The sequence below is a fragment of the Melanerpes formicivorus genome, unplaced genomic scaffold (genome assembly GCF_026170545.1).
Source record: "Melanerpes formicivorus ecotype bairdi unplaced genomic scaffold, bMelFor1.0.p_v2 SCAF_11, whole genome shotgun sequence".
Lineage (NCBI taxonomy): Eukaryota > Metazoa > Chordata > Aves > Piciformes > Picidae > Melanerpes > Melanerpes formicivorus.
Genome location: NW_027142363.1, coordinates 5,447,945 through 5,592,123, shown reverse-complemented (window position 1 = coordinate 5,592,123; position 144,179 = coordinate 5,447,945). Strand labels below are relative to the sequence as shown.

The window sequence follows — 144,179 nt, the reverse complement described above, 5'->3', positions numbered from 1 at the left end:
TGAGTTGTGTGGTTGACACACTGGATGGAAGGGATGTCATACAGAGGGACCTGGACAGGCTTGAGAAGTAGGAGTGTGTGAACCTCATGAGGTTCAACAATGCCACGTACAAAGTCCTGCACACAGTTTGTGGCAGCCCTGGTATGTTGCAATGAAAGGATTTACAACAGGCATAAGGAGAAGGGCTTGGGGGTACTGGTGGGTGAAAAGCTGCACATCAGCTGGCAATGTGCACTCACAGCCCGGAAGGCCAACTGTATCCTGGACTGCATCAAAATATGCATAGCCAGCAGGTCAAGTGAGGTTGATTCCATCCTTTTACTCACAGATTCACAGACTGCATCAGGTTGGAAAGGACCCCTGAAGGTCATCTTGTCCAACCCCCCTGCAGTGAGAAGGGACATCTCCAACTAAATCAGGCTGCCCAGGGCTACATCAAGTCTGATCTTGAATGTCTCCAGGGATGGGGCCTCAACCCCATCCCTGAGCAAGCTGTTCCAGTATTTTACCACTCTCATTGTAAAGATCATTGTCCTTAGGTCTAACCTAAATCTACACTGCTTCAGTTTAAAACCCTTGCCTATTCTATTCTATTCTATTCTATTCTATTCTATTCTATTCTATTCTATTCTATTCTATTCTATTCTATTCTATTCTGAGAAAATATTATCCATCTCTCTGAGCAGCCAATCAGTTTGGAAGGCTATAAGGCTGGCTTATTTGCCACGTTTTTCATGGGGGAAAACAATCTGCAGCTGCAGTTATCTTGATGCAGCAAGACAGTCCTCTGTTGGCACTTGTTTTACTACTCATTTGGATATTCTTGTAGACATGTCTAAGGTATACAAATATTAATCTTTCTTATGCCAAGAGGCTTTTAAGCTTCCCCCCTCACTTTCAGGTCCTCAGTACCTCTTCTCAAAATCACAGGCACCCTAGAAAATCCAGCAGTACTCCTCTCCTAGTTGGTTCTTCCACCACATGTTTAACCTTTTGTAAGACTAATTGCACTTGTGATGCTGAAATGGAGATTTTTATATGTGCTCATTCTCTGTAAGAGTATGTCTACTACAGTTGGTGTAGGGTTTGTGAAACACTAGGGAGAAATCTCTCTGCTAGTAACTATGCCTGCCAGCCAAAGCAGACCATGTATCCAGCAGCACTGGGCTGGTAGGTGGCTGTGCCATTTGCAGCATGATGAAAGCAAATATGTACTGCATGCACCATTCACACAGATATACCAACTGCCTTATTTTCACTTTATCCTCTGTAGTGCTAATCTGGGTTAAGACTTCCTTCTGCAGAAGTTCTCTGCAGTTTGAACCCACTTGTAAGGGGTTAGGGACAGCACATCAGCCAGTGGCTCAGAAGCAGGTCTCGAAGGCAGAACCCCAGCGCATCCTTTTGCGTGTCATACTACACATTTTCAGAGCCACCTCTGCACTGTGCCCTGCAACTGTAATCTTTTCTCATGGGTTTCTGATTTCAGCTCATGATTCCTGGGCAGATGTTTATTCCTGTCTCTGGCTGATGACCCTTGGTTTGACTTTCTGGTTCCTGATTTTTGGCCATGAACACTTGGCTTCTTTCCCAGTTCTGGATACGGGCCCTAACCTTTGGGCTGAATAGCCCATGCTCTAGTCTGTAATCCTAGAAGGCCACCAGGTCATCTGCAGTAGGCTATACTCTAAATTATTCACTAATAAATAAAATCTAGCAGATACTGGAGGGGGGGAGGGAAGGGGGGAAGGGAGAGGGCTGTTTGTTGTTTGTTGAGGTTTGTTTGTTTGTGGTTTTGTTGTGGGTTTTTTGTTTGCTTTTGTTTCATGACCACTGCAACTATTTCTTTGTAACCTGGTCTTCTATTACTGTTTTGCTAGATTGTTACATGTAAACTTCTCCTTCCCATTAGTTTTCTTATTGTACTTGATGGCCATTATTTCTTTGGGAAAAATATAATCATACCTTAAATTGTGGAGCAAGTGCAGAGAATCATAGAATCATGGAATTGTTAGGGTTGGAAGGGACCTCAAGGATCATCTAGTTCCAAGCCCCCTGCCATGGGCAGGGACACCTCACACTAGATCAGGTTGCCCACTGTTAGCATATATACAAATTTCAAAGTGGTGGCTACAGTTCCAATAAATTACACCCAGAAGGCAAACTTGCTAATGTCAGCTTATTGCAAACTTCCATTCCATTTTTGCATGAAATGTTACAAACATTATTGATACACTGTACACATCACCTGCTTTTTCTTCTGGGAGCTCACAGTGTCATTCTATTACACATGATAAAAGAGTGTAAACATAGACTCAAATCTAGTCACTCAGACCTGGTACAGTCTCATGACTGAAACTCACTGAAAAGATGAGATATAAAGTTGACAAAGTATTAAGGAAAATTTCCAGATGAAATAGGAAGAGCTGAAGCTTATAATGTGTGTTAATGTTCAGGTGGGAAAAGGGTCAGATTGCTTTGACAGGAGAATTAATGGAGAACGACTATAAAGCTGAGTGGTGAAATGAACTTAAGTTCATACTTAATCAGCTACAAGTAATATGGAATATGCATTAATGTGGCTCTGAGTTAAAACCCCCCCTGCTTTTTTGTGTTGCATTGTTCATATACAAAGATTGTGTAGCATCAACTATTATGCACTGCTGAAGAGAAAATAAAACTCACAAGACATAGGAATTTGTTGGATTTTGTTTAAATGTGCTGATCAGCAGTCCAGGGCTAAAACCCTCCCTCTCCAGACAGTGGTTTTGCTTTGGAATATTTTGATGGAGTTAGGTGTCTAAAAATCAAAGTAACAAATGATCCATCTGCCCTGCTTCTGTAACAAAACATGTGACAGTGGTAAATCTAGGAGAAGTGTAGTTGTTATTTTGCTTTAGCCTAAAAGCAAATCATATTATAGCCCACTGTTCATCATTGCTTCATAGAAATGTGAAGCTTCTTGGAGACATTCAGATTAAATTTTCTATTAAATTATACAACTATGCTTGCTAAATGCATCTTCTTGTGCCCTTTGACAAGAAGAACTGTCCTTTACTAGAGTAATTTTCATGGATATACACATCTATTATCTTTTTTCTGAAGCAGTCTAGCTCCAATAAGGGATAGCATGATGCTGTGGCATTTAGCTGATGGTGAATTGAGACTCTGTTTAGTATAAGTGAAGAGGATGGTGGAAAAAGGGAGTTCAGTGTAATGCTTTGGTGTGTGTGGTGGTTTGAGGCTTAAATGGGACTAAAGAGCTCAGATGGGGGCAAGGCTGAGAATCCCTCCCCTGCTGTCCCCTCCTCTTTCCCAATAGAGAGGAAAAAAGAAAGGGAAGGAGCAAATCCACTAAGAAATAATTTGGAGTTGGCTTGGAAGTAGAGAGGTAAATAATTTTCTTTAAACAATATATACATGCATATGTAACACAAACCAGGTAGGGTTCACAAGGGTAAGGAACAAGGATGGATGGGAGATAAAATAAGAATACAAAACCAGTCTCTTTGAAGCGGTGTGGAGGCAGCAGGGAGAAGGATCAGGCCTGACCACATGGCAGAGAAGCAGGGAGCCACCAGCAGTCCTCATCCAAGCAAAGGCAGGGGCCAAGAGACCTAACGGCTGCAGTATCCTCCTTGTTTATAGCCTTGTTGGGCTGGGAGGGGGAGTGGAACAGAATAATTTAGTTTCCCAGGGGGAAAACCCCCTGCAGTGCAATGCTCTCACAAGCCCTCCCACCCCTGCTTCCAGGGTGGGCATTAACCATCACGGTGTGCTTCTTCCAAACTGATCATGCATATGATTTTCTATACTTTCATCAAACTATCAGTTCAGAGAAAGAATAGGATAGGATAGGATAGGATAGGATAGGATAGGATAGGATAGGATAGGATAGGATAGGATAGGATAGGATAGGATAGGATAGGATAGGAGAATAGAGTAGAATAGAATAGAATAGAATAGAATAGAATAGAATAGAATAGAATAGAATAGAATAGAATAGAATAGAATAGACCAGGTTGGAAGAGACCTTCAAGATCATCGTGTCCAACCCATGAACCAATCCAACCCACCTAAACAACTAACCCATGGCAAATCTGGTGAAATAAATGACTTCTTCAACTTGGTGTTCAGTTAAAATGTGTTGGTATGAAAAGCTAGACCAGAAAGGCAGTGCATAGCTTTCTGATAAACTGAGAATATTTACCTGGTGCAAAGCAGTGTCCTTGAACTTGTGTCATTCACCATGTGTAATGACATCCCTTGTTGGGGTATTTTTTATATGAATTAAAAATGGAAGGTACTTCCAGTGCTTGGGAAGTACCAAGAAGTCATATCCCTTCGTATCAGAGAGGTCCTTTCTTTATTAGAGGCAGGTAGTTTCCATTATTCATATTTGGTAGCATGTAATTTAAAGCCCTACCATTACCTAAAAAGCAAGATATTAATGAGAGTTGTTATTGGAGTGCTGTCTTTTAATTTGATATTGTTCGATCCATCTGTTTTAAAATTTCAAAGGACAAAGCTTCCATTACCTTACATCAAAGAAGATTTTTATAGGCAGGAACATCTAATTCTTGCCTAGTTTCCCTTGACAGCCAATTGCCTTTCTTAAATCTTCACCATTTGCTTCTAGGTTAATCCTCTTGCTTCACTTTAAATAATTTCTCTGATTCCTTGAGATTCATGCATTGCAGTTAGTTATACAATAGATATCTTTCATACTACCCCCATCCACTTAGCTGATGAGTACCCAAGCAATATATACTTAGCACTTTTAATTTTACCTCATAAATCAATCATTTTAGCTCCAAAATCAGTTACATTTTTTTCTCTCGAGCCATCATTCAATACAAGGAGTCCATTATGCATGTCTGTGAATAATATATTAATGGTGTGGTTTAAATGCATAAACAATGTTACACAATTAACTTCATAAAATAGCTCACTTGGAAAGCTGTACAACTACTGTTTCTATAATAGTAGCTACAAGATGACAGCATTAAGCCTTTGGTCTCTTCTCCCAGGCAACCAGCACCAGAACAAGAGGACACAGTCTCAAGTTGTGCCAGGGGAGGTTTAGGCTGGATGTCAGGAAGAAGTTCTTCACAGAAAGAGAGATTGGCCGTTGGAATGTGCTGCCCAGGGAGGTGGTGGAGTCACCATCACTGGAGGTGTTTAAGAAAAGACTGGATGGGGAGCTTGGACCCATAGTTTAGTTGATTAGATAGGGTGAGAGATTGGACTCGATGATCTCTAAGGTCTTTTCCAACCTGGTTAATTCTATTCTATTCTATTCTATTCTATTCTATTCTATTCTATTCTATTCTATTCTATTCTATTCTATTCTATTCTATTCTATTCTATTCTATTCTATTCCATTCCATTCCATTCCATTCCATTCCATTCCATTCTTCCATTCCATTCCATTCCATTCCATTCCATTCCATTCCATTCCATTCCATTCCAGCAGTGTCACTCTGAATTGTCACCAGTAAAGCAGGGCACTCTTAAATGAGTAATTATGATGGAAAGTATGTTTCTTGTTACAGATTCATTCCTTCAAGTACTTTATCAAAGGTTTTCACCTTGTTTTGCTTTGCCATTCATTAATGGGCTAAGGGGCTCAGTTGGTAGCACATCAGACCCTTAATGGGAAGGTCGTTGAGTTCAAGCCTGCAGTGGGCAATAGTGTCCTCCCTACTCTAGTCATGAGGTCTGTGGTGACAGGTTGGGCTGGATGATCTTTGAGGTCTCTTCCAACCTTAGGAATACTGAAGAGGTCACCCTTTGTGCAATACTGAAATGGTAGTTCTGCAATGACACAGGATTTACAATATTCCTGCAGCAAATGGCTTTATTAATTGAAAGAAATACAGCTAAAGTTTTTTTTTAGTAATAGTAATAATAATAATAGTAATAATAATAATCTCTCTTTTTTTCACTGCTGTATTTGCTATCAGGTTGTTTTAAAAAAAAAGAGAGAGAAAGAAATACTTCTTTACTGGTCTTCCTCTTTTGCTCTTGGAAAACACTGTTCTTCTTCTCTTGGGATGGAGATAAAAGTGGAACAAACAAATCAAAACAAAAAAGGAAACATCTTTATGTTGATAATTATTTGTTTCAAGTGCAAAGACTAAACCAACATCCAGGTTCTATAGGCTAGATGGAGTGCTCATGTCATTGATGGAAGCATTCCTGCTGTATTACCACATGCTTAGGTAAGGTAGAGAAAGAGTTGAAAAAGGCACTGCCATACTTTCAAATGTGGGAAACCAAGGTGCAAAGAGATAAAGCAATTCATCCTGTATTGCAGAAGTTGTTAGGAGAATCTGGAGTGTGAGCCCCTGTCACCCAACTGAACCTAACTACAAGACTGCATTTATTCCATAATTTGTTTTTATGTCCTTAAGGTTTTTAATCTTCCCCTCATTCCCACTTTTACAAGTATGTCTCCACAGAGAAATCCAGCATAAGAAATGGTTCTGCAAATGAACCCTAAGGTTTTATAGTAACACTGTATAATCGTTATGTGGGAGGCAGGCAGAGTGAAAGTGGTTCAAATGATCATTAGAAGTGCATCATTTCATCACAGTGAAGTAAGGCTGGTTGTCTGCTTACTGCTGCCTTTCCATCGTTCACCATCAACAGCAGCCGCTCCTATGGCGTTACATAACCTTGCATATGTTTAGCCAGATTGCCTGCTTCTGCTGGGGATGGATGGGACAAAATAAAAGCACCCCCTCACCGCCCCCTTCTCCTGTGATGGGGAGGAAAACCCTCAAAAACCCCACTTGGGATTTCTCTATATTGCTTTCTTGGCATGGGAAACTTTGGCCCATACTCTGTGCCTCTGTGAGAGTATATATGTGCTCATGGACAAAGCCCAGGCTGGGAGGAGATGCTGACACCCATCATCTATCTACTTCCCTTCCTGTGGCAAGGCATCTGCAGCCAACCAGTGCCAGGTAGTGCAGGGGAGCTGCTTCATAGTTTCATAGTTTCATTCAGGGTTGGAAGGGACCACAAGGATCATCTAGTTCCAACCCCCCTGCCATGGGCAGGGACACCTCACACTACATCAGGCTGGACAGAGCCTCATCCAGCCTGGTCTTAAACACCCCCAGGGATGGGGCCTCGACCACCTCCCTGGACAACCCATTCCAGGGTTTCACCACTCTCATGGTGAAGAACCTCCTCCTCACATCTAGCCTGAATCTCCCCACCTCCAGCTTCACTCCATTCCCCCTAGTCCTAGCACTACCTGAGAGTCTGAGAAGTCCTTCCCCAGCCTTCCTGTAGCCCCCTTCAGATACTGGAAGGCGACAATTAGGTCACCTCGGAGCCTTCTCTTCTGCAGACTGAACAGCCCCAACTCCTTCAGTCTGTCCTCATAGGAGAGGTGCTCCAGCCCTCTGATCATCCTTGTGGCCCTTCTCTGGACACGTTCCAGCACCTCCACATCCCTCTTGTAATAGGGGCTCCAGAACTGGACACAGTACTCCAGGGGTCTCACCAGGGCTGAGTAGAGGGGGAGGATCACCTCCCTCGACCTGCTAGCCACACTTCTCCTGATGCAGCCCAGGATCTGATTGGCTTTGCGGGCTGCAAGTGCACATTGAGAGCTCATGTTGAGCTTTTTGTCCACCAGCACCCCCAAGTCTCTCTCTTCAGGGCTACTTTCCAGTCAGTAATGCTGTTGAGGAAACTGGCTCCTTCTTTAGCCTGTCTCATGCTTCTCCTGTCCATTTCCCCCTGTTATTACTCTCTGAGTAAAGAGGGTTGGTTAGCACAGCATTCCTGTAAACCTGCATATGGACACACAAGGGCTGTGTGGTCAAAGCCAGTGTCTTGCAGTCATCCTTAACCTTTGCTATGGAAAAATAAACCAGGAGGAATTTACCCATGACTTATAGCTGCAGTATAGAAATACAACAACATTGAAGGTCTAGGCATGGAATAAAGCGATTTGGTATCCTACCACTCAAAGTAATACACAGGTACCAACTGCTTATCATGCTCTAACAGTTCATTCAAAGATTATTTGTTTAAACTGAAGATTCTATGACTGCCTAATTGTACTGTATGTGAAACTCCATATCTGCCACACTTCCAGATTCATAAAAGAGCATTATATAGAATATAGGCCTATTAATTTCACAGTCTAATTTCTGACTAGATTTTGCAGCACCTCTGATGAATGCATAGGTTTTACCCACTAGAAATGATGACAATTCAATTCTGTCATTTTAAGTGGAATTAAATCTAGTACTGCCAAGAAGGATGATATCTTCAGAAAAAATAATGAACCAAGACTTTTATATCTATAGATAGATAGATAGACAGAGATAGATAGATAGATAGATAGATAGATAGATAGATAGATAGATAGATAGATAGATAGATAGATAGATAGAGATAGACAGATAGACAGAGATAGAGAGATAGAGAGAGAGAGAGATGATGCTAGGAAATAGTTCTTCACCATGAGGGTGGTGAGACACTGGAACAGGTTGCTCAGGAAGGCGGTGGAAGCCCCATCCCTGGAAGTTTTTAAGGCCAGGCTGGGTGGGTCTCTGAGCAACCTGATCTAGTGTGAGGTGTCCCTGCCCATGGCAGGGGGTTGGAACTGGATGATCACAGAATCACAGAATCACCAAGGTTGGAAGAGACCTCAAAGATCATCAAGTCCAACCTGTCACCACAGACCTCATGACTAAACCATGGCACCAGGTGCCACATCCAATCCCCTCTTGAACACCTTCAGGGATGGTGACTCCACCACCTCCCTGGGCAGCACATTCCAATGACGAATGACTCTCTCGATGAAGAACTTTCTCCTCACCTTGAGCTTAAACTTCCCCTGGCATAGCTTGAGACTGTGTCCTCTTGTTCTGGTGCTGATTGCCTGGGAGAAAAGACCACCCCCCTCTCTGAGGTCCCTTCCAACCCTGACAATTCTGTGGTTCTGTGATATGAAATAATAACAGTAATAGTCCCAGAACCATGTTGTTTCTGTATAGGACAGGTTCAGTTGCCAAGACAGTGGGACTAAGTATTATCTGTGAGTGCAGTCAAGACCCTGTGGGTCTGATAGCTGACAGCGACAGACGTTCTCCATTCAGGCTCAGCAGGCTAAGTAATGTTTTCTAGCACAGCTGTGTAACACCTTCATATGTAATCGGACAAGCCCTATGAGGAGAGACTGAGGGAGCTGGGGTTGCTTAGCCTGGAGGAGACTCAGGGGTGACCTTATTGCTCTCTACAACTACCTGAAGGGAGGTTGTAGACAGGCAGAGGTTGGTCTCTTCTCCCAGGCAGCCAGCACCAGAACAAGAGGACACAGTCTCAGGCTGTGCCAGGGGAGGTTTAGGCTGGATGTTAGGAAGAAGTTCTATACAGAGAGAGTGATTGTCCATTGGAATGGGCTGCCTGGGGATGTGGTGGAGTCACCATCATTGGAGGTGTTCAGGAGGAGACTTGATGGGGTGCTTGGTGCCATGGGTTAGTTGTTTAGGTGGGTTGGATTGGTTGATGGGTTGGACGTGATGATCTTGAAGGTCTCTTCCAACCTGGTTTATTCAATGTATACTATTCTATAAGAGTCTGCCAGAGCTGGTTAAGGAAAAGTTTAAACTGCTTTCTATCCCCAAATAATTTTGCTAAAGATTCAAGTTTCTACAGTATTGCTTCCCCCACCCCCCACCCCCCCCCCCCCCCCCGGTTTTTTACAATGTTGTGGATTTTTTTGAAAGGAACTTAAAAATACAGCAATTTTTAAGAGGGGGAAAAATATTGCACCATCCAAACAGTCTGTTCTTGACACATTTTAGATGCAAACCTAACTAAACAGCCCCCAAACCAAAACTGGAAATGGTGTCATAGGAAAATGAAATTTCCATTTTCTTTCATGTCGACTTTAAGTGTGGGGAAAGTGCTGCTTCTGGTTTGAAACAAAGCCAGGTTCTGAAAACAGACACAAAATTCTCCAAGTCATTCTCACTTGTGAGATGGTTTCTCATTTGCATTTCTAGGTATATTTTCTATCTTCTTGTTTGCTACACTAATCCTGTTGACTTCGCTTGAAAAGGATGGCATGCTTCCCACTAACTTTATTAGTGACAGGATTGGGCCTTGATGCAATACCTCATGTCACAGCAGCAAAACTTGTTGCCAATAGACTGTCTCAAGGGAGGAGATTTCCAGTAACTGCTCCCTGAGAACTATGCTAAAAATGCATCTTTGTTTTTCTCCTGTCCAGCCATTGGGATAATGATATACACCGTCCCTGAAGAGAGGGGCACTGACTGAGCTGCAGCGATGGCACCAGAGGTCCCTGCTGGCTTGTTCACTAAACAGAACTGGCAACTGACTCTGAAGATAAAGGTTCTTGACGTTTTTCCAAACTGGTGGAATGGAGCTGAGTGACACTTAGAAATAAATAGAGGAGGGAATAGTATGATCTTGAGTGACAGAGAAGCTTTTATGAAAGACTTTCATGGGGGAGATACGGAATGTACTGATCCGTGCTCGAGTCTAGGGGATTTGTTGACAGTTGGATAATGTGCATGTTTGCTACCACTGGTATGAAATGTAGAAGAAAACAAAGGGGGGAATTCCAGATGAATTCTTTATTCCCACTTAAATGGTTAAAACCAAAATACAACAATATATAGCTGTTTCTTCCCCATAATGGTTTCCTATTTGCCAATCTCTTTGTAAATCTGATAGAAGCCCATCCTCTCTCTTGACAAATGCAAAACATTTGTCATTTCTCTCTTATTCTAATTCATTATCTTCTCCTTCAGTCTCTTGCTCATTTAAGCAAACAGTAATTGTACTTTTAGCCTGAGACTTCAAAGGTAAAAATATCGTGAAGAGGTCCCCATTCTTTTTCTTCTTGTCTCTGATCTAAGCCAAAGCCTTTGAACATCAAAGGAGCTCAACGTTTGGGGCGAGTTCTTGAGGATCAGATTACAAGGAAGAGATTCATTGAGTTTCCATGCTTATATTCAGCATGGACCAGGACAAATATTAATATTCACGATCAGTTTAATCACAACAATCACAACAAGCTGCTGCTTAATCTTTTTGTTCGGTACGATGGAGTTCACTCGTTCCATTGTATGGCTGTGAAAAATCCTTGACTTCTGTCAGTCAGAACTGGCTTGAAACAATTCCTAACCTAAGAACCACAAAGCAATTAGCAATGCAAACTAAATTCCCCAAACAAAGGATGTTGTTCTTTTTAATTACAGTATCATACTGTCGTGTAAAAGGTTAACACTTAAAAAATGAATCGTGCACCCTCAGCCTATTACCTCTAAGCAATTCTCATTTTCACATTAATTTTTGTAGGCTGTCATCTAAATTAAATACTTTTCAGCTCTGACAGTTTATCTCCATGTATTCTCATTACAGCAATCACTAGAGCCAAAGTATTTTAATCTTCAGTATAATCCCTGCAGGACCATACCCTTAGCTACAACTTTAGGGTTCTACAAATAGCCTTTTAATCAGCAACACTTCTTTGTGCAGCAACTCTTGCCCTTGTAAGGGCTTTCTGTAAACAAGGAAGTTTTGCTGTCTTTTCTCATATTACCTTCATTGTCAGTGGTTAGATAGATGTTAGATAGATCGTGGTTAGATCCTTCCTTTCCCCATTACTAATGTTCTAACTTTTGTGTTCCCAGGAAAGGTTCTAATACCACCATTCTTACAGGTTTAATTTCTGAGCATTTAAAAGCCAGATTCTAGGAACAATACGCAATTTTTTTCCCCCTTCTTTATTGATAAGAACATCTTGGACATAAATTATATTAGTCCTAAGGCTAGAACCCTTCTCCGACCAGTGCAGCAATGCCTGAAGGTGCAAACCTAAGTAACCACAAGGATCAATTATCAAGTCTCCCAGAAAAGATGCCATCAGGAAGGCCAGTCAGGTGGCCTAGCAACTCTGCCACACAACTGCTTCTGACTGAAGTTATGTTTTGGAGAATTTCTCTGACTTCAGTAGCACCACCTGAGAAGTAAGGCACTTGCTTGAACAAGGTTGCCTAAAATTCCAGGCTGCCGTTGGTTGGTTGGTTGGTTGCCAAGGTGGGCTTCTGGGGGGTTTATTTATCTGTCTACTAGTTAGAATAGAATAGAATAGAATAGAATAGAATAGAATAGAATAGACCAGACCAGGTTGGAAGAGACCTTCAAGATCATCGCGTCCAACCCATCAACGAAACCAACCCACCTAATCAACTAAACCATGGCACCAAGCACCCCATCAAGTCTCCTCCTGAACACCTCCAGTGATGGTGACTTCACCACCTCCTTGGGCAGCCCATTCCAATGGGCAATCACTCTCTCTCTATAGAACTTCTTCCTAACATCCAGCCTAAACCTCCCCTGGCACAGCCTGAGACTGTGTCCTCTTGTTCTGGTGCTGGCTGCCTGGGAGAAGAGACCATCATCCGCCTGTCTACAACCTCCCTTAAGGTAGTTGTAGAGAGTGATAAGGTCACCCCTGAGCCTCCTCTTCTCCAGGCTAAGCAACCCCAGCTCCCTCAGCCTCTCCTCATAGGGCTGTGTTCCAAACCCCTCACCAACTTTGTTGCCCTCCTCTGGACTCGTTCCAGCAAGTCAACCTCCTTCCTAAACTGAGGGGCCCAGAACTGGACACAGTACTGTAAAGAGTCCTTAGTCCAAATTCTTACAAGTGACTACAAGGACCAAAATAACATTAAGCAGCTCCTTAATCCATGGCAGCTGACAAACAAGCCTGAAATCCTCAGGAAACAATGCAAATCTCATGCAGCTTGTGGCGTAGTGTCAGACCATGGCCAGGCACAGCAGTCCAGACTGCCTTGGTCAGTCATAGTCCTCTGATCAACCTGATGGAAGAGTGATCACACAGAAGACTTTCTTCAAAAGAAAATCAAAGACTACAAGGACATAGCATATGTATACTTAGGTTTCACTTCAATCTGTAGGATACAGTCATAGTACCTAAGCACCTGGCAGTTGTGATGCACCAGTATCACAATTTGAGTAGAAACCCATGACCCAATGTCCATGCAATAGCTGTCAGAATGTGAATTTCTTCTTTTTATTTTAAGTGGGTGATAAAGCTTCCTTTAACTTGGTAGGGTCAGCCTCCTTGACTAGTATCTCTTAGCAGTAAGCCTAAGTTTACTAAAAACTTGCTAGGGAGAAAGCAGTACTAGCTGAAATGGGGTTTGTAGTGTCTTATTAGTGACTGTGAGAGAAGAGCAGGTATGAAACATGCATTAGTCTGTAAAATACATTGCCCTGGAAACAGAACTTACTGTACAACGAACCAGACATTAGAATAATCTAGTCTAGGGGACATAAAAGCAATAACCATAGCACATTTATTTCAACTAATAACAGAAAGCCTTAATCTTGTGACTGCAATACTGAAAGAAGAGCTTGCAATCAAAAACCACACAAGGGTTTTAACTGATGAACCCAGGTTGATTTTTAAAGATGGGTTAGAAGTTCAAGTGGGTTTGGGTTGATGGCATGAGCCAGCCATGACTGGCTCCATTTTGTCTCATTTTAACTGAAGAAAATTGATGCTCACAGAGGCTTTTACAGTCACCAGCTTGTCAATATGGTAATGGCAGAGTCTAAAATTGCTGGTGTGGTTGACAAATACATCCATGTCTTGTCGGCATTGAAATGAAACCCAGAATCACGCCAGTGGACAATCCTGCACACAGGCAGCTTCGGTTTGCTTAGTAAGAGCACAGCCAAAATGGAAGCCTGCAGAGCACAAGAAATAAATGCTGTGGGAGAAGGACACAAATTACCCTTGAAAATATAATGCAGGTAACTGTTGGATAAATATGATTTACGCCAATTTAGAACTGTGCCAAACAGGAAGACAAAGTCCCTCAGGCATTCAAGAAGAACATTAAGATCTAGCAAAATGAGAGTGAGTGGCTGGAGAATGAGAACTTGTCTTTGGGAGAAAGTTACATCTCATTGTTGTCTTGCTGCAAATTTTAAGTAGTAAGACCCCCATCCAAAACATAGAATTTGATTCCATTGAAGCCAATGTGGATTTTTATGTATTTTGGTGATGCTGGATTATGGGGATGGAAAACAAGGCAGCAATTCACAGAGGGATTTTATGCTTTGGTTTCTACCTGGAGTACTGCGTCCAGTTCTGGAGCACCTATTACAAGAGAGATATGGATGTGCTGGAAGGCGTCCAGAGAAGGGCCAAGAGGGTGATCAGAGGGCTGGAGCACCTCTCCTATGAGGACAGACTGAAAGAGTTGGGGCTGTTCAGTCTGGAGAAGAGAAGGCTCCGAGGTGACCTAATTGTGGCCTTCTAGTATCCGAAGGGGGCCTACAAGAAGGCTGGGGAGGGACTGCTCAGGATCTCAGGTAGTGATAGGACTAGGGGGAATGGAATGAAGCTGGAGGTGGGGAGATTCAGGCTGGAGGTGAGGAGGAAGTTCTTCACCATGAGAGTGGTGAAGCCCTGGAATGGGTTGTCCAAGGGGGTGGTTGAGGCCCCATCCCTGGAGGTGTTTAAGCCCAGGCTGGATGAGGCTCTGGCCAGCCTGATCTAGTGTGAGGTGTCCCTGCCCATGGCAGGGGGGTTGGAACTGGATGATCCTTGTGGTCCCTTCCAACCCTGACTGATACTATGATCCTATGATACTATGGTATATCAGTGTAGCTCTTCTCGCAATACAACACACAGAGCTTGCGTGTGGTGTTGCACCTCTTGCTTTCTCTTGGATTCCAGCAAGTAAATAAATGCCTATTGTTGGTCTTTTTCATTTAAGCCCAGATGAAACAAGAGAAAGAAAATTAATCACAATAATTGGGTGAAATGTTCTGCAAACCTGATTCTTATCAGTTTGAAGAATTTGAGAAAATGTTCAACAGGTTATTTTTTATCTCCTGGTTTATAGATTTTCATTCTACCAGGAGCTTGCTAGCCGGATGGGAAAATGTTGTTTAAAACGTTCACTGATGTTTTGGCTCTCATTAAGAGATAGGAGGAGGAAGAAGAAGTGAAAACTTCTAAGTAAGAAAACAACGGTGAAATAAGAGGGAAGGTTGAATATCCTTCTCTTTCACACGGTGCAGACCATGTAGTTTACCCAAGAATTAAAAACACCCCACAAAACACCCCCAGATCTTTCTGGGGAAACGTGAAGTTAGGAAGTGCGAAAATGCCGATGAGTCACCGAAAAGAGGATTGCGTGTCTTTATGTCATGATTTACACGGTGTTTTACTCATAAATCCAGCTACAGCTTATTACTGGAATCACAGTAGATCTCTGATACTGGGAAAGAGAACTTCAGCAGAGAATAGTGAGAATCACAACACAATAAATTGTTTCTGCCTTTTTCTTCAGAGAAGGGAAATGAACAAAAGGTATTTGCGATTGAAGGAATAACTCTGGAAAACACGTGAAACTGTTTGTTTCTAAAAGCCAAGAATTCATCTGAGTTGTTGCTTCTATTAGCTTAGCTTTCTTTAAGCATTCACATGAGCAACATCAATCAAATGGCATGAGTAGAGAATTAAAAATCACTAGTACATAAAGTGGCTTGGGAGAGGTGAAGCAATGTTTATGGATTTAATTAACCTATATTGTGTCAACCTGGCAAATGTAACTGCTTATTAATTATTTGTTAAATAACTGTGAATAGTGATCATCCTTGCAAGAGTTTAAATCTGCTGCAGATAAACCACATAGACTTCTTCTTGTTTCTCACATAAATGTTTTTTTCTGGTAACCTTTTTTTATACATCTCTGCTGGTGGACAATGCTCCCAGGCATTACATTATTTAAGAGTTATTAGGGGTATAGAATTATAGAATAACCCAAGTTGGAAGGGACCTCCAATGGTCATCTAGTTCAACTTCTCTGCAGTGAGCAGAGACATCCTCAACTCAGAGCCCTATTGAGCCTCACACTGAATATCTCCAGGGATGGGACCTCAGCCACCTCCCTTTGCAACCTGTTCCCGTGCTCAACCAACTTCATTCTCTAATTTAAAACCATTGCTCCTTGTCCTATCACTCCAGGCCTTTATATACAGTCCCTCTCCAGCCTTCTTGCAGGCCCCCTTCAAGCACTGAAAAGTGGCAATTAGGTCTCCCTGAAGCCTTCTCTTCTGCAGGATGAACGACCCCAGCTCCCTCAGCCTGTTCTCATAGCAGAGGTGTTCCAGCACCCTGATCATTTTCATGGCCCTCCTCTGGTCCCCCTCCATCAGGCCTATGTCCTTCCTGTACTAAGAGCTCCAGAGCTGTAGAAAGTAACATACTTTAGAAAATAATCATAAGGAGTCATGGGTCCTTAGCTTCTATTAAGAAAGTTAGCAATGGTGTTAAAGAATTGATGTATCAAGAGTTTCAGTATCATTTATGTGACAGAAGGGATTTTAGGGAATGGAGTAATTTTAGTTTGGACACAATGATCTTGAAGGTCTCTTCCAACCTGGTCTGGTCTGGTCTGGTCTGGTCTGGTCTGGTCTGGTCTATTCTATTCTATTCTATTCTATTCTATTCTGTTCTGTTCTGTTCTGTTCTGTTCTGTTCTACTCTAACAGAGTTTGACAGAAAAACATGGATTCACTTATATTTGGTATGAGATCAAAGTATTGTGCTTAAACAAAACAAGAAAACAAAACAACTCTACAACTACCTGAAAGGAAGTTGTAGCCAGGTGGGGTTTGGTCTCTTCTCCCACGCAAACAGTGACAGAACAAGAGGACACAGTCTGAAGCTGCACCAGGGGAAGTTTAGGCTGGATGTTAGGAAAAAAGTATTCACAGGAAGAGAGACTGACCATTGGAATGTGCTGCCCAGGGAGGTGGTGGAGTCACTGTCCCTTGAAGTGTTTAAAAACAGACTGAATATGGCACTTAGTGCCAAGGTTTAGTTGATTGGATGTTGTTAGGTGATAGGTTGGACTTGATGATCTCTTTTCCAACCTAGTCAATTCTGTGATTCTGTGTAGGGGAAAAAAAAAAAAAAGGAGGCACAGCATCAGGTCAGAGAAAATTCAACAGGAAAACAATTGAAATCTTTCTTTTTCCTGCTGCTTGACCATCTGATTCCTCAGGCAGGGAGGAAGCAAGAAGCAGGAGTCCCTAGGAGTACAAACTTCTCCTCCCTCTGTAGAGAGGCTTCCAAGTTCAGGTTTTGTGGAGTATTTTATAAAGAAAAGGTCCTGGCTTCCCAAAGGAATCATGCAGTGGACAATAATTACAATAATATTGGTGGACTCAAGGTCCAAATAAACATGAAAGAAAACTTTCAAACTGTTCCCAAAATGTACTGAATTTTCTCCATGCAAACCTCTGAGGTGACCTAATTGTGGCCTTCCAGTATCTGAAGGGGGCCTACAGGAAGGCTGGGGAAGGACTTCTCAGGATCTCAGGGAGTGATAGGGCTAGGGGGAATGGAATGAAGCTGGAGGTGGGGAGATTCAGGCTGGATGTGAGGAGGAGGTTTTTCACCATGAGAGTGGTGAAGCCCTGGAATGGGTTGTCCAGGGAGGTGGTTGGGGCTCCATCCCTGGAGGTGTTTAATCCCAGGTAGATGAGGCTCTGGCCATCCTGCTCTAGTGTGGGGTGTCCCTGCCCATGGCAGGGGGGGTTGGAATTAGATGATCCTTGTGGTCCCTTCCAACCCTGAATGATCCTATGATACTATGGTATATCAGTGTAGCTCTTCTCGCAATATAACAAACAGAGCTTGTGTGTGGTGTTGCACCTCTTGCTTTCTCTTGGATTCCAGCAAGTAAATAAATGCCTATTGTTGGTCTTTTTCACTTAAGCCCAGATGAAACAAGAGAAAGAAAATTAATCACAAGAATTAGTTTTGGCCAACGTAATGCAGCAAAATGAGTGTTCAAATGAAGAATGTAACCCAGAGATTTTCTGTGCCAAGCCATCAAAATTCAGAATGAATTTTCTTTTCCACAGAAAATATATTTAGTCTTTTTTTTTTTTAATTAGACAAGAAAAAAAATGAGCTGGAACTATTTAAAAATAACACTTGTATGTATCATAGAATCATAGTACAGTCAGAGTTGGAAGGGACCACAAGGATCATCTAGTTCCATGGGCAGGGACACCTCACACTAGATCAGGCTGGCCAGAGCCTCATCCAGCCTGGGCTTAAACACCTCCAGGGACAGGGCCTCAACCACCTCCCTGGACAACCCATTCCAGGGCTTCACCACTCTCCTGGGGAAGAACTTCTTCCTCCCCTCCAGCCTGAATCTCCCCACCTCCAGCTTCATTCCATTCCCCCTAGTCCTATCACTCCCTGATATCCTGAGCAGTCCCTCCCCAGCCTTCTTGTAGGCCCCCTTCAGATACTGGAAGGCCACAATTAGGTCACCTTGGAGCCTTCTCTTCTCCAAACTGAACAGCCCTAACTCTTTCAGTCTGTCCTCATAAGACATAGAAACAGGTTATAGTATCTGCTGTATATATATATATATATATATATTTATTTATATATGGAAGTATATATATATATGGTATGTATATGTGCTGTAATAGAGATAGCGACAGCGATAGCGATAGAGATATAGAGATAGAGATAGAGATAGAGATAGAGATAGAGATAGAGATAGAGATAGAGATAGAGATAGAGATAGAGATAGAGATAGAGACAGAGATGAGATAGAGATAGAGATAGAGAAAGAGATAGAGATAGAGATAGAGACAGAGACAGAGACAGAGATGGAAGTATCCTCGCATTCTTACTCCTTGATATTCAAAGCAAGAGCAATTTTGGCTAGGCAGTTCTCTAAAATATACATAAAATGTGGCAAGATAAATCTACCAGCTCTAGGAGGAGATGTAACTTACATGAACCTAACTGTTGCTATCTGGTTTATGGTGAGCTGAATCACTCCCCCGTCTCTGCCAGCTTTATGTCATGCATAAAATAGTGGCACGGCGATCCCCAGCACCAATGGATTTGTTATACAGCTAACATTTAGTGGAGCTAATGTCTTCTAATAAAACCTAGATATTTGTATGCTAATAAAAATATGCAAAAGATATATAGTTGGATCAGTTATAAAAGCACAGCTAATACGATTCTGATAAACCAATCACATAAAATACAATCAAGCAGAAATTTATCTAGGCTCACATGGCCCATTAATAGGAGTTCCTTAAGCTTTTTGGATACACAATTGAAATGTATTTTCCCATTAGGCATCTGTAGGTAAGGAGGAGCAGTCATCACTTCTAACAACCTCTGTGAGGTTAGGTAGGTGAGTGCCAATTTTTCTGAAAATATTTACTCCTCCTAACTGGGATGATGTTTTCCAAACGTGGAGCTTTTTCGGTACCTGGCCAAAGAAGCCATAATTTTTCTCAGAATGTCTTAGTTCTTACTTTTCTGAAAGCTCTCATGAGTAATGGTGGGAAAGAAGGACATCGAGACACTTGAACGTGTCCAGAGAAGGGCAACAAGCCTGGGGAGAGGCCTTGAGCACAGCCCTGTGAGGAGAGGCTGAGGGAGCTGGGGTTGTTTAGCCTGGAGAAGAGGAGACTCAGGGGTGACCTCATTGCCCTCTACAACTACCTGAAAGGAGGTTGTAGCCAGGAAGGGGTTGGTCTCTTCTCCCAGGCAACCAGCACCAGAACAAGGGGACACAGTCTCAAGATGCGTCAGGGGAGGTTTAGGCTCGAGGTGAGGAGAAAGTTCTTCACTGAGCGAGTCGATCGTCATTGGAATGTGCTGCCCAGGGAGGTGGTGGAGTCACCATCACTGGAGGTCTTTAAGAAAAGATTGGATGTGGCACTTGGTGGCATGGTTTAGCTGATGTCATGGTGTTAGGTCATAGGCTGGACTTGATCTCAGAGGTCTTTTCCATCCTCAGTAATTCTGTGATTCTGTGACACTAGAAATTTGCTATTTACTTATACTCTGGTGTAACTGAAATCAGAGAAAATAAATCAAGACTTGATTGTTTCCCTTCTATTTATTGTTACATAAAATAAGGTAGTATATATTAATTTTCTTCTAAAAGGAGGAAAAGATAATAAAGAAATTAAAACTTGGACAATGCATCTTGAGTAAGTATTCTGAGTGGGTAGAATCATACTGAAGTGTATTAAATTAACTTCTATATTATATTAGCAGTTTCCCATCAAAGGTTCTCTTGTTCAGAACCCAGTATGTAGGGAGGTAAATATACTTAGTAAACATACACGAGATACACAGTTTAGCTCAGCACAGCAGTTTCATTTACTTGAGTCAGAGCACTTAAGATCATTTGTACTACAGAATATGATAACAATTTTAGCATGTAATTAAAGTGTTCATATATTGTAAGACATTTGCCCTGCACCTCCATTAATTTGAAGGGCAAACAAAGGGCACTTTAGCTTCCTTTGGTTTTAAGCTGCTTCCTAATGGTCCTTACCAGAAGTTTACTCATTTGCAGCATGACAGAGGCTGCCAGATCACCGTATGTATAATTTGTACGTACTGTTCTTTTTATTTTAGAATGTACTGTTTCAACAACATGGCTTGTGTCATCATCAGAACCACAACACAGGCTTATCCAGATTTCATGGTAGTCAGCCAGAAAAATGGGGCTGTGAAAAAATATGGTTAATGGAAAGTTCTGAATACAGAGTGGGAGAGAGGGCATGATACTTCTGTCCTCTTTCAATCTGCTATTGCTGACATGGGGAACACCTTTGCCAAAGGGCAAAATATGAAGTCTGGAAGGAATAGAATAGAATAGAATAGAATAGAATAGAATAGAATAGAATAGAATAGAATAGAATAGAATGGAACGGAACAGAATAGAATAGAATAGAATAGAATAGAATAGAATAGAATAGAATAGAATAGAATAGAATAGAATAGAATAGAATAGAATAGAATAGGAGTAGAATAGACCAGACCAGGTTGGAAGAGACCATCAAGATCATTGCGTCTGACCTATCATCCAACACCACCTAATCAACTAAACCATGGCACCAAGCACCCTATCAAGTCTCCTCGTAAACACCTCCAATGATGGTGACTCCACCACCTCCCCAGGCAGCCCATTCCAATGGGCAATCACTCTCTCTATGAAGAATTTCTTCCTAACATCCAGTCTAAGTCTCCCTTGGCACAGCTTGAGACTGTGTCCTTTTGTTCTGGTGCTGGTTGCCTGGGAGAAGAGACCAACATCTGCCTGTCTACAACCTCCCTTCAGGGAGTTGTAGAGAGCAATAAGGTCTCCCCTGAGCCTCCTTTTCTCCAAGCTAAGCTACCCCAGCTCCCACAGCCTCTCCTCACAGGGCTTGTGCTCCAAACCCCTCACCAGCTTTGTTGCCCTTCTCTGGACACTTTCCAACAAGTCAACATCTTTCCTAAACTGATGGATGTTCTGAATGGTTCTGGCTACCTGCATATAAGCACAAACTTTACCCTTGCATCATTATTGACTCATAGGTTGTAACAGTATTTTCATAGTGTAATACCTGCTAATACTCTTTTGTTCCAGTTTGGAAGTAGTGACTCCAGGTGGGTTATTTTCTGGACATACCCTCATGGTATCAGAAAGATAGTTCATCAGAACATATTCTCAGGTGGGGGTGGTGGTTTGCCAGGTGGAGGTTGGTCTCTTTTCCCAGGCAACCAGCACCAGAACAAGAGGTGCACCAGGGGAGGTTTAGGCTGGATGTTAGGAAGAAGTTCTTCATAGAAAGAGTGATTTGCCATTGGAATGTGCTGCCCAGGAATGTGGTGGAGTCACCATCCCTGGAGGTGTTTAGGAAGAGACTGGATGGGGCGCTTGGTGCCATGGTTTAGCTGATTAGACAGTGTTGGATGATAGGTTGAACGTGATGATCTCAAAGGTCTTTTCCAACCTGGTCTATTCTATTCTATTCTATTCTATTCTATTCTATTCTATTCTATTCTATTCTATTCTATTCTATTCTATTCTATTCTATTCTTCATGTTTGTGTGCATGTGATGAAAGTGCAGGATATGTTTTTCTGGCTAAAAACACTGGTATTTCATTCTGCTAAAATATTAATGTGAAGTATTCATATCAACTTGTCATATGCCCCATTGATTCTTCCATGAAAGGTGGCTGAAAAGTAGTGTGTATTTCCTGCTGCCACATATAAAACCTGAAGTGTTAGTTTCTGTCTGTGGTCAAAAAATGCATACTGCCACTCTAAAAAATGCATATGGGAAAGCAAGCCTCACCCTAGCTCATGCCTCAGAACAGATACAGTGTGCTAGAGGCATGGCCAAAACTCACCAGATGCTGCAAGCATATGATTCCTCCATGAGAGTTTATATGGTACAGCTGTCTTTAAATGTTTTTGTAATTGAAGAGACTTTAGCATCTGGTCCTTTGCTTATTACTCTTAGATCAAATAGTCACGATCTGAAGTCTACTTTTAAATAATGCAGGGGAAAAAAGAGAACTTGAGGCACTTAGGGTACATTTCTCTCAGACTCCCCACTTTGAAGTACTTGCAAAATCTGAGTAAACTGTATAACAATAAAAACAAAAGAATAAAAGAAGCAAACAACTCCAGTAGGGAATGAGATGAGTTACATATGCATGCAAATACCTTCATCACTTTAAAAGTAGGTAAATAACAAGTGCTATGCACCCTTGATATTTTTTTCATCATGTAAAACCAACATTACTCTTCCCCTTACATGCTATTGTGTAATTCAACATCACCTCCAACAGTTGCAGATTTGCTGCTGTCATGAGCAAACCAGGATATGTGCTATGGTACAAACACCCTGCAGAAAAACCTCACCTACCCTGGACCACCTTTCCCTCTAATAACATTTGTGGAGTTCCCATGGATTTCAGTTAGTCCTAGACGGTTCTTCTGAAGAAAAGTAGACATTTTTCCACATGATCACTTCAGATTTATGGATGAACACAAGATTATCAGTTGCTTTATGATCATTGCTTATTTGAAAGAATATATTGAACAAAAAATAATCCTAATGATTTAAAAAAATTAATAATTATTTTGTGTGCCTACATAAGTTTGGGAATATTAATTGATTTAATCCTCTGTGAAAGCACCTTGAAAAGAGTGGGTAATCTGGCATATTACATGAATTGAACTAGGCTGAGTCAAAGGGGGAATTTCGTTATTTGTCTATGTAAGGCTGACAAACTATTTTAGAGGAAGGTTTAGTCTAGAAATGAATTTCTGTAAGGCTAGCTAGCTTCTCAACCACATCCTAGGCCTTTCATATCATGACTGGATGCCATAAAGCGAGGTCTTCATTATTTTGATTGAAAAAGGTAGTTTTAGAGCTGTTAGGGTTTTTTTTTTTGAGAGGCTGAGATAGCCTTAAAGGAAATTCAAAATAAGAGCAACTGTAGTTCTCCCAAGCTCTTCAAAGCACTTTATGTAATTTATAAATAGGCTAGCATTAGCTTAAAAATGCTTGGGAATTATGTAACAGCATTTTAATTCTTGTTCTGAAAATAATGTGTCTTGTTACCACATGGCACAGATGCATGTGTTTGACTTCAGCAAGATAATGACTGTCTTGGGTTTAAGGAGCGAGACAGATGCTTTTCACCCCTTCCTAAAGGAAAATGCTCCACACTGGATTGGAAAGAATTAGACCTTTAAAGGGAAGTACTATTAATGACTACATACAGCAGTACAAAAGCACATAAAATACATGAAATCCATAGTCCACCTCAGCCACACTACCCAGAAAGCTCATTAGGCCAAAGCTTTCCACAACCTCCCTCTAAACCAGGCCAAAAGCCCCCAGGCCTCAAATGCACACACACCCCACTAGGCCTCACTATTCCCCCACACTGAACCCAAGTAACACAGATGAAAATTCAGCTTGCCAGCTCAGGCCACTGAAGGCCCCACTGTCCTGCATTGCCAGAGATAAGGGAGCCCATGCTGGGAAAGGAGGAGGGAGAGGAGAAGGGGGCTGGACAGCTTGTGCTGTTCCTTTATAAAGGGGAGATGCAGGCATTATGGGAATGGAATAACATAATTTCCTGTGCCTACCCACTGGGCTGGACTGTTCAGCTCCTTGTACCCTCTGGTACTCTGGAGGAATCATCTCTATCCTCAGGGCACAGGCCTCAACCTATAATAATGACAAAGTTTTGTTACTGGAACTGTACATTTGTTCACCATTTCCAACCCCATTATTGTAATCATGGAAGTGATCAAAGAAACAGATGGGTTTGAAACTGGCACACAGATTAATTTTGTACTTCAGGAATGTCAGAACCATCATTATAATTTGGATAAAATTCTTACTAGGTCAAACCCAGACACCTCCTCCTTGAGATTTCTGGTTAGCAATTGTAAACAGTGTGTATTATCATATTGTTTGAAATACAAAAAGACTTTTGATATTACTGAAGTATAGTACCAACAGCTCTTCACTAAGTGCTTGCAGTTCTGGGAATGAGTTCTAATATAACCTCTATAAATCTGTTTTTCTCTTCTAAGACTGATCCAAAGGTCGTTTACATTTTCCTGTCAGGATTGGCCTTCCAGTTATAGGCATCTTATAGTGATGAATGCCTCTTGGGGAAAAAAAAAAGTCCCCTTTTGCAATATCTATAATAAATTGAAGGTATAGACATCACCCACAGATGGGAGAAAGATAAGTCGATGTTCATCTTTCATGCTTGGGGAGTGAGTGTATGTCTAGATTTGGTTGAAGACTGCACAGGAAGAACCAACAAATACACATCACTACTTTCATACTTCTTGAAAGGCTGATTTCACTGCATGCTTCACTTGTGCAGAGAATTTATTTTATGTATTACTTGAATTCTCATAGTTTAAGTAAATATGAGCAAGTGGCACAATTCAGTGCGAGATGAATATTAAGTGCTGGAAATAACCTGCTAAATCCATGTGTTGTATTACTTCCTACAGTCTCAGTTGATTGTATCATATTGAAACTTATGCCCTCAGACACCTGTATGTTACCTAACAACAAGAATTTTAACGAATATTCCACATGCACAATCTTTCTGTTGCTTGCCCAAGATTCCTCATTTTGTAGGTCTCTTGTCTACGCAAATATGTTCCCTAAGGTTAAGAATGAAAGACGTCTCTACTACAGACACTCCTGATTGAAATAGCAACTAAATGGCTGCAGTAATGAGAAAATTTCCTTTTCCCTTGATAATTCAGCTGCTTAGCATTGAAAAAAAAATGTTGAGGTACAGGTCCTTCATGAAATAAAAAATTAAAGAGTACTTCTTTACAATCAGAATTTGCTAATGACCCCACTATGGAAATGAAGAACAAAACTTATTGTTTTAATGGAAGTACGATCAGGCTATATTATTGAGACATGTCTTCAAAAAAGAGACTTTATAGACACTGTGACATGCAGTAGCCTTAGAAAATGCTGCTGCATTTCTGGAAGAAAGTGGTTAAAAAATACATGATGATGAAGTTAACCTAAATCTTTCATTGGCTTAAAAAATAGGTCAAGTAACACATTACTAGCTCTGCTGTAAGCCTGTACACAATCCCTGCATTCCAAAGTGAAAAAGGTTTTGCTTAGCATTTCTACATCTACTTTCATTCATGGTAGCTCCAGGTTAAAATATTTGGCTTTTCACAAGCATAACTTCCTTTTGCTGTCTTTAAAGTGGTATTTCATATGTTCCTTAGTGACTAGTCTTCTACTAAAAAGATGCTTGAATAAGCCATTTATAATTATTTTACGTGAGCTTTAGAACTAGAATATGTTCATGCAGGTGTTATCATACAGTTCATAAGCGACTTGTAAACAAATTTGTTTCTCTTTCCTCAGTCTGTAACTTCTAGAAATATCATGAAGTGTTCTGCAAAGCATTTGGCAAATGCCATGCAAATTGTGGAGACATTTGTTCAGCACAGGTAAACAGAAGATGTGATGAAGGTCACCCGCTTTGTAGGCTCGCCTATACAGCCAAGTTCGTCTTGTATCTGGATACTATCTTCTTTGACAGGAATGAAGGCTGAAGAACAACTTGACATATAATGAAACTTCTGACAGAGGAGGTTGTGAGGGGTGCCACCTACCAAAATGGAGGGCTCCTCTTGGAAGCTCTGCCTAAGGCTGGTTTATCTCGAATTGTATTTATTGTCTCGTGGGCAAAAAAACGTAGCTTAGATAGTCGTTTTGTTCCCAGTTATCCCGGTTCCGCGGGGCGGGGAGGAGAGGGGAGGGTGATAATTTCGGAGCTCTGTCTCTGCTCCCACCGCCATCCGCCGCACAGGGACAACGTGGGGCCCGGCTGAAGGCGGGACGGGCGCCCCCGTCGCCCGGGCGCCGTGGCCGACCCCTGCTGCCCGCCCTGGGGGGCAGAGGCCGCAGGGTAACGAGGCGTGCCGGCAGATGTGCGAGCAGGGCCGGCGGGGTGAGGAGCGGGGGAGAACGGCAGGGCCCTCTCGGTTCTCCCGGGAGCAGCCGCAGGTGCCAGGCCACTCTGCCCTTTCGTGAGAAGCCTCTCAGCTTTTCGGTTTAAAAAAAAAAAAAAGAAAGAAAGAAAGAAAAAAAGGAAAGCAATAAAGAAAAAGAGAAGAAAAGAAAAAAAACTTTCTAGAGCCTGTTTTTCCTAAAAAACAAAACCAAACACACAAAAAAAAAACCCCAAGAAAACCCATCAAACTGAGAATACAAGCTCTGAACCGACAAAAATGCTAACCACTGGAAACGTACTTTCTCCCCCGCCCCCCATTACTCTCAGCAAGCCGGAAAAAAAATTAAAAAGGGTTATTTTTAAGCCACTGCTGTTTTCATTAAATACGGGTCCTCCGGTGCTATCGCTCGTAAGTTTGTTTCCCGGGGGCTCTGCGCTCTCAGTTAGATTAATTAGAGAGGGCAGGAGGCGACGGGACTTGCGTACGTGCGACGCGTTTAGCGGCAACCTGCTCCGCAGCCTCCTTCCCCAAACGGAGCGGGGGTAGTGTCGGCGGTGCGGGAGCATCCCTTCCTTCTGCCGCCTGCCCTCCCCTCACCCGGGGTTAGAAAAGGGTTAAGAAACTTGGCTGGAGAGATGAATGGCGCGGCGCGGGGAGGGGCCGGGCCGCGCCGCGGCGGGCGAGGTGGAAGGCGGGGAGGATCGCGGCTGCGGGTTAGGCTTTGAAAGTCAGCCTCACAGGCATTGCAGCAGAGCCCCGAGCCGCGGAGAGAAGCCAAGTGCAGCTCGCCGTGTATGTGCGCGGGGCCGGGCGGGGGGGACGGACAGACGGACGCGGAGCAGGGGGGTGGAGGCGGCGCGTCCTGCCCTCCAGCCGGGGCACCCAGCCGCCAACCTCGGCTTAGGGAAACACTGCCGTTTCCTGGACTCCCGCGCCGGGACCGGCCGCCGGAACCTTCATCTGCTCTGGCCTCTGGGCCGGGGCGGCGTGCGTGATCGCTGCCTGCGAGGGGGCCGTCGCCGAAGTCTCTCTCGGAGGCGAGGTCGGTCGGCGGGCACTAAGCAACCCGCCTGGGAGGTGCTGCCACCGCTGCCGCGGCGGGGGGGCGGGGTGGGGGGGCGATTGCGCGGGCCCGATGCGGGGTGAGTGCGGTGATCTTCCGCTGGCAGCCGTGCTGGCAGGCGGGGGAAATGGCCGAGCGGGGCGGGCCAGGGCCGCGCTGCCGGGCGCGGGCGGTCGGGGAGGCGGCGGCGGGGAACAATGCCCGGGTGAGCCCGGCGCGGGGCGGCCGCGGCAGCGGGGGTTGTTTCCGGTGACGGCTGCCCCTCCGGCACACGTCAGCCCTGGTGCGAGTTGAAAGTTTGCCTAGCTAGGGTGGGCTTGAGGGAGCTGGAGGGATAGAAAAGTTAGTAGCCTTTAACCCTAAGGCCAGCGAGTGTTTTCTCCAGCGCTTGCTGCAAGTCTGGGTCCTCATTTCGGGGGGACACACGCTTCCTCCTCCCGGTGTGCGTGTGAATTATTTAAAGAGCCGCAGGCTCGGTGCGCAGTGGCTGCGGTGGCCGGGGTGGCGCCGGCGGCCGCCCGGGGGTGCGGAGAGCCCCGGCCTCGCCGGCCGCGGCCTCGCTGGCCTCCCGCCGCCGCCCGTCTGCTTTCACCGCAGCTGCTGGCAGGGCCACGCTTCCTTTCCTCTTTTCGCCTTGCCCCCGACTGTTTGTTGCCGCCCGCTCCACCGCTGCCTGCGAGCGGGCAGCCTGTGCCTTGGGTGCCTATTCGATCGGCTGCTGTTGGTGGCACACGCTCGGCTCCCTGCTTCCCCTAAAGATGCCTTCTCATCGCTTCGGCCCCTTAGGGACGTCGCTGTTTCCTTTCTCGACTAAAGGTTACTTTTCCAGACGTGTTTGTGTGTCCGTGAAGCCTTTGTAAGGTGATTTTTTAAAATTTTATTTTTAAGTTGTTTTTTTTTTTCCCCTTTTCTCCCTATAGACCGTGTTATTTGAGGCTGTTCTTTGTAAGCGTCAGTTGGTGATTAAGTTGGAAGGCAGCGAAACGTAAAGAAACGTAGCATGGGCAAAATAGGGGACAGCTTTGCAACGTGCGAACAGCCTTGTGCCTGTGCTGCACCTCTATTTTTTCTTCCTTCGGTACTGCAGATCCTGGTGATTTATTAGGTTTTTAGTTTAAAGAAGATTTTGGCTAAAATGCCCAATGCATGTCGAAGATGCTGACAAAAACAATGACTTCTGGCTTTGGGGTTATGTTGTTGCTAGCAAAGCTGAACTGGAAGCTGTCCTCTTGTGCCTCATCTCTCTGGAATCTGGACACTGTATTAGCACTGATTTTATTTTGAGGGAACCTGCATGCAGTGTCTGACAGCTTACAGGCTGATTAGAATTTAACTGAGTCATGGCACTATAAATGTTCAGAGATACTGTAAAGCTTTATTTAACAAAGAGTGCAAATCCGTGCTGTGAAGACCTGTGGGGAGGAGGTAGTCACTTGTGGAAAGAGGATGGTCTGTCCATGAGTGAGTAGCAGAAAACTTTTTAATACTCAGGTGTGATTTACTGTTTCTGGGACTGACTGAATACACTAAAAAGTGACACATCAGGATGTCATACAACAAAGTTTTCTGAGTTGAGGCTATCTTGTAGTTAAAACCTGATTTAATGGTATCCGTGTAATTGCTGCTATACAAGCAGCAAGACTTGACACACTGGACAAGCAAAAGTTCTCAAGCAGAACGACATTCAGGCAGGTTAGGGGTTTTGGCTGCCTGGGGCAGCTGTCTTCCAAATTTGTGTTCAAGCAATCTGACTTATTTTATCAGTGGTCTCTTTGGATATAGTTAACATTGGCTGCAAAGTAAGACAGAACTTTGGCCTGAGCAAAATGCCTGTGTAAAGGGTGTACGTTTTCTGTTGAGTGGGATAGAAGCCGTAACAAGTAGTGACTGCATGTTTCAGGTGGGGGTGAAATCTGATCTCCTGTTAGACTGGCCTACAGTTCTGAGTTACCTAAGGGGTGAGAGCTGTCAGTGGTTTGCAGGTCTTTGCAGACCGTGCATGCACAGAATACTAGAAACTGTCAAGTGCTAAACAGTACTGGATTAATTTATTACTATTTTTTTTCTTTAGGCAAAAAATTACCAGATGAAACTATGCTCTTCCTCACTGCTCCCTGGGCTCCTTTCTTTTTCTGAAGTGAAACATGCTAATCGAAATTGGAGGAAAATAAAATAGCCAAAACTTAGTAATACAAAACTCTGTTGATAAAGAAAGTAAAAGTCAAGTGATGTTTTCATATTGTGTGAGTGATTTAAGTACTGGCTGTTGCAACCTGCAGTGTTTGATGGCTGTGTTTAGGGTGAATCTGTTCTGTAGAAGGCACCAAGGAATCTGTCTTTTTATTTTAAGTGATGCAGTAGAGATTGCAGAACTCAAACATGAATTAACTTTATGATGAGTGTGTTTGCCTGTAGGTTTTGCTTAATGTGGGATCAGTTTGAAAGATTTGACAAAGCCTTGCTTGCTTAAAGCTTATTTTGTCTTTTCAGAGCTAACTTTATTTTTCTGGCTTTGAACACTGGCAAAAGGTTTCTGCAACACTAGCTGCATTATTGTTAGCAGCAAGAGCACTGTTAATTTTACCAGGGACAGTGTGGGACAGTAAATATTAAGAGGACTGTTTTGTGTTGTGCCAAGCATATGTATAAACTTGCCCGAGGCAAAGCCAAAGAGTTGCGTTTCTCCTCGTCAGCTGAATTGCTCAAGGGTTGTGCTTGACACCTCCTTGCAGGGCTATCAACACAGACAGGAAAATAAAAATGTTTTATTAATTTTAAAATCGCTCTTCAGAACTTCAGTCAACCTCAGAAACCCGATGATGTGTGGTTGTGGTGGGTTTTACTGGTTGGTCGGTTGGTTGTTTTCCCCTGTATTGGAATGTCTAGGGAGCAGGGGAAGAAGGTAGGGGAGGCAGGCCAGAAGAGAGACTGAGAAGGTGTGGGGGTTCCAGCTGGGCACCTGATATGGAGGCACAGCTTCTTTTGAGCTTTGGTGGCTGACCTCCCCACAGTGGGGCTCAGCTAGGCTCCTCTCCCAACCTCTGGGCAGCACATGCTGAGCAGCAAGCTATAGGTGGGATAAAGAGGAAAACTGTCCTGTGGCTTAAAAAAGGGATAAATAACCTTTTGGGACAAGAGGTGCAGATTTTGAAGTATAAGTCATTACTTCTCATCAGGGGTTTAATGACAGGCAAGTGGAAAGATAACACAGGCAGGGAATGAAGCCTGAACAGGAGGAAAAGTATAAAAGAATATGCCCAAATGTACCAAAAAGATAAATGTAAACTTAACAGCCTGTCTAAACAGTCTTAAACTAAAGGCAAAGAGGTTAATGGTAACAGCTTTGTGGTTTGCTCTGTCTTGCTGCCAGCAGGCCAAAAGGATAAGAACACTAGCTATCTGAACTGTGCTGGCCTGCCGTTGGCAAATGTGAGGAAAGCTATGAGGAAAGTATTTAAAAGGCTTGTGACATTGCTGCTGGATATCATCGTGTTTGCTTTGCTGGTTGCATTTGAAAACACCAAATCAACAAATAAGGTGCTGTGGTTGGCAGGAAGTACTTTTGGTGGGCATCTGTATAAAAACTTTCATGCCTTCTACAAGGGGAAGATCTGCCTCAGGAAAAGCTAGCCGGAAGATTCTTTTTGGTAAAGATGAATACCTACACTTAAATCTTTCTGGATTATTTATTTCAAATACTTAGAAATGTTAACTGACCTATTTAGCACTTGAAAGCATTAATTTGGTAGTTTATTTGGCTGTCTGTTGCAGGTCACTTGGCTTGATGGTTGGAGGAGGAGAATAGGACTAAGACTCATGTAAATAAATATTCATGTGTAGAAAAGGGAAAAAAGCAGTTGCTTAGCCATCTTAGTTTGGGTCAAGTCCCTCCTGGCATAGTCTTCTCATGTTACTGGAGCTCATTGCTCCTGTTCAATTGCCTGTCTCGAGAGAAACTTTTCATACCACTTATTTCTAAATGCTGTTGTCTTCAGAAGTGGATAAACCAATTGTACTTATAGGCAAAATCAGATGAAAAGCAGAAGTTAGCCGTCTTCTATTAGTCACTGGTTTTCAAGAGATTGTGCTTAGTGTAGCAAAGAAGCTTGGTGTTGGGGAAGACTTCTGGAGGCCTGCTTTTCCTCCTTTGGAGAGAGTTATGAAGGGAGTCATCCTGAGAGATCACACACTAGATATAAAACATTGCAGTCCTGATCATAACTATTATTTGAAAACAAATAAGTGTATGTTTTAATTCCCCTCCCCTCCCCCAAGTGCCTAATGCATGGCTATGTTAAGTTTGTGTCTTCCTCATAAAACAACAGTACTTTTGTTCTTGTTAGTGATAGGCTGATACTGCTCTGATGATGATTCTCCCCCAGCAAACTTTTAAGATTCATGGCTATGGGCTTTTTATTTCTTCTGTGCCCTATACCACTGTGAAAAAGGAGTGGGAAAGGAAATTGAAGTGTCTCTTTCAGTGATGTAAAAAGCAGGGCTTGCCTCAGAGATAGAAATGATTATTCTTGCCTCAGGAGATAGTCCTCTTGGAGTTTTGATCCCACTTTCAGCAGTTTATAACATGAAACAAATCTTCTCCCAGGCAACCAGCACCAGAACAAGGGGACACAGTCTCAAGCTGTGCCAGGGGAAGTTTAGGCTCAAGGTGAGGAGAAAGCTCTTCACTGAGAGAGTTGTTAGCCATTGGAATGTGCTGCCCAGGGAGGTGGTGGAGTCACCATCCTTGGAGGTGTTCAAGAGGGGATTGGATGTGGCACTTGGTGCCATGGTTTAGTCATGAGGCCTGTGGTGACAGGTTGGCCTTGATGATCTTTGAGGTCTCTTCCAACCTTAGTGATACTGTGATACTGTAACATGCAAAAAAACTGGAGGTACAAAGCAAGTGATCCAAGAATGAAGTTTTGAGGACTAAAAGTATTCTAGAGAAGTGGGATATTTTCTTTCCTTTTTCTTTTTATCTTTCTTTTTTCTTTTCTGTCTCTGAAACATTATTGAAGAAATATGTAATTTTCCCTAGAAACAACAAATGCTTGTGCTCTCTTTTCTCTCAACTCTTTCAAACCTTTTGTAGCTGGTTTGGAACACTGCAAAGAAGGCTGTTTAATGCTGACCTAAAGGAAATTCTGTCTATACACTGAACCTCGAAGACAATACCTTGTGGAGTGGTTGTTGTTTTCTTTTCTTTTGAATTCCTCCCCCCCACCTCTTTTATTTTTCCTCTTTTTTTAATCCCCCTTTCCCCTATTAGAAACCTACCTTCTCTTGAAAGATGCAATGCTTAAACCCACTTATTAGTAATGGAAAGTATCTTGTCTACATCTGTATCACAGAACAGAAATACTGGAATGAATGATTTTTCTCAAGTTAAGGTGACTCAAGGTGAATATATAGTCATATATTTTAAATCTTTTTTAAATGTGGTGCTAGAAGGCTTTGAGCTGTGTTTAGTAGCACCCTTGTATCCCTAACTTCTCTGTTTATTTTGACTGCAGCTCTTTTCCCTGCCCCCCTCCCCATCGCCTGAGCAGAATACACGTGTTGAGGATTGCTACTGCTCTGCTGTACAGAATGCCTTTGTATTTTGTGGTGTATATAAGGGAAGGATTTGAAACGGTGTCTGCACGTAGTGTTTCAGGGTATTTACATACTCTTCAGTTTAATTGGACATGTTGCTTTGTTGGGTCTAGCATGATTCTGTCATTCCATGTACCTGAACCTTTGAATTGGTCTTTTTTTGATGACAACCCATCGACTATCAACACCTGTATCTTCTTCTTGTTTCTTCTCTTCCCCACCCCCCCTCCGGGTAGCACATTGCCATCAGAGTTGAATATTTTCTCCAAGCTGGCTTTTGCCCAAGTGGTTTTGCTGATGAGGGGAACTGCTGAGAGCTGCCCCCAATGCAGACGCTCCTCACTCTGCCCCTTGCATGCCCTTAGCCAGCTGCAAGGTCCTCTGTGCTAGAGAAGTTGTGTGTTTGCAAAGCTTTTGTGTGCAGGTTTTTGTTTTACAACGAGAGGCCCAGAGGTGTGGAAAAGAGGAGAGGTGCTCTCCCTCTGACAAGCAAGAGGAGAAAGTTCATCCAAGCAGAGGAGATAGTCTATCACTTGTTTATTTGTTTTATGGTGCTGGGTTGGTGTAGTTTGGTGTGTTGTTGTTTTTTTGCAGGTGGATGGGGGGGGATGGTATCTTACTGCAGTAAAATATGCCTCTTAAAGCATAATAAACGTGCTGTTTGGGTGGTTACTGGGTGACAGAAGATTGAACATAGCCTTTCATGAATGAAGTTTGTCACAAGAACAAGCCTGCAGTAGTGTCAATAAGCAATCTGGGCTAGCTCCAAGTTTGCTGCTTTTAGCAGAAGCTCACTTAATGATAAAGAAGTTCTAAGACATTTTTAAGGAGGTGTTAGTGATGGATAACATCATCTAACTGTAATAGTGTATAGGTTTTGATTCTCCAACGCGAGGAAAAAGGAATATTTGATTTTCTGCTGCTTCTTTCTGACTTTGTAGACCCTAACATTGCCTTTACCAGTTACATATATGCACACTGTGCTCTTCCTTGTGTGTTTACTTAAATTAATAGCAGCTCTTTGCCAAATGTGGGTTTGATGTTCATAGGTGCAAGTTTGGAGTGTTAAGTAGCAATTGCTTAACATGTCCCAGGTGGGTTTTTTTTTTTAATGGAAGGAAGGGGAAGGACTGTGGCATAGAATCAGAGTTGGGTGTGGATCTTGTTCTTGTGGAAATGCATCTAGACTTGAATTAAGACGACAGTAAGTTGTTTCTGCTTGTTTTACTGCTGGTTCGGTTTGGTAGGTTTTGATTTCTGAAGTTTGGAGCTACATGCTTCATCTGAAATAAAAAATGATATCTCTGATTTTTACCAGTCAAAAAGCACCGCTTTCTGTTGCACAAATGAAGCTGATGGAGGTACACTGGCTAGCAGAGCTGGCATGCAGACTTTCATAGGGTGATTTCTGCTGTTCTTTTCAGATCAAGCATGGAATTGTTGAGGAGGAAAATCGTTGTATCCTTTAACTCCTGAGGAAGGGCTTTCCTGATGGGACCACTTAAAAGGTAAATAGTTTGTTTGGGTTTTTTTCTTTGACTTGGGGTTTGTCTTGCCGAATTTGTCAGACAACTGTCTGCCATGAATAAGTCCTGGAGGATTATAATATATTTTAAAGTGATAAACTTACAAGTGAATCCTTCTCTTTTACTATAAGCCTTTTTTTAGTGACTTCTGATTAAAGAGAAAGAAGCGTTTTTATTGGTGTTTGAACTTCTTGTTTGGAATTCACTGTGAGGTCCTGGTTGTTTGGGAGGTAAAGAGAAGCACTTGAATTGCATGTAATTTCAGAGTCAAAGAGTAGACTAAATAATACTTAACATATTGAAGTCTCATTTTAAAAATAGATCCAAATTGAGCTTTTGTGGCAAGGGACTGTCACAGTAAAATCATTATTAGATATTGTGTTACAGTGGCTTGTAGGCACTGCTGTCATTGTGTTTGGATCTGCTCCCTTGGTTCCCATTTCCTAAATCCTATTTTGCTTTGATACTAGGGAATAATTCCCCAAGTGTTGTCCAGTGATTGCTTATATATATATGCACTTTGGTTTGTGAGTAATTTTATTCACTTGAGTAGCCCCACTGTACTCAGTGGGCCTACATGAATGCCTAAGAACTGGAGAATGCTGATGAGCATAAAGAATACAATTTGGGCATGTAATGGTTGACAAGCAGTTGTTGTTTTGTTTCTGGTCTCTCTTAGGACTCATTTGCATTGCCTCCAGTGGCAACTTCTGTGAGCATTAGTAGGGAAGGTCTAGAAGCTGGAAGCAGTCTATCAAATCCCAGCCTGCAAAACTTCTCTCTTGTCCATTATAATGGCACAGATTGCAGATGCAAAGATGTTTTCCTTTTTTTCCTTTCTTTCTTGTTTAGTAGTAACTGTTACTTGACTTCATTTTAATGTAACATTGATCTGCGTGCTTCAGTTTGAGTGTCTCCAACGCGGTAGAACATGGCAGAGTGAAATCAGTAGAAAATATCTGTGCTTTTTAAAGTTGAGGAGATACAGATTGCTCCAGAATTGGTGTTCTGAAAGTACAGAGAATCCTGTATTTCCTATTTAGCCACTGAAAAGATAGATTGGATTTTTTGTCTCATTTTTTTACATTTAACATTGCTATAGTGCTGCTTAGCTGTCTGAGCAATTTCATTTACAGGAAAGTTAATTGTGTTGCTTACTGGTCTCCGAGTCAGCAAGATAAAGCACTTTGCAACTGAACCTTAATTAATTAGCTATTTAAAACTGGAGAATTGTGATCAGCAGCAGATGGTCACTTAGGCAGCCTTAACAGATCTTAGTAGGCAGTGACTTTTGTGGCAACAAGCTTTTGAAATCGTTCACATCTTCAGAAAGAGCTTAAGTAATTCAAAGCTTTGTTTCCAAATCGTTACGTCTGTTTAGAGGCAATTCACTTTAGTCAGAGTTGCAGAAGTTTAAGCTGTTAAAAAGGGTCTTGACCAAATATTCAGCTTGTCAGCAAGGAGGTTAAGCTAAAGATCTGAGACAACTTGTTTGCCTGTGTATACATGGCTGCTAATACTGGCACACTTTGCATTCATGGTTCCTGTTCTAACCAGCATTGTAAAGCTGTTATGTGCTATGTCTTGATTAATTCTTTTTCTTTTTGGGATGAGGGAGCAACTCTGGTTGTAAGTGCTGATTGTAGAATACCTATGTTGGCACACAAGTTGGCATTGCATACCCTGCAAATAGCTTAAGTGTGGAGTGCAGTAGAGCCCTGTCTTCATCTGAAGTTTTGGGTTTGTTCCTGGAATTAAATTTCTTATTTTGACTTCTGGATTGGGATAGTTTTTCTCCAAAAGAGTGCTGCTTGGCAAATGTAAGTGTTGATCTTGTTGATCAACAAGGAAGAAGTTCTTCGGTAAGGGAGCAGTGTGACTCTGCAGTAGGCTGCCCTGGGAGGTTGTGGATGCTCCTTTCCTGGAAGTGTTCAATGCCAGATTGGATAAGGGCTTGAGCAGCTGAGTCTAATTGAGACATGTCCCTGCCCATGGCAGGGAGGTTGGAGTAAATGACTTAGAAGGTCTCTTCATCTAGTTTCACCCTCTGCCTCCCCCATTACCCCTCTTTCGTTTTCCCAAAGCAGCTCCTGCTCCTCCCCACCACCCTGCTTCATCTTACTAAAGCAGCTCCTGCTCCCTCTATGCCATACTCCACCCTGCCAAAACAACTTCTGCTCCACCACCACTTTTGTACCCACCCCAGAGCCAGGGACAAGACCCTCAAACAGCCAAGCTACCACATAGAGGAGCTCAGCCTCAGTAAGGGGGCCCAGAGAGCCAGAGATGATGTTGGAGGAGTCATTGATCCTATTCCTACCTAGCCGGGGGGCCACCAGGCCCCCCGGCCTTTGTTGTCACCACCACCATCACCCAGTGTGCACCATGAGGGAGGACTCACCAGTGATGAGAGGAGGATCCTCAGCCCAGATGGGCTCAGCTTAGGGCTTCTCCCTTACCTGGGGGGGATTAAAAAGGGGAGTGGGTGGAGAGAGCAAAGTGGCCACACCTGGGGTGGGAGGAGACTCCAACAGAGCCCAGATGCTCTGGGATTTGAGGGGGAAATGGGGCAGATGTGGTGGGAAAGGGGTGGTGGCGGGAGGGGATTTGAAAATAACTTTATTTTCCAGAAATCTTTCACAATGTACAACTGCAGTTCATGGTTTGCTTTGCCTCCATGCAAAAAGAACAAACCCACCAATACTTCATAAAATAAAGCACAATGGTGGCTATTACAATGAAATCTTTCCATTGTTATCATTTTGCTTGGCAGGAAAATCTGTGCTTTTCAGATATAAAGATAGCAAGTTTTAACCAAAATAAAAAAGTTCTGCAAGAGTGAATTTTTTCCCTGGATACCAGCAGACAACACCAGGGTGATTAAGGGACTGGAGCATGTGCCTTACGAGGAGGGGCTGAGAGCCCTGGGGCTTTTTAGTCTGGAGAGGAGAAGACTGAGAGGGGATTGAATAAATGTTTATAAGTATCTGAGGGCAGGACAAGGGGCAGAGGATATAAACTACAGCACAGGAAGTTCCACCTCAAACTGAGGAGGAGCTTCTTCACTGTGAGGGTCACAGAGCACTGGAGCAGGCTGCCCAGAGAGGTTGTGGAGTCTCCTCTGGAGACTTTCAGGACCCATCTGGATGTGTTCCTGTGTGACCTGTGCTGGATTCTATGGTCCTGCTCTGCCACAGGGGTTGGACTTGATGATCTTTGATCTTCCAACCCCTAACATCATATGATCCTAAGATAGAGATGAGGATTGAAAACTCAATCGTTGTAACTAACTTCTAAAAGGAGGAGGTGGTGAGCAGGGTTGGCAGAGGCAACCTTTAATTGAGGAATTGGTTACTGTAAACCAGTTAAGTCCTATTTTTAACTAGAGGTTTCAGAGAAGAACAAATGGGTGTCTCACGATCTTTGGCTGATAGTCTGTGCTTTTATTTTTGGATGAAAACCCCAAAGCCTGAGGATATGAAGTTGGAAACAGAAAGGGTTTTTCTGTTGTTTTGTGTTTTTTTTTCCTTCTTTCTCCTCTGAAGAGGGAGAAGTAAGTTCCTTCATTCTATGAAAAGCTCTGCTTTGTTCTTTCTGTGAAGCTGATTAATGTTTGGTTGTATTTCATCTTTGAGGACCAAGGTAGTGCTTCTGTCTTGGCAGCCTAGGAAATTTGGTAAAGGGATTGGTAACTTGCAGAGTAGAAGAACATTCCTCGTTCTTTCTGTAGCTTGGCATTTAATATTTTACAGCAAACTTTTAAGTTTAACATATTTGAACTCGTACTAGATAGGGTTAATAGGCTAGAACAAAAGGTCAAAGCATACGGCATTAGGCTTAATTAAGGGAGAGCAGGAGTGGCAGGAGTATGTGACAGTTAAATGGGTTTCCCACAGACTAATGTCTGTTACAGTGCAACCATGCCTCAACTTAAGTGGGTTATTTTGTGCAAAGGGCAGCAGTGATTAGCAGTTTGACACGCCAGACATTTCTGGCCAATCCCATCTGTTTTAGAGGTTAAAAAAGCACACCTTTATGAGCTGATAGATTGATTTGTGTGCCTGTCTGGTAAAGATTAGAAGTCCAAGGCCGATGCTGTAAATGCCAGTTATAGAGTATTGTACTTTCTTAGTTGTTCTTTGTTTAAACTGGTAACTGTGTTGTAATGGGGCTAACTGCCATAAAAGTGACCATGCGACACGAAGAACGTGGCAGGGTTGCTGTGGCAAGAGTTTTGAGCCAGAAAGGTCTGGGAGGATCTTTTCCTCTTTCATCAGGTCTGCTTTGAATGTGAGCCTGTAGGCTTCGGTCATCTCGCAGGGCTTTGCATGGAAGGGGAACGCAGCTTGATGCACTGCTGTGTAAGGCTCACCCTTCTTCTGTACAGCACTTGTTAGTTTACTTGTCCAGAGGTTATCTGCCTCAGCAGGAGCAGTTTTCCAGTTCCCAGCGCAATTGGCTTGGGGAGAATTTCAGTACTTAACAATGTTTCAGTATTGAACTTCATTCCACTCTGTATCCTTCCCACTCTCCTGCTGAACTGCGATGATACATGTGTATTCTGCTTTGGTTTTTCTGGGTGGTTTGGGTTTGTTTTTGCGATGTGGGGTGGTGGTGGTTGTTGTTTTCCCCTTGTAGCTGTTACACTGTGGATAGTTGTTTTTTTTTTCTGATTGTATCATGAGGTTGCCTGAAGCCTAAAATAAAATAGGTAGCACAATAAGTCTTGACTGTTTCTTGTCATCTTTATGACTTTGTAAAGTCAAAGTTACATTACTATTAATATAAGACTATTAATAAATCGTTGATGCAATAAAACTGTTTTTGATAATGTTCAAGGTTCATGCATAGTTGAAGGTGATTATCCTATTTTAAAATCAAGTAGAGGTCAGACAGTATTGTGAGACAACTTACTATGGCCCAAATGATATGTGATAGCTTCAGAACCAATGTTAATTATAAATGTATTTTCTTGCAACATCAACTTCCTTTGTGTTTTATCAATAGCACTGAGATGTATCTGCTCCCTTAAAAGTATTACTTAAAGCTGTCATTTTTAGATGACATTGTTTAAGTTTTATCTATTCTTTCTTCCCCTCAAGCAGTGACACTTGTAGCTAAATATAACTGAGGAATAAACCTGCATGAAATTAACATTTGGCACCTTGCATTTAACATCCCTGCATTAACTTTTGGTCACCTGTTTCAGGTTTTTTTGGCTTTCTCTTTCCAAACATGATTGTCTTCCTCTTTGTCCTTATTGAAAGTAAAACCCAACCAACTAATATCATAGTATCAGTCAGGGTTGGAAGGGACCACAAGGATCATCTAGTTCCAACCCCCCTGCCATGGGCAGGGACACCCCACACTAGATCAGACTGGCCAGAGCCTCATCCAGCCTGGGCTTAAACACCTCCAGGGACGGGGCCTCAACCACCTCCCTGGACAACCCATTCCAGGGTTTCACCACTCTCATGGTGAAGAACTAAGTCCCAAAGCAAACCCAAACACGCCCAGCAAAAACAAACAACTACTGTAGAATAATGACTTGATATCTGTGCTATAAAGACTTCTCCATGTACCTGAGCTGTGCTTTTGCTGTAGCAGATGTGGCCTGTTTGTGAAGACATTCACTTACTCATAAATCTGGAACTAGTAGTCTTCAACTTAACTATGTAAAAGCCATCTTATGTTTTCATGAAAGTCTCTTCACATCAGTTCTGTTTGAAATGGCTGGAAATATTTTCAGTGTCCTTTAAGAGGAGCAAGGCAACATCATTATCTTGAAGTTTATTTAGTAACATGGAGCTGAAATGGGCATATGCAGCATCATGTTCTCTATGGAATAATATCTATTTAAATGATTTGGATCTAATACATATTTACATGGGGGGGGGGAACCCATCTTGCCCTTCTTTGTGGGGAGAGAAGGTGAACAAGCATAAATTTTGTAATACTCATTGCTTCTCTTGCACTAAATCATACTTCAATTGCAGAAGGTTGTTGGCTTGAGACTTGTGTAAAAAGTGCTTGGCTGGTAAAGTGAGGATGCAAGGATCTTTATCTAATTTAATGCAAGGAAAGTGTTGTCAGCTGCAGTGTATTGATATGGAATTGCCTAAACCCAAAAGCAGCCTTTCAGGTTATTTTATATACATATCTGTAACATTTTCATGGCTATAATATTCAAAATACAATGCTGAAGCAATCCATTAGGGGAGTGTGCATGTATGCTATATTTTTGGCTGATTTGATTGCTATTGATCATACCTGAGCCATTATCTAATATCTTGGGGAATGGGATGGGCACTGTGTCTGCTTTCCTGCTGTTTCAAGGCACAGCATACTTCATCAAGTTTCTTGCAGTGATCATTGTTAAAATCTTTGTAATTGCTGCCTCAGTGTAATTAGCATTTCCTGCTCTCAGTGTATCACAGACTCAGTAATAGAGTTTTGAGTATCATGCTGAAGATATACTAAGGACTGAGTACAAGGTATTTTCTCCTCATAACTTAATGATGTAGAGCAGTTCTGTTGAGATAAAAGTGGAAGTCTAGGCAGTGATATTTATTTATTTAAAAAAAACCCCCAAAACTTCAAGGGGCTTGGGCTTCTCTTTGTGTCTGTATACTTCATGGAGTACAGTGACATGGAGTTGGTGCAGTAACTCCTACTGTTCTGCTTCCATCATTGGATAAATCTCAGCAAAACTAGTATCATAGAATCAGTCAGGGTTGGAAGGGACCACAAGGATCAGCTAGTTCCAACCCCCCTGCCATGGGCAGGGACACCCCACACTACATCAGGCTGGCCAAAGCCTCATCCAGCCTGGGCTTAAATACCTCCAGGGATGGGGCCTCGACCACCTCCCTGGACAACCCATTCCAGGGCTTCACCACTCTCATGGGGAAGAACTTCCTCCTCACATCCAGCCTGAATCTCCCCACCTCCAGCTTCACTCCATTCTCCCTCGTCCTATCACTACCTGAGATCCTGAGCAGTCCCTCCCCAGCCTTCTTGTAGGCCCCCTTCGGATACTGGAAGGCCACAATGAGGTCACCTCGGAGCCTTCTCTTCTGCAGACTGAACAGCCCCAACTCCTTCAGTCTGTCCTCACAGGAGAGGTGCTCCAGCCCTCTGATCATCCTTGTGGCTATAATGACACTGCATGAAATATTCTGTAATTGTCAGTGAACCAGCTGCATATTTTGTTTTAAATACCTCTTCTTTTCTATTTTTGCCTTTCAGTTACAATACTATAAAATATTTGCATAGGATATTTATATACCTTGATTGGCCATTCAGCTTGAAAAACAATTATGAAGTGTCCATTGTTTTAAACTGTGAGTAGCCTTAATAAGAAGGATACACTCACAGCCTTTGTTGTTTCACAGGATTTGCTTTTCTCATCTGATGAAAAGGTGAGCACTTGATTGCTATCCCTGACCCTATATGAACAGGGTAGAAAGGATGCTGCACCGTGCTTGTGTGAACTGGCCCACCATGGATTTCTCCTTATTTTAGATTTCCATACTCTTTGACCTTGTGGTTGTTGACTTTGGTCTGGAACAATTTCAAAGTCATGTAAATGAATGTAATTAAGGTATTGCTTATCATCTTAGAGTTCACAGAGATGCTTATTGGCTAGAAAGGTTTGTTTACTTAATATGGAAGGTTAATATAAGGTTAAGTTTTACTGTGTAAAATGGCTTCATAACGTTTTTATTCAGCAGCTGAAGAAAACAGTGTTTGAAAAGGCAAATGGTTTTATTTGACCTCCATGTGTTTCCTGCATTATTGGGAAAATTGTATCTTCATTGCATAGTTTTATTCTAGTTTTCCTTTCTTCTCATTCTACAAAGGGGACCTCTCCAAACTATTCGTAGGCCTTTGTGTAGGAAAGGAGCTGCATTTAGGAAGGAAGTGCAAAAATATTCGACAGTAATTGCTATAAGTACCCCATCCACTTCCACTTAGGTCTTTTGTTCCCCCTTCCTCTTTGCCAGACTGGGATTCATGCTCTGTTCTTTGCTTTTGTCTTTTTTAACTCTGCTGCTGAAATAAGGTGAAAAAGCAACACACAAAAAAGGGCAGCTACTGGTTTCTGCCTTCATTTCTTAGGCATTAGAAAGAACGGGACCTAATCATCCATTTTCTATTCTGTAGCTCTCCCACACCCTTTTAATCTCCTGCTCTGCTCATGGGCATTTTTCAGAAGTGCACCTCCCAGCTGGAGAAGCAGACCTCTGATGGGTGGGGAAGTCCAAACAAGTGTGTTCTGCCAGGCCTGTATGTGGCTGAGAAGGAGAAAGCTACATGGAGCTTAGAAACTTCTCTTTCTGGAAACATTTGGCCAACATAGCCAGCAGTCCTCCTTGCCCATATTTTGCAGAGTATTTGCTATTGTAGTTTCATAGTTTCATAGTTTCATTCAGGGTTGGAAGGGACCACAAGGATCATCTAGTTCCAACCCCCCTGCCATGGGCAGGGACACCCTACACTAGATCAGGCTGGCCAGAGCCTCATCCAGCCTGCTCGTAAACACCCCCAGGGACAGGGCCTCGACCACCTCCCTGGACAACCCATTCCAGGGTCTCACCACTCTCATGGTGAAGAACCTCCTCCTCACATCTAGCCTTTCTTTCTCATGCAACAAGAGTTTTCCATGGGCTCCTTACTGAGGTAGTGAAGCTCTGCTTACTAGAATCGTATGTGCTAAATTAATTATGCAATAATGAGAATATCTTTTAAAACATTCATTAATTCAGTGAAAAGTCTTATCTGCTTCTGGCTTGTGAAGATAATCCTATAACTCATACCCAAGAGCATCTTTCCTCTTTTGTTATTGTAGGAGCTGAAGGCTTCAGGTTCTGGTTGATGCTTCACAAACATGCAGCTGGGACAAGAGCTTGATTTATTGCATTTATTTATTTTCTTGAATTTATAACAACAGTCATAACTTGAAGTTGTATAAAAGTGCTCTCAGAAGAGAGATAAGCAAAATCTCTCTTGGGCAAGATGTGAGACAGATAAGCTGAAGTTCAAAACCAGGAGGGTGGGTGGTTGGGAGGAGGAACACCACAGATAAGTGTGGAGTCTTTCACCTTTGAATTTGGGAAGAAGGGTGGTGTTGACTTCAGTGAGGCCAACATTTTGAATTCCAGGATCATATGTTAAAGTCCTAGCACTCCCTGAATAATGGAGGTGTGTGGTTATGGGGTGGAAAGTCAAACTCAACTGAAAAATGTCCTTTATTTCAGGCCCTATTTATGGTAAAGGAAGAATCTATGCTCCGTTGGCATTCACTTTTGCTCAGCTACCACAGCAAGAGCAAAGCTGCTTCAAACTGCTCAGCAGTGACCATGTTAGGAGAGTGCAAGACTTCTTGAAGAAAAATTTGCTCTTTCTGCTGGAGGTCAAGATGATTTCTCAAGCATAAGTTCTGGTCCTCTTAAGGTTCTTCTACCTTAAGTTTTATGTTGCTACAAAATAAAATGCAAAAGGAACAGCACCCGAACAAGAGGACACAGTCTCAAGCTGTGCCAAGGGAGGTTTAGGCTGGATGTTAGGAAGAAGTTCTTCATATAAGGAGTGATTGGCCATTGGAATGTGCTGCCCAGGGAGGTGGTGGAGTCACCATCACTGGAGATGTTTAGGAAGAGGCTGGATGGGGTGCTTGGTGCTGTGGTTTAGTTGATTAGATGGTGTTGGATGATAGGTTGGACTTGATGATATCAAAGGTCTTTTACAACCTGGTCTGGTCTATTCTATTCTATTCTACTCTACTCTACTAATGACATTTTGTAACCTCTTCGCACTCTCTCTCAGGTTTTGCTGTTGAGGTGAAAAGATAAGTTTGTGCAGGGTAACTTGTACTGCTGACTGAACTCTGGTTTGATCATGTCTTCTGGATATAGCTCTTCACTACAGCTGTCCTGAGTGCTTGCTCAGAAACACTTTAAGTTAGTCATATGCCCAAGGCTATCTCAGCATGCATATGACTGAACTGATTTTTGATCTGAAATGTGTAAAAGCTCACTTTCCCAAACTTTCTCTTCTGGACCTCAAGTTTTATCATTGGTTGTTTTCTACTGGGAATTCCCTTAATGGAAAAAGGGTCTGTTCAGTGTGCCCTTCAGGCTTGCCAGGCAATTTCACTTTTGCATTACCCTGTTCTGGTTTTGTTTTCAAAGTATTTTAATGTTCAATAAAGGACCTGAACAGTGTCTGGACACTACTTTTAGGTGACAGTGGGTATTTTGGATTATAATTCTGTGTGGTTCCTCTAGGTCTGATGCTTTCAGAGCCTTGTCAAGGTAAATACCAGCTATGTTTTGTCCCTCCAAAACTGAACTTAAGCTTTTAAGCACATCTTAAAATACCCTCTTTGTGCTGATGACCATGCTATTTCTGTGTCTGCTACCTTAAGACTTTGTTTTTGAGGAGAATCACACATGCTTCATGAGATAGCAGGAGCACTGAAACAATCAAATTTCCTCTGTTGCAGCCTCTGTTGTGCTGCTGTAGGCCATTGCTTCTCTTGACTGCTTCAGTAGATTCAGAGCCTCAGATAATCAGTTACTCTTTTGGATAATGGATTGTCTGTATTTAACATATAAACATGCTCATCTCCTCTTCCTGTCCTCCTTAAAGGTCACTGTACAGGAGGGAAAGTTGAGTCATGGACTATAAACACTTGTCGATCGGCTATCTCATCTAATTGTTAGTTTGCTGCTTGGTGGTGTGGCAGGTGGACTTTGTCAGGTTTACCCACAGCAGTGCTACTGACCTCAGTGATCTGTTCCATCCCTTCCCTGTAGTAGGATGGCATAAGTCAGGGTGTTACCTTCTCACCTGATGCCCTTCCTCACTGAACAGAGAGACTTGCTTGGAAATGCAGCTCTTCTGAGTGTATCATACAGCTTATTGCTGTGAAAAACTTGCCTTGCTTTTTTCTTTTTGCCAACTTGCTCATGTCTTGTGGCAGTTCAGAGAACTCTGACAGGACGCCCTAGATTGCAGAAATAGCAGTGGTTGTTTAAATAATTCACAAAAGTAATGTAAAATACTGGAATGTTCTTGAGGATTGCAGTTACTGTGCTTCAGTATCAGACTGTGGATAAGAAACAAACCCATTGAAAGGGCACGTGACAAGAGAGACACTAGAGCTGGTGATCCCAGGAACATCAAATACTCTTAAGACTGGGAGGAAAGTAATGAATGTTGGGGGGTTTTTTGTTTAGTCACTTCCTGAACCCCTGTTGTGCTGTACTGGAGATGATGCATGTAGTGTCGGGGTGGCTTTTGGGTGTTGTGGGATTTGGGGTTGAGTGGTGGTTGTTGTATTCTATCTGGACTTCAGAAAGGCCTTTAACACCGTTCCCCATAGCAAACTCCTGGCCAAGCTGTCAGCCTGTGGCTTGGACAGCAGCACTCTGTGCTGGGTTAGGAACTAGCTGGAGGGCTGAGCCCAGAGAGTGGTGATGAACGGTGCCACATCCAGCTGGCAGCCAGCCACTAGTGGTGTCCCTCAGGGATCAGTGCTGGGCCCCATCCTGTTCAGTATCTTTATCAATGATCTGGATGAGGGGGTTGAGTCAGTCATCAGTAAATTTGCAGATGACACCAAGCTGGGGACAGGAGTTGATCTGTTGGAGGGTAGGAGAGCTCTGCAGAGGGACCTTGACAGGCTGGACAGATGAGCAGAGTCCAACATGATGACATTCAACAAGTCCAAGTGCCAGGTGCTGCACTTTGGCCACAACAACCCCATGCAGTGCTACAGGCTGGGGTCAGAGTGGCTGGAGAGCTCCCAAACAGAGAGGGACCTGGGGGTACTGGTTGATAGTAGGCTGAACATGAGCCAGCAGTGTGCCCAGGTGGCCACGAAGGCCAGTGGCATCCTGGCCTGCATCAGAAATAGTGTGGCCAGTAGGAGCAGGGAGGTCATTGTGCCTCTGTACTCAGCACTGGTTAGGCCACACCTTGAGTCCTATGTCCAGTTCTGGGCCCCTCAGTTTAGGAAGAATGTTGAGTTGCTGGAATGTGTCCAGAGAAGGGCAATGAGGCTGGGGAGAGGCCTCGAGCACAAGTCCTACGAGGAGATGCTGAGGGAGCTGGGGTTGTTTAGCCTGGAGAAGAGGAGGCTCTGGGGAGACCTTATTGCTGTCTACAACTCCCTGAAGGGAGGTTGTAGCCAGGTGGGGGTTGCTGTCTTCTCCCAGGCAACTGGCAACCAACAACAGAATAAGAGGACACAGTCTCAAGCTGTGCCAGGAGAAGTTTAGGCTCGAGGTGAGGAGAAAGTTCTTCACGGAGAGAGTCATTTGGCATTGGAATGGGCTGCCCAGGGAGGTGGTGGACTCACTGTCCCTGGAGGTGTTCAGGAGGGGATTGGATGTGGCACTTGGTGCCATGGTTTAGTAGTCATGAGGTGTTGGGTGACAGGTTGGACTTGATGATTCTTGAGGTCTTTTTCAGCCTTATTGATTCTATGATTCTAATACAAATATCAATTCTGTATTTAAGACCTCCTATCAAATGGTCTCCTTCCTTCCTGTTTGGAAGCTCTAGGGCAGAGGGCCATGTTATGACAGAATTATATGTCATAATATATAGAAACTTTACAAAAAAGTAATGAAAGAAGTCCTGGAGAGGGTAAGCTGTGATTATTTGGTGTACTTTCCTGTCTTTCTGATGAGTGAGAGCCTTACACTTCCTGGGTAAAGCAGCTGTCACTCAGATCAATCCGATGTGAAATTTCTACAGGTGTCCCTTGTAGAAAGCAGTCCTGCAGAAACGATGCTTGGAGGCTTCTCATGGTTTGAAGAGTACAAATGATGCAGTGCTTCTCTGCTGCAATAAAAATGAGATGGAGAGACAAACACAGGCTTTCAGCCTGCATAAACACACTTACTAATTAAGATAAGGGCAAATATCCCTATGATTTTCTCTGTTATCAGTGGGCTGTATGTTGAAAAAGTGCAACAGTAAACATAATTCATGAACTCCCATTTCTAAACTCTAGCTCCCCACACATGCACTAATGGTGTATTCCAGCACTGTTCCTGTAGTTGTTATTTACAAGTGAATCACTTGGGATATGTAGAAATAAGTGGTTATTACTAAAATGAGATCACAGAGGAGAATTAAAAGGTGTAGTATCTTCTGTATGCTTTTATTAACTCTCTGGTTACTGCTTATGCTCTTGAGTCTTTGCAGATTGCACATGTGCTGCCCAGGGAGGTGGTGGAGTCACCTGGAGGTGTTCAAAAAAGGATTGGACGTGGCACTTGGAGCCATGGTTTAGTTGTCAGGAGGTGTTAGGTATTAAGTAATAGGTTGGACTTGATGCTCTCTGAAGTCTTTTCCAACCTGGTTGATTCTGTGTGCATAACTGTAAGAATTTCCCCCCCCTCCCCCCCAGAAATGGCTAAGTGGTTGGTTTGAGTTTTCAGTGACCATGGCACAACCGGGAGAGTGGTCTCTCATTGAATTTGACCAGCACTGAGTATTCTGGTACTCTGTGATCTGTGCTGTTTGCCAGTCAGCAATGTCTCTGGACTAATGTCAGGACTTTTTGAGGACTTTTTGAGGTAGATATCCATAATTTAAATACTTTTTATGTTAGAGGCTTTAAATAGTAGTATCATAGAATCAGTCAGGGTTGGAAGGGACCACAAGGATCATCTAGTTCCAACCCCCCTGCCATGGGCAGGGACACCCCACACTAGATCAGGCTGGACAGAGCCTCATCCAGCCTGGTCTTACACACCTTCAGGGACAGCACCCCAACCACCTCCCTGGACGACCCATTCCAGGGCTTCACCACTCTCATGGGGAAGAACCTCCTCCTCACATCTAGCCTGAATCTCCCCACCTCCAGCTTCATTCCATTCCCCCTAGTCCTATCACTACCTGAGATCCTGAGAATTCCTTCCCCAGCCTTCCTGTAGGCCCCCTTCAGATACTGGAAGGCCACAAAAAGGTCTCCCCTGAGCCTTCTCTTCTGCAGACTGAACAGCCCCAACTCCTTCAGTCTGTCCTCACAGGAGAGGTGCTCCAGCCCTCTGATCATCCTCATGGCCCTTCTCTGGACACCTTCCAGCACCTCCAGATCCCTCTTGTAATAGGGGCTCCAGAACTGGATGCAGTACTCCAGGTGGGGTCTCACCAGAGCTGAGTAGAGGGGGAGGATCACCTCCCTCGACCTGCTGGCTACACTTCTCCTGATGCAGCCCAGGATCTGATTGGCTTTCTGGGCTACAAGTGCACACTGAGAGCTCCTGTTGAGCTTCTTGTCCACCAGCCCCCCCAAGTCTCTCTCCTCAGGGCTGCTTTCCAGCCAGTACCTGCCCAGCCTGGATTTGTGCCTGGGATTGCCTCGACCCAGATGCACTATAAAGTTCTTTTTTATTTAAAAAAATCCATCTTTCTGTGTCTTGGTAATCATATCCATGCCTGCTCCCTCCCAAGTGTGAGATAAACTTGGTAATTTGTTTTAATATATTCCATGGCCATCCTTTCCAGGCATTGTCTGTGGGCATATTAGTAGAGCAAACTGATCAGAAGAGATGTGAAGAGAAGCTTGGCTTGCCTTAAGAGTATATTGAGAAGATGCCTGAGCTGTGCTAGTCTGAAGAACTTGCTGGTTTTTCAATGTTAAGGGGAGAGTGAGTGGATTAGTTGGAGAAGGAATGAGTTGGGTCTGTCAGTGGGTGCTCTTTTAGAGGTGTGGGGTTGGTGTGGGGTTTTTTACTTATTAGTCCTAAGTTCTTGGAACTTGGAGGACATTGTTATTTGTGTCACTGGAAATGCCACTTGTTGGAGAAGTAAGAATGTTGTCATAATTTGACACCTACCCTTCTGTGTGGGCAAGAGGGAAAAGGTCCCTTTGGGCTTGGTTGAGTGTCCTTTAATTCTATAACTTGTTAAACAATTCAGAAGAAAGAGCAACTGTCTTGAGGGTAAGGTGCTGTGTGAAATGTGCCTTAGCAACAGGACTGTGTGCAAGGCTTCTGAGGGTTTTTCCTCTTGAGGAAGAAGAGAAGCTGCTGGAACCCTCTCACTGTCCTTCTGAACATGGAGTCTGCTCTCATTTCTGAGACTACATACTGCTAGAAAGCAGTGGGAAAACATGCTACTCTGGGCCTGAGAGCACCACTGGGAGAAAGCTGTGTAACTGTGGTGTAGTGTACAAGGTGAAAAACGGGATGTCCTGTCTTGTGGTGTGAGCTGTCATCATTGCACAGGGCTTGCAGAGTCTCTTCTGCACCACTCCCTACCCCCACATGCTGCACACCTCTGTTTTGGTACTTTGTTGACATGACCATAGCTTCAAAACATGTCTAGGGCATGAACTCTTACAAGTGAAAAACAGACAAAATGGGAGGTGTGACCAAAAAATACCTAGTAGTTCTAGGCAGCAAAATAAAGCAAGAGATCCATGCTGTACCTCCCAGCTCTGTGCTGCTGTTGTGTTCTTTTCTTTTTATAAGCCTTGCAGCATTTAATTAGGTGGCTTTATGTCACCTACTGTGGCACAAAGTACATAGAATAGCATGCATGCTTGTGGGAAGCTGCAGGTCTTGGCCTGTGAGTGCTGTGTTCTGCTCCTGTATACAAGGGTGACTCTTTCTCCGTTTGTTGGTGGGTTTGGGGGTTGGTTTGTTTGGCTTGGTTTGGTTTGGGGGGGAGTTTGTTCTTTGTTTTTTATATGTGGAAAGGGTATGATGCAGATCTGTGGCAGACTGACTTCCATGTCCTTGCTGCCTCCAGTAGTGGAACAGACAGGCTCAACAGGGATAGCTGGGCAGAGAGAGGGTAACAAGTATCCAGACTTGAGTTTAAAAATTAATCTGGGAAGGACATTCTAAAAATAGATTGCAGCATGTGACCTCGTACCTGTGAGGGAGGGAATGTGGAAGGGTTTGGTCCTAAAAAGTGACTTTTTCAAAGGATAGCTCTGTGTCTCTTTTCAACATGCCAAATTACCTGCTTGTGATGCTTGAAAATTCTGTTCCTGTAAGGAGGGAAATCTGTCTTGCCTTCACTACCTCCAGCTCTTGAAAGTTTTGGTGCTGAGTGTGAGAGAGCAACTAAAGTGTAACACCTCCAGATTTAGGGGAGATAGCCTTGCTGTGCTTGCAGAAAGTGGGCTGCTCGTTAAGGGCTGAGTTTGTACCCAAGCAGTTAACACTTTTTAAGTATGCTAACAAACCTGTAAGTACTGCATTTGTTCAATGGCTGTATTGCTCTAAATGTGCCTTCTCCAGGGAGGATGGTCAGGCCCTTAACCAGGCTGTGCATCGATTCCAGAGTGAGCTCAGCATGAGAACGGGGGAAACTGCAGGACCTTCTGCAAGCTGGTGCTTTGGTTATTGTAATTTGCTGTAACAGGAAGAAGTATGTTTTATACAAGCAAAAAGCTACTTCTCCCTTCCCAAGCCTGACTATGGTTTTAGTTTTGTGTGCTAATGATTGTTTTATAATACAGAAATTGTAAGAGGAATTAATACTCCACTGTGTTTTGGAGGATAAAACCACAAGCACCCACGAAAACAGAGTGCAAATGGGATTGTTTACACACGTGGGATTCAAATATGGGGACTTAAGTTGAGCTGAACATCCAGAAAGCAGCTCTGTGGCAAGAATATGCCATTCTAGAGCCCCAGAGCCTTACATCACCATTGCTGGATGTATGTTCAGTCCAGCACTGACGAATACCTGACTGTAGTTGCATGGATGAGTTATTGAAATAGAATTAAAAAGTATATAAGAAAAGATGCTTTCATAAAACTAGGGAGGAGAAGGACAGCACCTTTCTAGCAGTGCACTATGTTAAACGAGCCTGTGTATCAGTGAGAGATGAAGGTAAGACAACAGGCAACCTTCTCACTACACAGTCTTTACTGAGAAACACATAGAGTCGGAGTGGCTGGAGAGCTCCCAAACAGAGAGGGACCTGGGGGTGCTGATCGACAGCCGCCTGAATATGAGCTAGCAGTGTGCCCAGTTGGCCAAGAAGGCCAATGGCATCCTGGCCTGCATTAGGAATAGTGTGGCCAGCAGGAGCAGGGAGGTCACTGTGCCCCTGTACTCTGCTTTGGTTAGGCCACACCTTGAGTCCTGTGTCCAGTTCTGGGCCCCTCAGTTTAAGAAGGACATCGAGACACTTGAGCGTGTCCAGAGAAGGGCAACAAGGCTGGGGAGAGGCCTTGAGCACAGCCCTGTGAGGAGAGGCTGAGGGAGCTGGGGTTGTTTAGCCTGGAGAAGAGGAGGCTCAGGGGAGACCTCATTGCCCTCTGCAACTACCTGAAAGGTGGTTGTAGCTGGAGGAGGGTGTTGGTCTCTTCTCCCAGGCAACCAGCATCAGAAGAAGAGGACACAGTCTCAAGCTCAGGCAATGGGTATTTCACCTAATAAGCCATTCTGTTGTCCAGAAGTACTCCATAGCCAGAAAGAGCAGACAGGCATGGAAATGTTAGCAGCATTTGGATCAGAGGCATCAATCACAAGAAGCAGATTAATGGCCTAAGTTCAGGTTCATAGGACTTTCCTGACTTAGACTGAATTAACAGTGAGGAGAGACAACAGAAATAGGCTGTTTACTTTGCCACTGTAGAGTTTTGTGTTTGGTTTTGGTGGTGGTGATGGGGTTGTTTTGGGGTCTTTTTCTTCTTTTTCTTAGGAGCAACTTCTTTCTAACATTGAAGTGTATCAGTTTATTTAACAGTTTAGAAAACATGCACTGCTTCTTAGGGAGGTATGGCAGAAGCATTGACAAGTTTTTCAAGTTTTGTGTAGGAATTAAATCTCTACCACTGAATTTGCGGACGACACCAAGCTGGGGGCAGGAGTTGATCTGCTGGAGGGTAGAGAGGCTCTGCAGAGAGACCTCCACAGGCTGGACAGATGGGCAGAGTCCAAAGGCATGAGATTGAACACATCCAAGTGCCAGGTTCTGCACATTGGCCACGGCAACTCCATGCAGAGCTACAGGCTGGGGTCAGAGTGGCTGGAGAGCGGCCAGGCAGAGAGGGACCTGGGGGTGCTGGTTGATGGTAGGCTACACACGAGCCTGCAGTGTGCCCAGGCAGCCAAGAGGGCCAGTGGCATCCTGGCCTGGATCAGGAACAGCGTGGCCAGCAGGAACAGGGAGGTCATTCTGCCCCTGTACACTGCACTGGTTAGGCCACACCTTGAGTACTGTGTCCAGTTCTGGGCCCCTCAGTTTAGGAAGGAGGTTGACTTGCTGGAATGAGTCCAGAGAAGGGCAACAAAGTTGGTGAGGGGTTTGGAACACAAGCTCTATGAGGAGAGACTGAGGGAGCTGGGACTGCTTAGCCTGGAGAGGAGGAGACTCAGGGCTGACCTTATCACTCTCTACAACTACCTTAAGCGGGGTTGTAGACAGGCAGATGTTGGTCTCTTCTCCCAGACTGCCAGTACCAGAACATGAGGACACAGTCTCAGGCTGTGCCAGGGGAGGTTTAGGCTGGAGGTCAGGAGGAAGTTTTACACAGAGAGAGTGATTGCCCACTGGAATGGGCTGCCTGGGAAGGTGGTGGAGTCACCATCACTGGAGGTGTTCAGGAGGAGAATTGATGGGGTGCTTGGTTGCATGGGTTAGTTGATTAGGTAGTGTTGGATGATAGGTTGGACACGATGATCTTGAAGGTCTCTTCCAACCTGGTCTGGTCTGGTCTGGTCTATTCTATTCTACTTCATTAAATTTGTCAAGAAATGCTGATAAGCTCCTCATAGAAAAGTGGTTTGAGGACTGCAGCCTCTCAGCTGCTGAACAAACCCAGGCATTTTGCTTTTTAAACTCATTGCAATGCTTCACCTGAATCAAAATGAGATAAATGCCCCTTTAATACTCTCGGGGTTTGTGGGTTCTGTGGTGGTTTAGGTTTTGTTGTTGTTGGGTTGTTTGGCATTTTTTAATGTGTATGGTGTAGAGGCATCACTTAACAGCAGGAGGAGTGGGTTGAGGGTAGGAGGCTCAAGGATTAGATTGCACTTAACTAATAAATCTCTGAGCAGAAATGGGCACTTCCAAAGAGATGAATGGCAGTGGGAGAGGTGGAGTTGTGCATGTTGTGGTTTCAGTGGTGCATTGTGTGTTCAGTGCCAATGCATTGGGTTGAAGAAACTTTTTCAGACATCTTAAAGGGCCCTGGATAGTCTAAACATTTGGGTTCTCTGCTTGATGCAGAAGGGCAATTTGTAGCTGTGCAGAAGAAGAGTGAAACCTTGGCCTGTCCCTCCTGTAGGCTGCTGGAATGTAGCTCACTGCCACACATGACAGGAGTGCGCAAAGGGCACTGAGATCTGCAGTTCTGGGGGCATTTTTTACTTTAACATGGTGTGGTGGGTTGAAAATTACCCCCCAACATTGAATATGCCAGGCCAGCTCAGTTGGAAGCTAATGGAAGCTGTATTTACAAGCAAAACTGCAATCTACAACGAAATGCAATGAATATGTACAAAATACACAGGATTTACAATTAATGAACAGCACAAGGATCCCTCCTGGTCAAAGACCAGGTGAGCTGCTAATGGCTTCTCCCTCCCTGCCTCCTCCTTACCCTCCCCATACACAAAGAGACAAGAGCAGAGAAGTTAGAGCTTAGCCAAAACAATGCAGCCAAGGTCAAGCAGAAGCTGGCAGAAGCACAAAGTTAGTATCTCCCAGAGTGAAGAGGCAAGGAGAGAGATTGTTTTGCAAGCTAATTTAAGTCCTTTATCCCTTCCAATGGGATTTAGAGTTACCATTATTTTCCTTCTCACACCCAGTAGTGATTTATTTACATTTTACTACTTGCTGCTCAAGATCTGTGAAAAATTTTAAAAGGTATAGCCTAAAACTACCACACATGGGAACTGGACTGGCTGGTTGGCATTCTTGGGTCCTGCCATCAATCTTTAATCTGTGCAGCTGTCATCTGCACTAGGAATTTGTGTGTATAATACCTGTTCAATGTATCACTAAGGTTGGAAGAGACTCCAAAGATCATCGAGTCCAACCTGTCACCACAGACCTCATGACTAGACCATGGCACCAAGTGCCACGTCCAATCCCCTCTTGAACACCTCCAGGGATGGTGACTCCTGTGTTCCAGAGCTTTGCCCTGAAGGCTGTAGGAGGCCTATCCCAAAGTATTGATGTCCTTACAGGAATGTGAGAGAAAGGGCATAATTGCATATCTTCAAACCAGAAGAGCTCTTATGAAGTACTACTGGGCTATCAACATCTTGTTGACTGCAAATATGGGTCTAGAAGCATAGAATAGCTCAAGTTGTAAAGATCCAGTCCAATTTCCTGCTCCTTACAGCACTACTGTATGACATTCAGATGCCCCTTGAACTCTGGCAGACTTGGTGCCATGACCATTTCCGTAGGAATCCTGTTCCAGTGACAGATGGGCAGAGTCCAACAGCATGAGATTGAACACATCCAAGTGCCAGGTTCTGCACATCGGCCACAACAACCCCATGCAGTGCTACAGGCTGGGGTCAGAGTGGCTGGAGAGCAGCCAGGTAGGGAGGGACCTGGGGGTGCTGGTTGATAGTAGGCTGAACATGAGCCTGCAGTGTGCCCAGTTGGCCAAGAAGGCCAATGGCATCCTGGCCTGCATCAGGAACAGTGTGGCCAGCAGGAGCAGGGAGGTCATTCTGCCCCTGTACACTGCACTGGTTAGGCCACACCTTGAGTACTGTGTCCAGTTCTGGGCCCCTCAGTTTAGGAAGGAGGTTGACTTGCTGGAACGAGTCCAGAGAAGGGCAACGAAGTTGGTGAGGGGTTTGGAACACAGCCCTGTGAGGAGAGACTGAGGGAGCTGGGGTTGCTTAGCCTGGAGAGGAGGAGATTCAGGGGTGACCTTATCACTCTCTACAGCTACCTTAAGGGAGGTTGTAGACAGGCAGATGCTAGTCTCTTCTCCCAGGCAGCCAGCACCAGAACAAGAGGACACAGTCTCAGGCTGTGCCAGGGGAGGTTTAGGCTGGATGTTAGGAAGAAGTTCTACACAGAGAGAGTGATTGCCCATTGGAATGGGCTGCCTGGGGAGGTGGTGGAGTCGCTGTCATTGGAGGTGTTCAGGAGGAGACTTGATGGGGTGCTTGGTGCCATGGGTTAGTTGTTGAGGTGGGTTGGATTGGTTGATGGATTGGACACAATGATCTTGAAGATCTCTTCCAACCTGGTCTATTCTATTCTAATTCACGGTGTGTTGCTTCGATTACTGTATGACAGCACTGTAAAGAAGTTTGTTAACAATCTCTATGGGCACTTAACCCATATGGGGTTAGCAAGGAATTTCAAAAACTAGGCATCCTCTAATACAGTCATAATAAAATGATTGTTTTTCTGGCATATGGACCTTTAAGGAACATTAAGACTCAGCAGTGTTTAAATGCAAAGTGAAACATTGATTACAATTTGGAGACCTGCTATGAGTTATGGATACAACTCTATATTTTCATCAGCTTCTCTTTAAAAATTAATCTGTTCCTTTTATGCCTGTTGTGTAAAGGGCTGTGTTGTTCAAGCTGTGTGGATAAGTAAGATGAGCCCCTGGTTGTTTTCCCATTTCAGCTATGGCTTTGAAAAATACATTGATTGCAAGGGCTTGTCAAGTTTCCTCTTGTTTACCTGAACTCATTATGTAAAATCTTTTTCATCTTCTTTAAGTAATATTTTGAAAATGATTGGAAGAATATGTGGAAGGAGATACCCCTCAACATGAGCAAGGGTTCCAGAGCCTCACCACCTTGGCATTGGCTGTGGTGGTAACTCTGGAATTGAAAATGCAAATACTGTGTTTCTGATTTTCGTTAGTATCACCAAGGTTGGAAGAGACCTCAAAGATCATCAAGTCCAACCTGTCACCCCAGACCTCATGACTAGACCATGGCACCAAGTGCCACATCCAGTTCCCTCTTGAACACCTCCAGGGATGGTGGCTCTACCACCTCCTTGGGCAGCCCATTCCAATGCTGAACGACTCTCTCGGTGAAGAACTTTCTTCTCACCTTGAGCCTAAACTTCCCCTGGCACAGCTTGAGACTGTGTCCTCTTGTTCTGGTGCTGATTGCTTGAGAGAAGAGACCAACTCCCTCCTGGCTACAACCACCCTTCAGGGAGTTGTAGAGAGCAATGAGGTCTCCCCTGAGCCTCCTCTTCTCCAGGCTAAACAATCCCAGCTCCCTCAGCCTCTCCTCATAGGGCTGTGTTCAAGGCCTCTCCCCAGCCTCGTTGCCCTTCTCTGGACACGTTTAAGTCTCTCAATGTCCTTCTTATACTGAGGGGCCCAGAACTGGACACAGGACTCAAGGTGTAGCCTAACCAGTGCAGAGTACAGGGGCACAGTGACTTCCCTGCTGCTGATGGCCACACTATTCTTGATGCAGGCCAGGATGCCATTGGCCTTCTTGTCCACCTGGGCACACTGCTGGCTCATGTTTAGGCAGCTGTCGATCAGCACCCCCAGGTGCCTTTCTGCCTGGCTGCTCTCCAGCCACTCTGACCCCAGCCTGTAGCACTGCAGGGGGTTGTTGTGGCCAAAGTGCAGCACCTGGCACTTGGATTTGTTGAATGCTATCCTGTTGGACTCTGCCCTTCTGTCCAGCCGGTCAAGGTCCCTCAACCTCAAGTAAGGTGCATTCTCAAAATGACTGCTGTTCCTGAGTAATCATCTCTGAAACAGAAAATAATTAACAAAGGCATGATATTTTTCTGTCTCTTTGTGGTTTATCAGATGATTGTTTAGGAATTCTAGTGTTTGTTTTGCTCTGTGCCTCACCAACAGCGATAGCGCTGGCTGCTTTGTTACTGGATTTCATGTCTGTTGTCTATCCATTCCCAAGTACATGGTGTGTTCCTTGGTGGCTCTCTGAAGTGCTGATCTGTTTCCTCTGAATTCTTCCTCAGTGCTATTACCTATTTAGCCTTAAAAAAATAATTTAACAATCACCCTGAATGTTTCTTTCATATAATAATCTAACAGAACTACATTTTCTGGTTAAAAAAACCCCATAAACCCATGAAAAAGGAATCCTTTTCTTTGGGAGTGTTTGTTGTTGTTTTGTTGTTGGTTGGTGGCTTTTTGTAAGTTCTGGTTTTAGCCAGCATTCTCATGCATGGTGTTATAAAGCACTCATTGACTTCTCTGGATAACCTGAATTACCCAGTCTTGTGCTTTTGTCATCTTCCCTTTTCAGTTGGACAATGTATGTGATTTGCCTTCAGAGTTTGTAGCAATAAAAGTAGCAGCAGACAGCAGTCAAGCACTAGAGGCAGGTGATACGAGTTTACTTGTTACTGGGATGTTTCCTCTCTCCTTTTAAAGCAAATTGGATTCACTGCATTTGGACATCTCCTCCAGCTGAGGCAATTCTATGATTCTAAAGTTGGACCAGATGCTCTATGATTTTAAGTTTGGATCTTTGAGTTCTCTTCCAACTCGGTATTCTGTGATTCTTTCTCAAGCATTTTGTAATTGCTGTGTTTTAGAGGCATGTACAGGCAGCAGTCTCCCTGCATTCTGCATAAGGACACATAAGAGGGTTTCATGGGCTGGCTCTATATTTGTGACCTCTGTGTGAGGCTACAGGCTAGCCTGTTCTTTAGGCTGCACTTGATCTGTACTGAGAAGTAGGCAGCTGCCTGTGCTGAGAGGGCATGGGTGGCAGGAACATGCTTGGGCAGTTCTTCAACAGCTGTGTTGGCTTCCTTTTGGCTTCTAGGTACAATTCAAGGTTTTGTCCTTGGCTGCTTTTAAGTCTAACATGACTTGAGCTCTGGTGGAGAGGCTGTCTGCGTTTTTGGTCCAGCATAGCAATTAATGTCAACCAGGATACTTGACCTAGATCGTCCTAGTTTTTAATGTCAAGTAGCCACTGGCAGGAAGCTCTTCAAGAGGGACTTTTGACTGTGGAATGTGCTCCCAACCTGGTCTGGTGGAGTCAGCTTGCTGTGCGGGCTCGGTGCCAGGCCTATCTTATTTCTTTGCCTATGGAGATGAAGAATTGTTCCGTGCTTCTCCTGTTCTCCTTTGCCCCTCAAGAAAGGCAGGTTAATGTGGGTTTAAAATCACTACACTAAGATTTTCCACTTCAGCTATGTGGGAAGACAAGTGAAATATATTTTAAGGAAAAAATAGCACGCATGCTGCCTTGATACATGAAAGGGCTTTTTTCCCTGAGAGAATTTAATTGAACGTTTTGCATGAAATGGAAGTAAAAGAAGTGTCCTCACACAGAGCAGTTTGAAAGTATGGCAAGTTAAATTTAGATAAGTGTTGTTTTCTTGCAGCTTTGTGGAAGTCTCTACAGTTCACTGCCAGACACAGAAAGATTTCTCAAGCCATTAAAACCATTGCCAAGTTCTTTAAACCTGCCCAAGCCTCCCAGCTGAATTGACTGTAATAAGGCCAGCTTTACCTCACCAGGTGTTTGATGCTCTTTTTTTTGGTGGTGGTTTGTTGGGTTTTTTTTTCCTAGCCATGCCAGTTCTGATGAGGTTGGCCAATCCAGTGAACAAGCATTTGGGAGTACAAGTAATTTTGAGAAGGAAGGGTTTAGTCAGGTGTGCTGCATGGCAACTGCACCCCAAAGTTGGAGTGAGTTGTTGAAATAGAAATACAGTCCTAACTTTGGCCTGGAAAAACTCTGCTCTCTTACTGTGAGATACCTGAATGTTTATTGGCAAATGCCCAAGAGCCAACCAAGATAACTGTGGTTATAGGAGGATACAAGGGAGGTAGAGGGGAGATAAATTTGATCTAAAGCCTTAAACTTTAGTTCAGGCAGCTGGGATCAATTTATGGCTACGCTGCTCCTCTTTTTGCTCAAGTGAGGAGACTGTAGTCCTACAGGCCAGGGAGAGTTCAGCTTGCATGTCTGCTTTGGACAGAAGAGAAAAAGTCACTTTCCTGAACACATTTTAACCCTTTTCCAGTCACTCATGTTTCTAGAGAGTTTCAAGAACACAGGAGAAGAAAGGAGAACTAAAGAGATTAAAAACAAGGACAGAAGTTACTTGTTTGCGGAAAGGGTGATGAAATAAACCAGAAGGAGAATTGGAGAACTTGGGAGTATCTATAATATTAGCTCTTGACTCCAAGAATGATAAACCTTATCAAGTGGTTAGATTCAAAGTCAATTGAAGAGTCACTGATTGCAGTAAACTTTTGGATAATTTTTTATCCTGTTCCAGTGTCTCACCACCCTTACTGTAAAGAATTTCCTTTAATATCCAGTCTAAATCTATTCTCCTCAAGCTTCAATCCATTCCCTCTTGTTCTATCCATAGCCTCAACTCCTGTAGCCTGTCCCCATAGGAGAGGTGTTTTAAGCCTCTGATCATCTTCATGGCCCTCCTAGACTGACTCCAGTGGTTCAGTGTCCTCCTTATGCTGGGGGCACCAAAACTGGATGCAGTATTTGAGATGGGGGTGTCACAAGAGCTGAGTAGAAGTGGGGAATTGCCTCTCTCATCCTGCAGGTCATTCTTTCAATACAGCCCAGGATACAGTTGGCCTTCTGGGCTGCAAGCACACATTGTTGACTGGTGTTGGGTTTTTCATCAACTAACACCCTCATGTCCTTCTCCTCTATTCCTTGAGACTGCTATTGAACCACTCCTTGCCCAGCCTATATTTGTGCTTGGTATTTCCCTCACCCAGGTGTAGGACCTTGCACCTGTCCTCCTTGAACTTCATGGCCAAAGATCTTTGATTGTGACTTTGGTAAGTCTGTTTTGAAGACTGGTAACATGGAGAGGCAATTCCTGTTCTAATGAGAAGAGTTACTACCTGAATGAGGCAATTCTTGTGACATCTGAGGGGAGAAGTAGTGAAAGAGTAAGTGCAAGCTGCTGAATATGTTGAAATAAGCATGTCATGTAACTAAAAGCAGTTATGTGAACGGCTGGTGTTAACCCACTAGGAGGCATCCACTGTGGTGAATAGGAAAGTACAAACTCTTAAGATCACTGTTTGGTTAGCTATTCTTAAATGGAGAGGATTAAGCTAGCACTAAGTGTGCAGAATTTCTTGCCTGTGCTATAGGTGTTTACCTCTTGAGTGGAAGATGGCAGGAAGATCCTACGTATATATTCAGCAAAGAGAAACAGGAACCCTGTAGAGCTTCTAACAGGTAGGAGTCAGAAATAGGCACTTTCAGAGCATGATTCATTTGACCTCGTTCAGATGTGCTATGGGATGAGTTCAGCAGAAGAGCCTGGTTTTTCCCATGGACTGTAAAGGGAGACCAAAATGACCTGTTCAGATACAGACACCTACACTGTAAACAACTTTATTTGGTCAAGTGAATTCTGGCTTGGCATCCACATCTAAGAATGGGAAGACAAGGGTGCCTGGTTATTATGGTTTGTGGTGAAGTGTCAGATGACCTCCATACTGGTCGAGTAAAGACTTGACACCTTTTCAGAATGGAAGCTGGCGTTCCAGGGCCTCCAGAGATCTGCCCAGGCAGGGATAACAATTCATATTGTCATGTTGAAAGGGCATTACCTCTGTGCCACCTCTTTATGGGCAGCAGATGAAAAACTGTTGTGCGTCCTTGCTGATCTTACGTCAGTGTATGAGGACACCAGTGCTGGACTGAGCTATGAGACTGGGTCCTGCAGCACCACTGGCAAGAAGTGAGCACATGTATGGTTCACCTAGCTCTGGAGCAGGAAGCACCTTCAAAGAGCTGGAAGCAGTAGCCTGTTGAGTCGCTTCTTTCTAGTAGTGATTGATTTGCAGGTGAGCATGTGTTGATGTGACAAGTGGTCAGATGGTGAGCTCCACAGGGACACTTCCTGGACAGCAGAGTATACATTCTGGTGACAGGCTTGGTGGTTACCTGTAAATCACCTAGCATGCATTTGGTGGGCCGTGAAAAGTAAATGACTGAGCGATGCTAGTTCCTGGTTGAAATTGGAGTCTTGTGCTCTACTGTTAAATAGGTGGCAGAAAATGCAGAAGCCATGTTTTGTTCTTACTGAAAGTCATTTTAACCTTTTGTTTGGGACTAGAACGTGCCGATGGTATCATTCTCTTACTTGTTTCTATCATATCTGTACAAATCTGCCTTTATCACTTCAGGGCTTGGAGATTTTTGTTTGTAGTGTAGAGTTCCTAATGTAAATAAAATAGAGATGTTCAGGAGGAGACTTGATAGGGTGCTGGGTTGCATGGTTTAGTTGATTGGGTGATGTTGGATGATAGGCTGGACACGATGATCTTGAAGGTCTCTTCCAACCTGATTCATTCTATTCTTCTTCTTCTATTCTAAAAGATGCATTTATTTACTTATAAACTCCATTTCATTTTTTTCCCTGTGGTTTACCTGGAATCCCAGCATCTTGTATGGTGGATGCAGTATTACTCCTCTGGGTGTGCAGTGTAATGAGTGTCTCTGGACTTGATTTTCATTTGTTTTTTTGAACCATTTCTTCAAAATTCTTGGTTTTAGAAACAAAAAGAATATTAAATATTGTTGTGAAATGTGCTAAAGTTAATTTTCAGGAAGCTTTTGGTAGCCAAGTTAAAGAATGGTTTTGATTTGAACTTACATTGATGTTCAGGGTGCTCAGACTTAGGCTTTTATTGTTATGGTTATTATGGATTGTTTTATTAAAGTAGTTTTTAAAAGGTAGCCTTGCTCAGAGAGTCTTCATTTTTACTGAAGAAACCCCATAAACAGATCATTCCCATTCTTGCACCTATTTCCTCAACGTGCTCATTGTCTCTGTGCAGGCTCAGTTTATAATGTATGCATCTGGTAATGAAAACAATAATTAAGTTCTTTCACAATGAAACTGATTGGGGGAGGGTGGGGGTGGAGCAAACTCAGTAATGCTGGCAGCTGGATCCAGACCCAGTAAAGCTAGCTAATTGACTAGTATAGGCTGATTCTTCACCTACTGTGTTTTAAAGCCTAATGTTTTATATGTTAAAGTGGTGTTTCTCTTTTTCTAAGAGGCATTCCATGTTGGGAACCACCACCTTTCCACCCCCCTTACTCTTTCCTTAATTTTTTTTCTCCTTTTTTTGCCGTCATCTTTCCCCACCCCCATATCTTCCATCACATACACATTCTGACCTTCAGCCATTGAGGAATTGCTCATGTACTGGGACAGTGACACAGGCACAGAGTTGGGAGTGTTTGGAAGTATGCTGCTGACGAGGTTGGAGAGGTCTGAGAGAAAGTGGTGCTGTCCAGGAAGTGTACAGGGTGATGAGCCATGCCATAGACCAAACCCTAGTGAAGTCTCACAGTCCTGGAATAGAGTAGAAAAGGATGGAATAGAGTAGAAAAGGATGGAATAGAGTAGAAAAGGATGTAATCTAGAGCTGAGTAGCAAAACCAAACTGAGGTGGATTAAGATAGAACTATTTCAGTGTTTGCTGGTTTTTATGGTCTCCATTTATACTACTTGGCCCAACATCATCCCTAAGCATTGTTTACTTTCCTGTATATCCTCTGCATTTCGTTCAAGGCATACTCAAACAAGTTTACTGTTGAGTTAGGTCCTGAGTATAATAGAAGCAGCATCAAATAGTTTGAGAGTTTAGGACAAGTTTTTGACAGTGCCCAAGCTCAGTATAGCCCCAGAGGTCTGTATTCAGGTCATCCTGCAGGCACAGATTAAAGCTGAAATAGTCTCACGGCCTTGCACTGCGTAATGATCCCCCTTGTGTAACCAAGGGGAGGAAAATGAGGTGGAGAAAAACGTCAGACCTTGTTGGATATGTGGGTTTCAGCTGGCAGCAGCTGTGGTTCCAGGGAGCCTCTTTTACATAATGCTTCTGTCACATCTGAGGCTTGGGGTGGCCTGAGTCCATAAAATACATAGTTTTGGGGAAGGCTGGTCCAATCCATGCATGAGTGCTGCATGTTTGGAATGACATCGGTTTTCCCCTTTCGGGATTACTCACTGTAGTGTTTTAATAAAATGAATGCACAATCTACTGTATTAAAAAAGGCAAGTGCTGTACAATATTAAACACCTAAAAGATGCACTAAAATTATGACACAGTATTAAGACTTGCAGGAACAAAACCCAAAGTGACTGTTTCTGAAGCAGCTGCTCACATCATTAACTTGGAAACTAGGTTTAGCCTTTCTACTTCAGTCAACACCCGCAGTAGTTCACTGTACTACCCTTACTGTCAGTGCTTCTGCAGGAGCTATTTACTTGAATTTTCAGTCATTCACTTCATGTAACTTAGAAAACTTCCAGGTCATCTCAGAGTATCTTCCTCCTTGATAAGAAATGAGCCTGGATCATGTAGCCTCTTCATTACAAACATCTGAGCTCATGTATTACCTTTTATTGTTCTCTACAACTACCTGAAGGGAGGTTGTAGACAGGCAGATGTTGGTCTCTTCTCCCAGACAGCCAGCACCAGAACAAGAGGACACAGTCTCAGGCTGCACCAGGGGAGGTTTAGGCTGGATGTTAGGAAGAAGTTCTATACAGAGAGAGTGATTGCCCATTGGAATGGGCTGCCCAAGGAGGTGGTGGAGTCACCATCATTGGAGGTGTTCAGGAGGAGACTTGATGGGGTGCTTGGTGCCATGGGTTAGTTGTTTAGGTGGGTTGGATTGGTTGATGGGTTGGACGCGATGATCTTGAAGGTCTCTTTCTGCTCTGCTCTACTCTCTTCTCTGCTCTACTCTTCCCTGTTCAGGAGGAGACTTGATGGGGTGCCTGGTGCCATGGGTTAGCTGTTTGGGTGGGTTGGATTGGTTGATGGGTTGGACGCGATGATCTTGAAGGTCTCTTCCAACTTGGTTTGGTTTATTCTAAATAAAGGTTTGGTTTATTCCATTCTATTTTTTTAACCTTTTGTTGACATCTCTACTCTGGCTTAAATTAAAACTGAGAACCACAACCATTTGTCTTATTTGTGTGCAACAGCTGTACCTTTCAGGCTTTTTAAAGTGTTGCTTATTTGAAATATACTCCTTCTCATCTTTTCCCAGAGTTAGTGTTTTTTTTTCCCCAGTTACTTACATGTAAAACAAAAAGTAATTTGGTGATGAAAAACAAAATTTGGCATGGCAGAATTGGAATTTTAGTGGGGAGTTTGTATATATGTGTACCAGTTTCAAAACTTAATGTGCATGAGACATAACTTGATAGAAAGCTGTAACTTCAGTTTGATTTCTGCTTTTCACTTTGCCCTTTACAAGAGAAGAAAGCAACCCAGATGCTTAGCTGGGTTGGTGGTGCGCTGGAGGGGTGGAGTAGTGGATGCCAGATCTCACTTCTTGCCTGCCAGCCTCAGCAGGAAGCAACTTCATGGGTGGGTGTAGCTCCCCTTTCCAAGGAGCAACTCTCTTCGCCTGAGAAGGGAAACAGCAGCGTTCAGCTTCTTGCATTCTCTGGCTCTGTCACAGACATCCCAGGAGTGTTTTGGAGAAAGAGCTATCCCTACTGGGAAAAAAGGAAGAACTTTGGCATCTTTTTCCGTATCAAGTTGTCATGTGTACATCAGTGTATGGACTGCCAAGGACTTTTCTCAAATGAGTCAGAATTTTGAGGTGTGCAGTGGAAGACTGCCTCTTCAATTGTTGTAGGGGTGGTGCTTGTTCTGCATCTATAGAACTAAAGTTATAGGATGCTATATCTGACTGAAGGGGACATTATTGAGTTCAACAGGCTGGAAGCCTTACTTGTTAGAACTACATTTTTTAAAGAGTATGGGAATGTTTTGTCTTGTGAACCTGTTTTAGCAACAAATGGTGTGGTGAGAGCAGGGACAGAGAAGAAGGTTGAGTATAAATGCCATGTGCAACTGATGGTAGAAGTGGGTAAGGTCTTTTTCCTCTATGTAGCAACAGACCCAGAATAGAATAGAATAAACCATGTTCAAAAAGACCTTTGAGATCATCAAGTCCAACCTACACTATGTAATCAACTAAATCATGGCACCAAGCACCCCATCCAGTCTCTTCCTAAACACCTCCAGTGGTGGTGACTCCACCACCTCCCTGGGCAGCACATTCCAATGGCCAATCTCTCTTTCTGTGAAGAACTTCTTCCTCACATCCAGCCTGAACCTCCCCTGGCACAGCTTGAGACTGTGTCCTCTTGTTCTGGTGCTGGTTGCCTGGGAGAAACCAGAGTTGACATTTGTGTCCAGCTTTGTACTGCTCTTTTAGTGAACCCATACAGACTACTAAGAGTAGTTAAGGTTTCTGCTTCTGAAGAAGGAGCTCAGCTGTGCAGGCCCTGAAGAAAGCTAATCAGAGGTTCTTGCCCTTCCTTGCTACTTTTCTTGTGGGTGTTGGTAGTGTGTACATAATGCTTGTAAGACATAACCAGTGTTTCTGTGTTGGTGAATGAGACTGTGTTACATTTGTGTGCTGTGTTAGTGGTTGTAAGAAAATGTGACTTCAGAAGTGGCTTCCATTTAAAGTGCTTTATTGAAATTATTTCCTGTTGGAAACAACTGAAGGCAAGAAATTGTTGTTTTGATGGGTGGATTAAAGAATTTTCTCTGCCTTCTTTACCATCATGAAAGACCAGTAAATCCTGTTGTCATATGGATTGGTGAATTTTCATGAGTAATTGGTCAAGTGAATTTAAATGCACATTTTGGTGCTTGTTGGTTTGTTTTTATTGGTCTGGGGGGTGTTTTGGTTTGGTTTGGTTTCTTCACATCGCTGATACTCAGGTTTCTAGGATGAATATGTTCCTTTCAGAACACATGATATAGTTCATCCTCAGAAAAACATTGGGAAGGAGTTTGGTTTGGCTTTTTGAAAAACAGAATAACAGTGCAGAAGCACATTGCTATTGGAATAAACAGTGAGCCTCCACCATGGCTGCACTGATGCCTTTTTTTCTCCTTTGCATTCTTGGATTTCAGTGTCTGCCTAAGGAATGGAGAGATCTTCCTATTTCTGATGGTGGTTGTCTGTGTTTTTTCAGTGTTGTTTGGTTTTTTGGTTTTGGTTTGGTTTGTTTTGGTTGTTTTGTTTTTTTTTTTTTAATCTTGGATATTAATCTGCTCTTGAATTTGTGGAGATAGGATAGGATAGGATAGACCAGGTTGGAAGAGACCTTCAAGATCGCCATGTCCAACCTATCATCCAACACCACCTAATCAACTAAGCCATGGCACCAAGCACCCCATCCAGTCTCCTCCTGAACACCTCCACGGATGGTGACTCCACCACCTCCCTGGGCAGCCCATTCCAGTGGGCAATCACTCTCTCTGTATAGAACTTCTTCCCAACATCCAACCTAAACCTCCCCTGGCACAGCCTGAGACTGTGTCCTCTTGTTCTGGTGCTGGTAGCCTGGGAGAAGAGACCAACATCCACCTGTCTACAACCTCCCTTCAGATAGTTGTAGAGAGCAATAAGGTCACCCCTGAGTCTCCTCCTCTCCAGGCTAAGCAACCCCAGCTCCCTCAGTCTCTCCTCATAGGGCTTGTGTTCCAAGCCCCTCCCCAGCTTTGTTGCCCTTCTCTGGACTTGTCCCAGCAAGTCAACCTCCTTCCTAACCTGAGGGGCCCAGAACTGGACACAGTACTCAAGGTGTGGCCTAACCAGTGCAGTGTACAGGGGCAGAACGACCTCCCTGCTCCTGCTGGCCACACTGTTCCTGAGACAGGCCAGGATGCCATTGGCCCTCCTGGCTGCCTGGGCACACTGCAGGCTCATGTTCAGCCTACCATCAACCAGCACCCCCAAGTTTTGTATTTGTCCCATCTTTCACCTGTCATCCTGCCTCCTCATGTCTAACTAGTTTTGAAGCCAGTAGTTTGATTCATGTAATTAGATCTCTTCTGCTCAGGTTCAGTCACTGTTGTCTGTGTACTTCCTGATCCATATTCTTGTGATTAGGCTCAGTAATACAGGGAAGACCATTCCATAGGCAAAATGATGTTTCTGCATTTTGAAACCACCTGCTGCTAAATGGAAATCCTGTGGCTAGAATCTGGTCTGATCATTAGCAATTCTAGCTCTTGCATTTCAGAAAAAATGTTAAGGTGAAAAATAACTCAGTGCAGTTCCTCACATCTGATGACAAAGAAACATCTGCCTGAAGAGCTTAGAGTGACCTAGTTTAAATAGTCTGAACTGTGCTGAAACCAGTTCCCCAGTATCAGTTGTGAGGGTTTTTTTTCCTCCTTTTGAAAGAACCAAAGATAAATGTCTTGCACATTAAGGAGATGAGCTATAATAAAACACATATGGATAATATGGCAGCAGTTCAGAAGGATTAGTATGCATGCCTTGATCGAGTTGTGGTGGCAGCTAGCAGTCCCTCTCAACTTACAGTTAAATGTTACACAGTGAGCATGGAGAGCCTTCCTCAGTGAACTGTGTATTCTAGAAAGCAAAAAGCTAGGATGGACCATTTGTGTGTGGTAGCAGAAATGTATGGATAATGTACATTGGATAATGTAATGTATCATGCTGATACAGCAATCATAGAATGGTCTGGGTTGGAAGGGACCTCCAAAGGTCATAGTATCAGTCAGGGTTGGAAGGGAGCACAAGGATCATCTAGTTCCAACCCCCCTGCCATGGGCAGGGACACCCCACACGAGATCAGGCTGGCCAGAGCCTCATCCAGCCTGGTCTTAAACACCTCCAGGGATGGGGCCTCAACCGCCTCCCTGGACAACCCATTCCAGGGCTTCACCACTTTCCTGGTGAAGAACCTCCTCCTCACATCCAGCCTGAATCTCCCCACCTCCAGCTTCATTCCATTGCCCCTAGTCCTATCACTCCCTGAGATCCTGAGAAGTCCTTCCCCAGCCTTCCTGTAGGCCCCCTTCAGATACTGGAAGGCCACAATTAGGGTCATCCAGTCCAAACCTCTCTGCAGTAGGCAGGGGCATCCTCAACTACATCAAGTCATACTAGCAGGCATGGAGCAAAATTGCCATATATGAACAGGTAGATGACATGACCATCATCATTACTGCATGATTTCTGCCAGGATTTTTGGTAAGAGTAGAGGGTGCAGGTTGTTAGGAAACAGAGTGTTGGGAAATTACATGTGAGAGTAAGTGCCCTGGCCCCTGTCTGCTTCCTTCCCATATCTAATTAGCCGCTGGGGAGGACACCACGGAGTGGGCAGTTGGCCAGATAAATTGTTAAAGTGGATTGGATCTGGTCAGCAAGCTGCAGCTTGGACATTCTGGTTTGGATTACCAAAACAAAGAGAAATAATAATTGTTCTGACCCAGCTTGCCTTGAAATGTGTGCACTAAATGTTGACTGCTGCTATGTCTAAAGACCAGGTTCTGTTTCTGGTCCTAAATTAGAAAGCTTTTGGAAAATCTTAGTAGTTCCTTTTCCATTACTATTTATTCCCTTTGCTTGGGGAGGGAGTAATCTTTACTGCTTCTCTGCATTATGACATGCTTCTTGCAATTGTTCAGGCTTTTACTTTATTATCCTTTGGAGACTCTTTCACAGTGAAACAAACCTTGATGTCACATGGTAGTGAGCATGAATATGCCAGAGCCAAATTGCCCCTGCTATGGAAAACCTGATAGATAGGGAGAAAATTAAGAGAAGGAAGTCTTCCATGAGGTGCCTCCCTCAGCCCTTTCTTGTTTGTTCTTTGTATTCTGATGGTGAATGCAACAGATCAGAGAAGGCAGCTGCTTCATGAGCATGGAAGATCCTTCTGGTAATGTTGGGATGCATGATGTAGAGCCCTCTGTGTAGGTGAACAGTATGTGCAGTCCTTAGATTTATTGTCGTCTCAGGCTTTGGTGAGAGTCCTGCTGTGTTAACTTGGCCCAAGCAGGTGACTCAGTTAGATCAGCTTATTTTTTCAGTGGCCAATACTTCATTCATTGATGATACTTGCTTTGATGCCTGTTAATATTCACTCTCAGAGCACTGCAAGGAGGAAAAGTTTAGGGGGTTGTGTTGGTTGTTTCTCTACTATGGCTGAGCCATTAACCACTGAAAATTGAAGCAGCCTGTAGGAAGACTTCTACCTTTTGCCTATGTAACTGTTTTATAAAGTCTGTAAGTTACATTTAGAGTAGTAACCAGAATATTCCATCTCTATCTTCTTGAAATTGTTACTTGCTATCTCCCAGTACTGTGTGTTGGGCTTATCCATGATTTCTCAGTAGTAGTTCACATACAATAGAATTGACCAGGTTGGAAAAGACCTTTGAGATCATCCAGTCCAACCTATCACCCAACACTATCTAATCAACTAAACCATGGCACCAAGTGCCTCATCCACTCTCTTCCTAAACACCTCCAGTGATGGTGACTCCACCACCTCCCTGGGCACCACATTCCAATGGCCAGTCTCTTTCTGTGAAGAACTTCTTCTTGACATCCAGCCTAAACCTGCCCTGGCACAGCTTGAGATTCTTGTTCTGTTGGTGGTTGTCTGGGAGAAGAGACCAACCCCCACCTGGCTACAACCTCCCTTCAGGGAGTTATAGAGGGCCATAAGGTCTCCCCTGATCCTCTTCTTCTCCAGGCTAAGCAACCCCAGTTCCCTCAGCCTCTCCTCACAGGGCTGTGCTCCAGACCCCTCGCAGCTTTGTTGCCCTTCTCTGGACACATTCCAGCAAGTTAACCTCCTTCCTAAACTGAGGGGCCCAGAACTGGACACAGGACTCAAGGTGTGGCCTAACCAGTGCTGAGTACAGGGGCAGAATGACCTCCCTGCTCCTGCTGGCCACACTGTTCCTGATGCAGGCCAGGATGCCACTGGCCTTTTTGGCTACCTGGGCACACTGAGCCCACACAGAGCAGGAAAAACGGCATAACAGGATAATGTTGTTTTTCATCATTGTGGACGTTATGTACATTTGTAATGGCTCAAACCAGTTTTGTGATGTTAATGCAAGTCTGGAAAGCTGAAAAATCAAGTTGCTTTTTGGTTTTGTTTGAGGGAAGCAATTGTTCTCCGTGTTTTAATTCAGGGAATCAGTGTTTTTATGGAGATTTGTAGCTCTTAAAGAATGTTTTATGTCTGTAGTGCACAGACACTGTTAGTCATCTATAAATTAAAGTAACTGAGAAGTGATAAGGGTCTTGTAAATGTTTGGAAATCTTTGAGTGCATTAAATTTGTGAAAGCCTCATATTTCAGATTCATTAAATCAGTCAGCTTGGAGGCAGTGGTGGGGACAGTTGTACTACTGGCAGAATAGTAAGAACTGGACAAACTTAGGTGGACTCTTTTACACTTTGAGAAGTTGGAGTTAGGTTTTGTGGGGTGCACTATTTACAAACATAATGTGTCTTCTGGCAAATCAGAGCAATTTTAGGGTGCTCCATGTTTTTCTAAGCTAGTAGTTTGTCAAGATCTGTTGTGGTTAAAAAACTACGAGCATGGAGCAGTTGTGCATTCATTTTATTACGACAGTGTTTGATTTGAGGGTTTATGTTTACTGTAAGACAAATGAGAGGCTTTCTGTCTTAGGGGCTGTGTAGTGTTTCTCAGAAGGGGAAAAGAATAGTTCTGAGTAACTGCATAAGAGTTTTCTTATTATGTTAATTATTATTTTGTATTGAAAACATTACTGGTTCTGATGATGTGGTCTATACTTAAGCTTATGGCACTCGCTTTGACTCACAACAGGGTAAATCTCACTTGCTCCTCCTGAAGTTTATGTTGACTGTGATATTTAATAGCACTTTTAAATTGTATGGTAGGAAACAGTCCAGAGGTCTAAAACTTACAAAGGTATTAGGGATTCATAAACATTTGAACTTCTAAGCTGGTGTGTGGGGGGAACAGAAAAAAGGTAGCTTAATTTGTTGCAAAGGTAGATGTATTCAGTAAAGTGGGAACCCCTGCCTTCAGAATAAAGGAAAGCATCTGCAATCCTAATGTTGCAAAGTAAAGTAAAATTGTAAGAGAATAAGTGTGACAGAAGGATTTCTGAAACCTAGCTGGAGAGAAGAGTTTTGAGTCACTTTATGACCTAGAAACTAATGTCATTGAAGATAAAGAAAACCAACGATGGGAGGTGGCAGTAGAGTACCCAAACACACTTGATAACCAAGAATCACAGCTGGCTGCTGTTGGCTTCAGCAGTTTTATGGGACAGAATGGAAACAGTGTTATAGGGTGATCCTTTCTGGAACTGTACAAATGGAGTTCATTATTCTTTTGGGAACATCTGGTTGTCAGCTTCTTAGTCTCATCTCCAAATGGCCCCAGGTACCATGACAAAGTTTACATGTCTAATGTAGAACGTAAACACGTAGCAAAGTGTACAGAAGATGACTGCCTGACAGACACATGTAGTATTGCACTTCTGTAATCAGAATGCTGCTTCTTGCTTTGTAATGACATGATATTTTCAAAGACCATTAGAGGAGTATTTAAACAAGAGTATTTAAAGGTGAATATTGGCAATACAGTGTTTTGCTGATGATATAGGGACAGGCTTAAAAACAAAACAACTAAAAAAACCCCACAAAACCAACAACCAACCAACCAAACACAAAAAAACCCAAACAAACAAAACCCCAAACTTTTTTCCCCGCCCAAGCTTGTAATACTTCTTTAGTAATCAGGTTCTAACAAAGTATTAATTACTATAGCATAATCAAAAGTGTAAACTGTTTACTTTCCCCTCCCCCTTAATCCTACATCCTTAGTTCTAAGGAGGAAATAGTGATACAGTTGGGGCTGTGAAAGAAGAGAACTGGGGAACAGGGAATCTTCTTTAACTTCATGAAACATAACATAAACAAACTTGGGGATTTGGGTTGTTTTTTTTCAGTCTGTTTTTTTTGTGAGGTTCGTTGTTTGTTTGATTTGGGGTTTTAGGTTTTTTTTTTATATGGCAAGTTATTGTTAAATGTAAGCAGCTCCCCAGCCCACCTTCTTTTCAAGTGCAACTGTGGAAAAGGCTGTGTCTGGTAAAACAAAGAAGGAGCTCAAGGACCTGATTTTACACTGGGTGCCTTCAAAGGCTAAGAGTGGGAGGCGTATCTTGGAGATTGCAGGGGGTGAAACTGATTTTTACGTGATGCTCATACCTTCTAGACATGGGTGGCTGCAGAGACTGAAGGCTAAATTAAAGCTTACAGTAATAAAGGTAGTCTAGTAGAATTATTAATAGACAACTGATGAAGGCACCTTTAAAGGATGTTTTTCACCATGTAAAAGTGCTTCCAGACACCACTTTTTTTCCTGAAATGCACTTTAAAAGAAGAAAGCTCTGCAAATGGCCAAAAAGCTGTGTTTGTGGCTGTTAAAAATGACCTTGAACGGAAGAACTCAAAGGTTGTTGGTGGCTTTGATCTGAATAAAAGAAACTGGCACAATGAGAAAAACCTGCATTAAGGTTCAGGACCCTGATTCAGCAAAACACAATCTTCAGCATGGGTGGAGTCCTAATTCTGCAAATGTTCCTGTAATGCCTGATCAGGACACAAGTAAAACGTGTATGAGTGTATGTAATAGGAAGCACTGATAATGTCCTGTTTAGATAAGTATCTGAGATGTCTGAAGCAAGAAACTAATCCCCCCAAACAAGTAGTACTATCAGTACAAGTAGTCAGTTTCACTTCCTTGAGATCCACCTTGCAGAGAGGTGTCCTCACACTTGGAAGTTACTGGTTTTTGTCAAAAGCAGAAGATTGTTGCTGTGATTATTTGAGAGTTGCTGGGAGACAACAACTAGTGTGGTGCTGAGGATGCCTGGGTATCAACGGAGTTGGGGCTGTTCAGTCTGGAGCAGAGAAGCCTCCGAGGTGACCTCATTGTGGCCTTCCAGTATCTGAAGGGGGCTACAAGAAGGATGGGGAGGGACTATTTAGGGTGTCAGGCAGTGATAGGACTAGGGAGAATGGAATGAAGCTGGAAGCGGGGAGATTCAGGCTGGATGTGAGGAGGAAGTTCTTCACCATGAGAGTGGTGAAGCCCTGGAATGGGTTGGCCAGGGAGGTGGCTGGGGCCCCGTCCCTGGAGGTGTTTAAGCCCAGGCTGGATGAGGCTCTGGCCAGGCTGATCTAGTGTGGGGTGTCCCTGCCCATGGTAGGGGGTTGGAACTAGATGATCCTTGTGGTCCCTTCCAACCCTGACTGATGCTATGATACTATGATTTCAGGAGACTAAGGTTATTTCCTTTGCAACTCTATAAGCACTAATAGACTTCTTTTTTTTCTTTACCCCTGTGGACATGGAAAGAATCACTGTATTGAATCGCTTCATTCAGTACTTCTTGATCTTAAGTGTTACTCTTAAGCAGTACTTCCAATACTAATTTCTGTTATACTAGTATATTGCATACTAGTATAAGAATGCTAAACTGTAATGAGCATACTTCAAACCAGCATGCTAATGATAAGACTTCTCTGTCTTGTCTTTTTTACATCTAATTTCTGTGACTTCAGTTAACATGGGTAGAATTGATACAGGCATTAAGTAGACATGAAGTGTTAGGTATAAGTCTTCATTCTTCAGCTATGTTTTTCCATGTTAAGACTGATCTGTGCTCATGTTGTATCATTTCAGTTTGCAGTTTGTATCTGGGCGATGCATTTTAATGAATCAAGACTTGTTTTTACTGTATCAGCACTGTAAAGAACAACTTACCAATGTTTCCATTTAGTCAAATTATATCAAATAAATAGCACCTCTTACCTCATTTGCACTTAAAGTCATTGTTGCTTTACCTTATAACTATCTCATAAACAGTGTAACTGAAAGTATAATAATGAAAGCATTATGTTCAACTCTCCTCTCTATACAGTTCTCACGTGGTGTTACTCAAAGGGCTGGTTTTGAAGATGCTGGGGAGTTCAGTCAGCAATGTTGGGTCACACGGTGTCAGGACAATTTATACTGTTCCTTTTTAGTACTAGTAGTGATGGGACTATCTGTGTTTGCTCCTAAGAGAATATTTTTGTCAATAGCATCTTTGCTTTAGCAGATAGCCTCATTTAATAACAGGGTCCAGGTGGGAAGGTAATAGATCATACTGAATTCCAACATCTTGATCCTTTTATTTATTTGTTTCTGTGCAGAGGAATACTGTGTATGGGATAACTGCCTAATGCTTAAAGACCATTCACATTGTGTATTCAGAATCAGCAGTTAGAAAACAGCAGAATTAGGATTGTGTGCTTGGATAGGTCGTAAAATGCTTGCCCCACCTGTTCTGGGGCTTGCACGGCTTTGTGCGAGCATGCCCGTGTGAAGAGCCAAGCAGGCAGGAAACAACCTTCCTGTCTGCAGTTGCTGATCATGAGAAATCATAACTGCAAAGACCTCTTTTTTTCAGTTGGTTAGCAGTGAATGACTACCTGACTTCATAGATGTTATGTTTTGGGTTTGTGGGCATGCAGGTTGCTGCTGTAGTTTTTGAGGGGTGGCCGTGCTGAGTAGCTGCACTTGCTGCTGCTGTCTGATGTTCTTAGGACAGCCTGATCTGAAAAATTGTCGTTGGGCTGTTGTGGCCCTGGGAGAAAGCTGCTAATTGTATTTGTGGGTTTTGGCTTCCACTTTGTGACAGAGCCATGCTTGTGTCCCTTACTTGGCAGCAGCAACCACCTGGCTTAAAAGCTTTTGTTGCGTCTTTAAATCACCCTGCTAAGATGGAACATTGCAACACAAGTTCTTTGCTTTTTGTTTTGGGAGTTTTCACAACACTTGGTGTTTGGGAAACCCATAATATATTTTTATCTTTTTAAACGTTGGTTAAACTTACACTGCAGATGTGTGGTCAGCTGTGTGTACTGTGAAGATACTTCTTAGTATTTCCTACTAGGCTGATGTGTGATATACTTAAAATGGTCTCTCATAAACCCTTTTCCTGGTAACTCTGGGGTAAACTGGAAAGTCTTCTAGGAAGCATAGTGTGGGACCCAGCACTGCAATAATTGTGTAATAGGGTGACTGTGACTAAACTCTTTCTGTTTTTTTTTAAACCACAGCTGGCTGCCTTTATGATGCCCTGTCATTTGAAGGCCACAAAAGGGACCCATTTGTACAGAAAGATCAATGAACCCACATATGTGGATCTACTCAATCTCCATTTGCCAGACGCCCTGGGGCGGTGGCGGTGGTGAAGGTGGTGGTGTGCCACCTCTATCCTCCCACTCCACTGTGGCTGAGGAGCAGAGGCAGGCTGGGCCCGTAGGACAGAGCAAGCCTTTGGGACCAGTCTGGGCAACAGTGGGGGTTGTTCTGACATCCAGGTGCTGTGGGAATGCCATGGCTCTCTGTCCAAGTATAACAAATGCCTTGGAAACTTTGGCAGGTCTGTGGAAAAGCCTCTACATGGTAGGAGTTCCTTCTCTGCTGAAACAGGAGCAGTGGCCACTCTATTACTAAAAACTAGCAGGTACAATTGTTAAAGCTGTCTAACAAGGAGGGTATTTTGTGAAGAGAGTCATGGCTCTCTGGAGTGAATCTGTTATGGTGGTAGGTGGATGGTAGTGCTCTAGCAGTTGTGACATAACTGCCAAAGCTGTGTCCTTCTTCAGTAAACATAAATGTGTGCTGTTCCTACCTATTACAGTAGTTAAAAAAATGACTATGCAAAACCAGACTAAACTAAGTCCTCAGTGCTCAGCCAGAGAAGAATTGCAACACCCTCTGCTGGCATGATTGGCTGCTCCTGCTCCTCAAGGACTTGCCTGGCGGTTATCCTAGAAATAGTAAAAGATAGTTCTGAAGTGTGATGCTGGTTTCTCTCAATTAACCTGAGGCTGTTTCAACCCATTTGTATTTATTTATATGATTTTCTCTTTTTTTTTGCCAGAAGAAATTTGATAGTTTAATCTGACCAATAAACCTGCCACTAAAACAGATGAGAAGGTTTATGATGGGCTTTCATCACTTCAAGGTGGGAGAATCCATGCTGCTTCGCAAGTAAACATACAGAAGGCTATTTCTGAGTGGCAGACTCCTCCTAAAGCAAATGGCCATCCCTTCGACGTGCTGATAGTGCATTCAAATATCCCTGCCAAATCCATTGGTCCAACTTGTGGTTCCATAGCTTAGCCAGGTGTTCCTGGGGCTTTCCTTAGAGGTTATCTCTGCATGCTTGCTGAAGTTTTTAGAAAGCCTCTGTGTCACTTGTCAGATGATGAGCAGTCAAAAGGAGGCAAGCTGGGTGATTAATTTTTCTGCTTCCCCAGTGCATACAGTCATGCTCGCAAACTCTTGGTAGGCCTGTCGCATATTAATATCTGCTCTGTTTCCTTCTTAGCTCAAAGTCTGAGAAGGAAATCACAGGTTAGGATGAAGAGTGAACACTGCTTAGATGTCTTCTCATAAAATGTGTCTGGTGCTTGCCAAAGCAGCCCTCTGTGTTTTCCTGCCCACTCCTGCCCCCACTGCCTCCCCTTATCTGCCCTGCCTTAGCACACAGTACATTGTGGTAGGTGCTGCCACTTTCACTCAGAAAAATCATCTTCACCCACAATACTTCTGGGGAGGCTGGGCCAGTGGGGTGCCCAGCACTCTTCTCTCAGTGAGCCTGCAGAGAGCTGGGGCATGTCATTGCAGTGCTCTGACACAGTGCCTGGTGCTGGATAGAGCAGTTTAAGTTTGGGGGGAGGAGAGGGATAGGGAAGGCTGTGTGGGGAGCCGGCTAAATGTTAAATTAATAAGAGCACTGTCCCTAGTAAATGGTCACTTACATAATTTCGTTATGAAATAATGCTGCTGGTGGATCTGTGCTCCTTTCTGTGGCTTATTAAAGTGTCCCTTCAGCACGGCAGTGAAGCGCTGCCTCCTGCATGAGAAGGGTTAAGAGGAGACAACATCCTGTCAAAGACCTTGTTTTTAATTTTGCCTCTCACACTGGCACAGATCCGGCTAAGAGCAGCCCAGATTAGTTCGGAAAACCTTTGAAGAGATTTAAGATGTCCTTCAGCCAGTTTGAAGGTTTTTGTCTTGCAAATCCAGTACAAGGGCGCCTGCAGGCATCTCGACCCTTGCTGTGCTGCTGATGCAGCTCAAGGTCACACTAACCCGCCCTGTGACATTCAACAGCACACACACAAAATTATGCGGTGAAACTGCTTCAGCATTCAGCCAACCAACAACTTCCTCAGTTCCTCACTAAAGGAAGAAGTCTATTTTTTTTTTTTCTTTGTCGTCTTTCTCCCCCCCCCCCCCCCCCTTTTTTTTTTTTCCTGGCTTCGTAGATTTTTGCTGCAGGAAATAATCCAGGATTTCTGGTGTGTGTGATGACAAGGTCATTTCTTAATTAGAACACATGTAAAGAACAAAGCTAAATGGCTTCAAAACAGCTTTGTAGTTGATGGAGAGGATTTAAATTATTTAAAGAGATAGTCACACAAGTATGATGGAAACAGAATTCTAAACACATTAACTCTTTCAGACCGCTACAGTTTCCATATGCTGCTCAAAAGAAAATGTCAAACTTGATGAGCATTATTGCAACTACTGTTAAATGAACTTTTTTCCCCCTACTTCTGTTTGTACTAAAGGCTGTATTATGCTTTCTCTTACCCGAGTTTTGCAGGGTTGGTTTGCTGTTTGGTTTGGGGTTTTTGTGTTGTTTTTCAAAGAGTGAAGTGTTCTGTGCTGGCTGGAGATCAAGACACAGCCATCGGAAATTGCTTCTTGGAGATCAGTGGCTTAATTTCAACCCTTTTTCTTGTTTTGGTGAATCCGTTAGCATAAATGTGTGTGTGTGGATAGGTGTATGAACGCAGCACAAGTGGATAGGTGTTATTTAAGAACTGCTGCTGGGAGAAATCCGGACTGCTGTCCTCAAGTACTCAATGTGGTTGCAAAAAGCATAAAAATACAAAGAAGGTGGATTTGAGATTAAGGAATGGCTATACGAAAGGAGAGAACTGACAAGATAAATGGCAACTTTGCTTAGTTTGAAATGACTGTGAGCTGGCTGGAAGGATTAACTGCAGGAGGCATCTTGGAATTTGAATTATTTCTCAGATTGGTTTTTTTTTTTTTAGTCAAAGCACCTCAGTATGAAGACATTGGTCCAGTTGTCTTTGTTTTTAAACCAACAAACCAACCTGCTGTTTTCTGTGCTGTAAAAGCCTGGGGCTAGTAAAATGGCCACCCTCCTGTAGTCGCTCTGGGGTTGCCACAGGCAGTGCTTGCTCCTGTAGCTCAGCACCTTCTGCAGGAGAGGCTTGACCCCAGCCCAACCCTCCTACCACTGGAGAAGCCAGGTTTACTGTAGTCTGCAGGATCTGCCTTTCGGTACCAGCACACAGTGACTTTCCCAGTTGGCTGCTTAAGAAAATAACCAGGGGTGGTGGGAAGGGAGGAGAAATGCTTAGAAATTATTTGCCGAATTCTAAAAAGGAGGGGAAGAAGTACTGAAGAGAAACTTTGCTGGCAGACTTAGGGCTCTGTCTCTGCTCAGAGGTGCCACTGCATGGATGCATCGGAGAACTGAACTGTGGAGGAGTAAGTCTTCCCCCTGTAGTCAAAAGTCTAGCACTTAACTCGGGTTTAAATGTTTCAAGTATAAATGACACAATTTACTGTGAGTTTATCACTTGGTTTGGTTCTTGCTTTGTTCCTTGGGTTGGTTTGTTTGTTTTGTTGTTTGTTTGTTTCTTTCTTTCTTATTTTTTTTTCCTGGAGTGAATCTTGTTCAGCTGGAGCATGAGGCACAGCAAATGTCAAATGTCGGGCTGAAATGGAGTATGCTTACTAGAGAGATTGTGCTGGCTCCGAGGACCTCCTTGTGAGAAAGGAGGAAACTGCATTTGCCAGCACGGAGGGAGGATCAGACGCTGCAACTTCTTTACGATTTGAGTTGTGCTTTTTTTTCTTTCCCTCTGCTCTGCAGCTTGTGAGAAGCAAAGGATGGAGGAAAACAGGCTCCTCACAGGAAAGATGGATAGGATAGAACTGATGTGCTCTGTGAAATCTGTACATTTCTGCCCTTGCCTGGGGTGTGCTATGCCCTTAATATTATGGAAGACCTAAGATCACCTGCTAGTAATTTCTAATTTACTGTCCTAATTCATCGATTTGTTATCACTAATTGTACTTCATTTACTTCTGTGTAGTTTCCAGTACCTAAAGGGTTGAAAGGTTGCTGTAATTGGCACCCGCAGCTGCTCTTTCTTTTGACAGGGGATAATTTTGCAGCCTATGCTTTGTGTGACAGCTGCCTAATTGGGCATTCTCCCCTTGTAGCAAGCCTGCCTCCTCCAGCCTCCCTGCTGACAAATGGTGGTGGATTATAGATGAGGACACGCTGACCCGTTCGACCTTGCTGAGACAGCGGGGAGGGGCCTCCTGCTACTTAAGGGAAGCTTTGGGTCATTTAAAGGACAAGGTCATGAGCCAGGTGGGGAAATGACATGATATCACATGACAATAGCCCAATGACACGGTCAGTATGTCAAGGACAAACTCATCAGTATTGATTAATGCTGCTTTTTCCTGGTGGCTCTGCAAAGCCAGGGATATATCAAAACTGTTTTGCGAATTTATTCTAGGTGGAGTGCCAAACGTTATTTTTTGGGGTTATTTTTGGGAGCATTTGTACACTGCTTTCTCCTCTGCACAGAGAACATGCAAAAGCAGTGTTGTTAAAACTCCACCAGTGATAATTTTTAGACTCATCTGGACGTTTCTGGCAGAATGTATGCCTGCATGTACTGTCAGGAAAATGCCACGAAGGATGCATGACAGGGCAGAACTTAAGGAGGGGAAAAAAACTCCCTGGTTTTAGGCTTCAGTATTTTACTTTTCACTCCTACTTGAAATGCACATGTATGAGCCTTTATGGAAACACATATATCCACATAGGGCTGACTGCAATGTGGCAGGAGTGTTTAAGTACAGAGGAAAAGCTGAGTGTAAATTGAGTATTAAAAAGAAAGCCTTATATTACCACAAGGCTGATACACTTGAGATAATGCCTCACCTGTTTTGAGAACTAATGCAGTGTCCAGCTATGCCAGGCAGTAACAACCTGCTAAGTGGGGTTTTGAAAATGCTGTGAGTACAAGTGACAGTATTTTGAGAGTGTCTTCATGTTGCATTTCTATGCTAATAAACTTCAAGGTAAATGAACAGCTTGTTTGACATTTGCGATGGTAGACTGTAATAAAAAGCTTTCTTCTGAAGTAATTAGACTTGATAGATTGATTACATTGAGAGGTAAAGATAATCAAAAAAGGGAACTCTTGAAGGGAGTTTTTGCCAGCTTTTGAACTTTGTTCAACATTGTTGTTCTGTTTTAGCCCAGTGCCCCATGGCCCCTCTCACATGTGTGTGGACACGCATGCACGTGTGCATGTGGATACAGACATGCATGTCATGCGCTGAGTTTCTGAAACAGCCTGCTAAGGGGGGGGAGTGTTCACCTAGGAGCACAGCTCCCACTTCTGAGGTCTGATTTGTTGTTGGGAGCTGTTGTGTCTAAACGTTGTCAGTGCACCAGGATGTAATTTTACTCCCCCGAGGTAAAAAGCCGTCAGTGGTAAAGTGTGATAAATTAGTTCACTCAAGTAGATGCGCGTGCGTGTGTGTGTGTTTAATTCTGACCTTGCTGTGCATGTGTTTAGCTGCTCTCAGTGCCCGAGTCAAGCCTGGTGGAGGTTTAATCCTGTGCCCTTGTACACGTATACTTGATTAGTAGTTGTGGTTATCTCATCAGAAGACATTCTGCCCTCCTCCTTGTGTTGGTCGGGACCTGGGCATTGGGGAGTCAAGTCGAAGGAGAAAGAAAAGAGATTTGGCATTAGTATTCCATGAAAGCCTTACTGTCTGCAGAACAAATTGATTGCTACGGTGTACCTGTGCTTGGCACCACTGCTGTGAAAGAAAGGTATGGTTGTAATCTGTTTTATTGTATTACATATTGTGGCGCTCCAGGAATGTTTAACGTTTGGCTCTTCCATGGCACATGCTGGAAGTCTAAGTAAAAGGGGGAAACAAAAAATAATGATAAAAGGAAGGGGGGAAAAAAAAGGAATGAATGAATGAAAAGTATGTGAGGCTGGTGTTTTGGCAGCTCTGTTTACTACAACAAACTTAGTAGCCCCTGCTAATGAGACAAATGTATTGTATGTGCCAATGGCAATGTAAGGAGGTGGATAACTGGATTCCCTGCATTATACTTGGTTATTCACACCTGTGTCAGTAGTTGCTACCTATCTACATAGATAAAATTCCAGTCGGTGTTCTAAGGTGGGGGAGTTGGCTCCTAGCAGGGTTAGAAATGTGAAATTTACTTGAGCCTAAATGTATTTGCCTTTTAAAATGCAAATACAGGTGGGTTTTCAGCTGCACTGGTCCTACGTGGTGGGGCTCTGTGAGCAGCAGTATGAAAATAGGGAAATCTTTAGATGTGCTGCTGTGAGAAACAGAACAAGAACAAAGCTGAGGAAAAGTCTTGCAGGATTTTAGCCTTCGTGTCTCCTCCCTCCCCCTCCACCATGTAAATATGCACTTGTATTTTAATGAGCAAGCTAGTGCTTTTCATTTCCTTAACTCTGCTGCAGACTTTGCACAGCTGACTCGCCGGTGTTTTAGCTGCTCAGCTGATGTCAGTTGTGTGTTTGGGAAGTATGAAGCACTCCATTAATAAAATTCAGTCTGTTTCACAGAGAGCTGGCATCTCTGAAGTTGTGTTGGTGATTATTTGGATGTTTGCTTGTGGTGGCTTGCAAACATTTGAAGTGTCTGCTCTTGTCATGCAGCCATACCCGACTAATTAAGTTTAGGACAGGTGGCAGACTTGTTCAAGACATTCAAATCTGCATGTAAAGCTAATCTAATAGCTCGATGGGAAAATGAAAATCCATCTTTCCTGGTGTGTCATCACCATGCACGAACCACTTTTTGTCTTGGCAGGTGACAAGCGAATGAGTTGCTTTAAGGAAATGAGGGGCTTGGCAAATGCTGTATGCTGAGGAGTGGTCATGCACTACAGTAGTTGCATCTGTCATGTGGCCTTGCCGATGGAAGATTTAACACTTTCTAGACGTGCAGTATGAGTGCACCCTTGAGTTTACATTTTACACCTTGCAAAGACTGTGAATGCAGCCTTATGCATGTAAGCTGCTGATCTTGGAAATGCTTTGGCAGCTAAGAAAATTTCGAAGAACCCCAGAGAGGGAGGCTCTGTGATGTGACTATGCTCAAGTAACAATGCCTCTAATTACCAGCTAATCAGTAGCAACATACTCACTTGCTACAATGTTTTGTAAGTGAGGTATTATTCTCCCTGGATTTTTTTTTGGGGGGGAGGGGGTGGAATATAAACACATCACAATCACAAAACAAAAACAGTTGTGTAATTTACAGCACATCACGAGATCAAGGAACTTGACTATATCTAACAAGATACTGAAAGTTAATTGCAGTAATGCTGCAGAAATGGTTAAATTCGGCCCTGAAGTTTCATAGTTTTTAACCAGTTAGTGGTAGGTGGTTGAGCTCTGAAGAAGGTGTTAGGTAAATACAGGGCAATACTGCATTTCCATGCAATTAACTTTTGTTCATAAATAATTCAACCTATGACTTTAAATAAATGATTAGAGAAGAAGAAAATGACATGTGATTAAATCCAAGTCCTTGAAAACATTTTGCCAGTCAAGATTGTTGTGACTGCTTTGAGACTTCGTGTAATTCCTCTTTCCAGCAGGGCCAGCTCTAAAGAGTTGTGAAGTTTCTGTTTTGGTTTGCCCTTTTTTTTTGTCATTTATTAGTGTATCAATGGGGATATGAAGGAGATTTGGATCACAGTTAAAAGAAGACTGTGTGTGGTTCTGGTAGTTCAGTTTTGCTAGTAGCATAGAATATTGCCACCTGAAGTAGCAGGCAGTTTTGGGTTGGGTTTTTTCTGGTTTTGTTTGGGTATTTTTTTTAAGCTAGAAAGTGGGAGGATGTTTGAAGAATTAAAAGTTCTACTGCTGGCTATACTGAGTCAGTATAGCTGATAACCTTAAAATCCTGAAGAGAATTTTGGAATACAACTGAAGTAGACTGCTATATTTGGCTGGAGTTGGGGGGGCAGGGAGGGAACACACCAAAGGAAATTAATCAGACTTTTAAATACACTCTCACATCAGAGGCATACAGTTGATCCTAGCATTAGTTAATTGTAACACCACTTTTTACCTAGAAATATTTAATCAAGTTTTAAGTAAGAGTTGATGCCTGAGCATGTCATCAACACAGGGTAATTTTGGAGGCAAATTCTAATCCAGGTCCATTTTTGAAAGGTAGTGGTGCCCTGCCTGAGGTTGTGCAAGGTTTATTCTCCATCTCCACTCCTTTTCTTTCTGTTACCATCCTGTTATCAAGAAGAGAGGAAGCTGAGGTGTTTCATAGCATCTGTGTAGATACCAAAGGCAGATTAACCAGTGCTGTAGCTAACAGATTCCTGATTTGCTACTGCTAAAGGCAGTTGTGTAATTAATGGCCTTGTGTACTGAACTGAGACTGCTGCAAAACCCAGTCGAGAGGGAATTATTTTGTCTGTTGTGTTGGTTAACTTTCCTTGAAAATGAAAATTGTTGCTGGTACTTTGTTGGGCTGATGGGGAAAGGTTTTATAAGGCCTGGTGAAATAAGCTCTGTACCCTGACCACTGGACAAAGCATCTGCAGCAACAGAATCAGATTCAAGGTCTTGAATGGAGCTGCTAATAAATATGTGTTCAGTCTTACTTGGGGGGGGGGGGGGGGGGGGGCAAGCGTGGTAAAGAAAGCGGAAAGCTGGACTTAGAAGTGTCTGTGTGTTTTTAAGGGGCTAGGAACACAAGCCCTGTGAGGAGAGACTGAGGGAGCTGGGGTTGCTTAGCCTGGAGAAGAGGAGACTCAGGGGAGATCTTACTGCTCTCTACAACTACCTGAAGGGAGGTTGTAGACAGGCAGAGGTTGGTCTCTTCTCCCAGGCAACCAGCACCAGAACAAGAGGCCACAGTCTCAGGCTGCACCAGGGGAGGTTTAGGCTGGAGGTTAGGAGGAAGTATTACACAGAGAGAGTGATTGGCCATTGGAATGGGCTGCCTGGGGAGGTGGTGGAGTCACCATCACTGGAGGTGTTCAGGAGGAGACTTGATGGGGTGCTTGGTTGCATGGTTTTGTTGGTTGGGTGGTGTTGGATGATAGGTTGGACACGATGATCTTGAAGGTCTCTTCCAACCTGGTTTATTCTATTCTATTCTTAAACTGTAGAAAGAATTGGGAACTGATTTTTGCCACTAGCATGCTAGCCTGTTGCATTTGTGATAAATGAAGGGGATAGGATTATTAATCTTGTGTTTTCTCACCTAGTCTCCTGAAATTATTTGAAAAACTGGGGTCTTGTTCAAAGTTCCAAACACTATTTTGCTTTGTTTGGATCTTTGTGTCTGCAGCATCAACCATAGGTGGCACAGACTATAAGCAGTTACAAGGCTTGGGATACTACCCTTCCTCTTCAACTTATGTTTTCTGAAGTAATTGATATCCCCTTGATGTGGTTTTTCTCTTGCTCAGGGAAAGAGTACATGTGGCAAGTATCTGCTCATTAGATGAATAAGTTATAGGAGCTAAGTTTAATGATCTTGGTCAGTTTGTGAGTTTGCAGCTTCTGAAGATGGAATTGGAGTTTGTGGGACCTCATCAGGAAAAAATGTTAATATTCATCATTAAGGGATTATTGCTGTTATATGTTTTGTCTCTGTTCAAATGGGAGGGAAACACGGGTCTGCGGTCACCAGTCTGCCTTGCGAAGGCTGCTCAGTGATGTTTGGTGTAATTCAGGGTTCCAGAGTCTGAGCACCATAGAGCAGTTTAAGACATGCATAAAAACTGCCCATGTGGATTGACTTGCTACTGCAGCTACAGTCACCTTTCCTTCATTGCTTCGCTTATTGCATGAGCTGCTGGAGGTCTGTTTATACTCCAGTGTATGTATGGATGAATGCATACTGTTTGCTAGTCCATCCAACCAACTCGGTGTTGTGAATCTGTTGCAGCTGAACTAAGCTAATAAAAAGCAGATTTTGACAGCTTTTTAAAGCAAAGAAATAAAAATGCACCTGTTTGGGAAGGAAGTGCTTAGATGTGTGTATACACATTTATATACACTTCAGTATGAAAGAACTTTTTTGTTCTTTGGAAACAAAGACTGCGCAGTGGATAAGAAGAGCTACTACTGAGCAAAAGTTTTACCTGCTGGTGCTGTGCAGTGGTCTTTCCAGCTCTAGTCAACTGAATAGTTCTTGCCTGCGCCATTAGGACTATTTCAGCATGTCAGACCTCTGAAACTAGCAAAGTTGATGGAATTTATTATTTTAAATCCTAGTGCCATCATTCATCCTCTTAGTTCAATACCAACAAAATTGTTTCTGGAAGAGAACTGTGTCAGCAGATACAGTGGAAAACCTGTCTTGACTGTACCTGACACACATCTCCCCCTAAGGGTGCTAGCAGTAGATTGCCTTGCTGGTAATTTTTTCTTGGGAAGATAAAAGCATTTCCTGTGGTGATGCAGGTCCTATTCCTTTAGCAGTCCCTATTGTTTCCTCAAGTTGTGTCCACACAATTGTTGTGCTGTTTCGCCAGTAGGGGGAAAAAACCTCAACAGCTCCTCCCACACACTGCAAAAGTTTTCATCTGTGCTTGCTGTTCCCTGTGTAAAGTGGCAATGCACTGAAGGACTGCTGACAGTTCATTGATGTTCGTCAAGTGTTTTGTTGTGTTCAAAGATCAAATAACCTTTTACTTGCCATTTTGACAGTGCCCTCCAGTGTGGTTTAGACCCACACAAGTGCACGGAGTGAGAGGTCCAGATGAACAGCAAAGAAGTGAAATTAGTGTGATGATCAGTCTGTAAAGTGCAGCAGACATCACATGGATGTCAGAATGAAATACATCTTTGGTAACTGAAATGTCTCATTTGTAGTTAGTTTGTTTGTGGGTGGCATTTTTTTATGACTTCACATGATGTAAAAGTAATGTGCAGTAGAATTCTGTAGTTAACTCAGGCCTGAAATAGTTTGGCATTTTCCAGATGCATATAGTGTATGAAAACGTGTCCAGAGAAGCTGGTGAGGAGTCTGGAGCACAGCCCTATGAGGAGAGGCTGAGGGAGCTGGGGCTGCTTAGCCTGGAGAAGAGGAGGCTCAGGGGAGACCTTATTCCTCTCTACAACTACCTGAAGAGAGGTTGTAACCAGGTGGGGATTGGTCTCTTCTCCCAGGCAACCAGCACCAGAACAAGAGGACACAGTCTCAAGCTGCACCAGGGGAGGTTTAGGCTGGAGGTTAGGAAGAAGTTCTTCACAGAAAGAGAGATTGGCCATTGGAATGTGCTGCCCAGGGAGGTGGTGGAGTCACCATCACTGGAGGTGTTTAGGAAGAGACTGAACGGGGTGCTTAGTGCCATGGTTTAGTTGATTAGGTGGTGTTGGATGATAGGTTGGACTTGATGATCTCAAAGGTCTTTTCCAACCTGGTTAATTCTATTCTATTCTAAAATGCCCTCTATAGTTAGGAATGTTGCCCACTGTCTGCAGTTTGGTAGAGGATTACATCAAGGCCTGTTTGTGTTTTTGGTTTAGGTTGTTTATTTGTTTGTTTTTATTACTATGGATTTTTTAAATCATGATTGTATGATGGATTGAATAATAACAAGATACTTAGTCAACCTCAAACACTTTCTTCTCAACTTTTCTACCTGTGACTATCATTTTAACAAGAAATAATTTCATGGAAGAGTAGTTCAGATGCATATTTTGTGTTGTTTGCAAGTGGTGGACCCCTGCATATAGTTCCATCTGACAAGAGTGCAGTCAATGGAGGAAAAAGTCTCTTATCAACAGTTCCCTGCTCCTATAAGAGCAGTTTGAGGTCTCCATGTCAGAGTTCTCTGTTGCATTCATGTAGTCATGATGGAGTGCAAACCAATCTGAAATTAAGAATGATTGGATGAACATTACTGTGCAAAAATTAAACTGGTAATTGGATTTGTCCATCAAATATAGAGAAATGTTTACTGGGAGATTTCAGTGGCAGTACTTAGAATAGCAAAGATTTTGCTTACCTAACGCTTGCTTATCAAATCATCTGGGGTTTTTTTGGACGTGGTAGAAAAATTGACATGAGGACTGTTGCCTTTCTTGGGGTTGCTACCTGTGAGAACACAGATCATGTTAGCTCATGTTAGATCATGTTAGGAGGGTAGAGAGGCTCTGCAGAGGGACCTCGACAGGCTGGACAGATGGGCAGAGTCCAACGGCATGAGATTTAACACATCCAAGTGCCGGGTTCTGCACATTGGCCACAACAACCCCATGCAGTGCTACAGGCTGGGGTCAGAGTGGCTGGAGAGCAGTCAGGCAGAGAGGCACCTGGGGGTGCTGGTTGATGGTAGGCTGAACATGAGCCTGCAGGGTGCCCAGGCAGCCAAGAGGGCCAATGGCATCCTGGCCTGCATCAGGAACAGTGTGGCCAGCAGGAGCAGGGAGGTCATTCTGCCCCTGTACACTGCACTGGTTAGGCCACACCTCGAGTACTGTGTCCAGTTCTGGGCCCCTCAGTTGAGGAAGGAGGTTGACTTGCTGGAAGGTGTCCAGAGAAGGGCAACAAAGTTGGTGAGGGGTTTGGAACACAGCCCTATGAGGAGAGGCTGAGGGAGCTGGGGTTGCTTAGCCTGGAGAAGAGGAGGCTCAGGGGTGACCTTATTGCTGTCTACAGCTACTTTAAGGGGGGTTGTAGACAGGCAGAGGTTGGTCTCTTCTCCCAGGCAGCCAGCACCAGAACAAGACGACACAGTCTCAGGCTGCGCCAGGGGAGGTTCAGGCTGGAGGTCAGGAGGAAGTTCTACACAGAGAGAGTGATTGCCCATTGGAATGGGCTGGCTGAGGAGGTGGTGGAGTCACCATCACTGGAGGTGTTCAGGGGGAGACTTGACAGGGTGCTTGGTGCCATGGGTTAGTTGATCAGGTGGTGTTGGATGATGGGTTGGACGCGATGATCTTGAAGGTCTCTTCCAACCTGGTTTGTTCTGTTCTGTTCTATGAAAAATATCCCTTTGCTTTCAAGCAGGATAATTAAAGATGAGTACAAGACTTGGAGGGAAAACTCAAGCAAGTTCTTCCTGTCGTATGTTCAGATGTATTAACAGAAAGGAGCCCGTTGTTATTCCATGTTCCTGTTCATGTCTCGTCAAGCAGCTGACAGAAATAATTTACATTCAGTGCACACTTTTGCTACTCACTTGAAGTGAATTACAAGAATAGTTTAGTCTATTAATTTTCATTTTGGAATCTTCTCCACTCCTCAGTGTATGTGGAGCTTTTTGGTCTGTGTGGTGATGGATAAGGAGCAACTACTGGTTTGGGGTTTTTTTCCCTTTGTTTTATTTTTCTCCTTCCCTTCCTTCCACCTTTTTCTTAACAGATTTATAGAGCCAAGATGTCTTAGATCTTCCAGTCTCACCTCTTGTTCCATTGGTCAAGATCACTATACAAATAATGTAACCACTGAAGATTTTTGACTTCCCATTTGTATGTATTGTAACAATGAAAAGGGCTTGGAACATAAGCCCTATGAGGAGAGACTGAGGGAGCTGGGATTGCTTAGCCTGGAGAAGAGGAGACTCAGGGGTGACCTTACTGCTCTCTACAACTAGCTTAAGGGGAGCTGTAGACAGGTTGGTCTCTTCTCCCAGGCAACCAGCACCAGAACAAGAGGCCACAGTCTCAGGCTGTGCCACGGGAGGTTTAGGCTGGAGGTTAGGAGGAAGTTTTACAGAGAGAGTGATTGCCCATTGGAATGGACTGCCTGAGGATGTGGTGGAGTCACCATCACTGGAGGTGTTCAGGAGGAGACTTGACAGGGTGCTTGGTGGCATGGGTTAGTTGGTTGGGTGGTGTTGGATGATAGGTTGGACGTGATGATCTTGAAGGTCTCTTCTGACCTGATCTGGCCTATTCTATTCTATTCTATTCTATTCATGTTTATTACAGTTCAGTGGAAATACTTTCTACAATGGTGGAGAAACACAGCTGATGTTTTAGGGGCAATGCTACATAGACTTTTACCTCTTGCTTTATTATTTTATTAAGCAAGTTGGTTTCTATCCTTTTTACAGTGCAGTTTCCTACATCACCATCTTTCTGCTTGTCTTTTTCGTGCTCATCAGGACTTCATGCTTGCAAGACAGTCTTCCAGGCAGCTTGGATAGCCTCACTGTCTTCACAGATCATTGACACTTTTCTTCCTTACATATGCTGGTTTTTCTACAACCTTTCCTTTCTGATTAGTTATGCCCTGTCTCTTGTCATAGTTTGTAAGCACTTGGAGGTTTTAGTCTGAATTTACAGGAGTGTAAAATGTTTTACAATAGTAATTATGCCATGCAGTGTTTCCCAGCAAATGTCAAGCACAGACAGACTTGCTCACATAAACCTGGTGGAATATAAAGAAGGGAAGTGTGGAATTTGCATCCCAGGAGGTTAGGTTGTTCTGGATAAGCCAAAGTGTTCACCTTCAGAGGTGCTATAAGGAAGCTCTAGGTTATGTGATTTAGTGGAGAGATACCAAAGAGACTTTGGAAGGAAGGGTTAAATTATTATTTGCAGTCAAACTGGAATCATAGGTAGACCAAATAAATCAAATTCCTCTGATTTGAGGAGAAATTAATGTGCAGGAAAGTGGACAACTTGGAGAACTTGCAGAATTAAGTCTATGATTTGGGTGTGGAAGGTTATTTCATTGAAGGCAGCTGAGACACAGAAATCTTCCTTTGTTTCACTGAGCAAGGTCTGGATTTATGTTTAACCTGCCCCTGGGATGGGTACTTTCTCTGCCTTCCCCTTCCTCCTCAAAAATGTCTTTATTCATGTCACCTTTAGCACTTTTTTCTGTCATGATTAAAAATAAATAAATGGTCTGAAAAAGAAGTGTTCCTAGGAGCAGTATTTCCTATCCATCTCTAGCTTTCTTCTGTCTTTGCCCTCTGAAGTGAAAACAGACTGCATTGAAGAAGGGATGTTGTCATTGTACCAGCCAGAGAAGAAAAAGAGCTTTCACTGGTTTTTAATAGCAGCAGCTCAAGAGGAGCCCTTGTGCATTCTATTTTAGCCCCTTTGTACCCTTTTCTCCATATCATTAATCTTTGTGTTCTGTTGATCTTTTAGTGTGTACCACTCTTTTCTTTCTCCCTAATCACATGTAGTGGAAGAAAGGTATCAGGTGGAAGCTGTAACAGCAACGTGCATCGTTGTACTGCAAAAACAAACACTTTTTCTTTTGTAAGAGGAAGGAAAAAACATACAGATGCTGAAGGCCAGTGTTGCTCTAGGGCTTCATTTAATTGTTTTCCAACTGAACTTGTGTCGTGTATGCACTCAGCATCTCCCACTTGTCGATATATTTATTTTGAACTTCAGCTAGACTGGGATGAGGGAAGGGGAAGAAACAGCACGAGGTGAATCTGTGAGGAAATGCAAGCAACATCTATCATTCCTGGTTTGGTTTTGTGGTTTTGGAAGTGTTTTGGTGGATTTAGATTAATTTTTGCTATGATGATTTACTGTTGGAGGAGAAAAAGAAATAGCTTCCAGCGTGTAGATGGTCTTTGCCTGGGGTGCAGCACAGAAGCTGGAAATGGAAGTTTCTGTGTGAGAGGTGCCTGAGTATCACAGTAAAAGCAAGTGTTTGTGGAAACAAAAGGGTAAGGAAGAAGGACACAGTAAATGGTTGGCTTGTTTGGGTAAAAATTCAGGATGTATGAGTGTCTGTAGAACACAGATGAGAAATTTTAAGCTTTAGCTAGAGCAAAACAAAAACAATTTGAAGTAGAGGGTTATATGGTCAGAGTGGCTCGAGGGGAAGGATTACAGTAACAGCTCTGTTTTGTGTAGTCTGGAAGGGTCTTGGGTGTTACTAATCACAGAAGCATTCTGGTTGGAAAAGACCCTCAGGATTACCAAGTCCAACTGACACCCCCACTCCACAAAGTTTACCCCTAAACCATATTCCCAAGCACCATGTCTAAACGACCCTTTAAACACATCCAGGGTTCGTGTCTCAGCCACCTCCTTGGGCAGCACATTCCAAGGCCTGACCACTCTTGCTGGGAAATTTCTTTTCCTAATTTCCAGTCTAAACCTACCCAGTTGTAGCTTTAGGCCATTCCCCCTTTGCTCCGTCACTAATTACCTGTGAGAAGAGACCAGCAGCAGCCTCTCTATAACATCTTTCAGGTAATTGTAGGGAGCAATGAGGTTCCCCCTCAGCCTTCTCTTTTTCAAACTAAACAGCCCCTGCTCCTTCAGTTGCTCTTCATAACATTTTTTCTCCAGGCCTTTCACCAGCTTCGTTGCCCTCCTCTGCACTTGCTCCAGCACCTCCACAACTGGACACAATACTCAAGGTGCAGCCTCACCAGAGCAGAGTACAAGGGGACGATCACTTCCCTACTCCTGCTGGAAACTGTTTTTGATACAAGCCAGGATGCCATTGGCTTTCTTGGCCACCTGGGCACTTGTTGATTAGAGCCCCCCAGGTCCCTTTCTGCCAGACTGCTCTCCAGCCACACTTCCCCAAGCATTGCTTGGAGTTGTTGTGACCTAAGTGCAGGACCTGGCATTTGGCCTTGTTGTAGCTCATCCCGTAACATTGGCCTATTGATCCAATCTATCCAAGTCCCTCTGTAGAGCCTCCCTACCCTCATGAAGATCAACACTCCCACCTAACTGGTGTCATCTACAAACTTACTGGTGACACAGTGTCTTCTTCAAGGTGATCAATAAAGATGAGCCCTGAGGAACACCGCTTGTGACTGGCCACCAGCTGGATTTAACTCTGTTGACCACCACTCTTTGGGCCTGTTCGTCCAGCCAGTGTTTTATCCAGCAGAGTATGTGCTCAGCCAAGCCATGAGCAGACAGTTTGTCCACAAGAATTCTGTGGGAAATGGTGTCAAAGGCTTGTTCAAAGTCTAGGTAGACAATATCCACAGCCTTTCCCTCATCCAACAGTCAGGTCAGCCTGTCATAGAAGGGAGAATGTTACAGAAGTGTGAGTTGTAGAAAGAGGGAGCCAAGATAAGACTAAGTGAGAGTAATTTAAGGATAGCAGTGGGAGAAGGCGAGGAGGATTATAAGGAAGTAGAATGTAATGGCAAGGTGTGTGTTGTGGTGTTGGCTTGGGTTTTTTTTTGTTTAGGTTTAAGTCATTGTAGGTAAATGGATTGCAGGAATGTCAAAGAAAAGGTAATCTGATTACAACTTCCCCCTTCCCCAGAGCAGACAGTATTAACCAGGTGAGGAGACCTATCCCCTCTCCCTGGAATATTTCCTTGACCAGCTTGCTCAGCTCAGTTTCACAGGTCAGGCTCTGATACTGTCACAAACTGACCACAAGAGTAACTACCATCAATGGAAAACTCTGTTTTATTCTGTTGATACCTTGTTAAGAAGTAAACCAGCTTCCTTTTCATGTGCTAATACTGAATTTACAGACTTCCTTGTTCACACAGAATAATTTTCCACAGTAAGTTTCTGCATCCTGATTATAATGTATTTATTTTTTGCCAGGGCCGAGTGAAAAGCAGATTCACAAAGATCCAGCATTGACACTTAAAAGGTATGAGTTTCTGACCCTGAATTTGGAAAGAAGTTTATTAACCTGTATTTTTTTCTCACCCCAGGCATGGAGTGGTAACTTCATCTAATTCACACTAGCTTTGGTCCTATCCCTCCTAAGAATTCTGAATTGGAGGTTGGAGAGGTGGGCACAAGCCAACCTCATGAGGTTCAATAAGAGCAAGTGCAGGGTCCTGCATCTGGGTCGAGGCAATCCCAGGCACAAATACAGGCTGGGCAGTGACTGGCTGGAGGATAGCCCTGAGGAGAGAGACTTGGGGGTGCTGGTGGACAAAAAGCTCAACATGAGCTCTCAGTGTGCACTTGCAGCCCGCAAAGCCAATCAGATCCTGGGCTGCATCAGGAGAAGTGTGGCTAGCAGGTCGAGGGAGGTGATCCTCCCCCTCTGCTCAGCCCTGGTGAGACCCCATCTGGAGTACTGTGTCCAGTTCTGGAGCCCCTATTACAAGAGGGATGTGGAGGTGCTGGAAGGTGTCCAGAGAAGGGCCATGAGGATGATCAGAGGGCTGGAGCACCTCTGCTATGAGGACAGACTGAAGGAGTTGGGGCTGTTCAGTCTGGAGAAGAGAAGGCTCCGAGGTGACCTCATTGTGGCCTTCCAGTATCTGAAGGGGGCCTGCAGGAAGGCTGGGGAGGGACTGCTCAGGATCTCAGGTAGTGGTTGAGGTGCTGTCCCTGGAGGTGTTTAAGCCCAGGCTGGATGAGGCTCTGGCCAGCCTGATGTAGTGTGGGGTGTCCCTGCCCGTGGCAGGGGGGTTGGAACTAGATGATCCATGTGGTCCCTTCCAACCCTGACTGATTCTATGATACTTCCCCAAACAGTCTTTGATCTCTTTCTCCTGAGATTGCTAACTAGGGTGCCAAGCTAACAATTTGCTGAAAGATTCCTGGGCAGCTGGAGACACGATCACCTGCCTGCCAGAACTTCCAGCTTTTTCTCAACAAATGGCTTTTTTTAACTTGTATGCTTTTAGAGCATGAAGTATTGGAGAAGAGTGGAGTTTGGGGGTTGGTAGGTTGTAATTTTTTTTTCCTTCTGATTTTCCTGTGTTGCCCTTTCCAGTATGATTTGCTTCTGCATTAGTTTGGTGTTTGTGAGTCATCTTGTGTTTCAGTAAGATGGTGTACCTACGTGTGAGCCTGAACTGCTTTTGAATGAAATCTCCTCAACACGGTCTACAGCGCAGTTCTTTTGCTATCCTTCACTGATGAAGTTTAGCAACAAGGGTTGAATGAAAACATTCTTCAGCTTCAGGACAGGTTTCTGAGCAAGGCTCTCTACAAAGAACAGACAAACAAAACCAGTAGAGTTTTGTAAGAATACAGGCAGTCAATGAAACTTACCTTCAGGTCATTGACAGTGCCTCACTGTATATTGATTCAGAAAATGTTGAAGCTTCATATTAGTGGTAGATCCAGCTGGGAAATGACTCTTCAGATTCATCAATGAAAGATGGCTTTATATAACACAAAGACAGGGATTGTGACCTGTCAGCCACACTCAGGTCTTTACTGTGGGAGATTGAGATGGCAATAATACCTAGCCTGATCAGTGGAATCAATAGAGTTGTGGCTATGTATAATAACTTTATAGAATCATAGAATCAGTCAGGGCTGGAAGGGACCACAAGGATCATCTAGCTCCAACCCCCTTGCCGTGGTCAGGGACACCTCACAGTAGATCAGGCTGGTCAGAGCACAACACATAATTTAAGCTACTTTGGAGTTTCACATTTAGATGCTAGTTTCATGACTTCTAGGTCTAGTTTTATGACAACCTCTCTGTCTCCTACTTAATCAGTAGACATTAAGTGAACAGATTAACACTGTAATTACGGCTTCCAGATAGTTCTGTGGGGACCCCCTGCCCCAAGCTGAGACGAGATTCACAGAGAGGAATTTATAATTTACCACCTACTTCTCCCTGCCTTTGATTGTTACCACCAGCCAGTTTTGTTAGATGATGAATCAGTATCAGATTGCCAGCATGTGGGAAACCAGATCACCTGCTGTGGCTGGTGCACGCTGAACACCCTGAGAAATGGGAAAACTGGAACTTGGAAAGGGAAGTCCTGTGCTATGTCCTGAACAATAGAAGAATATTCACATTTTGCGTGTGAACTAGTTTGCTTTTAATAATCATCATGCTTAAATTGGTGATTAGCATTAGTGGTTTTCAGCACTGTAGATGTTTATGATGTGCCTAATTCTGCCAGCTTAGTAGATGTTGTGTCAGATGCTTCATACAAATTTGTAAGCCTGCAGAACCTTGCCATTATTTTATTGTCCTACTATTATTTGTACTAACATCATTTATAGATTTTTAAGGAAAACACCAAGTTAAAGGAATTACTATTAAACTATTAATCAAAATGGTATTTTAACACTTTTTGAGTTGCCATTTGGCACATGTAAGTATAACTACACAAAATACTTTCCCTTTTTTTCCCCACCTTTAAAAATATTAATGAATAAAACAGTGATTTTACTGATAGGGTATTGACAGCAATCTAGTGCTTCAAGATAATGCATTGGTGTGGACTGCCTAATTACTGAACTGATCAGAAGTACTTTGTCTTTCTGCTAGCTGTCATACTCAGTTTTCTTGTTATATTGGCTAGTCACTCACTGCGTTTTGTCTCTACCCTCTTTTCATAGCCAGCACACATGAAATGGTTTATGTTGGGCATAGCCAGAACACATGAAATGGTTCATGTTGGGCACTCCATGAAATTAGAGGTTGCTTATTAAAAGGTTTGGCTATGATCACAGTATCACAGTATAACTAAGGTTGGAAAGGACCTTGAGGATCATCGAGTCCAACCTAGCAACACAGACCCCATGACTAGACCATGGCACCAAGTGCCACGTCCAATCTCCTCTTGAACATCTCCAGGGATGGGGACTCCACCACCTCCCTGGGCAGCACATTCCAATGATGAATCACTCACTCAGTGAAGAACTTTCTCCTCACCTCGAGTCTAAACCTCCCCTGGCACAGCTTGAGACTATGTCCTCTTGTTCTGGTGCTGGTTGTCTGGGAGAAGAGACCAACCCCTTCCCGGCTACAACCACTTTTCAGGTAGCTGTAGAGATCAATGAGGTCACCTCTGAGCCTCCTTTTCTCCAGGCTAAGCAACCCTAGCTCCCTCAGCCTCTCCTCATAGGGCTGTGTTCAAGGCCTCTCACCAGCTTGTTGCCCTTCTCTGGACACGTTCAAGTGTTTCGATGTCCTTCTTAAACCGAGGGGCCCAGAACTGGACACAGGACTCAAGGTGTGGCCTAACCAGTGCAGAGTACAGGGGCACAATGACCTCCCTGCTCCTGCTGGCCACACTATGGATGATTAAATAAAATTTGCTGCCCTTCCCCTTTTTTTTTCAACAATGTAAGCATGAGAGAAGACCTAACATGATACTGAATGAACAGACACTAATATAGCTCACCTAGTGTAAAAACTTTCTTGCATTCAAATTTTCACCTGTTAGTACACTTAGGCTGGGAGTCCAAACATACTTACTTTAGAGTCTGAAGTGTGGACAGTTATATGGCTAATAAACTACTGTGTTTCCTGGAATGGTTTTGTTTGCCAAGTATCTCATGTATGGTTTCATGTCCATTTCATTCTCAAAGTAAGTTACTGATTGATTTCTATTTATTTGTTTTGGTGTGGATGTTAAGTGGAGGTTTTGGTTTTGTGGTGGTGTTGGGTTTGAGTTTTTTGGGTGGCTGTTTGTTTATTTTCCTTCTTGACATTTCAGTGCAATGAGAATTTCTATCAGCCTGTCACAAAGTGGGAAGGGTAGAAATTCCCCTTAAGCCCCAACCCCCCCTTTTTCTCCTGGTTTCTTGAAAGAGTTTAGAAGAGGGAATAAGGAAGAGCAGAACTGTTCTGCCCTGAGGTCTGTAACTTAACTGAATTTGATTTTAAACAGTGACTGGTTTAAAATATGTTGAATCATTATCGGGGCTGAAAACACCTCTGCTGTTGCACTGAGAAGCTCACATCCCGGGCTTCAGGAGAGATTTGTGTCTTGCTTGCATAGCTCAAGCAACACTATAGCTTAAAAGTCTAATTGTTGTGAAGGATATTTTCAAGGGAGAGGCAGCTTTTAACAGAGTATTAGGTGGGGTTTTTTGTCTCTTTCCTTTAAGGCCTCTTTGTTAGTAACTAAGCCAACCCAACCATACAGGTATAGTATCACAGTATAACTAAGGTTGGTAGAGACCTCAAGGATTGTCAAGTCCAACCTATCAGCACAGACCCCATGACTAGACCATGGCACCAAGTGCCATCTCCAATCTCCTCTTGAATGCCTCCAGGGATGGTGACTCCACCACCTCCCTGGGCAGCACATTCCAATGATGAACGACTCGCTCGGTGAAGAACTTTCTCCTCACCTTGAGTTTAAACCTCCCCTGGTGCAGCTTGAGACTGTGTCCCCTTGTTCTGGTGCTGGTTACCTGGGAGAAGAGACCAACCCCCTCCTGGCTACCACCTTTCAGGTAGTTGTAGAGGGCAATGAGGTCTCCCCTGAGCCTTCTCTTCTCCCGGCTAAACAATCCCAGCTCCCTCAGCCTCTCCTCATAGGGCTGTGCTCAAGGCCTCTCCCCAGCCTTGTTGCCCTTCTCTGGACGTGTTCAAGTGTTTCGATGTCCCTCTTAAACTGAGGGGCCCAGAACTGGACACAGTAATGCTGCAAAAGTAATACCTACACAAAATCTAAACTGAGAAAATCAGTAAGCAAATGTTCAAGCACCACCAAAAGAAGCTGCAGGAGGGCATATAATGGCATGAAGGTTTTGCTGGCAATGTCTGAGATGCCTGCATGCATGTGGGTTACTGGGGTCACCCCAAATGTATTCCAATAAAAGCTTTATACCACCGTGAACGGCCCTATTTATACCCATAGCTCTGTGTCTAAATATAACCTGCTCCCAGTCATGTCTAGACTAGCATCAGTGCTGTGCTGGTGTTGAAAGCAGAGGTCCAGAAGTAAGATTACAAGCCACACTATGCTTTCAATTACTACTTATTATAATGAGCAGCTAAACCTTGTGGCAGCAGTGCACCTTTGAATGTCACACAAAGTTGCTGCCCAAGATGCCTTTTCTTCTCCTTGAGTGTCAGACGGTATGTCTTGGGGATGTGACCTGTAAACTGACTATTTTTCAGAATGTGTTGAAAGCTTTGAGAATGTATCCATAGTTGGCTAGGTGGCTGGATGGTTTAGTAAATGGCTTTCATTGCCAACTATTTTCAGCAGCTGAGTTTTAATGAGTCTTTCAACTGTTGCTACTGTGTTTAATCTGCTCGCTTAATGTTCAGCATTAAAGAAGCTTTCTAGGAGGTAAATGTTGTCCTGATTGCAGAAGAGGTTAGTTTGATTGTGTTTTGCACAGTCCTTGTGTTAAGAGTTTGTGGGGTTTTTTTAATTGAGAAATTTATGCTGTGCACACAGGTAATTAGAATAGGTAAGTGAGTGTTGTGCTTTGAAGTGCACATCCAAATGCACAATTGCTGTATTAAGTAACTTAGATTGCATGTAGTTATAAATGCAGGTCCTCATTCTCTAGCAGTAGTCTTATGGCATATCCTATATTGTGAGTGGAATCTCCTTTTTGATTTGTGATTTTAATATGTATTTAATATCTGGTGTATACAGCTGAGCAGAGTGAAAAGGATGGTAAAAAGCAGAGTCTTCCATTTCTGTTTCATTTAGCATAAGAGTTCTTCCTTAGATTTACTTGGTGATGTTGCCTAACATCTCCTGCTAAAATAAATGAGCACAGGGCAGCTGCCCTGAAAGGCAGGGAATACTTTAAAACATGTAAGGTACCAGTGTGAAGAAAATGTAGTGGTATTTCTGGTAAGTGTGCTTAAAAAAAATAAATCCAGGAGCTTTGATCAAATGCCAGCTCTTACATCAGTTCTCTTTGTAATCTTTCTTGCTGATCTGTGACCTTGACCTTGTGTTTGTGTTTGTATGTCAAATCTATTTTAGGGATGGACAAACTAAGTTCAGTTTAATAGGATTTCTACTCCAGCTTCACAGATTAACTCATTAAAATATAAGAATTAAGATATTTGAATCCATTCTTTTCAGTTCTCTTTTTCACATTTCAAAGGGCTTGAAAAGAATGCATTTCAACTTCTTAAGTTTATAGTTTAAAATTCCATTTAGGAATGCTTCTTAAAAGGTCCTCTTTGTTTTTCAACCAGTAACTTTTTGTATTCAGCACAGAAATTGTGCCTGGAGATGTGGTTTCCTCTTGGAGAATCTCACCAGTGGCGGTGCTCATCTTGCTTAGGAGGCCCTGCTTTTATCCTTCCTCATGCCACTCTCATAGCCAGCTTTCCTGCATAGAGATCTGTGAAACAAGCACTTTGGGATTTCTTTTGAAATCTTTGGCCTGATTTGCCTTGTAGGAGCCAAAGATGCTTATGTCATCAGAGCAGGAAAGATGGCAGGTACAGTGACTGCAGATCCACAAACTTAGGGCTACACATTCTGGTATCAGTTTCACACTTCAATGAGACAAAAATTCCTGTGGACCCATGGGGTTTTGTATGCATTTCAGTGTGCAGTTTCTAACCTAGTGTATTTTATTTGTTACTGGCATTGTTCTTTGTGGTGACTGAGATGGAGCTCACTGGCAGCCGCTTGGGCTGTGATGCCTTGGTGCCACATGCATTCAGCAGGGCTCTTGAGCACAGGCTTCATTTTAGACTTATGGTAATATGGCAGTGAAGTCGTTGGGTGTAACTGACACTTTGGACATAAGGCTTTATAAAGACTTAGTTTGACAGGCACTAGGAAAGCTGGCCTCAAATTAGCTAATACTGTTGTGCATGTATGGAGTAATAGATTCATTTTTAGTATGTTTTTGGGGGGTAATCTTTTTATGGGTAAAACAATCACACACTTCCCTTAGAAATCATAGAATCATAGTATCAGTCAGGGTTGGAAGGGACCACAAGGATCATCTAGTTCCAACCCCCCTGCCATGGGCAGGGACACCCCACACTAGATCAGGCTGGCCAGAGCCTCATCCAGCCTGGGCTTAAACACCTCCAGGGATGGGGCTTCAACCACCTCCCTAGACAACCCATTCCAGGGCTTCCTCACTCTCATGGTGAAGAACTTCCTCCTCACTTCCAGCCTGAATCTCCCCACCTCCAGCTTCATTCCATTCCCCCTAGTCCTATCACTGCCTGACACCCTAAATAGTCCCTCCCCAGCCTTCTTGTAGGCCCCCTTCAGATACTGGAAGGCCACAATGAGGTCACCTGGGAGCCTTCTCTTCTGCAGACTGAACAGCCCCAACTCCTTCAGCCTGTCCTCATAGGAGAGGTGCTCCAGCCCTCTGATCATCCTCATGGCCCTGAATCAACCACATACTGTTTTGTGTTATAAAGTGTTAAGTGGTGCCAGTTTCAACTTTCTCTACATGAATGAATGGAGCAAGCAGTAACAACAAATAATCATCTCTTGGTCTTTTGTAATTGTTTCCTTCAGTTAGCACTCATAAAAGACATAAAATGTGTTAGCAAGAACTCCTTTCCACAGCTTTGTGGCAGCATATTGTCATTACTATTAAAATACTTACAAAACTTGAAAAATTCCTTCCAAGTGTATGTCCTTCCATGAGGGGTGGTTAAACACTTTACCTTGCTAGGCATCAGTTGTTCCTGCCATGGCTTGGTAGCAGTGGATACAGTTTTCATTACTGCTGAGCTCAATCAGTGTTTTAATTGTTGTGTTTAGACTCATGCCTAATGTTGAGTTGCAGCCCAATTCCTAATACTTAAGAGCATTGGTTGTAGCCAGGAGGGGGTTGGTCTCTTCTCCCAGGCAACCAGCATGAGAACAAGAGGACACAGTCTCAGGCTGCGCCAGGGGAGGTTCAGACTGGGTGTTGGGAAGAAATTCTACACAGAGAGAGTGATTGCCCATTGGAATGGGCTGCCTGGGGAGGTGGTGGAGTCACCATCATTGGAGGTGTTCAGGAGGAGGCTTGATAGGGTGCTTGGTGCCATGGGTTAGTTGTTTAGGTGGGTTGGATTGGTAGGTGGGTAGGATGCAATGATCTTGAAGGTCTCTTCCAACCTGGTCTGGTCTATGCTATGCTATGCTATGCTATCCTATCCTATCCGGTGCCATAGTTTAGTCATGAGGTCTGTGGTGACAGGTTAGACTTGATGATCTCTGAGGCCTCTTCCAACCTTGGTGATTCTGTGATTATTAACAAAGTGATCATTTTTTACAAGGCTTTTAGTATTTTACTTAGGGATTTATGTTCTGTATGTGTTCAGATGAATTCTGGAATGGTGTTAAGATGAGGACTTTCCGTGACAGGATGTTAGCATCTTTTCTCCAAGTTTTGCTACTGTTCCATCTTTATTTCTACTTGGTTTTGTTCATGTTTTAGAGAGGAGGAAAAAAGTATTTTTAATTGCAATTGACCTAGTAGAGAGCTTCTTGCTAATGCAGATTTTTCCTTCCTACTCAGCTGAAATTATATGAGCCTTTTCTGTGGCTACAGGCTTTAGAAACTTTGCCTACAGTATGCTTTAAAATAATAACTCCATTCTCCTTCCAGTCGCTTAAACAAAAAGTCCCAGATCATCTGAGTCTTTAACATGGCCTTTTGAGGTTTCACATATACTTATTAAGTACTTATGCAACTGTGATCCTGTGCTTCACCTTGCTATAGAATTGCTGTGGATTTATGTTCAGTTAGAATAGAATAGAATAAACCAGGTTGGAAGAGACCTTCAAGATCATCACGTCCAACCTATCATCCAACACCACCTAATCAACTAACCCATGGCACCAAGCACCCTGTCAAGTCTCCTCCTGAACACCTCCAGTGATGGTGACTCCACCACATCTTCAGGCAGCCCATTCCAATGGGCAATCACTCTCTCTGTGTAAAACTTCCTCCTGACCTCCAGCCTAAACCTCCCCTGGTGCAGCCTGAGACTGTGTCCTCTTGTTCTGGTGCTGGCTGCCTGGGAGAAGAGACCATCATCCGCCTGTCTACAACCTCCCTTCAGGTAGTTGTAGAGAGCAATAAGGTCACCCCTGAATCTCCTCCAGGCTAAGCAACCCCAGCTCCCTCAGCCTCTCCTCATAGGGCTTGTGTTCCAAGCCCCTCCCCAGCGTTGTTGCCCTTCTCTGGACACACTCCAGCAAGTCAACCTCCTTCCTAAACTGAGGGGCCCAGAACTGGACACAGGACTCGAGGTGTGGCCTAACCAGTGCGGTGTACAGGGGCACAATGACCTCCCTGCTCCTGCTGGCCACACTGTTCCTGATGCAGGCCAGGATGCCATTGGCCCTCTTGGCTGCCTAGGCACCCTGCAGGCTCATGTTCAGCCTACTATCAACCAGCACCCCCAGGTCCCTCTCTACCTGGCCACTCTCCAGCCACTCTGACCCCAGCCTGTAGCACTGCATGGGGTTGTTGTGGCCAATGTGCAGAAGAAACCTCTTCTGGTGAAATGTTTAGCAAGTGGCTGTTCATAACTAGCCATGCAACACTTGGTCATGAGTGGACCCCAACTCCTACTCTCAATAAAAGCTGTGTAATCAGTAATGTAGAGTGACTTATAAATCACCCAAGATGTAGAGCTATTCCAAAAAATCCAAGGAACACACAATTTTATTGTAGTGGATAAATGCATGTATCTTTTGAGTCTGTCCAACAGGCAGAAGGGCAGAAACTTACCAATGCATTGTCTGCATGGATTAATCTCAACTCAAAAAGCATGTTTGTCCAGAAGAGGACTTTGATTCTTTTCATGTTTCCTTCTTGGGGAGTTGATGTGGGGTTAAATGCAGGGTCAGTAGTTTGGTTTTGTAGCTTTTTTGGGGGGGGAGAATGTGTACCTGATTGTTAGTTTTCTTTTAATTGCTTATATATAGGCAAGTGGTTTGCAAAGATGCATCCTCTGTCAATTCTGTTGTACCTTTATCCACCTCTCTATCAAACAGATCTCAGTATGTATCTTTTTGTGCCTGCTTGCTCTTGGTCTCTTGAATAAGAATTAACTTAGAGGCTTTCTGCTCACTGTACTTTTGAGCTTTGATCAACACACTAGCCCAAGTTAGTTGAGATTTAGTGATATGTGCTCTTTCTGGATTAATGTCCTTATTGGGGATGGGATGTAGCTTTTGTGCCTTATCATTGAGTTTCAGATTTTGTTTGGGTTTGGTGTGTGTTTGTTTTTAATTTTCTCCTCTTAACTTGTAGGTTTTATGAAATAAGCTTCAAAATCATGAATCCCATGTAATTTAGGCAGAACTGTCTGCCTGGGGCCTTGTGGCATAGCTAGCTGTGCATGGTTTGTGCATGGTATAGCAAGGTGGTGTTGGATGATAAGTTGGACACGATGATCTTGAACGTCTCTTCCAACCTGGTTTATCCTATCCTATCCTATCCTATCCTATCCTATCCCATCCTATCCCATCCTATCCCATCCGCTGCTGGCTGAGAAAGGTAGCCAAGATGGTTTGAGTACCAGCACCAGGCAAGTGGCAGCAGATCAGCACTGTGATGAAATACCACAGTAGTACAGTGGTAAAGTACCCTGCCTCCACGGTGTCCCTTTCTGCTGGGCTAGGCTTGCTCCAGCTCCTGAGCTGTCTAGGCTCTCTCAGCTTGTGCGTGTCAGTCTGCAGCACAGACATACCACCTTCTCTGAGCTCTGCTGCTCTCAGCTTGCTGTTCCTGCACTCATGCTGTCACCTCTCAGGGTGGAGCAGCGCATCAGACCTAATTGGATGTTTCTTTGCAATGTGCTTCCCTACAGCTGGGTGAAACTTGCCATGTAGCCAGCACTACTCAAATGTTTGGTCTTTCAGGTGACAATGCTTTGCTGCTGGGCTGGAGGTATTCTGAATGTGGTGTCTCTCCTCGCGCGGGTGCGAACGTGCGCAGCCAGCCTGCCTGCCTTGCCGCCTCCCGGAAAGGCTCTCTGCATAAATATGAAAATCTCTCTGACATTTCCACAAGTCATTTAAGCAGACAGTGGAAATTTTATCTTCCCCATGATATATATTACATATCGTCCTAAAGCTTCTCATTGCCATAAGGTGGCATTGCATGGTCTGGGTGAGTCACAGATTCCCGGACTGTAGAGAATCCCATGTGAAATCTGAGGAGCAGAGGGACACTGAGACACGAGGTGTTTGAATTGCCCTTTCCATACCCCAGAAGGAATATGTAGGAACAGCCTCTCCTTCTTTATGTGCCCCTGGAGCCATGATTAACAGTGACAGCAATTAGCATTTACATTTGAGCAGTCTCTTAAAAGCCAGAGTAAATCTAAATAGTCTCTGCTGCCAGAATAGTTGAGATTTTTTTTCTTGCAGTGGTTAGTTTGCTAGCATTTTAGTCTCCTGGTCTGCTAGGTATTACTTGCACAGGAAAAAGTGTTTCTTGTCTGCCATGCTGTTGCTTTTGTGTTCCTGTCAGTTTTATGTGACTTAGGGACTTCTCAGTTACTCAGTGTTCACATACTTCTGTAAAATGGGAGACTTTGCATCTCTTTGAGCTGTTGCATCAACTGTTAGGGAATCTGTTTTCTGCAGTAGTTTGCAAAATCCTTCTGTTAAAGCTGATAAAATCATCTGGAGGTTTTGATGGGGCTGGTTTTATCCCGTTCCCTTCCACTCACCCTCTTCCCCCTTTCCTCCCACTCACCCTCTTCCCCCTTTCCTCCCACTCACCCTCTTCCCCCTTTCCTCCCCACCCTGTGCAGAAGAAACCACCTCCCCTTTCTGTTCTCGAAAACTCTTAAGAAAAGCTAAGGACACTAGGAGCATGTTTGTCAGTACACAGCTTAACTGAACACCAAGGAGAAGGCTTTTCCATGTCTTGCACCACTTGCACAACGTTTTGCCATGGAGTCTTGGATGTTTGCTAAGCCTGCCGAGGAGGCATTTCTTAGAGTGAGCAATGCTGCCGTGTGCTGCTGCGGGACAGGCAACGGGAGCGCACCAGCCTGCAGGTCTGCCCGGGATGGGGATGCTGGCTCCCTGTCGGGCTTTGAGCCTCGGGAGCCCCTTCCAGAAATCCTGGCGACAGTGGGAGCTCCTGCTGCAACATGATTCCCTGTGTGGCCTCTCCTGACTGCACTGTTTACAAGTGACAGACTATCCTTTCCACCTTAAAAACGTCTTTTGGAGTCAGTTAGTAGGTCTAGCGAAGGAGTGAATAACGTGCCAAGCTCCCGGGAAGAAAATCCTACTTTTGCCTTCCCAGGGTGATGTCCTGTGGCTGTAGGAGAGGAGCCTGGTTTTTATTTCATTTTATTTTTCCCATTAATTCATTGTCTTGCTGATTCTCAAGTTCTTTTGAATGCAGCCATGGAAGAATTCACTCTTGTGATGAATTTTCCCCCACCATCTGATCACTTTTGCCCTTTTTTTTCCTGCATTACATTTGCAAAGGAAACGTTCAAAACGTCTTGACAGCCTGACTCAAAATTGTGAAGTGGTCCCAGCTGCTGTATTCACTTCAATAGATTTCTGACATAAAGCAGGGATTTAGCAAAGCACTTAAATACTTGATTCTCTTAAAACACAAGCTTAAGTGCTGTTGAAGTACCTGCCTGTTTGTGCGGTTCTGTGGATTCGGTACTGGGTTTCTGAATCACTCCTGTTTCACTGCTCGGAGCAGAAAGAGTCAGCTCAAGTGCTTCTATCACCACTCTGAATGCATCCTTCCTGCCTGCTAAAATCAGAGAAGTACAAATTGAGCTTAATAACAAAATAATTCTGGGACAGCTAGTCTCCTCTTCCCTATTCATGTTTAGTTCACTGCAAGATTCTACTGCAACTTCCAGTGCATCTAGGAATTTCGCTGGAGACCTTAATTTCGTTGTGCTCTGCAGCATTTCACTGCGAGCAGCAATAAGGATTGGAAATCAGTTAATATCCTATGTTTTGGGTACCTAGTGCTGTTTGTAGAGCTGTTGAGCAACACACAGCCTTTAATACATCTATCCTCAATTACCTTTTTGAAGTCTGCATCTATTATTACTCCATCTGGGAAAACAGGGCACAGAAGAGTAAAACCACAAGTCAGACAGCCCGTCTGCAGCACAGCGGGTAATTGGACCGCTGGATCCCAAGCTGCCACTGTAATCACTGTACTGCATTCCTCAAATCTGTAATAATTAAAATAACTGTCTGAGCCACTGCCTGATGTGGTGGGCTCTGGCCTTTACATTTGGGATTATGAGAATGGGAAGCTAGTGAGCTAGTGAGAGATGATTTCTGGCTCTTCAGCAGCTTCTAACCATTAGAATGGTTCATTGATTAAAAACCTGAAGATTTTCATTTCACAGATCAGTTTGATGTCAGCTCTACAACATTCAACTCCAAAACAGAACCTAAAATGACTACAGAATTCAGTAGTCATTAAACAACAATGACATGCATGCTTCATATGTGTGTGTATACATCTCCACCTTTACTAAAGGGGAGACCTTATTGCTCTCTACAACTCTCTACAACAAGCATTCAGTATCTTATGAAATGTATAAAAATGGTAAATAAGAGTAGGAGAAAGACTTATGTAATTGATAAATTCACTACCTAGGCACTCATGTTCCTTGTTTGGGAAGGGAGAGTGTTAGTTTTTAGGTTGAAATAAGAATGATTACCGATGGCCTGTGTCATGGATGTGATCGTCCATGGAGAAAAGAAGGCTCAGGGGATATCTTATTGCCCTCTACAACTACCTGAAGGGAGGTTGTAGCCAGCTGGGGGTTGGTCTCTTCTCCCAGACAACCACCAACAGAACAAGAGGACACAGTTTCAAGCTGCACCAGGGGAGGTTTAGGCTGGATGTTTGGAAGAAGCTCTTCACAGAGATTGAATATTGGAATGTGCTGCCCAGGGAGGTGGTGGAGTCACCATCACTGGAGGTGTTTAAGGAGAGACTGGATGGGGTGCTTGGTGCCATGGTTTAGTTGATTAGATAGTGTTGGGTCTCAATGGTCTTTTCCAACCTGGTTAATCCTATTCTATTTTAAAGGGATTTAACTAAAAGTAATGGTCAGAGATACTGGAAAAATGTCTGGTGAGTGCCATTTTGCTAGTTTAAAACTGTAAACTGTTCTTCTTAAATGGCAGCAGCTAGACTAACTGGGGGGCTGCTGTTTGTTTAGTCTCCAATTAGGTTTTACAACTGAGATGTTCATTAATTCAAAGAGTTCTTTAAAAGTCAGTATGGCTCAGATGTGGTGGTTTAACTTACTGGAAGATGTGTTCTCAAATTTCATTCTCTTTTGCAGCAGTATACTTGATGGTATGCAAAGGATCTTAAAGCTTACTATAAGCATTCTCCTCAGATCTTTGTGACTGTGGTTTGCAAACAAAGCAAAACAACAACTGCAGAAGTGGAATTAATATTCTGGGCATACACAGTTCAGTGTACAGTTTAGTATTCTCTTATCTTCTCTATTCTGCCCACAGCTTCTCCCTAGGCACAATTTAAATGGCTGGAGGACTGACTTCCCATGATGTGTTCCACCTCGGGAGCGTCTCCCCAGGTCACACCATTTGTGCCGCAGATCCTGCTGCTGCTTTAGTTCTGTCTAGGTAAACGTGGTTTAAGGAGCTGTGATTGGTGTGTGCTCTTGGAGGTTCTGAAAATAGTCTCTGAAAAACAAGTCAGCATACAGAAGTCTGGAAGAAGATAGTTGAAGCAACACAAAAAGTCCATGTGTGGTAGTTATGTGGTCAAGAAAGCACATCAGTGTTAGCAGTTTGTTTTGTCACAGTTCATTTTTTAGGTCTAGAAATTCATAGGTATTAGGAGTTGATGTTAGAGGCTAATTGCAGCAACTTTGCTTCAGCCCTTACTGGGAACTACAAGTTCTATTGCTGTATAGCTTCTCTTTTCTCTTTTCTCTTCTTTCTGCTGCCTTTTTTTCCTTCCCCCCCCCCCTTCTTTTTTTTTCTTTCTTCTTTTTCTTTTTTCTTTCTCCCCTTCTCTTGGTTCAGGTAACACTTTAATAGTGAGAAAAATTACTAATATTTCAGTGGGTCCTGGGAAATCCTTTGGTGCAGTCTGTATGTTTTTGAAAGGTTATTGAATGGTTTGCCTCTTGTCCAGCTAAGCATCAGTTGCCAAAGCTGGTTTGGGTTCCCTTTTATCCACACTTCAGATAGTGCTCCTGAGCCTCCTCTTCTCCAGGCTAAGCACCCCCAGCTCCCTCAGCCTCTCCTCACAGGGCTGTGCTCCAAACCCCTCCCCAGCTTTGTTGCCCTTCTCTGGACATGTTCCAGTAACTCAACCTCCTTCCTAAACTGAGGGGCCCAGAACTGGACACAATACTCAAGGTGTAGCCAAAGCAGTGCTGAGTACAGGGACAGAATGACCTCCCTGCTCCTGCTGGCCACACTGTTTCTGATGCAGGCCAGGATGCCATTGGCCCTCTTGGCTGCCTGGGCACACTGCAGGTTCATGTTCAGCCTACCATCAACTTCTGTTTTAGATATGAGCATTTTTTGACTCCTAGCTGACAGTAGCTTTTGAATTGAAAAATAACCTCTGGGAAATCAATCATAAAATATTTATTCACTTTAAGGAGGCAAGGGTTTAATCTCTCTACATATGTTTTAAACTCATAAATTCGGGTTTTCAAGGGGCTTTCAGTCTGTGAAAGCAAATTGAGTAGTTAGTTCTGTGGGAAGACACTTAGATTTTGCTTGTGTTGAATATTTATGCCAGTTTAGAATGAGTGAAGGAATAAACCTGTGTGGTGTAATGGTCTTAATATTGAACTGTCCGAGCTGTTCATGCTGCCATTGACCAGTAATATAACCAAAATTGAAGAGATGCATCTAGCATAAGTGCCACTGTACTTCTTGAAACAGCTTTTTGTAGCATACCACCTCATCCAAGAAGGTATTTACATACTCTTGGATAGTAACAAGGCTTAAAGGAAAGACTAGTGTTTTTTAACCATCCTATATGTAGTACATGGGAAGAATGTAAAGGTAAAAGCCCTACAGTGAAGGGAGGGTTTTGATACAGAGCTACAGGCTGGGGTTGGAGTGGCTGGAGAGCTCCCAAACAGAAAGGGACCTTGGGGTGCTGATCAACAGCCACCTGAATATGAGCCAGCAGTGTGCCCAGGTGGCCAAGAGGTCCGATGGCATCCTGGCCTGCATTAGGAATAGTGTGGCCAGCAGGAGCAGAGAAGTCATTGTACCCCTGTACTCTGCATTGGTTAGGCCACACCTTGAGTCCTGTGTCCAGTTCTGGGCCCCTCAGTTTAAGAAGCACATCAAAACACTTGAATGTGTCCAGAGAAGGGCAACAAGGCTGGGTAGAGGCCCTTGAGCACAGCCCTGTGAGGAGAGGCTGAGGGAGCTGGGATTGTTTAGCCTGGAGGAGGCTCAGGGGTGACCTCATTGCCCTCTACAACTACCTGAAAGGTGGTTGTAGCCGGGAAGGGGTTGGTCTCTTCTCCCAGGCAACCAGCACCAGAACAAGAGGGGACAGTCTCAGGCTGCACCAGGGGAGGTTTAGACTTGAGGTGAGGACAAAGTTCTTCACCGAGCGAGTTGTTCGTCATTGGGATGTGCTGCCCAGGGAGGTGGTGGAGTCACCATCCCTGGAGGTGTTCAAGAGGAGATTGGATGTGGCACTTGGTGCCATGGTCTAGTCCTGGGGTCTGTGTTGCTAGGTTGGACTCGATGATCCTCGAGGTCTCTTCCAACCTTAGTTATACTGTGATACTGTGATACCAGGATTTATGTTACATCAGGAACATAAGCATCCTTTCACCACTCCTATCTTGTAGGCAGCAGTGATAACTTTGTTTCTCTTTTAGCAGGATCATCTCCCTGCCAAACAAGAATGTGTTTGCATGTATGGTGCTGCCTGTTCTACTATTTATGAACAGATTCAGTGTGAGCCTAAAGGTTGACTTCAGGCATCCCTTTTTCCATTAATTCTTGGAGTGATAGTCTGCATGTCCTCAGTACTTACATTTTAAGAAAAAAGGTTGTTGCAACTGTGAACTAAAATCCTGTGTAACTTCTTTTTGTTCCAGTGGTAGAGTGATTTCAACTTTTCCTTTCATGTTTGCTATTCCTTATTTTGACCTGCAGGATAGAAAAATTCGATCCCTTGCTAGTAGCTGTGCTTATGACAGTTAAGTTTTGTGTAGAATTTTCTGCCTCAGAATTGCTTTCACAAAGTCCTTTACATTAGTTACTGTGTACTTTGCCCATTACTTGTGGTTGAATTCTGTCTAGAATGGTCTTGTTGCTTATATATCCTGAGTACCTAATGTGTTTAAAAAATACATATATATATAAAAAAATATATATATAATGAAGTTAGGTCTTATCCTAAATCTTTTCTTTCTGTTTTTCTTGTTTGTTTGTTTTCATTTAGGAATTTTATGTGCTTGGTGGAGATGGAAAAGGATGAAAACCAAGCTGGCTTCCTGGAGAAAGAAGGCGTAAAATACTCGATGGAACTTTGTTACCTTGGAACCGCATTTTGAGTGCTCCTCCTTTCAGACGTATTCTAGATATCAGATTGATATGATTGGAAACCTGTCTCATCAAACAGTATACACTGGAAGAAGCCTACTTTGGAATATGACTTTTTGTGTTGTTTCTGAAAGTCTGTGAGAATACACTCTAGACATCTACCTGTTTCTTAACTCTGCATCTCAATTCAGCTACAGCAAAACTAGTCTTGAAGTGAATAGAACCAGAGCCCTTTTGGAAACTCTTATTGAACATGACTCATGGAGAAGAGCTTGGCTCTGAGATGCACCAGGATTCTATTGTTCTAACTTATCTAGAGGGATTACTGATGCATCAAGCAGCAGGAGGCTCAGGTACTGCAGTTGACAAAAAGTCTACTGGGCATAGCGGAGAGGATCAAAACTTGAAGATTTCTGGAAATATATTTCCTAACTGTCAAAGTAATGGTCCAGTTCTTAATACAAATACATATCGAGGATCTGGCATGCTGCACCTCAAAAAAGCAAGACTATTGCAGTCTTCTGAAGACTGGAATGCAGCAAAGAGAAGGCGGCTGTCTGATTCCATTGTGGATTTAGATGGAAAAAAGGAAGCTTTGTTAGCTGGCATGGTTGAAAATGTGCCTAAAGGCAAACAGGATAGCACATTACTTGCCTCTTTGCTTCAGTCGTTCAGCTCTAGGCTGCAGAGTGTTGCTCTGTCACAGCAGATTAGACAAAGCCTTAAGGAGCAAGGGTATTCCCTTAGCCATGACTCTTCAGAAGTGGAGAAAGATTTGAGGTGCTATGGTGTTGCATCCAGTCACCTGAAGACACTGCTGAAGAAGAGCAAAACAAAAGATCAGAAGCTGGACAGCAGCCTGCCTGATATAACAAAGAACCTGCCCAAAGAGAGGTTTATAGAATCTCCCCATGTGGTGCAGAGTGGACCTAAAGTGATAAATGAGCCACTGTCATGTGCTGCAAGGTTACAAGCTGTTGCAAGCATGGTAGAGAAACGATCTAGTCCCGCTGCTTCACCAAAGCCCAGCGTAGCATGCAGCCAGCTAGCTTTACTTCTTTCAAGTGAAGCTCACTTGCAGCAGTACTCCAGGGAACATGCTTTAAAAGCACAAAATGCAAGTCAAATAGCAAGTGAGAGACTTGCAGCTATGGCCAGATTACAAGAAAGCACTCAGAAAGATATTGGCCAATTCAGTTTAGCAAAAGGAATGACAAGCCATCTCAATGGTCAAACAGGTTCATCAACCAAAACAGTGCCTAGTAAAGGCAATATGGCACCATTTCAGAATTCAGTGGGAATCATGCATTCACCTCCCAAAACTATGGGATACAAAAGTACTTTGGAAAGGAGCAACCTGAAAACCTTTCCCAGCAACAGTTTGCTCTTGCATCTGCTGAAAAGCCAGAATACCACCAAACACATAAAAGGGCATGAACAGAGTGAGAGAGCCAGCATTTTTGAAGACAGCAGCACACCAACAACTATTGATGAGTATTCAGACAACAACCCTAGTTTTACAGAGGATGACAGCAGTGATGATGAAAGCTCTCATTCTAACTGTCTTCCTATAGACTTGTCCTTTAAACAGAGGGCAGATAAACCAGATGCAGGTCCACCCACATCACTGGATAACCTGACTCAGACCTTGCTTCATAGCTGGGATCCAAAAGTTTCCTGTCCAGACAACAAGGAAGACAAAGACACTCCAAAAGCTTCAAAGCTGAATCCCCATCAAAAAGTAACACTACTTCAGTTGTTGCTTGGGCATAAGAGTGAAGAAAAGGTTGACAAGAATAATGACCCTCAGGGACCACACAGTGCAGCTGATGTGGCAAAATTCACTGTACAGACTGGTAAAAGGACTCCTGTTACTGATAGTCCCAGTGCAAATCGAATTACTCCCTTAAGCACTCCACCTTTGCTGGCTTCTGCAAAAGCAGAGTCTCCTATAAATCTCTCACACCAGTCGTTGGTCATCAAGCGCAGCTCGCCACCATATGTCTGCCCCATCCAGCCGGACAGGCTAGTGAATCCTGCATCTAAACACTTGATAGACCTTTCTAAAAGCAAGGAAGTTCAAGGAGCTAAGCTGAGCAGGAACGATAGTCCGCAGAACTCTTCGGCATTCAGCGCCAGCAAGCTGTTGCAGAACCTTGCTCAGTGCGGCATGCAGACTTCCATGTCAAGTGAAGAACAAAGAGCTAGCAAACAGCTGCTAGCAGGGAACACAGATAAACCTGTTGGCTTGATTGATAGATTGAACAGCCCTCTGCTTACGAATAAATTGAGTGCACATGAAGAAAATAACAAACTATTCAGTTGTCAGCCCGCGCCCACTGAACAAGGACTTCCAGGTTCGGAAATAGAAAATCTCCTTGAAAGGCGCACTGTCCTTCAGCTGCTTCTGGGAACTCCCAATAAAGGAAAAAGTGAAAAGAAAGAGAGGATGCTTTTAAGAGATGAAAGTTCTCAAGAACAGACAGATAAGGCTTTGAATGAGCAAATATTGACGGTGAAAATAAAAACCGAACCATCTGAAGAATCAAATGTTCCTTATAATTCAAATGCACAAGTGAGAGAGTGCAAGGGTAACAAATTTCAAGGATTTGCTCATTCACTGAAGAGGAACACAGCTGCTTCTCCAGCATCTGAGGAGTTGAAATCCGAGCCTCTTTCACCTCAAGATTTCTCTTTTTCCAAAAATGGCCTGCTAAGTAGGTTGCTGAGGCAGAATCAAGACAGCTATCCTGCGGATGAGCTGGACAGAAGTCACCGAAGCAATGAGCTGACACACCTCGAATCGAGGAGTCTTTGCACAGTACCGAAGAAAAGGAAGCTTCATGCTGAGCCTTTGGAAAGTCCATTAAAAAAGATGAAAAGTAATGTGTCTGATGCTGCAAACAATCACTCATCTTCTACTGAGGCACTGTATGGGCCTTTGCTTAACAAGCAAGAACTGAAATTCAGCAGAAGTGATGCTGAATTTAAATATGCTGTAAGTCATGGTCCAAATAATGAAAGTGAAAACAGGAGTTGGTCTAGAGATGGTAAAGGCTTCAATGTGTTGAAACAGCTGCTTCTCTCAGAAAACTGTGAGAGAGATCTGTCACAACATAGGAACAGCATACTAACAGAGGGCAAGAAAAAAGGAAACAAAACCAGTGCAACAATTAATAAACCTGAATTCAGCATTTCTTCAGTAAATGCATTAATGGGAAGCCCTGTACAACAGAACAATTGCGTAGATCATAGAACATTTCAGTATCCCGTAGCAGTAAAAAGTCCTGCCACTTCCCCCTTTCCTGAACATTTGGGGAATACAATATCTAGACTTGAATCTGACCAGTTTGGCATGTGCTCCATGCCCAGTGAAAAAGGGCCCATCAGATGGGTGATCACAGGTATGGACAAGAATGATAATGAAAAAGACTCTCCAAGACTGACCAAAACCAACCCAATATTGTACTACATGTTACAGAAAGGCGGCAACTCTGTTAGTAGCCAAGAAGCACATGACAAAGAGATTTGGAATGACCCTTCATTTGCTGATAGTTCAACTCAAGTTACAATCAAAGAGGAGTTGACATCTGACACAGAGCTTAAAACTCCTTTTAGTAACTTGAGAAGCCCTTACAATAGCCATATGGGGAGTAAGACCTCTCATCAACACGGTGTGAATGGAGAAGTGCACGGACTTCTGGAAAAGGTTTTGTCAATCAAAAAAGAGCCAGAATAAACGACAGCCTCCTCAATGAGTTTACAATCAGTGGGTTTGAATCTTTGGTTAAAAAAAAAAAACAACACACAAAAAAAAAAAAAGAGAGAAAAAAAAAAGGCTAAAAAATGAGTATGAACTTACCTACTGTATAAATTCAGCATGATTTTAGAAGAGCATGGTCTAATGGAAACCCCTTTTCATTTGAGAACCTTCTTATTTTTCTGGTGATGTTATTTAAGAGAATACATGTAGATAACAAATTTGCTTTACGGTAGTTGGTCACAAGGCAACTAGAAAGGTGGTAATTTGTACAAGACATTTATGTATCAGATTTAAGTTATGAGTACTCTTTGATCAGAGTCCTGTTTGGTTCTGCAAGTCGGGGTTGGTTGGGTTTTTTGTTTGGGTATAACATAAGGTGTAAAACGTACAGCCTAGGTGATGGTAATGCTGCGTTTCCCCCTCCCTCCCCCCTCCATCTCTGTACAATAATCCTCACTTTTTTTTTGGTAACCTGAGCATAGAGGCAGTGGACTTTTTCTTTTTAAATGTTTAATATGTTTTGTGAGATTTTAAGAATAACTTCTAAGCAATGGGGCAGTCTGTCCAAGGTCTTAGCTCCTCCTGTTGGAAAACCCGCTGTCAGTGTTACTAACGCACTGAAATGTATTTTTTTCTTTTAGTGCTTCCAAAATTTGTGTTACCATTGTGGTCCTGCCAGAATGGTGGTGTAAAATCTGGTTTCCTTCCTTGCCCCGCTCCTGGCAAATGCTTTCCTCAAAATCCTTAGCCATAGTTATGAGTTTTAATTAAGGTTTTGTTTTTTTCTCCCTAGGTTTTTATATACAAAAGGCAGATTTTCATAGGCCGTGCAAGTACTGCATGAGTCCATTTGTCAGCACGCTTCCTCTCACTTCCCTGCTTAAAAGGGGAAAGCCAAAATGCCTCTTAATGCAGTTAAGGAAGCTTAACAGACATGTTTTGGGGAGGAAAGTGGTGGATTGTTTGTGAAGCAAATGAAATACATTTTCTGTTTACCACCATCCTGCACTCTCCCTACAGAAGAACACCAGCTGCATTAAAGCAGCACGCCAGACTTCCACCTGAAGATGCAATAGGATTTTATTGAAATATGTGTTGGCCTCTTCCTACAACTAGGGAGAAGAATCCATATCCTGCCAATATTTATTACTCTCTCAACAGCTGATGCATGGTTTAATGAACTAGCCTTTCACTGCAGAAAATCTGGCTTTAGAATAACTTTTCAGGTTGCACCAGGGATAAAATTGTGGGGTTTGTCATGTTCTTTAATGGATAGTGAGACATGTCCAAGAAATCCTCCTCTGCCCTTTTCCTCAGTCCCCACCTGTGCTGTGATTTGTAACATCTGGCAATATCAGCCTGAGATGGGAGTAACTGAAAATTGCGGTCAAAGCTGTGACACTTTAAAAGAATTGCTGGCTGGGGAAGAGCCGTGCGGCTCTGCTTTCCTGTTAGCACTGTCAATGTTAACTCCATTTACAGCTCTCATTTCTCATGGGGGAGGAGGAGGACAAAATCCAGTTGCCCTAAATTATATACATTATTGGCAACCAAAAGTTTTGCTGAACTTTTTACTCCCTAGGGAAAAAAAAAAGCGAGCAACCTCTGTAGCTTTGAATTTCCCTGCTAATCCCCTGTGCTATCCGCACACAGCAGTTGCTTACTGTCTTGGATAGGTAATAAAACCTACACTGCTTTAATTTTGACTGTTTTCACCATTGAGAGTTGATGACATGACAAAACTGCTGTATCTGTCCATCTCGTGTTTGCATACCAGAGATGAGTGATGGGGCATTTTGCACTTTTCTTCCTGGTTTGGTTTCAGAGATCCTTTTCCTAGACCTTCGGCTTGTCGAGGCAGAGCAAGCTGTTGTCTCTGCTTCCTCCTCCCCCCGCTGCCTGGGATCAGTTTCCCCTCTTTCCAGTGCAGTCCCTACTGAAAGGGACATCTCTTTGCCAGCTGGAAAATGCACCACTATTCTGTTTTACTCCCCCTCCCCCCCACCTGAGGGATACCTTCTTTTTAGAGAACACAACTATTTGGCAGTATCCAATACGAAGCATTCCCCCTGGTTTATACGAGGAATAACAGAGCAATTTAAAGATATATTTTTATGTTATTTGGATGAAGCATAATATATTAATGGGCTGTACAAAGAAGATTTCTATTTTAAAACCTTCACACAAATCTAGTATCATTTTAAATGTCATTGTCTGAAGTATACAAATAAAATTTTGTTTGTCTTTAATACTGCATTTCTAAGTGGCCCAATGGCAGTTCAGATGTCTCATAGAAAAACCCTTCCTGAGAAAAAAGTATATTTTGGATTGACAGTGGAACTGAAGTCTTTTTATATGAGTCAACCCAGCAGAAATACTAAGAAGATGGTATTTATGCCATCCACTAAATGTCTCTTAAAGTCTTAATTGATTTATTTTTCTTGAAGCAACATGTATATAGCTAGGAAATGTATACAGTATAGAATAATAGATGGTCCCCAGAGTAAATACAGGGCTACAGGTTACTCGAAGGGCTCCACAGAAAAATGCAGCTTAAAGAGGTGGGAAATAATCTGGCTAGGAAAAAAAATCCATCAGAACAAAGTTGAGAGGGTTAAAAGAAAGGAGGGTCTAACCCTAACAAAAATTGATATTGGAGTCTAGGAGTGTGCTTGCCTATGTATTTATTCTGTGGTAGTCTATTGTTATAATATATACTTTGGAACATTTAGTTTTTACAGTTTTATAAAACATTTAAGTTAAAATGTTAGGACTTGACCAGTTAATGACTTAGCTGTCTCTTTTTAGATGATGTTGATGAAAGGGTATTAACATTCTCACGGACGTCAGTAAACTAACCCCCAGGAAGTGGAGTTTAGGACTGCTGTGCATGGAAGAAATCTTGCCTCTTCTAGACACTGCAAGGCAAGGCCCTTGAGAGAGGGTAGGGTATGCCAGCTGAAGGCTCTTCAGTCAGCTGCTAAGCAGGCAGCAGTCGCCTGTATGAAATTCTGCAGTATCCAGCAGGTTACCCCTCCCTAGGAGCTAGACCCCACCCATATTTACAACTGTTAAACCTGAGGACCAAAGGCTCTTTATTCTTTTATTTTTTTTAAATGTATCTTCATTTTAATCTGGTATCAGGGGTGAGTAAAAACAAGTCACCATCGCTGTCTTGGGGACTTTTCCATCACAACAGCAGGGTGCAGGAACAGGCTTAGTTGTTTCAGCAGAAGGACTGGCACGGTTGGCCATGTTTTCCCGAGCACCTCAGATCCTTCATTTGTACTAGTCCCTGCAGGTGAATGACAAACCAAGGTCACTTGTTGATCAATGGCTTGGTAGTTTTGACAACGCCTGTCTGCTTGATTCAGTAGACATCTACCTGCAAGGATATGTGTTTTGGCTTCCTCACTGTGTGGGAGTGGAAGCTTCCAAGACAGCTCTGCAAACTCAGGAGGCTGAAGTTTCAGCTAGGCCTTTAGGGTACAGACTTGAATAAAAAGAGGGCCTTCTCTGGTGTTGGCAGCAGTAGTTGTGCAGGATTGCTGCCATGCAGGATTGGTGGGTACTGTTGTGTGATCTGTCGAAGGAGCAGGGAGGGAGGGAGAGAACATGTCCCAGCTGTAGCTAGGTCAGACTCCTGGGGGAAAGCTGCCTCTGCCTCATAGAGCAGTGAAGAAGTGAATTAGGGATGTGTCTATACCACATTTATAGCTGTAATTACAGCCCCTTGGGATCTATACCTGAATTAACTTTAACCTCAGTTAACTGAGAACAGTTGCAGCAGCAGCATGTGGGTTGCTAACTGCCCAATGCCTTGCTTGAGGCTCAAGCCCGTTCACCCACTGGTAGTGTAGCGTTCAAGCCAGCTAGATTTGGGGGCTGACTTGTAATTTCCATGTAGATAGGCCTTTTCTGTCCAGAGGAAAGTGTACAGGACTTAGAAAACCAGATTTCTAGTGTCTCCTCTGCCAAAGTTTGAGGAAGTAATGGAGGGGTAAGGCATGACCACAGAGTCAGGTGTTTTGCTGGAGGGCTTCCCTGCTGATACCAAGCGGCTCAGCTCGAGGAGTTTCTAAACACAGTGAGATCAAAAGGGAAATCAGCCATAATTGTCACTTTTCTTAGCCATTTACTCTTAGCAACGTTTTAAAATTTTTTTAATTTGCAAATATTTTTAAAAGGAAAGAAATGAGTGGTTTAAATTTTCCCTCTTCAATGGTGGTGAAAGTATTAACAGCTCTCATTGACGTCAGTGACACGCTGTTACCAGTTTGTTCTCTGCCACACCTTAACAGAGGAGTAAACTGGTAAGTATATATTATATATATTTATACATAATGTAAATAATCTTGACTTGTTACACCTATAACACGTTGAAATTGGTTTTTAAAAGGTGATGTAAATAGCGGTTTCCTTAATGAAAAAAAAAAAATACATATTTTGTATTGTTCTAATGCAAAGGAAGAAACAAAACAAAACACAAAACCTTTTAATCTCGTTTGGTCGTTTGGTTGTTTTATTTTTTGGGGGGTTATGTATATTCCATGTATAACTGTAAATAGGATCACATAAGTTTAAAAAGAAAAAAAAACCTTTTGCATGTATGTATACAGTTGCAAGTCTGGAAGAATGTATAGAAAACTACTTTTATTTAAAGTTGTGATTACCTGCTGCATGAGAAGTGCATGGGGGACCCTGTGCATCTGTGCGTTGGCAAAAGAAAAAACAAACAACCACACGAAAAGAAAGAAATAAAAGAAGTAATGAAAGATGTCTTAAGTCAGGTCAGTTCGAAACACACAACAGTATTCCACTTCTGGACACGACTTCTGCTGTGGTATTTTAGCTTTGTGAAAGAATGTGCTTCAAATCAAAAGGGTCTGGGGGGAAAATAATAATAATAATAATAATTAACAAAACAACAACAAAAAAAAGACAAAACAACAACAGCAACAACAAAAGTGCAAAACTACTTCTGAACCACGAAGTACTCACGCAACTCGAATCGGTCATGTAAGTTCAGGACTCCCATTTTGCATAACTGAAACGTTGTACCAGGACTCTTCCATCCCTGCGAAACGAAGGAATATCGATTCTCATTGCCGTACATAAGAGTCTGGGATGTTACCGCAACCGATTTCCTCGTGATGTGTCTGCAGTAATTTATCTGACTGCTCTCATTTCTTTGTTTTGTTTTTTTTAATTAGAAATTCCTTTCCTCATGTGATGTCACAGAACTGTACATAACTGCAGTGTGAAGTTTTTTTAAATCTTTCAGTGTTTACTTCCTGCAGAAGATTTGAATAAATGAGAGAAATACATTGTCTCGATGGCTTTGGGAATCTGCTTTCTTTCGCCTGCGCTGTCCCTTGTCAGGGCGTCGGCGTGCTCTTTGCGTTGGCGTGGCTAATGTAAGTCTGGCAACTAGAAGTAGAAGCTGGCAACTAGAAGTAGAAGCTGACAACTAGAAGTAGAAGCTGGCAACTAGAAGTAGAAGCTGACAACTAGAAGTAGAAGCTGCGCCGGGGGAGGTTTAGACTCGAGGTGAGGAGAACGTTCTTCGCCGAGCGAGTCGTTCATCATTGGAATGGGCTGCCCAGGGAGGTGGTGGAGTCACCATCACTAGAGGTGTTAAAGAAGAGACTGGATGGGGGGTGCCTGTTGCCATGGTTTAGTTGATTAGGTAGTGTTGGATGATAGGTTGGATTCAATGATCTTGAAGGTCTTTTCCAATGTGGTTAATTCTATTCTATTCTATCTCAGCCTCAAATTGTACCTTACATACCACAGGACTGTCAAGACTGCTGATGATGTACTGATTGAGTCCTTATGTGTGGGATTTTAAATGTTTGCAATTCATCCCCAAGGCTTTGCTTTTTGACATGCCCTGGAGGCGTTCAAGAGGAGATTAGACGTGGCACTTGGTGCCATGGTCTAGTCATGAGGTCTGGGGTGACAGGTTGGACTCAATGATCCTCAAGGTCTCTTCCAACCTTAGTTATACTGTGTGATACTGTGTGAAGTACCTCAAGGAACTCGGGGATGCAGCCTGTGGCGTGGCTGCTGACTGGAAGCAGAGTCATGGAGCTGGAAATGAAACTATCTAAATCACATTAGCAGCTTTACAAAGCCCTGTATTATGTTTTATTCAGATACCCTTCTGCTTCTCGACTTAAAGTCAGTGACCATAAACTGGAAACCTCTCAATGGGAATTTTCATGCAAAAATAATTTTAAACAAATGTTGCAGTGGTTTTGAGGTCCCCCATGCAGGGCAGGAAAGGGGTGTTTTCCCCAGCAAAATCTGCTTTGGGCTGTTCACAGAGAGGACTTTTTAGTTACAGTCAGTTTAGGAATAGAATAGAGTAGAATAGAATACACCAGACAGGTTGGAAGAGACCTTCAAGATCATCGTGTCCAACCCATCAACCAATCCAACCCACCTAAACAACTAAACCATGGCACCAAGCACCCCATCAAGTCTCCTCCTGAACATCTCCAATGATGGTGCAAGATACAGAATACAGAATTAACCACATTGGAAAAGACCTCTGAGATCATCAAGTCCAACCTGTCACCCAACACCATCTAATCAACTAAACCATGGCACTAAGTGCCTCATCCAATCTTCTTTTAAACACTTCCAGTGATGGACACTCCACCACCTCCCTGGACAGTTCATTCCAATGGCAAATCACTCTTCCTAACATCCAAACTAAACCTCTCCTGATGCAGCTTGCAACTGTGGCCTCTTGTTCTGTCACACTGTGCCTGGAGCTGTGCAGTTGAACACAAATCACTTGTGTTATGACTCTGGGGTAAAGGTACCAGCTGTTCTCATGACTCCTGTGTTTTCTCATCTCTTAGCAATAGCTATGTATGCCTGAAGTTCTCTGGAAGCTTTCTGGAGAGCATAAATTGTCCATAAAATTAGTTTTGAAACTCTAATTCTAACTCCATGGATCTCAAGCATTTTGTTTGGCCATCACAGAAGGGCAGCAAAGCTGGTGAGGGGTATAGAAAACAAGTCTTACGAGGAATGGCTGAGGGAACTGGGATTGTTTAGGCTGGAGAAGAAGCAGCAGAGGAGAGACCTCTGCTGACTACAACTACCTGAAAATGAGGTTGGAGCCTGGTGAAGATTGGTATTCTATCTTTAGGATCAAGTGATGAGAGGAAAGGGCCTGAAACTCTGCTAGGGTAGGTTTAGATTGGATCTCAGGAAGAGTTTCTTTACTGGAAGAGTGGTCAGGCATTGGAACAGGTTGACCAGGGAGGTAGGGTCCCTGGAGATGTTCAAGAGATGTGTGGACATGGCACTTTGGGATATGGTGGTGGTAAGTTCATGGTTGGATTTGATGATCTTGGAAGTCTTTTCCAACCAACAACATTCTCTGATTCCATAAATGGAATAAGGTTGGGATACTGTCTGCTTTTACATATGTCATCTTCAAGTACCACCACTGCTACTCAGCTCTTCAGGCCTCTGCATAGATACTTCTCTCTCTCAGTAGACTTGCCCCTGATTTGAGAGATGAATGGCTATGTCAGAATACATCCACATGCAAAAGTCATCTAGTCAGTCTGGTCTTCTAATGGCACTGCAGCTTGGAAATCATTCCTGAAACATGCTTCCTCGCTGAATTGCTTCCTTTGTTTTTAATTCTACCCACCAAGCGAAACCAGTGGTGTGCCTTTCTTTCTTAAGTGGTGATGCCCTGAAACAGTTCCTTGGAGCACCTGAACATCACTGGGTGTTTTTGCTTTCTTACTCAGGGAGCTCAGGCACTTGTAACAACTTCACTGTATTTATTAAATTTGTTGTGGTATGACACCAAGTAAAACTTGCTTTGTGTCTACCACAGAACAAACAGGCCTGTGGAGCTGAGCATGTGTTATGTGATACATGTCCAGTGGAGTGATGAGGATGTTGAACAGGTGCTGGATGCTAGGAAAAAGTTACAATGAGGGTGGCTGAGCACTGGAACAGGTTGCTCATAGAGGCAGTTGAGGCCCCATCCCTGGAGGTATTCAGGCTGAGGCTCGATGGGGCTCTGGGCAACCTGATCTAGTTGAGGATGTCTCTGCTTACTGTCAGGGAGGTTGGACTAAATTTAGAATAAACCTTTATTTTTAGAATAAACCAAAACAGGTTGGAAGAGACCTTCAAGATCATCGTGTCCAACCCATCAACCAATCCAACCCACCTAAACAACTAACCCATGGCACCAAGCACCCCATCAAGTCTCCTCCTGAACACCTCCAGTGATGGCGACTCCACCACCTCCTTGGGCAGCCCATTCCAATGGGCAATCACTCTCTCTGTGTAGAACTTCTTCCTAATATCCAACCTGAACCTCCCCTGGCGCAGCCTGAGACTGTGTCCTCTTGTTCCTTTAGACCTTGTTCCTTTAGACCTTTAGAGGTCCTTTGCAATCCAGGAAATTCTATGATTCTGTGATAATTATTCTGAGAAACATTTCACTCTGAGCATTAACAACAATTTTCATAGTGATTCATCACAAACTCAAGCAAAAATGCCCCAAATCACCGCTGAGCTCTTTACAGACAGACCTGCTGTCGTGTGGAATCTCCTTGCTCTCCTGTTGGTTTCTCACAAAACCAAAAGATAAGTGTTATGCTGATTGTTGTTCACAAAACAGCTGCTGCACTAAAAAAATCCAAGTTTCTGCTTCAGAGAGTTCAACATATGGTGGGGAAAAAAATATAGCAGTTGTTTGTGGGACTTGCCAGCTCATTCTTACGCTGCTCAGTGAAATTATCTGTAGCATTCTGGGCATCAAGGGCAGATGTGGACTCTGGTAGATCATGTGCTGGCTTGTGTGTCATCAAAATCTTTATCAGAGCAGAAAAACTTGTTGCAGTGCTACAAACATGGCCTGCCCTAGGTGATCCTGCTTTGGCTGGGGGGTTGGACTTGATCTCTGGAGGTCCAATCCAAGCCCTAACATTGATTCTGTGGTTATTCTTCATTGGTTGTTAACTTGGTCAAGAAAAATGTGATTTTGAAAGCGAAGAATGCAATGGCAATGTTTTTATGTATGACACAGCTTGGCACATTACAGATGTGTAATGCACCCTTGGGAATGCCTTCAGGGACTCGATGAGAGCCTTGAGCGCTGGCTAGGACATGCAGGTAATAATTGTTGATAATATTTTTATTTCCTTTTGATTGTCAGAGTGACTCAAAGGGACCATGGCATAAATTTAGGGCATGAAAATCCTCTCTGCTGGTAAATGTCAATGCCGGTGATGAAGGACTATGCGCTGATCCAAGCCCACAGCAGCTCACTTTGATTTGGCTTTTCAAGGACTGCTTGCTCTTGACAAATACAGAGATTTGTCACTATTTCCAGGTTTCTTTTCTGATTAACTTGCACAGAATTTAACACAAAACAGACATTAGTGATTTGTGACTGGGCTAGTTAGATAAACTTCATGCCTGCCTCTGGTATTAAACTTAGCATATGCCTTTGTTTCATCTTGAGGTCTTGGGGAGAGATGGAGAAGTAACTGTCCCCCATCTTGATTCTTTTTGCCCAGTCTAGTTTGAGGTGGGGATGCTTTTTCAATAAACAGGAGGCTAACTGGGGTGTTGTGCAAGTTAGTGAGGGCCAGTCTTCACTGAGGATGGCATTGTCTTTTAAAGTCATTCCCTTTTTCATGCTCAGAAATTCTTTGAAGTATTTCAGTACAGACCTCTAAGGTGACTTCTACAAATGAGTTGGGAGTAGCCACCAGGACATGAATACATCCAATCTGTTGCTGTTCTCTCTTAATATTTGCCTATCTGTATCCTTATAACTCCACCAAAAAGTCATCATTTTTTTTTTGGTTAAGTTTTGCTTGCCTAGAACCCATGCAGAAATCTCATTCCTGGTACCAAGGGGGAGAGTGAAAGATTGCATTCATCATGCTTTGGAGTCAGGATGCCCTGACACTCGGTCTGTTGAGTGCTGAAACTTGGAAAAGGCTTGCTAGAGTTTCTGTGGAAAATGGAAGGAAGTTCTTCTAGTCCCTTTGTTGCCTGTTAGAAGTGTGCAGTTTTTTTCCAGATATGTTATTCACTTTGTCTCTGAGAGAAAACTTGTATTATTTTTCATCCCTTTTAAAGAAACCTAAGCAACTCTCACATGCCTAACAAACAGCTCAGTGTGTTACTCACCTTCGGTCATGCAGGAAGCCTGTGCTCCTGTGTGATACCCTCATGTTTGTACATATCTATGTGTCTTGTCTTTCGTGTTCCCTGTGCAGAACCAGTAATGTTGAAGGTGGTGCTCACCTACTGGGTCCCAGCTAAAGGGGAGGAGCAGGAAAGAAAGGGAAGGAGAATCTCCAGGTCCAGGTTTTGGTGGGTTAAAATGCATAGCCTGTGGTTTGGCCCACCTACTCAGAGCACCTAAATGTGAAGATGTCTGTCAGATGGAAACATCCCTAGAGATGGTAGAACTCTATGAGCTCATAACCTGTTAGAAACATCTTTGCATGTGACAGATCATAACGTAGAAGATAAATTTCACAACTCTGATCTCTTTTGCTTCCTGTCTGTATTGGTTATTTAAATCACACTCTGTAATCCTGCTTCTACTTGGTCATCTCACCTGGGACTTTTGAGTAAAACTAGGTTAAAATGTGCTTGTAAGAGAAACATCTTAGAAGCCTAACTCACAATGCATTAAATGAGCAAGTTTAAAAGCCAGTGAGAATGAAGAAAATGGAAGAAAGGGTTCTGAAACCAGAGAATAACCTGAGCAGTAGCAGAGCAGTGGCTATGATTTGTACCTGCAACCTGTGAAAGCTGACCCCAGGCTTGCAATTGTATAGCAGGTCTAACCTCTAATAGGCCTGGACAAGTAAATAAGACCTTGTAGCAGTGAAAGCACATTATTGTGACTATGCTTGTGGGAGCCTGATAACTGGTTTTTTCTCAGCCAGGCTACGCCTCACTCAACATGAAGCTCTCTCACTTAGGCTTAGTTCCAGCATTCAAGATTTCAGTGTCTTTTTAGCATGTGTTTCTCTTCTGTGGCTTGTTTCTCATATCGAGAGCAGGGCAATTTAAACATGGAGTCTATGCCTAAACCAGCTTTTCTTGAAGAAAACAAGCAGTGCTTTTACACTCCCTGAAAAGGCTTTTGGGAGGAAATGGGATCTTTTCTAGGGAAAATAAAAACGTGGGAAGTCTTTAAAGCTGCCTGTGACCCTGGCTAATCCAGAATGTTTGGATTTATGTGTAAAATAGTGAATTTTGGTGCAGGGAAATAAGGTATTTTAGCATTTCCTTTCAGTGTAGAGACACGTGAGCGAGTGTGCGACACAAACACACACAGAAGATGGGTGCAATGGCTCATGCAGACAAGAAACATTGAAAAAGCTGACAATGCACGGGCTGGTGTTTAAAACAGTAGGGGTGTGCAGTGAACACTCTTGTAGAGTAGCCATTATTTATTAAGTAGAGACAGAGTGAGTGGAGCTACACAGAAATATAATGAGACATGCTTCAAGGAATTTGTGGCCTATTACAAACTCAAAAAAACACTGCAGGCATATAAAGTACATTAAGTACTGGTACAAGTTAGCAGCAGTGCAGGAATCCGGCTGAGGTCATTGTCGAAAAGTATTGTGAAAGGAGTAAGTCTAGGAAAGGAGAGGGGAAAGTCGTCTGAGGTCAAATTCTCTGGAAGGCTTAGATGGACCTGGCTCTGGCTCCTTTGTGTGGGGGATTACTTCCCATTTGAAGAGGCTGTCAGGCAAAGGAGGAGAAGAAGGAAGTCGATTGGACCAGTGGGAAAGGTTTTACAGTGGGATTGAAGGCAACTTTTGAAGGCAGTGAGGGGAAGATGAGAGCAGGAAGGGGAAAAGGAGAAAATATGGATTTATGGAACTACAAAGTAACAACAGAGATTGATTTGGAGCCAGTCAAGAAATGCTGTCTACAGATGGTGCTGATCTGATTTTCCAGAGTTGAGTCAAGCCAGAGCATTCAGTATCTTATGAAATGTATAAAAATGGTAAATAAGAGTAGAAAAAGAGAAAGACTTATGTAATTGGTAAATTCACTACCTAGGCACTCATGTTCCTTGTTTGGGAAGGGAGAGTGTTAGTTTTTAGGCTGAAATAAGAATGATTACCGATGGCCTCTGTCATGGATGTGATCATCCATGGAGAAAAGAAGGCTCAGGGGAGACCTTATTGCTGTCTACAACTCCCTGAAGGGAGGTTGTAGCCAGGTGGGCTTTGGTCTCTTCGCCCAGGCAAACAGCACCAGAGGGGACAGTCTCAAACTGCACCAGAGGAGGTTTAGGCTGGATGTTAGGAAGAAGTTCTTCACAGAAAAAGTGATTTGCCATTGGAATGTGCTGCCCAGGGAGGTGGTGGAGTCACCATCCCTGGAGGTGTTTAGGAAGAGACTGGATGGGGTGCTTCATGCCATGGTTTAGTTGATTAGATGGTGTTGGATGATAGGTTGGACTCGATGATCTCAAAGGTCTTTTCCAACCTGGTTTATTCTATTCTATTCTATTCTATTCTATTCTATTCTATTCTATTCTATTCTATTCCATTCTATTCTATCAGAAAAGGGGTCTGTCACTGGGGGCTTCCTCAGTAATCCTGTAAAAAAAACCCTTCCATTAACCCAGGAATGAGTACAAGGGGAAAAAATGAATATCAGCAGTGGGTTGTAAAAGAAGTTAAATCACCCAGAGAGAAAGCAAAGTGAAAAAACCCTAATTTGTTTAATCATTAGGAGATCTAGAATATGCTTTGAGGTGCCTGGCTAAAAGCTCTGGTGTTCTTGGAAATGCTGCTGGTGCCCACGCCAACACATTTACAGCGAGTGTGGGTATGTCTCCACAGCGGCAGAGCAGTACTTGGCTTTGCAGACATGCTCTCAGGGCTTTGCATGAGCCTGACCTTGAGATTTTAGCAGAGGAGTGAAGTGTCATCTGGATCTGAAAAATGAGCAGTACTGAGGTAAAAACAGGAAAGGCTATGTGGAGAGAGCTGACTCCAGGTCTCTGGGTGCTCCCTTTGTTTATACTTAGATGCTTTTAAGTAGCACAGAAGTATAGTCTGGTGTGTGGGTGGTCCCTTCACTGCAACCCAAGGCTAGTCTTTGCTTATTTAAAGGTTGGTGCTGACAACACCATCTTATCACTACAAGCTGAGTAAAAATGCAATGGGACTTCCTAGTAGTGAATTTTAGGGAATTTTCTTTTTCTGCTTTCTGTTTGTAAGGGACAAGAAAAAATAACTAAATTGCAGCTGTTATAGCATAGCTGTTGGGAGAGTTACAAAGCAGCCATGGGTTTTGTGCAGGGTTGGATGGGGTAGATGTCCTTATTTGCTCTATAAATTGTAAAAGAATCTATCCACATCCTCTTGTTTCATAATATTGCTGTGTGCTCCTTGGGGCTGCACACCTACAGTGGCAGGAGCCAAGCAGCTACAGGTAGACGAGACTGCTTGTTCTCTACAGCAAACCATGGGGAGAAGGGACAGGTGACCTTTAATCCAAGTCTTTAGATCACAAATTTCAGGAACAAATTCTTTGTCTTCTTTTTTAAATGACCCAAGAACATTTCTGGCCTTGGAGCTGTTAAACTGTGAATGCCTAGCCTTTGCTTTTTCACCGTGAAAACAAGCCAGGCTTATTTCTTTTGAGTGTGATCTTTGGCTAGTGAGTGTCAGTAACACCTCGCTCCTGCAAACTGACCTTGCTTGCCTCTTTTATGGAGAACACTGAGAGTTAAACTAAACAACGGTGCTTTCAGATACACATTCAGATAAACCACATGCTGTTCCACAGGTATCTGTCTGTGCATTTGGGGGGGGGGGAGGGGGTTGCTGTTATCTCATTATCTTCCATTTCTGCATCATCCCTCAAACCCTCAATTTAGAGCACATGCTCTGGAATTTATGGCCCTCCTGTGTTTATTTCCTAACAGTGAGGACTCACTCTGAGGTCAGAGCGGCTGGAGAGCAGCCAGGCAGAGAGGGACCTGGGGGTGCTGGTTGATGGTAGGCTGAACATGAGCCTGCAGTGTGCCCAGGCAGCCAGGAGGGCCAATGACATCCTGGCCTGCATCAGGAACAGTGTGGCCAGCAGGAGCAGGGAGGTCATTCTGCCCCTGTACACTGCACTGGTTAGGCTGCACCTTAAGTACTGTGTCCAGTTCTGGGCCCCTCAGTTTAGGAAGGATGTTGACTTGCTGGAGTGTGTCCAGAGAAGGGCAACAAAGTTGGTGAGGGGCTTGAAACACAAGCCCTATGAGGAGAGGCTGAGGGAGCTGGGGTTGCTTAGCCTGGAGAAGAGGAGACTCAGGGGTGACCTTATTGCTGTCTAAAACTACCTGAAGGGAGGTTGTAGACAGGCAGAGGTTGGTCTCTTCTCCCAGGCAGCCAGCACCAGAATAAGAGGACACAGTCTCAGGCTGTGCCAGGGGAGGTATAGGCTGGAGGTTAAGAGGAAGTTTTACACAGAGAGAGTGATTGCCCATTGGAATGGGCTGCCTGGGGAGGTGGTGGAGTCACCATCACTGGAGGTGTTCAGGAGGAGACTTGACAGGGTGCTTGGTGCCATGGGTTAGTTGATCAGGTGGTGTTGGATGATAGATTGGACGCGATGATCTTGAAGGTCTCTTCCAACCTGGTCTGGTCTGGTCTGGTCTGGTCTGGTCTATTCTATTCTATTCTATCCTATTCTATTCTATTCTATTCTATTCTATTCTATTCTATTCTATTCTATTCTATTCTATTCTATCAGTGAATTCAGCTGCCCTGATTAAAAGTTTGCCTATTCCAGCTGTCTTTTCCAGGGATGCTCGGTGTCCCTGTGGCCCCAGTAGAAAGTTACCTGCTGTTGGTAGACAGTCACTAAAGTTGTTTTATGGGCTGTGGGTACAGGATGCAGGAAGACTTGATGAAACAGAAGAAACGTTTTGAGACCATTTAGATTTAATTGCATACCAGACGACTTTTCATCTGTTTAGCATTTGAGTTAGTGTGGATATACCCTCTGTGTGTTTCCTCAGCACAATGTGTTTAGAACAACCACACGGATCTGCAAACTGGAACTCGCACGTTGGGAAAAAAAATTACATCTGTGGACTGCTGCCCCTGCCACATTACAGGAGTTTATTACTCATAGGGGAAAGCTTAATAGTCTGTTAATTGAGAAGACAGGGATCTTTTACACTTGGCTGCACACTATTATTAGGAGCACAGCAATAAAGGGAGCAAACCTTAGCCTACATGTTCAAGTAAAATTTTGCAAAATAAGTTTAACAAGATAGTGATGGATTGTCTGCGCTACAATGTGTGTGGCTCTCTGCAGAGCACCAAAGGGCTGGCAGCAAGAAAAGCAGAGGGAGATTCTGCTGATTTTCATTACCACTACGGGCAAGGGACAGTTGCCTGAGCAAGCCACGTGTGTTTGCAGCGTTACATGAGGGCAAGCACTGTAAGAAGAGCTGGGCTGTTTCTGGTGCTTCTGACTTCATATACAGCTTGCAGAGTTGCAACTCTAATTATCACAGCAGGGTGGAGTCAAGCCTAGCTTGCAAAAAAATTACCCATTTTTTCCTGAAATCTCCCCCCTTTTTAAGCACTGGATCTGGAGTACCAGATCAGAGTGAACGCTGAGTTCCTTGAAGGTACACAGCAGCTTGTTCCAAGATTCTTCTTGCTTTGTATGCAGGCAAAACCACTGCTTTGCAGAGTGTGATCTGATGGTGCAGTGATTCACACATAGTAGCACTGGTACCATGACAACTCCAAACTCAGCCATGCTTGTGAATTTCAATCTCAGCTTCCAGTGCCAGGCCCATCTTGTATAATTCCCAGGGTTTGTTTTAAAGTGTAGAGTGTCTCTCTGAATGGCTTCTAAGATTTTAATGCAAATTTTTACTGCTGCAACTTAAACAGAGAAAAGCACACATCATCAAACCTGCAGACACTTCTGGGGCTGGCATTTTTATGACTGAGTAAATTCCAGCTGTGTAAACAAGAAATGGAATCACAGAATCGTTAGACCTTTAAGATCATCGAGTCCAACCACAGCCCAAACACCATGACTGCTCTACCCTGAAGTGCCACATGCTTCTTGAACAGCTCCAAGGAGGGCAACCCAACCACCTCCTTGAGCAGCCTGTTCCAATGCCTCACCACTCTTACAGTGAAGAATTTTTTCCTAATATCCAATCTAAACTTCCCCTGGCACAACTGAAGCCCATTTCTTCTCATTCTATTGCTAGTTACTTGTGAGAAGAAACCAGCAGTGCATCAGAACCTTAATGGGAAGGTTGTGAGTTCAAAGCCTGCAGTGGGCAGTAGTGTCCTCCCTACTCTAGTCATGAGGTCTGGGGTGACAGGTTGGACTTGATGATCTTTGAGGTCCCTTCCAACCTTAGGAATACTGAATACTGAATACTAAATCCTCTCAGGTATCACAGTATCACAGTATAACTAAGGTTGGAAGAGACCTCGAGGATCATCGAGTCCAACCTAGCAACACAGACCCCATGACTAGACCATGGCACCAAGTGCCACATCCAATCTCCTCTTGAACACCTCCAGGGACGGTGACTCCACCACCTCCCTGGGCAGCACATTCCAATGACGAACAACTGTCTTGGTGAAGAACTTTCTCCTCACCTCCAGCCTAAACCTCCCCTGGCACAGCTTGAGACTGTGTCCCCTTGTTCTGGTGCTGGTTGCCTGGGAGAAGAGAGCAACCCCTTCCTGGCTACAACCACCCTTCAGGTAGTTATAGAGAGCAGTAAGATAATGATTTGATGAGCTCTATTGTAAATGATTCTTATTGACTTTAAAAGAAGTCAGGCAATAGGCTGTGCTGCCAGTGTGAAGTCTATGAAATTTAGTTCTCAGACATGCTTGTGAATAGCTCCTCGAGTTTGTGTGTGGTTTTGTCTGGGCAGCTCCCCTGAGCCCATGTCTCCTTGCCAGGGAAACACAGAGCTCTCTTGCAAGATTAACTGGGGATTTGAATCTGTGTTTTTAAACCTAGTATGTCTCCAAAGGATCTGTGTCATATACCATGTGGGAGAAGGTTGTTTTAAAGCAATGTTTAGAGCATCTGCACTGAGGAATGTAGAGTGAGGAATGCAGAGAGCTGCTTGTGAGGCAGGGATAATATTTCTGTTCATGTTTGTACATTTCTCTCCACTGTGGTTTATAGATGCTACTCCAGGTTTTACAAAAGTTGGGGTTTTTCACCCAACAGAGTAAGTTAATTTCAGTACAAATACTCTTGTCCTTTGGGTATCTGCTATGGGAAAGAAATTTACCCTCCAGGAGTACTTAACACTAACACACAGGACATACACCAGTCTTCCCTCCAATACCTGGCTTAATCAGACCACCATCTCTGGTTTTATAGACAGACAATTAGTTCCAGTGCTGAAGGCACTTCTGCAAGCATGTAAGTGTAGCTTAAAGCACAGGAGCTGGCTCTATTGCTGTATCACTCTTCTGCTGACCAGCAGGTTACACATCTGTTTGAGTCCTTGCTGATGCCAAATTTCCAGTACTTTTTCTGTGAAGTTGTTCATTGATATCACTGTACATACAATCAGGGCCATTGATGTAGATGACTACTTCCCAGGAGGCAGACACAGGTCCCACAATGGCAAGGCCCTCTTGACTCTGCTGCATCATCCCTATCAGGTCAGACAGAAGGTGCTGGCACCACAGTAGGCTCATCACTGTGTTTGCCTCCCTCACTTCAGTGCTGATCCTGCTCCATGGTGGTCATCAGGGGAGGAGGGGACAGGCACTGCGGCTGCCTCCAGGCCACCCCTGCTCCTTGTGGAGCCACTGGAATGGGTCAGGCCAGTGGGGACCTGTTATACACTGCTGGAGCAGGTGGCCCAGCCCATGCCTCCACCATCCCTGTAAGATGGTGAGAGTGGAGAAGAATAACATCGATCAAGATCTCAGATGAAACACTTTTCCTCATTTAGGAGGAGCAGAGGGTCAAAGCCCAGGCAGTGGTGGTGATATCTGAGGGCACTGGCAGATACATGGAATTTGCCTGCAAGGCACACACTATCCACTGATGTATTTTTGTTAAATCCCAAAAGGGCAGGGTGGGAGCTGCACACACACAAAAAAAACCCAAACCAACCAAACAACACCAAACCCCCAGACCACCCAACCCAACCAACTCCAAGATGAGAAGAGGAATTTTTCAAGCTTTCCTTTCAAAAGCATTTTAAGAAATTGCAGCAGCTCCATTATGTCTCATGACAAGTGCTGAGTAGCCTGAAGTCTCCTGATAGAAATTCTGTCAGCTCTGCCAAGAGATTATTTTTGATCTCATCCAGATTGTGTCAAACCCATTTGCACCCTCTTACCCTGGCACCGAATGTACCAATGTACTGCTCTGGCTGGGTCACACTGCTGCTCTGACCAGGTCAAGTACCATGCCAGCGTATAAACCAAACAGGTGCCTGGCACAGGAACATGCTGCAGACAGCATTTACTCCTGAATCCTCCTGCCCTGCAAGCGAGAGGGATTCACTGTACCACCCACAGGAGAGGGTTTCTGGGGGTCAGAGCTCACAGAGGCACTTGGGAGCTGCCTGGAAAGGCAAAATGGGGCTTGAGGAGATGGTTTCTGCTGATGGCAACTCTCCTCCAGCAAGAATTCAATAAAATCCTGCAGCCAGCTGAATGATCACCAACATGAAGTCCTTAGGACAAAGTTGAATACTGCAGCTAGTAGGGCATCTCTACTGTGCCCAGATCTATGAGCTACTTAAAAGAGTTAAAGAAATGTGATGACTGCTAGGGTTGCCATGGAGAAATCTGGAACAAGACAGTAGCAAAATGCAGGAGGCAGTGCACAATCTGATACTGCTTTCCTGGCCAGAGGTTTCACAGCCTGTGTGTGGAGAAATGATCATATAGCTAGCCATCAGTGTCACCACCTAGGAAGGAATCAGCCACTCCACAAACAAAGTAAGTGATGGAGACTCAAATGAAGCCAACAAAGGGAGGGGAAGTTTCTGTGTTTGAAACTGCTGTTCTTCTTTTCACATTGGTGAAACTCAAGCCTGCACAACTATGTCTGCAGTGAAGTGTGAAAGCTCCTCACAAGAGAAACTTGTGGTAAGAGTTGGTGTGCTTCACAGACCACAGACAGGGCAGGATAGGATAGGATAGGATAGGATAGGATAGGATAGGATAGGATAGGATAGGATAGGATAGAATAGAATAAACAAGGTTGGAAAAGACCTTTGAGATCATCGAGTCCAACCTATCATCCAACACCATCAAATAGTAGCAGCACACAAGAATATTAACCTCTCCTCACCAGGAACAAAGCTCTGGGGCCATGGTTTCCAACAACTGGAGTGAACTGCTAGAGTTTGGGCAGCTGCCTTTGAAATTGGAGTGTTCAAAGATTTGCATCTTCCTTCTGCAGTTCGACAGCCCAATCATGTGCAATGCTCCTGGTGGCCAACCTTTACTCATACACTTGCTTTTCATTGCTGCAATCTGACTGGGTGCTCTGACAGCCTGCCAGCTGTTGGGGTGTTAAGACAACAAACACTTTACAATTATTCTTTTTGCATGTACTTGTTTTAATAAGTTCAGCTGTGCACAAGTTCCTAACTGCATAATGCCCTAGATGCCTGAAGGCCTCTTGGGGCTGAGAGCGTGTGCTGCTGATTTTGTAGCCTGGGAACAGTTCTTTCTGTGTGCATTGGGAATGACTACAATTAGTAATGGAAATTTAGGACAGGAAACCACCTACCTAGATAAGAGATTGACTACAGACAGAGCCATGCACAGGAATTCTGAAAACTAAGCAATATTCAACATTCAGATGAAATGAAGATAAGTCTGAAACTCAGCCACACAAAAAAGCAAGTTAAAGTAGGTCAGTGAGTTTAGGCCCAGCACTGCAGTTGGAACTGTTCAGTTTGAACAGAAAGTATCTGCATATTTCTCAAAACATATAGGCACTGCCTAAAGCCATTGCTTTGCAACACATCCAGAAGCTGGCTGAACATCCAAAGGTCTCATCCAAAAATCTTCTAATGTTGCTGTAATACAGAGAGTGTGGCTCAATCATCATCCTTTTTTAAGAAGTGTTCTGTCAGGGTAAAATATTTAACAGGGTTAAGCTTTAGCTGACACATGCCCTAATTCTCATATGAGCTTACTAGGAACAGCAGTAAGAATACACCTCTGGGAGAGCAAGCCAAGCATGAAGCTAGGCTTTGGCCTTTGAGTCATACTGTTATGCCCCACCTTGGGGTTTATGTGTGCCACAGCACTTCTCTCCAGCTCAGTCCCACCCACCACTGACTTCTTCATGCAAAGGAAGAGCCTATATACCAAAACCCTCTCTGCATGTGACAAGGATCATTCAGTATTAGAGTGTGGAGTGTTGGAGTGTTACAGTGTTAGAGCAAGTACTCAGCCCCCCTGGGCAATGTGGGTTATTCCATGGAGGCAATGCCTGTCTAAGAGCCCAGCAGGGCACCCAGAAATGCAGGCTGGGGCAGTCAGGATAGGATAGGATAGGATAGGATAGGATAGGATAGGATAGGATAGGATAGGATAGGATAGGATAGGATAGGATAGGATAGGATAGGATAGGATAGGCCAGGTTGGAAGAGACCTTCAAGTTCATCATGTCCAACCCATCAACCAATCCAACCTACCTATCAACTAACCCATGGCACCAAGCACCCCATCCAGTCTCCTCCTGAACACCTCCAATGACGGTGACTCCACCACCTCCCCAGGCAGCCCATTCCAATGGGCAATCACTCTCTCTGTGTAGAACTTCTTCCTAACATCCAACCCAAACCTTCCCTGGCGCAGCCTGAGACTGTATTCTCTTGTTCTTGTTCTTGTCCTGTCAGAAGAAACTGTACTGGTCACCATTAGGAAAGGATGCAGCAGTATCACTGTGTCCTCATGTGGTTCCAATGCCAGTAATAAAAATAGAGTTAATATTAACTTGTTAGTGGGGAAGTGCAGAAGCACTGCCCAATTACTGGGGCTGGTAGATGATTTCTCCCTTTTTGTGTTGGTATTTGTGTTGGTATTTCTGCTCTCCTGAAAACACAGAAACCTCCGTTTCTGGCAGGCTGTTTATCTGCAGGTCTTCAGCCCAAAACAAGAGAGTTAGTTTGGAGAGAAAAAAGTAAAGAAAAAAATGACACAAAAAGGAAAATACTCAACACAGAATAAAGTGACACCACCTAGCTGGCCAGAATCCCTAATATCTCTTGATAGCACAGGAGAGCTTGTCCAGGCTTTCACAGTCAGTGACTCAGGTTGGTATTTAAATTTATTTGAGAAGAAATCAACCTAAAAATATAAGTGAAGACTGATGAAGTTTTCTAGGTTAGGTCTGCCTTATTTAGTGAGCCTCATTACATGTTCAATGACATAAAACCAGGTGGCAGTTGACACACTAAACCAGTCTAAACAGGTCACAGTCTGCTCCAATGTCAATCATTTGCCTGGGGTCAGGAAGTAAAAGTAGGCCATGACTTCATTTCTAAACCCATCAGATTTGGTTTTGTTCCTTGTTAGTTTTGTTCAGCTCTCATGTTGAAATACAGTACTCACATGCACCCATGTCAGTAGCTGAACCTGTGACTGTACCTTCAATAGGAAGCCACTGCACAGGTCTGCTGCTGTTCTTTGTATGGTGCCCACCCTTTCCTTGGTGAAACACTGATTGTTTACTATCCCTCCAGCCTCAAGTGAAAATCATCTCAAATTTCACAGAACAACTCTCTTAAATAGCTCACTCTGTGTATGCCAAAGGTCTACACAACCATGAAACAGACTGGGATGGGAGTCTTAGCTAAATGTACTGGGATAGGAGTCTTACCTAACAGAGTGGCATGAGAATCTTTCCTCTGGTGCACCTCTGCTGATTCACACCAGCTGATTGATACATGTGGTGCTTCTCTTTTCAGTTATCAGGGTAACTACAATAATACACCTTTTTGCAAAAGCAAAGTTTTCTGGAAACACACTCCAAACAGCAGCCAGCAAAAGGTGATGCTGTGTGGAAAGAGAGCTTCTGTAAAGCTGCATCTTGGATGAAACAGAGACATAGATTTACTTCAACGGACAGCACTTAGTTGTACAGTCCTACCAGGTTCATTCTTGATGTGCTATCTCCAAGTAGAATCATAGAATCAATAAGGTTGGAAAAGACCTCAAAGATCATCAAGTCCAAGCTGTCACCCAAGACCTCATGACTACCAGACCATGGCACCAGGTGCCACGTCCAATCCCCTCTTGAACGCCTCCAGGGATGGGGACTCCACCACCTGCCCGGGCAGCCCATTCCAATGGCGAACAAGTCTCACTGTGAAGAACTTTCTCCTCACCTCAAGCCTAAACTTCCCCTGGTGCAGCTTGAGACTGTGTCCTCTTGTTCTGGTGCTGGTTGCCTGGGAGAAGAGGCCAACCCTCTCCTGGCTACAACCTCCCTTCAGGTAGTTGTAGACAGCAATAAGCTCTGCCCTGAGCCTCCTCTTCTCCAGGCTAAGCAACCCCAGCTCCCTCAGCCTCTCCTCAGAGTGCTTGTGCTCAAGACCTCTCCCCAGCCTTGTTGCCCTTCTCTGGCCACATTCAAGCATCTCAATGTCCTTCTTAAGCTGCGGGGCCCAGAGCTGGACACAGGACTCAAGGTGAAAGTGAAGTAGTTACTCCACATGAAAAAAATAATAATATTCCTTAAAGTACAAAAAGATAAAATACCTCATTCTACTTTTCACCTCCAATCCAGCTGTAATGCCAAGAATTAAAGAGCAGGGTTTTGCTTTTTTCTTCCATCTTAAAGCAGCTCTGTGTCAGGAGAAAATCAACTAGAGTTTTCCACTGGGGACGTACCTGAGCCTGGCTTTCCTTTAATATGCATCACCACTTTATCTGTGTGAGGCTTCATCATGCCAGTGATCTGCCACCAGGTATTTTGGAGGCTTTGCTAATACATATGCAGCTGCTGAATGAAGTGAAAGTGTATCACCAGCCTTTTGGATAAGATGCTGAGGAACCCTTGACGCCAGCCTTTCGTTGGTAAATTTCCATGGTGTGTTAAATACAATCACTTAGAATCATACCCCAGTTTCTAATTCCAGGCAGCTGTGTGGATCATCAGCATTCCTAAAGGATCCCAGGTAAATTCAATTACTGGGAAATGTTTCACCTGATACAGAGAAGTTGAGTGGTGTGCATTACATTATTAGATGTTTGTTTATTGATTTCTGAGGAGTTATCCTATTAGAGTTTTTTTAATCCTGCTAAAGACTGCCTCAGGTTTTTGAAAAACACTTTGGGTCTGAACAGCTGTGTCAGAGGAGTGATTTGTTTGGTCCTAATGTGAGGGGGGGTGGAAAAAAATCATTATTTTGTCACCAGTTGGAAACTATGATTGAAATTTGACAAGGGGAGAATCTGGATTAAGTATTTTAGATGTATTTAGAGAGTGAACAACCAGAAAAATTCTGAGACATGATCTCAAAGGTCTTTTCCAACCTTGTTAATTCTATTCTATTCTATTCTATTCTATTCTATTCTATTCTATTCTATTCTATTCTATTCTATTCTATTCTATTTCTATTTCTATTTCTATTTCTATTCTATAGATGGAAAAAAAATTATATTGCTGTGCAAATACAAAGAGAGAAGTTTGCTGGAAACTGAGATGAAAGCTTTCCCAACTCTAACAGCCACTGTACCATAAAACGTTGCAATTAGTTGTTAGCTGTATCACAACTCTGTGTGGATCATAGAATCAACCTGGTTGGAAAAGACCTCAGAGATCATCAAGTCCAACCTATTACCTAATACCTAACACCTCCTGACAACTAAACCATGGCTCCAAGTGTCACATCTAATCTTTTCTCAAACACCTCCAGGGACAGTGACTCCACCACCTCCCTCCACCACATTCCACTGGCCAATTACTAAGTGCCCCATCCAGATCTTCCCCTACTCCACTTTGGATCTGTTGCCCATGTACGAGGACCAGAAAACTGCTCATGGTATACTAGTGCAGCTCTCCCTCTGGAAGAACTCTCTCTTCTCTTTACTGTTCTTTGTAACTCCTGCACTTGTGCCTGTAGAGCAAGGGATTTCCATCTCATACTCATATTATCTCCATACTCACACAGGAGAGACCACAGGGTTTATTGTGGCATGGACTGTTCCTACTTAGCTGCAAGAGAGTTCAACTCTGCCAGCTAAACCCATTGGCTCCTCTTCAGCTCAGCAGTGTCCTGGCTTCACACAGCCTGCTCTCAGAAGCAAGCCCCCTCCCCCACACACAGATGGGGGGGAAAACAACCCCCAAAAAACCCTCTAGGCAGAGATCAAGAGCTTGTTGAGATGGTAATGCTATACAATTACCTCAGCAGAAGCTGTGTGGGGGTTTTTTGTTCGTTTATTGAACTCAATACTGGCCTATCAAAATCATGTTTGGGTTTGTCAATAAATTGTCTAATATCCAAGAGTAGTGGAACATCCTGGAAGTAGCCAGATTAAGCATCTAGCAATCACTAAAGGTCAATAATTCCTATGTGAATATTATTTTAATATCAATTCTTTCTCAACAACAAGGGTTTCACAGTCTACCCCTTTTCCACCCCATTTTCCCCCTTTTTCCCCTCAAATCCCAGAGCACCTGGGCTCTGTTGGAGTCTCCTCCCACCCCAGGTGTGGCCCCTTTGCCCTCTCCACCCATTCCCCTATTTAATTCCCCCCCCAGGAAGGGCAGAAGCTCCAAGCTGAGCCCATCTGGGCTGAGGATCCTCCTCTCATCACTGGTGAGTCCTCCTTCATGGTGCACACTGGGTGATGGTGGTGGTGACAACAAAGGCCGGGGGGCCTGGTGGCCCCCCGGCTAGGTAGGGAGAGTTGATGGATCAGTAAACTCATTCTGCTACAATAAAAGTTCAGCACCTGGATAAGCGATGTGTTGAGGAAGCAGGCATTTTTCATGACAGTAAAAGTGATTTGACAGCTCCCAACATAAATGCCACATCCTCTTCCTGGTATTAGGCAGGCACTCCTGGGTTGAGTTCAGCACATTAGCAGTTTCTATTCTATATGGCGATACTAACTTCTTTCCCCAGATTCCTGCTGCTTTGAGATGTGTGAGCTGTATGCTCTATCTTGTGTCAGTATGTGGTTGCAGCCAGCTGCTCTCTGGAGCAAGCAGTAGGAGAGCAAGGGTTGTTCAGATGGTAGGCTTCAATCACAGCTCTCAGAAAGTGGCTAAGGCCTTTTGAGTTATGACTGCAAGTCTGGATGGGATGAGTCATGGTGCTGCTCAGCTGTAGATGCAGTTTTCATCCAAAATCATTGTATGTGGGATCTCCACAGATATGATTTATTTCCAGACCTCTTTTAAATAATTGCTTGTCACCTGCTCAGAATAAAGTACCTCAGTGCCATCTCCTCCTCTTCTCTGTTTCCAGTAAAATAAACCCTTGGTCAAAATCAATACCACTTATTTTAGCCACCCATGTATTTACTTTGCTTGTGGCTGGTTCATAGTCCACCTTAGCACACTGGAGACCAAAAATAAATGAATTCTCTGATTTCATGTGTCTATCTAGAAAGCTGTGACTGAGCTGTGAGCAGTTCATACCCCAACTCCTGGGACCAAAGAAAGAGACTTATGCTTCACAGTTCTGTAAATACAAATGCAAAGCAGCACAGCACTAATGCTTGTCATTGCCTGGTAAAATAAAGGTGTGTGATCAGGGGCTTTCTGTCCATTTTCTTGCTAGTTTTCTTTTAGAAAAGTACTTTTATACTTGGATATGAATCTCCAAAGCTATTTGTGGGGATATTTGTTGGGGGACTGAAGACTAAAGGGAGATTGTTTTCCCAGTTGAATTGTTGTTGATTACTCTTTTCGTTGTTGTTGCTTTCCTTCACAGGAACTCTCTCCAAGGTTATGTATTTTGGGATCATAAGTGTAATTATGTCCTCAGAGCATATCAGTTCAGTTTATGTGGAGAGCATCATGGCATGTGTCATATGAATTCACTGGTCAAATGCTATCTAATGCTGGTCTGCTTTAGTTGAGATTATCTGTAGTTTATGAGCATAAGGCTATGTTCTTTGTTGTCAGTCAGTAGATACCTAAAACAGAGATCACTGAACTTTGTTTCAGAGTTACCCTGCTATTGACAGCATAGGGCCCTTAGTGACAGAAACAAAGTGTGTTCTCTCTTGCTGAGTTTGTTGAAGGTCTGCAGAAATTAGCAGTGTTCTGTTTGTGCTTTCAGAATGATTAGAAAACAACCAGTCATCTTCCACTTAGAGAAGCATGTTTTCTAGGATAAGGCTGAAATCTCTGCCTTGTAACCACAGCTTAGCATACACAGCATGGAGAAACCAGTGTAAGTTTTAATAAGGTCTTTACTGCAATTGAAGGTGTGTGTTAACACAATGTCACAGCATCTCGAAGCATCACAGGTGTATATGTTTTCAGTGTAAAATAGTATTGACTTGAACATAATCACTATCTTTGAAGGGCAACGAAGCTGCTGAGGAGTTTGGAGCATAAGCCCTGTGAGGAGAGGCTGAGGGAGCTGGGGTTGCTTAGCCTGGAGAAGAGGAGGCTCAGGGGAGACCTTCTTGCTCTCTATAACTACCTGAAGGGAGGTTGTAGCCAGGAAGGGGTTGGTCTCTTCTGCCAGGCAGCCAGCACCAGAACAAGAGGACACAGTCTCAAGCTGCTCCAGAGGAGGTTTAGGCTAGGTGTTAGGAAGAAGTTCCTCAAAGAGAGAGAAATTTGCCATTGGAATGTGCTGCCCAGGGAGGTGGTGAAATTACCATCACTGGAGGTGTTTAAGAAGAGACTGGATGGGGTGCTTGGTGCCATGGTTTAGTTGATTAGATGGTGTTGTGTGATAGGTTGGACTTGATCTCAAAGTTCTTTTCCAACCTGGTTAATTCTATTCTATAATCAAAGTATGAGGAGGAAGGATGTTCTACTCAAAAATTATTTCTGATTTTAAAAACAAACAGAAGTAGTAGACAGCCTTAGGCCACTGACCAATTTCTCCAGAGTCCTTAGAAGTTAACAGGAATTGCTGGATTAGATGCAGTCATCTGCAGCAAATGTGAAAGCTTGGTATGACAATACCTCCATAAGCAAACATGTTTGATGGTTGTGGATGCCAGACAATTGCTTTCCCTGGAGTTCCTAAAAACATTAGTTTTTCAACAAATAGAAGTAAAAAATATTTCATGGTATGTTTTATACCTGTTTCCCGGGGTCTGTGCTTTTAATTGCAGCCCAATGCCTCACTGACTGGAGTCGCCATCATTGGAGGTGTTCAGGAGGAGACTTGATGGGGTGCTTGGTGCCATGGGTTAGTTGTTTGGGTGGGTTGGATTGGTTGATGGGTTGGACACGTTCATCTTGAAAGTCTCTTCCAACCTGGTTTGGTTTATTCTAAATACTTTCTGTTTATTCTAAACTAGGAGTGAAGAATTCTACCATGTTCACACATTCCTCTCAAAATATATCTGCCTAAAGGCCAATAGAGTAGTCTTACATTTGGAACAAGTGCTGAAATTTAAATCAGGAAAAGACCTTTGCTGCGTTTTCTATCAACTTTAGAAAAAGTCTACAGATGAAATGATGTAGCCTAGATTCACAGTTACAAAAGGATTAATAGTAATATTTTATATTCAAGGGAACAAGAGACACCGGTATTATATAAGATTTCAAAGCTGCTGAACAAAGCAGCTTCATAATGGAGGTAATATGAAGTGAAATATCCAAGGTTTAAAGAAACTCTGATGGAATGATGCTGTTAAAGTCACCAGGAAGGCTGCATCTCTGGAGATAGCCTTAGCAAGGAACTAGGCCAATGAACTGAAGCTTTCAGCTTCATCTTTAATAGATAAGAAGTTCATTTTGCAAAAAGCAGTGCAGTTAAACTGAGGTTCTGGTAATTAAAGTAGCTGAAGTTTCTCTGTTAGCTATCTCTTCTATACTTCCTTCTATTTATACTTATGCTGCCCTGCTATCCTGGCCCCTCTTTCCAGTCTTGCCATACCACTGGAGTTCATTGTCTGGACATGGTAACCAAGGAAAACCAACTGGTCAACAGTCAGACAGTAAGTGACATTTATGGTATGATTTTGCTCAGGGGAGACCTCATTGCCCTCTACAGCTACCTGAAAGGTGGTTGTAGCTGGGAGGGGGTTGGTCTCTTCTCCCAGGCAACCAGCACCAGGACAAGGAGACACAGTCTCAAGATGTGCCAGGGGAGGTTTACACTCGAGGTGAGGAGGAAGTTCTTCACCAAGCAAGTCGTTCGTCATTGGAATGTGCTGCCCAGGGAGGTGGTGGAGTCACCATCCCTGGAGGTGTTCAAGAGGGGATTGGACGTGGCACTTGGTGCCATGGTCTAGTCATGGGGTCTGTGTTGATAGGTTGGACTCGATGATCCTCAAGGTCTCTTCCAACCTTAGTGATACTGTGATTTCAACTCTAGAGCAATAAAAGCTGAAGTGCACAGGGAGAGTAACAAGAGCAGTCTCAGAGCACAGTATCTAAGTATATCGAGCATAAGGCCAAACAACTCTTATTAACAGATTTACCTATAGTTTGTGGTCTGACTGAGTGTAGTATAGTCAAAAAGCAGTAATGAAGTCTTGGAGCCCATCTATGGTATTAAAAAAAATCTTCCAAGTGCTTGGGGGGAGAAAAAAAAAAGAGCTTACTGAGCCCAGAAGAACATAAAGCAGATAATGTAGCAGAATTACAAGGAAATATCAGTGCAGGAGTGAAAAGCTGAAAATCAAAGTTAGGAACTATGTAGGGGAAAATCATCAGAGAATAAACAGGCATGCTGCTGCTGTGGCTGCCTTCTCCAATAAAAAAGAGAATAATAACCATTTTCTTAGTTGATTTCCACCTGACAGGATGACAAAAGAGTGCTTGGAGTGACTATGACAAGAGCCTCTATACCCCAAATACTTAATAATTCATATATTGATTTTTTTGAGGGGAAAAAAATGTATAACCTTTCATATCTGGTAAATGTAAACCAGTGACTTGAATTACCAACTGCTTGCTCTTATATGCATGCAGTGATGCAATAGTCTTCACTAGAGGGGTTTGAAACCTTATTACTTTTTATCTCCTTTGAAAAAGTATCAATTGGGTGTTGAAACAGCAATAAAGCTTATTGAATGCCTTCCCTAGCTCCACTGGCTGCTTTAAGAGCACAGTAGCTCTTTCTTGTTGCTGGAAGAGGGATGAAAGCTTTTGAAGCTCAGATCTACCTGAAAGGCAGCACACACGTGCAGATCTGAAGGAGGTACTCTCTCCTTTGTGACACAGCCAGAATTTTATTGTGATGCCTTGGAAGCAGCTCTAGGTATTGATTCTGGAAAAGGATGGTGCAGGTTCAGCCCGAGTGAAAGCAATGGAGTCAGGTTATCCAGCTTGCATTTGGGGACTTCAGCTATCTGTCACATAGGTTTTGCAAATCCAAATGAATCACTTCTGTACAGCAAACTGTACAGGAGTGTACAGGGATGCTTAGCTTAATCTCAAAGCTACTAATATAATATCCTTTTTTTCCCCACTCAGAATGAATGTTCAAAGTCTTTCTGCTTTGAGATTCATTTG

The 144,179-nt window shown here is 43.5% G+C and overlaps 1 protein-coding gene across 10 annotated transcripts; it reads left to right on the top strand.

The window, feature by feature from the left end:
- The first annotated feature begins 27,072 nt into the window (after positions 1-27,072).
- On the top strand, positions 27,073-119,811 carry NRIP1 (nuclear receptor interacting protein 1). 10 transcript variants are annotated; one of them, XM_068144432.1, is made up of 4 exons: positions 27,073-27,219; positions 34,510-34,593; positions 93,117-93,165; positions 110,616-119,811. In XM_068144432.1, the coding sequence occupies exon 4, from the start codon at positions 110,970-110,972 to the stop codon at positions 114,453-114,455; it is 3,486 nt and encodes a 1,161-aa protein (XP_068000533.1). In that variant the 5' UTR covers positions 27,073-27,219; positions 34,510-34,593; positions 93,117-93,165; positions 110,616-110,969; the 3' UTR covers positions 114,456-119,811. The 10 variants fall into 10 exon arrangements, with proteins under 10 accessions (XP_068000533.1, XP_068000540.1, XP_068000537.1 ...); XM_068144434.1 differs by lacking the exon at positions 27,073-27,219 and adding an exon at positions 27,272-27,469; XM_068144435.1 differs by lacking the exon at positions 27,073-27,219 and adding an exon at positions 28,267-28,351.
- The last annotated feature ends 24,368 nt before the right edge of the window (positions 119,812-144,179 follow it).

Excerpts from the sequence above, each read along its gene's own strand:
- NRIP1 (XM_068144440.1), top strand. The coding sequence starts at position 110,970 with ATGACTCATGGAGAAGAGCTTGGCTCTGAGATGCACCAGGATTCTATT.